The sequence below is a fragment of the Ornithorhynchus anatinus genome, chromosome 16 (genome assembly GCF_004115215.2).
Source record: "Ornithorhynchus anatinus isolate Pmale09 chromosome 16, mOrnAna1.pri.v4, whole genome shotgun sequence".
NCBI classification, from domain to species: domain Eukaryota; kingdom Metazoa; phylum Chordata; class Mammalia; order Monotremata; family Ornithorhynchidae; genus Ornithorhynchus; species Ornithorhynchus anatinus.
The window spans coordinates 37,868,881-37,990,776 of record NC_041743.1 but is presented as its reverse complement, the minus strand read 5'-3'; the positions used below and the strand labels follow the sequence as shown (position 1 = coordinate 37,990,776).

General features: G+C 56.4%; 5 protein-coding genes across 16 annotated transcripts in view; all 5 read right to left on the bottom strand.

The window, feature by feature from the left end:
- Positions 1-1,959: 1,959 nt before the first annotated feature.
- On the bottom strand, positions 1,960-27,887 carry MTF1 (metal regulatory transcription factor 1). Its single transcript, XM_001512020.4, has 11 exons — positions 27,817-27,887; positions 24,153-24,617; positions 13,908-14,146; positions 13,309-13,440; positions 12,450-12,523; positions 11,925-12,061; positions 11,057-11,134; positions 7,521-7,623; positions 5,339-5,898; positions 3,317-3,380; positions 1,960-2,766 (listed from the first exon to the last, which is right to left on the bottom strand). Exons 2-11 carry the CDS (start codon positions 24,564-24,566, stop codon positions 2,285-2,287), a joined length of 2,283 nt encoding a protein of 760 aa, XP_001512070.1. The 5' UTR covers positions 24,567-24,617; positions 27,817-27,887; the 3' UTR covers positions 1,960-2,284.
- Positions 27,888-31,557: 3,670 nt separating this feature from the next.
- INPP5B (inositol polyphosphate-5-phosphatase B) lies at positions 31,558-76,702 on the bottom strand. Of its 9 annotated transcripts, none has more exons than XM_029080723.2 (24): positions 76,619-76,702; positions 74,363-74,464; positions 74,143-74,222; positions 71,796-71,893; positions 71,525-71,554; positions 70,787-70,897; positions 67,111-67,191; positions 54,466-54,562; positions 51,300-51,470; positions 49,237-49,338; positions 48,676-48,790; positions 46,913-47,029; positions 45,116-45,303; positions 43,117-43,228; positions 39,989-40,098; positions 39,177-39,312; positions 37,933-38,043; positions 37,215-37,377; positions 36,688-36,923; positions 35,669-35,782; positions 33,845-33,929; positions 33,492-33,619; positions 33,220-33,331; positions 31,558-32,474 (listed from the first exon to the last, which is right to left on the bottom strand). In XM_029080723.2, the coding sequence occupies exons 2-24, from the start codon at positions 74,417-74,419 to the stop codon at positions 32,350-32,352; spliced, it is 2,679 nt and encodes an 892-aa protein (XP_028936556.1). In that variant the 5' UTR covers positions 74,420-74,464; positions 76,619-76,702; the 3' UTR covers positions 31,558-32,349. The 9 variants fall into 9 exon arrangements, with proteins under 9 accessions (XP_028936556.1, XP_028936558.1, XP_028936557.1 ...); XM_029080725.2 differs by having other exon boundaries at positions 74,363-74,428; positions 76,619-76,698; XM_029080724.2 differs by having other exon boundaries at positions 74,363-74,461; positions 76,619-76,668.
- Positions 76,703-81,439: 4,737 nt separating this feature from the next.
- LOC103167129 lies at positions 81,440-87,449 on the bottom strand. The gene is made up of 10 exons (XM_029080279.2): positions 87,308-87,449; positions 87,108-87,256; positions 86,920-87,009; positions 86,251-86,314; positions 85,938-86,098; positions 85,724-85,822; positions 85,452-85,620; positions 84,503-84,564; positions 83,897-83,992; positions 81,440-82,022 (listed from the first exon to the last, which is right to left on the bottom strand). The coding sequence occupies exons 1-10, from the start codon at positions 87,447-87,449 to the stop codon at positions 81,771-81,773; spliced, it is 1,284 nt and encodes a 427-aa protein (XP_028936112.1). The 3' UTR covers positions 81,440-81,770.
- Positions 87,450-96,611: 9,162 nt separating this feature from the next.
- Positions 96,612-111,434, bottom strand: SF3A3 (splicing factor 3a subunit 3). Its single transcript, XM_029081188.1, has 17 exons — positions 111,303-111,434; positions 109,604-109,651; positions 108,480-108,532; positions 108,267-108,372; positions 104,758-104,830; positions 103,845-103,936; positions 103,299-103,381; positions 102,786-102,924; positions 101,195-101,263; positions 100,574-100,641; positions 100,284-100,391; positions 99,441-99,510; positions 98,571-98,735; positions 98,359-98,469; positions 97,649-97,739; positions 97,390-97,445; positions 96,612-96,926 (listed from the first exon to the last, which is right to left on the bottom strand). Exons 1-17 carry the CDS (start codon positions 111,396-111,398, stop codon positions 96,849-96,851), a joined length of 1,506 nt encoding a protein of 501 aa, XP_028937021.1. The 5' UTR covers positions 111,399-111,434; the 3' UTR covers positions 96,612-96,848.
- An 8,888-nt stretch (positions 111,435-120,322) lies between these two features.
- The window catches only part of FHL3 (four and a half LIM domains 3), a 12,372-nt gene continuing 10,798 nt past the window's right edge, over positions 120,323-121,896 (bottom strand). For 3 of the 4 annotated variants that reach the window (XM_029080267.1, XM_029080266.1, XM_029080268.2), the window contains exons 4-6: positions 121,623-121,792; positions 121,025-121,211; positions 120,323-120,866 (exon numbers count right to left, since the gene is read on the bottom strand). In XM_029080267.1, the coding sequence (XP_028936100.1) occupies positions 120,709-120,866; positions 121,025-121,211; positions 121,623-121,792 (515 nt within the window). In that variant the 3' untranslated portion in view covers positions 120,323-120,708. The remainder of the gene's footprint in view (positions 120,867-121,024; positions 121,212-121,622; positions 121,793-121,896) is intronic. The other variant, XM_029080269.1, reaches the window with a different exon arrangement.

The following is a 121,896-nucleotide window of genomic DNA, read 5'->3' as shown; positions in this document are numbered from 1 at the left end:
AGTGCCCCGCACACGGTAAGCGCTCAAGACGATCGAATGGACGAAATGAATACTCTTGCAAACCAAATAATCCCCTACTCTTGCAAACCAAATAAATATCCACCAAAGGGCATCTCAGTCCTAACTGGCCCGCTGCCCTTTTCCCCTGCCACCGATAAGCCAGGGCTGGTTGAGGTTGCTATTGACAAGTAGCAGCTGGGGCCTGCAGCTCCAACTCCGGGCGAGCTCCCTTCCTACCAGGAATGTCTGAGAGGCTGACCGCCCGTCTCCGGCAAGCCGGGGGAGAAACTCGGGTCTGACCTTCAGACTCCCGGTCCCTGGAAACTGGAAGCCTCATCAACCCCCTTGAGAGCTGGGGTCACCTTTTTTTTTGGCGGGGGGCGGGCATCTCTTGGGAAACCCTGGCAGTTGGGGCACCCCCGCTGGGCTCCTTAACCAGACGGGGGTACTGGCCTCTGCTCCGTGCCCCCTACCTCCTGCCACCCCGGGCAGATGGGGAGGCCCACTGAAAAGGGGCTCCGGCTAAGGCAGTGTGCCTTCAGAGGGGGCCAGTTTTCAATAGGCCTCCTTGTTTCGCCACCTGATTCCGAGACGCCATTCCCTGGAAGGCCTCAACATGGAGAGAGGGAATGAGTGGGGGGTGGGGGGGAAACGGAAGGATAAACACATCCCGACGGGGTTCAGAGGCCCAGAGCGCCGGCCCTCCGGGTGGCTCTGGGCCCCCCCAGCCGTCTCCTCTCAGCCAGGGGATGAGCGGCGGGCACGGAAAGGGCATCGGTCGCCCGGGGGACAACACCGAGTCCCCTGTGGCCTTTGGGGCGCTCGGGGACCCGGAGGCCACCCCGCTCTGCCTCAGCTCGAATACGGCCCCTAGAGCACTGGGGGAGTCCTCTGGGAGCACTATGGGCCTTGGCCATCTGCTAATTCAAATCCAGCCTCTCCCGCCTCTCCGCGGCCTCCTCGGGCCAGTCTCTAGCGGGCACCGGGCGCAGGGCCGGAAAGGCAAACGGTCAGCTGCCTCGGCGGCCGGAAGGCCCTTGGGGGTGGGGCCGAGGGCCCCGGCTACCCCAGGCCCGGGGCTCCTCCCACCAATAGCCGCCGAAGAGATGGCGCCAGGAGGCCCGACCCACGCCCTAGAATCCGGTTAGCCGGCGGGCTCGCCCGCCGGCCCGGTCTGCGACCGGCGCCTTGAACGGAGCTGGAAAAGAGGCCTCCTCCAGACGAAGAGCCGGCGAGATTCTCAAAACGATCTGGGGATAAGTAATGGAACCACAGAATGTTTCCAATGAGACGACTTATTGCAATGTTACAGGCTTTTTGGCGGAAGGGTTTTTTTTTTTGTTTGTTTGTTTTACCCTGAGTAGCTTAGATCGTTTTCACGTCCGATTCACACCCCGCGGCGCCCACCCGGCCCACGGGCCCCGCGGGAGGGGCCGGGGGAGAAGGGGTCCGCAGAGCGGACTGCGGGGAGAGGCTCCCGCGGGGCCGGTCGGAAACAAAACTCGCGCCACCTGAACCCTGAAAACCTCGGAGTCCCGGCACCATCCCGAAAGCGTCCTCTACCACCGAGGCGCCCCGCGCGGAGCTGAGCCCGCCCGGCCTCGGGGGCCCGGGCGGAACCAACAGAAGCCTCGCCACGTCTTCCCCGTCGGTCTGCCCCGCTCTCCGTGACACGACCCAGACGGCAGCGGGCTCGGCCCGGCCGGCCTCCCTGACACACGCCACCAACGGCAAAGCCAGCTTCCTCCGATCCTGCTCAGCTTTCCTAAGCCCGGCCGGCCCTCTCCGCCACGGCCGTTTCCCTCTCTAGGAACGCCGGGTCCGTACTTTAACGGGGGGCTCACCTCAGAGCCGGAGCGCCCCGGGGAGGGGACACGCCAGCCCCGCCAAAGAGCGGCCACGGGGCTCCGTCGGCCCGGGGAGACCGATGAGCAATCCGAGTGATGGAAACCACACCCCTTTCGCTTTCGAATTTTTATGCAGACCAGTAACCTTAATTTCCATGTTCACATGACAATAAGCAAAAGTGACATACAGTGCAGCCAAAACAGTTCATTTATAACTTAGCTTTTTTTTGTTTTGTTTTGTTTTTGTTTTCTTTTTTTTCCCCCAAAGGTCGGTTCCTCAAAACGGACGTTCCCGGAACGTGAATAAAGAAGCGTGACTGAGCCGCTTCCCCACAGAAAACTTCTTCGTCCTTCAAGCGTCGGGCGCCGCTCCCTCCCCCGACCCCGCCGCCGCGAGGGGCTGGCGGAGGGGACGGGCGGTGGGCCACACGGGCCCTTCACTTGGAGAAGCCACTGGCCAGGCTGATCCTGCCCCCGGCCGCCTCCTCCTCCTCCTCCCCCTGCAGTAGTGCTTCGATGGGGATCAGGTGGGAGGGGGGGCCCGGGCTCTGCAGGGACAGAAACTCCGACACGTCCATGGCACTTAACGTTTCGGGCCGAGGGTCCGAGGAGTCGGCCGCCGGCCGCCTCCGTTCCCGGGAGGGCGGGGTGGTGGGGGGCGAGGAAGAGGACGACGAGGACGAGGACGACGAAGAGGAGGAAGAGGCGGCGGGCGGAGGCAGGGTCTGCGGCGGGAGCGGCAGGCCCGGGCCCTCGGCCGGTCCCCGGGCGGGCTCGGGGGGCGGGGAGGAGCAGCCCTTCCTCCTGCTGGCAGCTCGGTCCTTGGCCGAGTCTCGGCAAGCGCACTGACACTGGCAGGCCTCCTCCTGCTTGATGATGATCACGGGGACGCTGAGGCCGATCTGCTGCACGGAGCTCCCTGGGGGACAGGCAAGAGAGGCGACGTTCTCCACGGGGCCGGGGCCGGGGCCGGACGGAGGGAGCGCGTGTCCCCGAGCGAACCGGGCCGCTCGCCTACAGCCTTCGCCCGAGTCCCCGGGGCGAGGCGAGGGGACCGACTGGGTGCCGTCGCCGGACACGACGCCCAGGCTGGGAGGCGGCGGCCAGCCCCCGCTCGGGACCCGACCCGAGCGCTCCGTACGGCGCTCGGCACCTAGTGAGCGCCCAACGGAGACCGCCACGGTGACGTCGATGATCGTTACGGCCCTGAATCCGGCTGGATTCGGCGGAGACAGGGCACCCGCCAGATTCCCGAACACGCGCCTCCTCGGCCTGCCTCCGTCTCCCGGGGCCAGAGCCCGACCGCGGCCCGGTCCCGGGGCGGGGTTCCGACGGGTAAAGCCGAGGCCGGCACAGAGGCCGCCTGCCGTTCTCAACGGCGGCATTCAAACCCGGGTCGGCTCCCGGGCCCGACCGGTCTGACTTGGCTTCCGCCCGGGGGGGGGGGGGGGGGCGGGCGGCTCACGTACCTGCGCTTCCGGCGACGGGGACGGCCGTGGTGAAGAACACCTTCTCTACCTTAGAGGCTTGCTGCTGAAAGAGAAGACCCGAACCCTCTTATTACGGTACCCGTCCAGCACTTACTCCGTGCCAAGCGCTCTCCGGAGCACCGGGGTGGAGACCTACTAATCAATCTGGACGCTGTCCCCGTCCCGCACGGGGCTCGCGGTCTACGTAGGATTTAATCCCCGTTTTCACAGCGGGGTCGACCGAGGCACAGAGAGGTGACCTGCCCCAGGTCACCCCGCAGACAAGCGGCAGAGCCTCGATCGGAACCCACGTCGGTCGACTGTATCTACTGAGCGCTGCCTGCGTGCGGAACGCTGGACTGGGTGCTTGGGAGAGGACAACACGGCAACATGACAGACACGTGCCTCGCCTAGACTGAGCTCCGACTCCCAGACCCGCGCTCTTCCCACTGGGCCGCGCTGCCTTTTCGGGCACCGCCCGAGCGGCAGAACTACAAAGAGCGACCGCTGCCTCCCCCCGCGCGCCGGGAGTTCTCCCGGGAGGAGGCCAAGCCGCGGCCCGCGGCCCGGCCGGTCGGGATTAGGGGGCGGCGGGCCGGCTTTGCCGGGTCCCCCTCCCGGGCCGGCGGCCGGCAGACGCAGCGTTCCTGCCGTCGGCGGGGCCCCGCTGGGGCGGTGGCCCGGCCAGGAGCTCCCTCCGAAAGCTCCGGCCACTTGCCGAGTCGGCAGCCCACCGGTTCCCGGCTCTGGCGCCGATCTGTTGAGACTCCGGAAGCGTCTCCGGTAGGAGGAGAGGAGCCAGCGCGCCTTCCCGGGCCCCGGAGAGAGGCCGGCCGAGCCCGGAGGTTTCCCAGCAACGGGCTCCGGGCCCCCGTCGGGAGTCCCCGGCTGCCCGGCCCCGGGACCCGCGGCCAACGTGCCGCCGCGGAGAGTCGGTTCAGCTGGCGACTCGGGCAACCGAGCCAAGGACGGACGGAGCATCGGAACCGACCCCCGTGGCGAAGCCGGGTCAGCGTGACGGGGGTCTCTGGGCTCCCCGTCGGGCCCAACGGCCCGACGACCGGCTCGAGTCAAACATTCCCCCGACGCCGTGGGCCCGATCTCGGAGAAAGGGGGAGCAGCGGCACGGGCTGGTGGAAAGAGTCCGGGACCAGCGGTCCGAGAAGGACCTTAACCCCGGCTCCGCGCTTTGCCTGCCGCGCGACCTCGGCCAAGTCACGGGCCTTCCCCCGGGCCTCCCTTTCCTCATCTGTCAGATGAGAACCAACTTCCCATTCCGTCACCTCAACGGACCAGGTGTCCCGCGTGGCAGAGAGACCGTGTCTACCCCGGCGCTCGGGCTCTTGGTTTGGCCAATGAGGGGGAGGGCCGTTCCAGAAGCAGCGTGGCTCAGTGGAAAGCGCCCGGGCCGGGGACTCAGAGGTCACGGGTTCAAATCCCAGCTCCGCCGCCTGTCAGCTGTGTGACTCTGGGCGAGTCACATCACTTCTCTGGGCCTCAGTTCCCTCAACTGTAAAATGGGGAGCAAGACTGTGAGCCCCACGTGGGACGACCTGGTGACCTCGTATCCTCCCCGGAGCTTAGAACGGTGCTCCGCGCATAGTAAGCGCTTAACAGATGCCATCATTAGTATTATATCCAGTCCTGACTCTGGAAACCTTCCTCTCTCAAATCCCCCGCGCCACTGAAAGCCGGTCTCCTGCTAGCAGCTTTCTAAGAGGGGGCTTTCTGAGGAGCAGCACGGGGTAACGGATCGAGCACGGGCCTGGGGGTCGGAAGGTCCTGGGTTCTAATCCCAGCTCCACCCCTTGTCTGCTGTGTGACCCTGGGCAAGTCACTCCACTTCTCTGGGCCTCAGTGGCCTCCTCTGTAAAGCGGACATTAAGACTGTGAGCCCCACGTGGGACAGGGATTGGGTCCAACCCGATCTGCTTGCATCCGGTGCCCGACACGTAGTAAGCACTTAACGATTACCAGAATTATCCTCATCGTTATTATTAAAATTATTGTTCAGCTACTCACCATCTGTTCTTGGTTTGGAGGTGAGCCAGTGGTGCCGTTTAGAATCCACTGAAGGTTCTGGTCTCCCATGACTATGCTGGACTGCAGGATGGCGGCGCCGGGAGTGGGAGCGAGGGTGATGGTCGGGGTCGGGTTGCCGCCGGCCAGCACGGGGCCGGCCCCCAGGGGCAGAGTCTGCACCACGGCCGACAGCGGCTCGGACCCGCTCGCCGGCGGGACCGGGGCCCCGGCCACCACGGACAGTCCCGGGACCACGGGCTGGGGGGCCCGGGGGGGCGGAAGGAACTCCTGGGGGTTGGCGGCAAACTGCGGGCTGGCGGGGACAGGCACTTCTGGAGGCTGTAAGAGAGCGGGGCCGCTTCCGAACGCCGGCGGCCGCGAGCCGGCTCCCCCGGGCGGGGGCGGGGGCGCCGGCGGGGCGGGGGGCGGCCCGGCGGGAGGGGGCTCGGCCAGGCCGGGCTGCAGGAGGAGCGGGAGGGCCAGCGGCGCCGGCTCGCCCGCGGGGGGAGGCGCCGCGGGGCCGGGCTCCGCGTCGCCGTTCAAACTGGCGATCAAGGCAACTGTTGAGAAGGAGAGAGGGAGAGACGAGTCCGTGGATGCGGCGAGCCCGGAGGGAGGACACGAACGAACGGCCCGGCTCTCCTCGGGGCCCGGCTCCACGCTACCCTGCTGGCTACTCGGCACCGCCCCCGCCTCCTGGGGCCTCCCGGGGCCTCCGGCCTTCACGGCTCAGTGGCGAGAGCACGGGCTCGGGAGTCAGAGGACCTGGCTTCTGATCCCAGCTCTGCCACTCGTCGGCTCTGTGACCCGGGGCGAGCCTCTTTGCGGCTCTGTGCCTCGGTTACCTCACCTGGAAAATGGGGATTAAGACCGTGAGCCTACGTGGGACGGGAACTGTGTCCGACCTGATTACCGTCTATCTGCCCCGGCGCTTAGAACGGCTTGGCCCCCCAGTGAGCGCTTAAACACCCTAATTATCGTTATCATCAGTAGTAGTGGTAGTAATAATAATCAGCCAAGTTTGCAGATGGTCCCGGGCTCTAAGGCCATCTCTATCTTCTGAGGCCGCGGTCACCCTTCTGTCCAGAGACGGACTCCGACTTCGGAACTCTTCCGAGAGACGACCCTCATTATTAAATCGCTCTTAGAAGACTAGGGTTCCAGTCTCGGCTCTGCGTCTTGCCTACTCTGTGACCACGGGTGAGTCTCAAATTTCCCTGGGCCTCGGTTTCCTCATCTGTGAAATGGGGATCAAAATATCGGTTCTCCCTCCCTGTTAGACTGTGAGCCCCGGGTAGGACGGGGACTGTGTCCAATCTGATCATCTCGTATCGCCCCGACTCTTCCAACGGCGCTGGGCCCAGAGTAAGTGCTTAATCGACCCCTTTAAAAATAGAAAAGTAAAGAGCTCGCTCTCTCCTCAGACCGTCAGCTCTTGGAGGGCGGAGAGAGGGCCTCTATCTCCATTGCACTCTCCCAAGTAGCAGAATGCTCTGCTTCCAGTCGTCGCGGGTGCAGAGCTTGCCAAGCTGACAAGCTTAGAGAAGCAGCGAGGCTTAGTGGCAAGGGCCCGGGCTTGGGAGCCAGAGGACGTGGGTTCTAATCCCAGTTCCACCTATCTGCTGCGTGACCTTGGGCAGGCCTCTTAGCTTCTCTGGGCCTCGGTTCCCTCATCTGGAAAATGGGGATTAAGACCGAGCGCCCCACGCGGGCCAACCCGCTTACCTTGTATCTACCCCAGCGCTTAGAACAGTGCTCGGCACAGAGTAAGCGCTTGACCAACACCATAATTATTATTATCGAAGCACTGTACCAAGTACCGGGAAAAACCCACGGGCGTGATCTAGACGGGCGTGATCTAAGGGTCGAGAGGGGAGACGGAGTTGGCGGCGAGCTTGAGGAAGGACGGTCTCCCTCTGGGTGAGTGTATCTTGTTTGGAACGGTTCCCCGAGAAGCTCCTGGAATTTCCCGGCTATTGCAACACCTTCTGGTTTGCGGGTCCGGCTTGCTTTCTTCTCCTCACCCAACGGGGCAGCTTCACAGGGACCGGCCCATAAAACCCCAAAGGTCCGGAGGACGAGAAAACACTTGGCTTCTCGGGTGGACGGCTCAGGAGTCTGCGGGTGACGGGATCACCCTCCCTCAGGACCCCGGCCCTCCCGGGGACGGACACGTACGAACCCGTCTGGGGAGAGTCCTCGTGAATCGCTGGGTCGTCCGAGTTCTGGAACATCGATTCGAAGATGCTTGCTGGTGAGATTGTGCTCAGGTCCTGGCCGTGCGTCTGGGGAAGGACACCCCAAAAGCTGCTATTGTTACGGTATTTAAGTGCTCACTAAGTGCCGGGCACCGTTCGAAGCCCCGAGGTAGACGCAAGGGGTTGGACACGGTCTACGTCCCCCATGGGGCTCACCGCCTTAATCCCCATTTTCCAGATGAGGGAACTGAGGCCCAGACAAGCGAAGTGATTTGCCCAGATTCACACAGCGGGCGAGGGGCAGAGCCGGGATGAGAATCCGGATCCTCCCGACTTCCAGGCCCGTGCTCTATCCACTTAGGCCACGATGCTTCTCGGTGTTGAGGGCGGATAACGCGCCAGCAGTTTCGCTCCCCACGGGTCCCTCCCCAACACAGAGGACAATAGGGCCTGAGTGGTCCGGTGGGTTTTTTTCCTCCCTTAAAGATGCCGGCTCTCGTCTCTCTCACTGTGTGTCATACAGCGAGGATCTGCCATCCCACCCCTAAAGAAAGAACGAGAGAGATTTCTGAGTCCGGGACCCCAGGAGACCCCCCCCCCCCACCCCTCCTCCGCCATTAGATTTAAGCCATGGTCCAGGTGCTGCGTGACCTTGGGTAAATCACTTCTCTGGGTCACAGTTGCCTCGTCTGGAAAAGGGGGATTGAGATTGTGAGCCCCAGGTAGGACAGGGACTGTGTCCAACCCAATTTGTTTGTATCCATCCTAGAGCTTAGCCCAGGGCCCGGCACGCAGTAAGCGCTCCACAAGAACCAACCGCGTTGTTATTATTATTATTTTCATTAAGGAGATGCTACTTTGGGGGTGGGGGAAAAAACAGCCACAATAACGGCAGTCCTTTGCTTCCTGACTGAACATTCCTTCGCGGAGCTTCTGAGCCATTTTACAAGAAGGATTAAGTAGCCTGGGTTCGAGACCTCCTTCCACAGACCCACCCGAGCAAGTGATAACTCACTTCTCCACGGACGCAACCTCAGACCTCGACCCCCTCCCCCGGAAGACTGTCCCGAGTTGCTATTCGGGCACGCGGGCCTGGAGCCAACCGAAGCTCGGCGTTGGATTTTACACCACCGCTGTTTGAGGCCCGACTCCCGGAACGAGCGGGAGTGAGGGTAAAAAACGTCTCCTGCTCCCGGGGCTCGGCACGTGGGCTCCGGAGGGGGAAGCCGGGCTAGGGAAGCAGCGTGGCTCAGTGGAAAGAGCCTGGGCTTCGCAGGCAGAGGTCATGAGTTCGATTCCCGGCTCTGCCACTTGTCAGCTGTGTGACTGTGGGCAAGTCACTTAACCTCTCTGTGCCTCGGTTACCTCATCTGTAAAATGGGGATTAACTGTGAGCCTCACGTGGGACAACCTGATTACCCTGTATCTCCCCCAGCGCTTAGAACAGTGCTCTGCACAGGGTAAGCGCTTAACAAATACCAACATCATTATTAATGCTAGTCTGACTTTCTACTGCCTGCCGGAGAAGAAGCGTGGCCTAGTGGATAGAGCATGGGCCTGAGAGTCAAAAGGACCTGGGGTCTAGTCCCAGTTCCACCACTTGTCTGCTGTGTGGCCTTGGGCAGGTCACTTCACTCCTCTGTGCCTCAGTTCCCTCATCTGTAAAATGGGGATGAAGACTGTGAGCTCGCTGTAGGACAGGGACTGTCCAACCTGCTTTGCTTGTATCCACCCCAGTGCTTAGAACAGTGCCTGGCACATAGTAAGTGCTTCACAAATACCACAGTTATTATTCTGCCAACTGGGGCTCGACCCCCACCCGTTCTGGATACCCCATCGCTTCCGCCTGCCCCGCTTCCCCACAGTGTCTCTCTGACCCCTTGGGGTCGATAGGCTCTAACCCCCTTGCCAATATCCAAGTTAAATCAAATTTCCTGGAGGCTTTTTACAAGAGGGTTTCGTGTCCTCCCCGGAGACTTGATTCAGTGCTCTGCACAGAGTGGGTTGCCTTTTTCTTTCATCATTAACAGCTGTCTTAAAGTCATTTTTTGCCCGGATCGTTCTCCCCTGGCAGGAACCGGAAGTGTGGCTTTCGGTACCAATCCGAGCGGGACAAGACCACGGCGGCGCCGGTCTGAGCCCCGACTCAGTGGGGCGTTGGGTTGAGGCCCGCCCTGGCCCCGGGGGCCTGGCAGGAACATTTCCTCATACTCAGGAAGGGCTGGGGAAGTCGGAAGAGACAGTCCCGGCTGCTTCATCACCAAGGGAGGTGCCAAGCTTCCCTCAGCACCTGCACTCACCGGGATGAAGTCCCGCCATCAGTCGGTCACTGGTGTTTACTGAGCGCTTACTGGGTGTGCAGAGCACTGAACTAAGTGCCGTGGAAAGTACAATAGCGTAAGCAGACGGGATCCCTGGTCTCAGGAAGCTTCCAGTTTAGTCGGGGAGACGACCTTAAATTACAGGGCGGGGAACTAACCGAGACGCAAGAGCGCAGGCCTGGAAATCAGACGACATGGGGATCTGATCCCAGCTCCTCCACTTGTCTGCTGTGTGATCTCTGGCAAGTTACTTCACTTCTCTGTGCCTCAGTTCTCTCATCGGCAAAATGGGGATTCAACACCTAACCTCCCTCCTACTTGGACAGTGAGCCCTATGGGGGACCTGATTACCGTTTTTTTCTACCTCAGCGCTTCAACAGTGCTTGGCACACAATAAGCGCTCGACAAATACCACAGTAATTACTATTTTCTGGGCCTCAGTTCTCTCACAGTTAAAATGGGGATAAAGGCCGAGCCCCATAGAGGACATGAACTGTATCCAATCTGATTAGCTTGTATCTATTTCAGCGCTTAGTACAGTGCCTGGCGTGTAGTAAGCGCTCAACAAATACCACAAAAAAACCAAAAAACAAACCAGTATAAGGAGATGGACGTCAGTGCTTTCAGGGGCAGGGTGAAAACCAGAATGGTCAGATTATGTACAGACGTAGGTGCACAGTGACGCAGAAGGGAGGCAGACTAGACTGAGGAGCTGACAAGTTAGTCAGGGAAGGCTTCCTGGAAGAGATGGGATTTCAGTGGAGCTAAGAAGATGGGGAGAGAGAGAGGTCCCTTAGTCCTAACTGAGAGGAAGGGGCTGTGGATTTTTTTTTAATGGTATTTGTTAAGTGCTTACTATGTGCCAGGCACCGTACTGAGATCTGGGGTAGAAACAAGCTAATCAGATTGGGCACAGCCCATGTCCCACACGGGGCTCACGGTCTTAATCCCCATTTTCTAGGTGAGGGAACTGAGGCACAGAGAAGCGAAGCGACTTGCCCAGGGTCGCCCAGCAGATGAGCGGCGGAGCCGCGATTAGAACCCAGGTCCTTCTGACTCCCGGGCCCGAGCCCTTTCCACTCGGCCACGCCGCTTCTCCTGCAGGGGAGTCCTGACTCCAGCTCGTCTCTCGGTGCTCCTCGGGAAGGAGGCTAGGGTCTTTCAGTCACCACACGCCACACAGGCCAACAGGAACTCACCGGGTTGGAACTCTCTCGCAGCTCGGAATCGGTGGACAACAGACTCAAGTCGCTCAGGCAGAGTGAGTGGTTTGTATCCTGGGAAGCGGAGAGGAAAAGGAATAGCTCGAAATAGGATTTTCCACATCAGGGAACGCGAAGGAGCAAATGATAAAAAAAAAAAACGTGAGCTCTCAGGGCTTGGGAAGGTCTAGGTGGCTGAGGTCCGGGCTGGTGGCCCTGAGCGAGAGGCCTCTGAGCGAGAGGTCTGTCGAAATGCACAAGGACACTTGTGTGAAGTTCCCGCGTCTCCGAAAGGAATCCTATTTCCTAAGCTTAGGACGGTAAAGGTAACATTGATGGGATTATGTGTTTTTCTCTCTCTCACACACACACACGCCCCCAAACACACACCCCTCTTCCCCAAAGCTTCACTTACACGAGCTTCAGAGCAGAGTCACTCTGACCCAAGGCAGATTTTTCTAGCAAGTCCGCCCTGAGACTGCCAAACACTACTTCCCTCAATCGGACGGATGCCTCAGTCCGACGCCCAACTCCATCAAAGCTCTTGTTTCCCAAGGTCCGGAGCGTCCAAAGGGCCTGTCCCGAGCCCGGGGGAGAGGAGAGCAAGCGGCTAATTCCCACTCAAGCCGAAGGGTCTGGGGGCAGAGGGAGCCACGAGGCTTTGCTCAAATCCCACGAGCAGTTTCTGGCTTCCCTCTCCCACCCATAATGCGTCACCCGTCTCGTTCTACGTCTCACTCTCTCCCCGACACAACTCTGGGGCCAAACAAGACTACGAGCTTTCATCTCGACGCCGAGAAGGCAGGACGCCTTTCCGATCTCGTGAACCACGGCGGCGGCAGTGAGCGTCCCAAGAGTCGCCTACCTCAGACAGGTGGTTGTTTGGAAGTGCGTTATAAGAGTGCCCTTTGTTATCGTGACCTCTCATGTGGCTTTTGAGGCTGTACTGAGTACTGAAAGTTTTCTCACAGCCATTACTGGGACAGAAGAAGGGTCTTTCACCTGAAAGAACCACAAAGGAGCATCAGTGTTAAAGGAAGGGAACCTTCTGCCCGCTTTTCCCCAAGATCGAAACCAGCCCGGGAGCTTTCTGCAGAGCACGAGATTGACTGAAAGGCTCGAGGAGGAGCTCATTTCTTTCAGCTTTGAACCATCCCACCCCAAACAACTCCTTTTCTGGGGAAACCGCTGGATTTTCAAGTCAAGTCTTGTTTGAAAACGGGAGCGGGCGGAGGCCGATAACCTTTGAAGAAATCACCTTACAATCCCGTCCCCGGGGGGAAAGGGTGAGTCGGACGGGACGCGTCCGGCCCCGGCCCCCCACTCCCCACCACTCCGGAGGCCAGGGCAAGGGAGATGGTGGACGGGAGGCAAGAGACTCCAAACTCACCGGTATGCGTTCGGACATGCGTTTTAAGGTGGTGGCTTGCGGCGAAAGCCTTCCCACAGCCGTCGTGATCGCATCTAAATGAGGCGTTGACACAAACAGAAGCAGCAGTCATTAGCCACGGAGGCCTTTCATCTTCAAAGCCCTTTGAAAGCACAAACTACATTCCCCCCCCCCCCCCAGGACGCCCCCGTGGGTGAGCCGTGGGTGAGCCGGAGGACCTGCTCTTCGGGTGCGTGTTGGGGGAAGGGAGCCCCCGGGGCGGGATGGCGCCCAAAAAAGGGGGAATGCCCGAGTGGGTCTGGCTCCCCAAGGAAGCCCGTGTGAGCGATGAAATTCCCTCCGACGGCTCGGTCCAACTGCACGGACAGACGCGGGCAGGGGCGTACGCCGTCGCCGTGGCGACGAGGGCCTGGGCCGGGGCGTCCCCGGTCGCCAAAAAGGAAGGGGACGGGAACCCGCCCTCGGAGGGGCCGTCGGCGTGCCGGCTCAATCATCTCGGGGAAATGCTCTTCCACAGACGAAGTGCCGGCCGGAGACTCTCCCGCCACAGATTGCGGGGAGCGGCACGGACGGAGGCGGGCCTCCGGTTTCGGCCGAGTCGGGACGCGGATGATGAGCCGAGTGTGGGATGTGTCTGAGGAGCCCCCTGCCCCCGGAAGTGGAAGTCGGCCGGGGTGGGGGCTGAACAGACGTGCCCCGGGGTCCCCGCCGGCCCACGGTCTAAGACAGCGGGCAACCGTGCCCTCTGCGGGGCTTCGGCCCAACGCGTGGGGCCGACGGCGGAGGCCGAGGCTCTGTCAGGCGGAACCCTTGACGGGGCTGGGGGTTTGGGAGCGGGTGGCTGGGGGAGGACACCCACCGAAATGGCTTTTCTCCCGTGTGCGTTCGGATGTGCTTCCTCAGGTCGCTGAGCGTGGTGAAGTACTTGCTGCAGCCTTCCGATTCACAGTTGAACGTTTTCCCCGTGTGAAGTCTCTGGTGGGCTTTCAGCCTGCGAGGCAGCCCGCGGGGGAACCCGTTAGCCCTCCGGCTCCGCCCTGCCCCGGCCCCCCGCCGCCTGGGCCACCCGAGCGAGGCTCGTGAGGCGGGGGCCGGGGGTGGTCACGCCCCGGAAGCCGGGCCGGGGGAAACGAACCGGCCCCAGATCCACGCCCGCCGACCGGGGCCCTTCAGACCGGGCACCTCGGTCAACGTGTTGGGGATGAGGATGACGAAAGCACCCTCGCCGGCCAAGGCCCCCTCCCCCATCGTGGGCAGGACCACCCCCCGTCTCACCTGTCCGTCCGCTGCCCACCGCGGGCACCTCGCTACCCCTGAAGACGACGCCCCGCCCCCACCCCAAACGAGAGGGTCTCGGGGGCACCTCGGGGGGCCGGATCCAGGGCCGGGAGGAGGGGTGGGCGGTCCGCTGCTCGGACCGCAGTGGGGCTGGGGGTGGCGGGGAGGGGAGGGGCTGACCTGTACAGGGTGTTGAAGGCCTTCTCGCAGCCCTGGACGTCGCACTCGAACGGCTTCTCCTTCGTGTGAACCCGCACGTGGATCTTGAGGCTGTAGGAGGTCAGGAAGGCTTTGCCGCAGCCCTCCTGGTTGCAGACGAAGGTGTACTCGCCGCGGTGCGTCTTCTGGTGGGTTCGCAGGTTGCCGGCGGTGCTGTAGGTGCGGGGGCACCCCTCAAAAGTGCACTGGTACCGCTTCACCTACGACACACACCCCGCGCCGTCAGCGGCGTCTCGGCCCCTACCGGGCCCCCCCCCGCCCCGAGACTCCCCCACGATAATTTACTAAATTACGGGTCTGTATACGAGTGCTGCGGGGATGGGAGAGATGACGAATGAAGGAGCGAGTGAGAGTGGGAGAAGAGGAGAGATGGGCTTAGTCGGGGAAGGCTTCTTGGAGGAGACGGGCCTTCAGTAAGGCTTTGAAGTGGGGAAGAGCAGTGATCTGTTTCTCTCCTGGTCAGCGAGCAAATCCACAGCCCCCTGGCAATCGTCTGGGTAAAAACCAAGGCCCATCTCAGCTCCGCGGGAATCCGAATCGGCAGCGGGCAGCATCCACCTTCCAAATAACCGAGCTCAATGACCGAAGCGGCGTGAGCCAGCGGACAGAGCGTGGGACCTGGGTTCTCATCCCGGCTCTGACGCCTGTCTGCTGGGTGACCTCGGGCAAGTCACCTCGCTTCTCTGGGCCTCGGTTCCCTCATCTGTAAAACGGGGATTAAGACTGTGAGCCTCATGTGGGACATGGATTGAGGCCAACCCGATTAGCAGCGCTTAATACAGCGCCTGGCACATAAGAAGCGCTTAACAGGCACCATTAAAAACAAAATGCTCCTTAACCAATGCAGAAGCCAGGGCCCAGGCGGCATGAATCCAGCCTGCGGACCAAATTCTGAGAGTTAATCAGATAGCTGAATTTTTTTTTTTTTTTTTACTGGTATTCGTTAAGCGCTTACTACGTGTCACGCCCTGTACTAAGCGCTGGGGTTGAGAGAAGCTAATAACGGAGCTCACAGTCTTAATCCCCATTTCACAGATGAGGTAAGCGATGCAAGAGAAATGAAGTGACTTGCCCAAGGTCACGAAGCGGGCACGGGGCAGAGCCGGCATTAGAACCCAGGTCCTTCTGACTCCCAAGGCCGGGCTCTAGCCACGCTGCTTTTCAAACGGCCTCTACTTCCCGGACTGGGTTAAAGCAAAAGCAAAAGTAAATGTCTTATCCTGAGTCCAAAAAAACCCCTGGACTTTTGGAGTTTCAAACTCGAGTAGTAGTTAAAATTGGATGTGTGAAGTGCTTACTGTGTACAGAGCACCGTACTACGTGCTGGAAAAGAGTATACAAACGGGAATTAATTAGACAGAGACCTTGTTCCTCAAGGGGATCACCAACTAAGTCGAAAAAAGCAGCATGACTTGCAGGAAAGAGCCCGGGCCCGGGAGTCTGAGGACCTGGGTTCTAGGCCCGGCTCTGCCACCGGCTGCTGGGTGACCCGGGGCAAGTCACTTAACTGCTCTGGGCCTCTGTTTCCACTGCAAAACGGGGATTAGAAAACAACGATCATGATAATAACATAGTAAGGGCTTAACAAGCACCACCACACGTGTGCCAAGCCCGGTACTAAGCATGGGTACTGGTACTAAGACCGTGAGCCCCACGCGGGACAGGAACTGAGCCGGACCCAATTTGCTCGTATCCACCTCGGCGCTTAGTAGTGTTTGGCCCATACCATAGTAAGTGTTTAACAAATACCAGAAGTATTATTATTATTATTATCGTCACTGGGACTGATGCAAATATGAACAGTTGGGTCACAGTCCCTGGCTCAGATGGGGCCCCAGGCTAAGAGGGAGGGAGGATTGATATTTTAACCCCATTTTACACACGGAGTCACTGAGGCACAGAGAAGTTAGGTGACTTGCCGTAGGTCCCACAGCGGGCAACTGGCACCGTCAGAATTAGAATCTGGGTCCTCTGACTCCCGGGCCCGGGCTCCGGGCCTTCCCCTTAGCCCGTGAGCCGGGAGAGGGTCTGCTCATCTTCTATCTGCCCCAGCCCTCAGCACGTAGGAAGTGCTGAACAAACACCGTGACGACCATCACCGTCATTATTATAACCAAAACTCCGCTACTGTCCCAAGTTCCGTCGCGTATTCTTCAATCTTAGAGACGAAAAGTGAATTTGAGATGAACCCAGAGGCCCCCAGTTCGGAGGATTAGAATCACTTGAAAGGTCTGCCCCCGTTCAAAATCTGAAACGATTCCCTTTGCCTCACGCCCACCACGAGTGCAGAGCAGTAGTAGAGCAGCAAGACCGCGGAGAAGGGCGGGTTGCCCCGGACTTAAAAGAACGGCCACGGTTGTGCAATTCCAGTAGCCCACGGGAAAGCAGAACTACGTACTGGAAGCTCCACGCCTCCCAGTCTCTCGGAGAGAAACCGATGATAACCCACTGCCTAAACTCTTCTGATCGTTTTGCGAAGGAAACGTCAGAGCGGCAGCTTTAAGGTAGGCAGAAAACAGGCCACGTGGTCCAATGGCAAGAGCACGGGCCAGGGAGCCGGAAGGACCTGGGTTCTAATCCCGGCCCCGCCACTTGCCTGTCCGTGACCTCGGGGAAGTCATTTCACCTCTCTGTGCCTCCGTCGTCTCGTCTGTACAACGGGGATTAGGACCGTGAGCACCACGTGGGCAAGGGGCTGTGTCCAACCTGAAGATCTTGAATCTACCCCAGTGCCTAGCACAGTGCCCGGAGCACCCGAAGTGCTTAACGAATACTATATACAAAAATCCCATTTAAAGAAAGAGAAAGAGAGAGAGAGAGAACAGGCCAATGAGCTCTCCTTTGCTTTTCTCCAGGAATCACTTAGGCCTGCTTCAAGAGAGCTATTTCTTTCTCTCTACCGAACCCCGGAGAGGAGGTGGTTGGGGATGCGCTGGGAGTTGGCTCACTGCGACATAAAATCTTGGCTTTTCACCAGACGACTGAGAACTACCGCGGAGCCTTCATCCCCACGGGCTGTATTCACCTGACGGGACGGAGAAGAGGGGTGGCCAGTGTAAAGCTAAGGGCGGCCGCCCCACGGGGACACCTCCTCCGCGGTGGCTGGATCCAAACCGTCCCAGAAACCCGGCTCCCGGCCCGGGGAAAGGCTGCTCAGCTGCGGAGTGAGAGCCAGATTGGCCCATACGGGTGGCAAAGAGGAGCTGCAGAGAGAGCGAGGGGCTCCCGCGGACGTCCTCTAGACTGTAAGCTCAGTGCGGGCAGGGGATATGTCTTTCCTTTGTCGTACTGTACTCTTCCAAGCGCCCAGTAAGGTGTTCCGCACACAGTAAGCGCTCAATAAATACGACTGAATGAACACCGAGGCCCGTCAGTTAAACTCCAGCCATCGGGTCCGATCACCTTTTTCACTTTTTTACGGTACGTGTCAAGCTCTCGCTACGTGCCAGGAACCGCGCTAATTGCTGGGTTAGACACGAGCCGATCGGGTTGGACGCAGTCCGTGCCCCCCCATGGAGCTCACGGCCCCAATCCCCATTTTCCAGATGAGGGAGGTGAGGCACAGAGAAGCGAAGTAACCGGGCCCCGGTCCCGCGGCGGACGAGGGGCAGAGCCGAGATGGGAACCGAGGTCGTTCTGACGCCCGGGTCTGGGCTCTATCCATCGGACTACATTGCTTCTACATCTGAATCCAAGCATTAAAGTTCAGGCCACGGGAATCGGGGTGATGCCGGGCCAGGAGGAAAACTGGGCCCAAGAGAAGAGGAAACGCTCGCCTCTAGGGACGTGATCCCTTTTGGTTTCCTCAGTGGACCTCAGGCAGTTCCCTCAAGCGCCACCAAGGAGCCGTGGAAACGGCACAGATCCCGGGGTGGAAGACAATTAGCATCCGGAGCTCTGTGCTCCATTCATTTCATTCCTTCGGTAGTATTCACTGAGCGCCTGCTATGTGCCGAGCACCGTACTGAGCGCTTGGAATGGACAATTCAGCAACAGATAGAGACCGTCCCTGCCCACTGACGGGCTTACAGTCTGATCGGGGGGGGCAGGAAGAGGGAGCGGGACAGCGAGGGCGTTGGAGGGGGGGAGTGGAGGGGAGCCAGCCAACGGGAGTTTGCAAGGTTGTTCATTCATCGGTACTATTTATTGAGCGCTTACTAGGTGCAGAGCACTGTAATAATAATGTTGGTACTTGCTAAGCGCTTACTATGTGCAGAGCACCGTTCTAAGCGCGGGGGTAGATCCAGGGTAATCAGGTTGTCCCACGTGGGGCTCACGGCCTTCATCACCATTTTACGGATGAGGTCACTGAGGCCCAGAGAAGTGAAGTGACTTGCCCACAGTCACCCAGCTGGCAAGCGGCGGAGCCGGGATTCGAACCCACGACCTCTGACTCCCAAGCCCGGGCTCTTCCCACGGAGGCCCGCTGCTCCGGCAAAATCAGGGAGAACCAACCGCGTACGTGTGCCCGTGTGTTGGGGGGGGGGGGGGGGGGTGGCGGAGAGGAGGGGGATCCGCCTGAGACCTCGACGAGCTGATCCTGCAGGGTCACCGAATCCACTAAGAACCGCCGCGTTAAGTAGGAAATATCGAACGCAATAAATCCGCTCAGTTAAGCCTGAGAGGGAACGCCAACTCGAGCCACCGCGGTTAAGGGAGGGGTGGCAGGGAGTCCAGCTTGGCCCCCAAAAACCACCCTACCCGGCGAGTGGGATCAGGAAAACAGCACATAATGGAGGAGAATTAAGAAGGCAATCAAGCACTTAACGGACGTCCCAAGGAAGGGAAAACGCACCTGGAGGAGCACAGAACCGCACGTTTCCAACCCACGCCGGCCACGTCCCACGCTCTCTCTCTCTCTGTCCGTATTCTGCCCGTAAAATAGACGCCATTCAGACTAACCTCTCCAAACCCTCCTCCGAGAGTACCATCCTGGAAGCCACGTGGCCTGGCGGAAAGAGCGCGGGGCTGGGAGTCAGAGGACCCGGGTTCTAATCCCGGCACCACCACCTGTCCGCCGTGTGACTCTTCACTTCTCTGTGCCTCGGTTCCCTCATCTGCAAAATGGGGTTTCACTAGCTGTTCTCCCTCCTGCTTAAGACTGTGAGCCCGAAGGGGGACCTGATGATGGTTTATCTGCCCCAGAGCTTAGTACAGTGCTCGGCACACAGTAAGCACTCAACAAATACCACAGTAACTATTATTTAACCGTTTTACAGTCTTTTACAGCATCCTTTTACAGCATCCTTTTGCACCATAAGCTCTTTGAGGGCAGGGAACATGCCTACCAACTCTGTCATACTGACCTCTCCCAAGTGCCTAGTACACAGTGCTCTGCCCACAGTCAGCGCTTAATGAATACCACCGATTGAGAAAATGATGAAAACTCCGTTCTCCAAAGCCGCCCTCCCTCTGGAAAACCTTCCACTTTTCCGAACAGAAAAAATCATACCCACACAGAAAAAAAGCAGAGTAGATGAGTACGGTGGCGTATTCTGGCTCCGTGACCTCTCGCCAGGCTTCACCGCCCCTTCAGAAGCGCACAGAGCGTGGGCCTGGGAGTCAGAAGGACCTGGGTTCTGATCCTGACTCCGCCACATGTCTGCTGGGTGATCTAGGGCAAGTCGCTTCACTTCTCTGTGCTTCAGTTACCTTATCTGTAAAGTGGGGATTAAGGCTACGAGCCCCGTGGGGGACAGGGATTGCGTCCGACCCGATCGACCTGTATCAACTCTAGCGCTCGGAATAATAACGCTGGTATTCGTTAAGCGCTTACTATGTGCCCAGCACTGTCCTAAGCGCCGGGGTAGATACAAGGCAATTAGATTGTCCCACATGAGGCTCACAGTCTTAATCCCCATTTTACAGATGAGGCGACTGAGGCACCGAGAAGTGAAATGACTTGCCCACAGTCACCCAGCTGACAAGGGGCAGAGCCGGGGCTCCAACCCGTGACCTCTGACTCCCAAGCCCGGGCTCTTTCCACTGAGCCGCGCTGCTTCTCTAACAATGCTTGGCGCACAGTTAGCGCTTAGCAAGTACCGGAATTACTATTACTATGAATAATAATAACAGTTCCTAGGTGTATAACACCAAGAGGGAAAAGGGTCGGGCGAAGAGTTTATTAAGCCCCCCCAACTACCTTGGGGAGTGCGGAAAGCAGGGCGGGGAAGGGTCCCCTAATGACGGGAGCCCCCTCGTCTACCCTCGCTGGGAACCGCTGGGAGTACGGAACAGAACGCCGCCGGGACGAGAGATTTAATGGCAGCCCCCCTCCGCTGCCCAGACAGAAGGGATGGTCACCGCCCCCGGGGGGAAAAGGTGGGGTTCGAATCTGCCGGAGAAGTCTGGATTCTATTTATGGCTACTGTTCTCGTCTGTCCGTCTCCCCCGATTCGACCGTAAGCCCGTCAGAGGGCAGGGACCGTCTCTATCTGTCACCGATTTGTCCATTCCAAGCGCTTGGTACGGTGCTCCGCACATAGGAAGCGCTCGACAAATACTACCGAATGAATGGATGAATGAAAAGTCTGTCTCCCTGCCTAAGGCTCTGAAGGAGACGGTGGGAGATCCGGGTCTCCGGGCATTCCGGCGGCGTGGGATCCAGGTGAGGTTTTGGGCCTAGCCCCGGCCCCCTCACCTCAGCAGGCTGTTGCTACTGAACACTCAGTTGCTTCCACAGTGGGGGAGGGGGAGAGTCCCGCTCCTCTCCGGCTTGCCACCTGGTCCAAAAAACCCTTGTGACAACCCCAGGGTGCCCCTGAGTCACCCTCAACTCAACTGCAGGCATCCTGCCAAGCTCTAGGGCCTAGATTTTTTTTTTTTAAGTGGCATTTTCGTTAAGCGCTCACTACGCGCCACGTACCGTACGAGGCGCTGGGGTAGATACAAGCTAAACAGGTTGGACACAGTCCACGTCCCACCGTAGGGCCGCCGATCTTAATCCCCATTTGACGGATGAGGTAACCGAGGCCCGGGGATGTGAAGTGACTCGTCCAAAGTCCCCCAGCGAACCCACGGCGGGCGGAGGAGGGATTAGAACCCAAGTCCCTCTGACTCCCAGAACCGTGCTCTCCCCTTTTCCCTGGCTGTAATCCATTTTTACGTCTGGCTGCTCCTCTAGACGGGAAGCTCCCCGCGGGCAGGGGGAGCATCCATCGACTCTACCGTATCGTTCTCTCCCGAGTGCCGACGCCGGGGCCTGGCCCGCAGAAAGCGCTCAATCAAACCGACTTGCCGCGCGCCCGGGCGCGATGGCCGGCTCTGGTTCCCGAGGACGACAGCTCCTCCTTCCCGGAAGCCCGCTTCGAGTAGACCGGCCATGAGTGGGGTGGCTCATCATGGCAGGCCATCCCTGAAGCCCCCACGAGGGCTCCCCGCGAGGGAGTCAATCGTATCTCCTGAGTGTTTACTGGGGGCAGCGCGCTGTACGAAGCGCTCGGAAGATTACAAAACACCGACAGGCACATTCCCTGCCCACAACGAGCCTGCGCTCTAGAGGGGGAGAGAGACGTTAGTATAAATCCGGAAAGGGCTTCAGGACAATCCGCAGATGAACTGCAAGGAGACAAGGACTCCCAGGCCGGAATCTTCTCACCTCTCCCTCACCTCCAAGCCTTTCTGAAGGCCCATCTCCTCCGAGAGGCCTTCCCTAAGCCCTCCTTTCCTCTTTCTCCCACTCCCTTCTGCGTCACCCTGACTCACTCCCTTTATTCATCCCCCTCCCAGCCCCACAGCGCTTTTGTACACACCTGTGATTTATTTCTTTATGGTAAGGTCCGTCTCCCCCTCTGGACCGTAAGCTCCCTGTGGGCGGGAAATGTGTGCATTTATTGTTCTGTGGCGCTCTCCCAAGGGCTTAGTACAGTGCTCTGCGCACAGTAAGTGCTCAATAAATACGACTGACTGGCTGACCCCAAGAAAGAGCGCAGCCTGGGGGGGGGGGGGGGAGGTAATCAATCAGTCGGTCGTATTTATTGAGTGCACACACTGTGCGCTTGGGAGAGAACAGTGTCTCTCTCAGTCCAGAGGAGCAGGGGGACAGACACGAAGATATATAAATTAATTACTGATAAGGAGGTGAACGCTGGGGGCCTGAGGGAGCGATGACGAAACGAGTAAATCCAAATGCAAGGGCGATACAGAAGGGAGTGGGAGAAGAGGAAATGAGGGCTCAGTCAGGGCAGGCCTCACGGAGGAGGTGTGCCTTCAATATGGCTCTGAAGGGGGGGCGAGTAAAGCTTTGAAGATGAGAAGGTGGGGAGAGTAACTGTCAGACACGACACTGAGGTGATCTGAAGAACTTGAGAAGCAGCGAGGCCTGGAATGGGAGTCAGAGGACCTGGGCTCCAACCCCGGCTCCGCCACTCATCTGCTGTATGACCCTGGGCAAGTCCCTTTACTTCTCTGGGCCTCAGTTACCTCATCTGGAAATGGGGATGGAGACTGTGAGTCCTCTCTACCCCGGGGTTTAGTAGCGCCTGGCCCATAAGAAGCACTTAACAAGTACCGATCCAAAAAAACCGAACCACACCACCACACCCCAGTGACGGAAACCGATCGGCCAGACTGACTGGATGCCCTGAGGTGCGCCAGCGAAGACGCGGGCAAACCGCGTTAATCAGGCTACCCTCCGCAGAACTGGCCGCTTTGGGAATCAGAGAGGCCAGCAACCCCCACCAGTGGACGATTTCACGTCTCAGGACAAAGCAAGCGATAAAAATGCAGCCGGAGACTTTGAAACAGAACAGCAAATCGTCGCCCGGATGGACTGGTCTGTGGAGGTCGAATAAACTTTCCGGTGAATTGAATGTTCGTTTTCAGGGACACGGAGGGGGTGAGATCGCGGGGGGGGTGGGGAGGTTTGGGGAATGGTCAAAAGAAGCATGCGTCTTCCACGACGAGTTCCCAGATCTGGGAACTTTGGGCATTCGGTATTCGCCCTAACCTCAGCCTCGCAGAACGTATGTAAAGATCTAGAAATAATTTCAATCTTCCCATTTAGACTGTCGTCGCCGGGAGGGAACGTCCGGCAGCCCTTCTATACTGTGCTCTCTCCAAGGGCCTAGCGGAGTGCCCCGCACACGGTAAGCACTCAGTAAATACCACTGACTGGTATACCCCCGCTAGGTACCACGCGGCCCGTTTATAACCCGAAGACACCTTCTTACTTTCGCTCATTTAACAGACCCGGGGCTTGGCGAACGCACGGCCCTAAATTGCCACGCCACCCAAATTCGTTTCGATCTTTTCTCCCGCTTGAGATAGGCCGATAAAGGGAAAACTGCCGGACGGGAATCTAGCTCTCGGGACTCGAAAGAAACCATTTCCAAAACAACACGATAAACAGCACGATCATCAAAACATGCGAAATTTCGGTTAGCCCAGGGAGTCGGCCAAATGCAATCTCCATTCTAAAGCCGAAACCCGAGCCGGGGTCACCACTCCGACTCCCCCCGGCACCGCCCCTCCGCAGGCTTTCCCCTGAGGAAACCTGTTTCTACCACAGTTCTGCTCATTTTCCTTGTTTTCATCTCAGTTCGGGAGAAGGGGGTTCATCATGTAGTCCCGCCACGTGTCCACAGCTCGACAACAAACCAAAAGGGGCAGATGACTCCATAAAAGCCAAAATGACCCAAACCAAAGCAAGAGGCGGTCGCTGAGAGGTCACGAGTTTGTAACTGCTAAGCAGGGCATCGGATGAGGAACTGACACCGGGATCCTCTCTTTCTTTCGAGGCTCCCATTCGACTTCCCACGGACGCTGACGGCCGACTCTCCCCCTCCACGTCGCGGGCGGGGGACGTGCCCGCTAACTCCGCCGTATCGCACTCTCCCAAGCGCTCAGTACAGCGCTCCGCACACAGTAGAAGCAGCGTGGCTCGGTGGAAGGAGCACGGGCCTGGGAGTCAGAGGTCGTGAGTTCTAATCCCGGCTGCGCCACTTGTCAGCTGTGTGACTTTGGGGAAGTCACTTCACTTTTCTCTGCCGCGGTTCCCTCGCCTGTAAAATGGGGAGGAAGCCCGGGAGCCCCACGTGGGACGACCTGATGACCTTCTATCTCCCCCGGCGCTTAGAACGGTGCTTGGCACACAGTAAGCGCTTAACCAACGCCACCATCATCATTTTTACCGTTATTATTACAGTAAGCGCTCAATGGACACCGTCGATGACGCCGCCCCAGGTTTTATCCCAGACGGTCACTTACTTCTTTGTGTTTGGTTTCCGGGCACTCGGACTGCAGAGTGAGCGTGGCACCTTCGATATTGCGCGGCATAGGAGTCGATCCAGGGTTTATCGTCAGGTGGATCTGATCGGGCGAGATGATGTGTTGCACGTAACCCTGGGACATTCCTTCATGATCTGCTATTAGGTGAAACCCCTCCTCGGGACCACCTACTAAAAAAGGCAAGTGCTCCCCACACTGTCCGTCGTCGTCCTCCTCTTCCAGCGCGCCGGGGTCCTGCTCTATGAGGACGGTCGTCCTGTCGTAGACCGTCCCAGAGGAGGAGGGCATCAGCCCGTTCTTCTCCACAAACCTCAGCATCTTCTCCTCTTGCGTCAGCTCATCTTCCTCCGCCTCAAAGTAGATGATGTTGTCCTCCGGACTGTTCTCCCCCATGGTTCGACCGAGTTCAGTGCAAGCGTGAGCGACGAGAAGGTAACAGTTTGTCTGAAACGGAAGGGAACCGGAGTCAGACCCGAGGCGTCGGACCGAGAGCCTGTGGCGCGCAGGGGACGGGTCTACCGACTCTGCTGCTGTCGTGCTCTCCCGAGCACTTGGCGCCCGGCACACAATGAGCGCTCAAAAAAAAAATACCACCGGTCGATTCAAGTCGGACGCGGGGATGCCTCGGTCCCCTCTAGCCCTCGTCTTCCCTCTTCCGACCCGCGTCGGCTTCCGGAACGCCCCATTAAAAGAAATGAAGGACAAAAAAACACAAACCGACCCCCCCGGTCGGATCAAGGCCAATCACCAAAGACCGTTAAAAACCGCGGGCCACTCTGGCTCACGTTTCCCGGGAGATCCGGGGGGAACACGACTTGATGGAAGCGTTTCGGCGTGTACTTCGCTACCGTGCGGAGCGACAACTCCACGCCAGCGAGGTAGTGAAATGCAACCGAGGAGGAAGCCCGCAGAACGGTCGGTACTCGGTAAAGGTCAAGACTGCTGATTTTGAAGATGGAGGGGAAAAAAAAAAAACCCAACCACCCTCAAATATTCGTCGATAAAGAAACGGGGCTTTTTCACGCACTGCTCCTTCTGGATTTCATCACTGTATCCTCGCTGCTCAAACGCGGGGACCGTCCTTCAGTTCAGAGAGATCTGTTTACACTACACCCCGGCCGCAGCTTCCCCCAGATGCCCTAACGGCTTTAAAAAAACCATTTAAAGCTTTCCTATTATAGATAGAGGATATATCTACAGTTATATAGCCGTAGTCTCCTTCACATCACTCTTCGGTTCCGGAACTTAACCTCAAGGCTCGAACTTTAGAACGCCCCAGTTCTTGGGTCGCGGTAACCGCTTTTAGACTGTGGTCCGTTGCGGGCAGGGATCGTCTCTCTCTCTTGTCGTACTGTACCGGCCAAGCTCTCGGTACAGCGCTCTGCACACGGCGAGCCCTCAATAAGTACGACCGAATGAATCGAATGACTACTTTTAGACCAGATATACTCAAGGGACTAAAAGAAAAGCAAGAAGGCCTTTTTCTTTTTTCCCCGAGGGGCTTGATTTCACTTTCTTTTTCTCCTCGAAACTGAATGGAAAACTCCATCCCCAGAGTGGGACAGGAGCCGGGGACAATCTGTGAGGTGGCCGGAAAACTCATTCACACAGTAGTACTTATTGAGCGCTCACGATGTGCGGGGCACTGTACTAAGCGCTTGGAACGGACAATTCGGCAACAGATGGAGACGGTCCCCGCCCCACGACGGGCTCACCGTCTAAACTCCAACCCCAAAGCGGGAGAGGAGCCGGGACGATCTACAAGGTGGTTGGAAAACTCACTCATTCGATAACACTTATTGAGTGCTCACTATGTGCACAGCACTGTACTAAGCGCTTGGGATAGACAATTTGGCAACAGATAGGGACCATCCCTGCCCCCCGACGGGCTCACAGTCTAAACTCCATCCCCAGAGGGGGAGAGGGGCCGGGGCGACCCGCGAGGTGGCGGGAAAACTCACTCAATAGCACTTATCGAGCACTTGCTATTTGCAGAGCACTGCACTAAGCGCTTGGAACGGGCAATTTGGCAACAGATAGGGACCAAACCTGCTCAACGACAGGCTCACAGTCTAAACTCCATCCCCAAAGCGGGAGAGGAGCCGGGACGACCTGCGAGGTGGTTGGAAAAGTCCAACCGCAAAGTGGGAGAGGAGCTGGGACGATCTGCAACGATCGGCGAGGTGGTTGGAAAACTCATTCCCTCAATGGCACTGATTGAGCGCTTTCTATGTGCGGGGCACTGGACTAAGCGCTCGGAGTGGACAGTTGGGCAACAGATAGGGACCGTCCCCGCCCCACGACGGGCTCACAGTCTGAACTCCATCCCCAAAGGGGACGAGGGGCCGGGACGACCTGCCTCGCGAGGCGATCAGGGTGGGAGCAGGGCCGGACTATGGATCTCTGTCGCTCTTACGCAAGCCCCAGATAGGGCCACGGGGCACGTGCGCCCCTGCGGTTGAGGGGCAAAGCTAATCGATCCCCGGAGGCGGGGACCCCCAAATCCCCAGGGCCCGGCCCGGCCCCGGCGCCTGGGGTCGCTCGTCCGGGGACCGGGGGGAGGAAGGCCGCCAGAGATGCGGGCCGATGGGGAGGAGGGTGGCCTGAAGGGGATATAATGCTGGCACCGGTTAAGCGCTGACACGTGCCGAGCACTGTTCTAAGCGCTGGGGGAGATATAGGATCATCAAGTTGTCCCACGTGAGGCTCCCAGTCTTCATCCCCGTTTGACAGATGAGGGCACTGAGGCCCAGAGAAGTGAAATTGGCATTGGTTAAGCTCTATGTGCAGAGCACTGTTCTAAGCGCTGGGGGAGACGCAGGGTCATCAGGATGTCCCCCGGGAGGCTCCCAGTCTTCATCCCCATTTGACAGATGAGGGCACTGAGGCCCAGAGAGGTGAAATTGGTATTTGTTAAGAGCTGACTAGGTGCAGAGCTCTGTTCTAAGCGCTGGGGGAGATACCAGGGTCATCAGGTGGTCCCACGGGAGGCTCACGGTCTTCATCCCCATTTGACAGATGAGGGAACTGAGGCCCAGAGAATAATCATAATAATGTTGGTATTTGTGAAGCGCTGACCGTGTGCAGAGCACTGTTCTAAGCGCTGGGGGAGAGACAGGGGCATCAGGTGGTCCCAAGTGAGGCTCACAGTTAATCCCCATTTGACAGATGAGGGAACTGAGGCACTGAGAAGAATAATGCGGGTATTTGTTAAGCGCTGATTCCGTGCAGAGCACTGTTGTAAGCGCTGGGGGAGAGACAGGGTCATCAGGTGGTCCCACGGGAGGCTCCCAGGCTTCATCCCATTTTACAGATGAGGGAACTGAGGCCCAGAGAAGCGAAGTGACTCGCCCACGGTCACACAGCCCCCGCTCCTCTGCGGGCCGGGCCGGGAGAAGGAGCGGAGGCCCCCCCCGAGGGACAGGGCCGGGAGGGAGGGATGGGAGCCGTCGCCATGGAGACCGGGGGGGGCTGGATTCTCGTCCCCATGGAGACGGAGAGGAGGGAGCCGGAAAGGGGGGGGCGTCTCCCTGGAAACGGAGGCCCCCCCCCCCCCCCCCCCGGGGCTGGTGCCCGCAGAAGAGCCGCGTCCCCCCCGCGCCCCCGGCCCGGGCCCGGCGCCCCCTCCCCCCGCCGCTCTTACCTTGGCGGCTCCCGGCGGCGGCTGCGCTGCTTCCCCTCCCCAGCGGCCCCATGATTGCCCCCGCCCCGCACATCACTTCCGCTTCCGCCTTCCGGAGGAAGGACGGCCCGGACCCGCCTTCCGCACGGGGGAGCGGCGGACCAATCGCCGGCGAGGGCGGGACGAGTCCGGCCCCGGCATGGGCCAATCGGAGGGGCGGAGGGGCGGGGCTTACGGGAGGGCGGGGCGCGGGGGCCGGGGCCGACTTCGCCCTCGGGCTGGACCAATCAGAGGGGCGGGGGGCGGGGTTTAGAGGAGGGCGGTGACTGGGGGGGATGGCCGGCTTCGCCCCCGGGATGGACCGATCAGAGGGGCGGAGGGGGGCGGGGCTTAGAGGAGGGCGGGGCCTAGAGGAGGGCGGTGCAGAGGGGGCGGGGCCGACCTCGCCCTCGGGCTGGACCAATCAGAGGGGTGGAGGGGCGGGGCTCGGTGGAGGGCGGGGACTAGAGGCCGGGGCCAATCAGAGGGCGGGGGGCGGGGCTTAGAGAAGGGCAATGCCTAGGGGGCGGGGCCGGCTTCGCCCTCGGGCTGGACCAATCAGAGGGGCGGAGCTTGGTGGGGGGCGTGGCCTAGAAGCCTGGACCAATCAGAGGGGCCTAGAGGTGAGGCTTGACCAATCGGACGGGGCGGGGCTTATACGGGGCGGGCTAAGGGGCGTGGCCTGCGGGTCGGGGACCCTGCTGGGTTTTTTACTCCCGGGGTCGGCGAGGAACAAACGATCCTAATAAATGATGATAATAATGAGATTATTGCTTAAGCGAGGAGCAGCGGGGCTCAGTGAAAACCGCCCGGGCTGGGGAGTCCGAGGTCGTGGGTTCGAATCCCGCCTCCGCCACTTGGCAGCTGCGTGGCTGGGGGCAAGTCACTTCACTTCACTGGGCCTCAGTGACCTCATCTGTCAAATGGGGATGAAGCCTGGGAGCCCCACGTGGGACCACCTGCTGACCCCGTATCTCCCCCAGCACTTAGAACAGTGCTCTGCCCAGAGGAAGCGCTTAACAAATACCAACATTATTATTATTATTATTATTAGAACAGTGCTCAGCCCATAGTAAGCGCATAACAAATACCGCTGTTGTTATTTTTGTCAGCCGTGTGTCTTTGGGCAAGTCGCTTCCTTTCTCTGGGCCTCAGTGCCCTCATCTGTCAGATGGGCATGAAGACCGTGAGCCCCAGGTGGGACCACCTGATCACCTTGGATCCCCCCAAGCGCTTAGAACAGTGCTTCACCCATAGTAAGGGCTTAACAAATGCCATCGTTATCATTACTATTATTAAGCGCTTACTACGTATCAAGCGCTTAACAAATGCCACCGTTATCATTACTATTATTAAGCGCTTACTAGGTATCAAGCGCTTAACAAATGCCACCGTTATCATTACTATTATTAAGCTCTTACTATGTACCAAGCGCTGAACAAATGCCATCACTGTTATCACCATTAAGCACTTACTATGTGCCTGCCAAGTACTTAACAAATGCATCATTATTCTTATCATTCTTAAGCGCTTACTATGTGCCGATCACTGTTCTAAGCGCTGGGGGGGTTACAGGGTGATCGAGTGGTCCCACGCGGGGCTCGCAGTCTTCATCCCCATTTGACAGATGAGGGAACTGAGGCCCAGAGAAGCCAAGTGACTTGCCCAAGGTCACTCAGCAGACAAGTGGCGGAGGGGGGATTAGAACCCAGGACTTGCTGACGCTCAAACCCGGGCTCCTTCCCCTGAGCCACGCTGCTTCCCAAAGGCCGTGACGTGGGACCACCTGATTACCTCCTACCTCCCCCAGCGCCCAGAACGGTGCTTGGCCCGTAGTAAGCGCTCAACAAATACCATTAATTATTATTATAATCTGGCCGCTAAGAAGCGGTTATTGCTTGGGACCAGTGGTTACTATTATTATTATTAACCGTACTTACTGAGCGCTTACTGTGTGCAAAGCACTGTACTGAGCGCTTGGGAGAGGGCAGCGTAACATCCGTGCATAACGGGGGCATCTGTTAAGCACTCACTCCGTGCCAAGAACTGTACTAAGCGCTGAGGTAAATTCAACGAGATCATCGGACAGCACCGGTCCGACGGAAGGCTCAAGGTCCAAGGGGATGTTAAAACTGCGTTTTACGAGAGGAGGAGATCGAGGCACGGAGCGATTCACCAAAGGATACGCAGCAGACGGGGGCAGGGCCGGCATTAGGACCGTAAGCCCGGCAGGGGGCAGGGACCGTCTCTATCTGTTGCCGATTTGTCCATTCCAAGCGCTTAGTACGGTGCTCTGCACCTAGGAAGCGCTCGATAAATACTAATGAATGAATCAGAACCCAGGGCTCCCGCCACCCGGGCCCGAGCTCTTTCCACTAGGCCCGGTTGCCCGCCACCCACGAACCTAGTGAGAAGCCCTTGGGGAGAGTACGAGAGAAAAATCGGTAGATGATGTTTCCTATACGCACTTAAAAAATACCACTATTATTAATAATAATAATAATGATGATGATAACGTCGGTATTTGTTAAGCGCTCACTGTGTGCGGACCACTGTCCTAAGCGCTGGGGTAGACACGAGGGAGTCAGGTTGTCCCACGTGGGGCTCACGGTCTCAATCCCCATTTTACAGATGAGGGAACTGGGGCCCGGAGAAGGTAAGTGACTTGCCCACAGCCACACAGCTGACTCACGGCAGAGTCGGCATTCGAACCCACGACCTCTGACTCCCAAGCCCGGGCTCTTCCCGCCGAGCCCCGCTGCTTCTCTTAATCCTGCCTAAAAACGGGGTCCCTAGGCAGCCCATCCAGCAAGGGCACCGACCGGCCGGTGGCCTAATTTAAACGTCACCAAGTCGGGTGACCGGGCTCGAGTTTATTCGAAACAGCCCTGAGATGGAGGCGGTCCTCTTCCGCCCCACCCCCCGCCCCCCATTTGCTCTCGCTCTCATTCGAGGGTATTTATCGAGCGCTTCCTATGTGCAGAGCACCGTACTAAGCGCTTGGAATGGACAAATCGGTCACAGATAGAGACGGTCCCTGCCCTCCGACGGGCTGACAAGAACAATAGCGACCTCCCCCCGCCCCCGACCTCTTATTGCTGGTACTTTTCCTCCGCGGCTTAACGCCGCCGCATCACTCCTCTCCTTTCCCTAGCACCGCCTCCTCCTAGGGCATCCAGTCCATCACCCCGCCCTCCGCTCCGCCTCACGGCCGATCCCTCTGCCACCTCAGCGCTCGTTTCTCTCTGTCGTTTCTACTCTCACGCTTCACAGTCGAAGATGGGCTTCGGTGGGCTCCTCTCCCCCGCGCCGATGGGAAACTTGAGGAAGGGGCTTGGTTGGGCCCCCTCCTCCGGTCTGACCTTCAAACCCCGCTCCGCCGTCCCGCTCCCCGGAAACGATCGATAAGCGCCGCGACGGACAGCCGGACCACGGTCATCGGGAGGCGAGGGAGAAACCCGGGCCTCCCTCGACGTCAGCGGACCGACGTTTAAATCTCGGGCGGCTCCCTCTTCTTCCCACGACACCATTCTCTCTCTCCCCGACTCCCGGGAGGTGGAGGCCGAGAGACCCCTCCTCGACCTAAAGTCCTTGCTCCTGGGGGGCCGCCGGCCTTTCCAAACCGAGAAACGGCCCGGACTTCGGAAACGCCAGCCCCGCGGAAGGGGCGGGCGGATCGAGACGGCGCGGGGGACGGGCCGACACGACAGAACACACGCACTCTGCTGTTAAAAATAGGTTTATCTTCAAAATATATTACACGTATTAGGACGGGGCGGGGGGGGGGGGGGCGGGAGGGAAAAGGTAACCATATATACAGTGTGAGAGATTATCTACTTTAAGAAACCCAGATAAACGACATCATCGGTTTCGCGATTTCGATACCTTCGGGTCACGACGGCGCCTGCTCAGCGAAGGGCAGCCGGTGACATTCACCCGAGGCGGAGGACGGCCGAGGCTCCTCGGTGTGTTTGTCGTAGGGGGTGGGGGGGGGGCGGGGGCGTGCGAGGGGCGTGAGCGAGCGAGAACGGGCGCGCGCGGGCGCGGCGTACGCTCGACGGTCCCTTGGCGAAACCGAGTCGGGACGCTGCCCCGTGCGCTCCCGCTCTCGGACTCGCTCTTCCAGAGCCACCTCGTTAAAGCCACCCAATCGAGGGGAACTCGGCCCGGAAGCCCAGGCGTGACACGCTTACCAGGCGAATGCGGGAAGCGGGCCGGTATCATCCGTTACGGAAAAAGGGAATCCGAGGACTATCTCTACGTGGGAAATGACGAAGACGGGGCCGAGGGGAAAACGTCAGTTTCTGCGGTTGGCTGGTTTCTTCACACCTCGTCACGGAGTTCTACGTTCCTTCCGTCCGGCACTCTGCCGTGGGCGGACGACTCGGGCTACAAATCTCAACCGGACTGAGCGGGCTGCCTTCCCCCGGAGGGATTTAATCCCGACGGGGGTCCCCGGCCGCCTCGGGGGGCCGCTCCCCGGAAAGTTCCCGAGTCGCGGCCGTCGGCGGGGGTTCAGGGGGCGTCGCCGCCTTTCAGGAGGAACTGGTGAATGAAGTCTTGAGCCTTCTTCTTCTCCGCCACGTCGGGCGACGGGTGCCCGGACGGGGACCGGAGCAACAAGCTGCCGAATATGCTCGCTGGGGAGGAAGGACACCGAGCGTGAGCGAGTCGGCGCAGAGGAAAGCGGCGGGGTCGGGGAGGGGCGGGGGGCGGGGAGCCTCTCGAGGACCGGATCGGCCAGTACCGCCTCAGGAAGGCCCGGTCTCCCCTCCGTGGGGCGGCGGGGACGACAGGGAGCCGAGGGTTGCCTCCGTTCGCCCTGTACTGTGCTCTCCCAGGTGCCCGGTACGGTGGCCTGCACGTGGTAAGCGCTCAATGAATCTAGAGCCCGGGCCTAGGAGGCGCCGGGACCTGGGTTCCGATCCCGGCTCTGCCACCGGTCTGCTGTGTGATGCGGAGCAAGCCGCTTCGCTTCTCCGTGCCTCGGTTCCCTCCTCCGTAAGATGGGGATTAAGACGGTGAACCCCACGTGGGACGGGGACCGCGTCCGACGCGATCGGCCGGCAACTCCCCCGGGTGCCTGGCGCACAGCGAGTGCTTCGCTACCATTAAAAAGACAAATACGACGGCTGGATTCGACCTGGCCTCGCGGAGCGGGCAGGCGTCCTCCCCTCCCAGAGCTACGGGCCGGCTCGCTCGACCAATCGACGGCGCTTACTACGTGCAGAGTACTGTACCGAGCCCCCGGGAGAGGACACTACGACCCAGTTGGCAGGCGGGTCCCCGGTCCTAAAGGGGGAGACGGCCGTCGACGCAAATCTCAGCTGGGAGCATAAGCGCCGCGGGGGCCGAGGGCGGGATGGAGACGAAGCGCGCGCTCACCGAGGATGTTCTCATCGAGGTGGTTTCTGGCTGAGTTGTTCAGGAGTTCCCGCAGAAACGCCATCAGGTAGTTGAAGACGTTCTTGTAGCACGTGGGGAGGGTGGAGATGGCCTGGAAGGCGGGGCGGGGGGGGGGCGGGGGGCTGTTTAAAAGCCCCTAGGGAGCTCAACCGTTTGCCTCCCCGGAACCTCCACGCTGTCGCCGCCGGCCACCGACTCTCCGGTCTCGAACGCCCCCCGCCCCCCGGGGTGCCGTCCCCCCACTCGCCCACCTGTCCGCTGGCCTGGTAATCGCCCACACACTCCAAGCACCTCTCGTAGACATCGTAGCACACGACCGGCTCCGGGAGGCTCTCCAGGAAAAGCAACAGGGCTTCCGCCACCGAGTGACTGCTGCCGGCTGGCACGGCGCGGTTAAGGAAAACGCGGCCCCGGCGGGCCCGCTCCCCGAAACTCCTGGGCCGCCCCGGCGGGAACGGGCGACGGGCCGGATGCCGGCGGGGCGGCCGCCCGGCCTGGTCGTCCCGGGTCGCCGCCGGCGCCGGCGGCTGAGGGGGCTTCCCGATCTGCTCCGAGGAAAGCTCCGAAGCCGAGAGGCCGGGCGAGAGGGCGGCGGCAAGGATACAGAGGGTTTCGGGCGAGCCCGTGTCCAAACAGTCCCGGATCTGTTTGAATTCCGACCTCAAGCCCGGCTGCTGGAACAGGTCTTCCTGCAGAACGGCACGGGAGTGGGCGGGGGGCAACTCTGGCCAGGGAAGTTGGCAACTCTTGGGATCTGGGGGTTCCCAGGGCTGAGATCAAGGGAACGGGGGAGGCGGACCTCTCCCCCCCACTCTTCGGCCCCCCCCCCCCCCCCCGCCAACTGCCACCGGCCCAGGGCCGGCAGAACCCCGGTCTGGATAAACTACAAGTCCGGGGTCCCGTAAGGAACGGCCAGAGGCCACTCGGGTCCGTCCGGCCAGACAGGCCAGGCCCGCCTTTCCGCCGTTCCTAGCCTCCGTCCGAGCCCCCTCCACCCTACCGGTTCCTTGGTCGAATTCCCCGGGATTGAGCGGGACAAGGGGCGGAGACTCTATCCGGACTCGGCATAACAACAATAATGATGTCGGTATTTGGCGAGCGCTTCCTCTGCGCGGAGCGCTGTTCTAAGCGCTGGGGGAGATACGGGGTAATCGGGTGGTCCCGCGTGAGGCTCACAGTTAATCCCCATTTTACAGACGAGGTAACCGAGGCACAGGGAAGTGAAGCGACTCGCCCACAGTCACACGGCTGACAAGCGGCAGAGCCGGGAGTCGAACCCGTGACCTCTGACTCCGAAGCCCGGGCTCTTTTCCACTGAGCCACGCTGCTTCCCACAGGGTGCAGGTGGGCAGAAGGGTTTTTAGGTTTTCCTCCTCTCCCACCTCTTGGGCACAGTTGGGCACTCTCCCCAGGGCCCTGGGTCCACGAAAGCTCCGGGTCATAATAATGACAGTGACGTACCGACGTACTAAGCGCTGGGGCGGATACGAGCAAATCGGGCTGGACACAGTCCCTGTCTCGCGGGGCGCTCACAGTCTCAAGCCCCATTTTACGGATGAGGTAACTGAGGCCCAAAGACTCGCCCAAGGTCTCCCGGCAGACAAGCGGCAGAGCTGGGATTAGACCCCATGACCTTCCGACTCCCGGGCCCGTGCTCCATCCGCTACGCCAGGCCGCCCCACGCAGCGGGTCTCGATGACGTCCCCGCCACGGGCATCAGACTCGCACGCCGCGGCCAGCCTTACTGGCATTTCGGATCCCCGACTTCTGTTACGGTGGGTGATGAGCGCTCACCGAGTGCCGGGCGCCGTTCTAAATGCTGAACCTGGGGGATATTACCCCCACCTCGGGGGGCACATCCCCGCCAGGAGAGAGGAGAGCCCCCCCGCAGCCTGGCTGGGGGTAGCGGGAGGCCAGGCGGTTGCCAGCATCCACCCGCTGGGAGACCGTAAGGTCCTCGAAGGCGGAGATCCCATCCACCGACTCCGTGGTCCCGTGCTTTCTCGAGCGCTCAGAACAGTGCCCCGGCCCTCGGTGAGCGCTCAAGAAACCAAGCCTGGGCCGTGGGTTCTAACGCCGGGTGAGCTCGGGCAAGTCACTTGGCTTCTCTGTGACTCGGTTCCCTCGTCCGTAAAAGGGGGACGGAAACCGTGAGCCGCGCCGTGGGACGGGGACCGGGTCTACTAACCCCTTTTGCTTATATCCACCCCAGCGCCCAGCACGGCGCCTGGAACACAGAAAGTGCTGAACGAATACCACGCTTATTATTAAAGGCCACCGATCGCCTCTCCTCCCGCCCCCGACTCTCCTCCGCCGCCGGGAAGGCGGGGGGCGGCCCTCCCGGGGTCGGGGACCGCCGGGTCGCAACGCCTACTGCCGACGCCGTTCGGAAGCGGTCTTCCGGGCCGGGTGTTGAGGTGGCACCCACCTGCCGGGCGGCGTTGCGGTACAAGAAATCCACCATCATCCAGAGCTCCTTGGGGATATCCAGAGGCTTCTCCTCCTGGGAGCCGACGGGTCCGGCCCGCAGCGGCAGCAGGGTCTGGAAAGGGTGGCGTGTTTGCAGAGGGGCCGGCCGCTCCAGCCGGCCGGGACTGCGGTGCGAGCGTGGGGGGCCGCAACTGCACGGGCTGGTGGGGATGAGGGCTGGGAGGGGAGGAACCTCAAACAACTGGCCCCTTTGGGTCTTCTCGGCCTGGTCTGGAAACTCTCGAGTCTTAATTCTCCCCAAGGCCTCTTCTCCCCCTCCCTTCTGCGTCACCCTGACTGGCTCCCTTAATTCATCCCCTCTCCCAGCCCCACAGCGTTTATATCCATAAACCGACTTATGGAGTTCTGTTAACGTCTGTCCCCCCACCTCTGGACCGTAAGCTCGTCGCGGGCAGGGAACGTGTCTGTTATCTCGTACTAGCCTGAGCGCTCAGTACGGTGCTCTGCACACAGTAAGCGCTCAATAAACGCGACTGAATGAACGGATGAATCGTCAGAGGCAACGTCCAGTTCCCGCACCCCCGGCTCCCGCTCCATCGGGCCAGGGAAACCGTGCCACCCTTGGCCACGGACGCGGTTTGGGTCCCGGGCCACGGTCGAGGGAGGGGCGCTCGGCACATCCGTCCAAACCGCCCACGGGTCAAAGCAGGGCGGCTCTCGGAGGGGGAGGGGAGGAGTCGTGACGGCCCCGCTTTAAAGAGCAGCACCGCGACGACCCTCCGGGCGAACCCAACCCGGCTCAACCCCGCTACGCCTCCCGACCGCCCAGTTCCGGTCACCGTCACCCTCTGTGGATCGCGTTCGAGCCGTCAAAGGGAAAGCAAATGAACCGTGAGGAGGCCACGGACGCTCGCTCGGCCGCGTAGGGGGCCGAGGCGGGGAGGCCCGGGTGCGGTTTCACCCGCCGATCTTGAGAGTCTCCCGGCCACCGAGCCCGGGGCGGAAAGGCGAACCCACCAGGTCCCGGATGGTTTCCGCCGGCGTGTCCCGGATGGGTTCCCGCAGGTGGCAGAGCATCTGGATGGAGGAGCCGAAACAGCTGGGCCGGTAGTTCCCCGACACGGAAAGGAAGTAGTCCTTCCCTTGGGTCAGGTGCAAGACCAGGATGTCCTCGATCCGGTCCTCTCCCGAGTTGAGCCGCGTGGCGGTCGTCTTGTTAACGAAGAGCTCCAGCTCTATTTCGACGTGGGAACCTGAGGAGAGGACGGGCGGGGAGGAGAGGGCGTCTGAGCTCCTCTGGACCCTGGCCAAATCTCCAAAGCCAAGAGAGGGGCGCCGACGGCCGGGGGCCAGACGGGAACCACCCTTCCGCTCCTCCTGGCGGGGCCCGTGGCTCCGGGGGGGCCACGGCCTCGTGCGGGAGCTGACCGGGGAAATGCCGGGGAGCCCCGCGAAGCCGGTCTCGGAGGAGGAGAAGCCCCCGCCCGCGGAGCGGGGGGAGGCGGTGGGCACGGGGGGGCCGCAGGGGTAGCCGCGAGAGCTACCTGGCAGCAGGAACCCTTTACTGGGGTTGACGGTCAGCCACGGCTTGCAGTAGGAGCTCTCGTCCGGCTTGTTGATGAACTCAAATTGGCACGGCACCTGCTCGTTGTGGATGGTGAAGGACTGGCTCTGCAGTTCCATGTACTTCACATCCTGGAAACAGAACTGAGGGCCCCGGCCCGGCCAGAGGGTCGGCCGGTCGGCGACGGCGCTCCCCCCCGCCCCCGGCCCCCCACCCACCGTCCAGACAGCCGGATACCCCGGCCTCCTCTTCTCCGGGGGAAGTCGAGGCCGGGCCCCTGCGAGCCGGGCCTCGGCGCCGTTGATTATTTACTGACGAGGTGCTTCTGGAGGGCGGCCGGCCGGTCTCCGAGTTCAACCCAGGTTGGGAATCCGTCGTTCAAGTACTCGGGGCAAATCAATCCAAAAGCTTCGACGGGGCCAAAGAACGCCCCGGGCAGCCTCCCCCCTCGACGCGGTCCGCCGTCGACGGCCGTCCGTAACCCGGCTGTTGAACGAGCTGCCCGCCCCGGCCAACGTGGAAAGTAACAACTGACTCCCAAAGGAAGGATTTCACTTCTTTCTACATCGTGAGGCATTTTACACACACGCAAAGCCCCCTCTGTACACTGTGCCCCTCAAGGTAGATCTCTCCCTCTCCCTCTAGAACTCCACCAGCCCCGGGCACCAAGGCCAGGATCCCGACGGTGTTATCCCTACCTCCCGCCTGGACAGGGTCACGGAGGGGATGCTGGCATTCTCCATCTTATCCAGGGAGCGGACGATCTCCTCCAAGGTCTTCCGGTACAGCTCCTCGTTCACCACCTTGACCTGAGAGACGGGAGAGGGAGAGGGAGAGATAGAGAGCGATGTCACACCCAGCCCGGAAGCCCAGAGAACTGCTTTTACTATTTGGCTTCACTTTCAGAGTACGACAGGGCACCCGGCAGGGGTGACAAGCAGGGAGTGAGCATACGGTACCGTGGGGTAACACGGTAATTTTCCACACAGAGGGTACACCCAGTCTGTTCAGATTCATTAAGAAAGAACCCAAGCAGCAGGGCGATTAGCGGGCTCCCCGGGAAACAGTGGGAGTGGCCCCTGGGCCGGCGGGAAGTCACTACCGCCTCATCAGCAGGGGTCAGAACGACAGAGGGAGATTTTGGCAGGCGGCCCGACCGCGGGGCCTCGGTCCTCGCCCAACGATACCGCTGCCTGGCACGGACTTCTGCTCGGAAGAAACAGCCGACGGGAAGAGCCGGAGGGCTGCTTCTGATGGGGCTCTGGGGAGGAACTTCCTCGGGTCTTGATTAAAAGGACAGAGGGGGTGGCGAGGAGGGCCTCGATTACAACCTCCTGGAGGGCAGGGACCAGGCCTTCTACCTCCCCTGAGCTCTCCCAAGCGCTCAGCAGAACGCTCGGCAGACAGCAGGCGCTCCGTAAAGATCGCTGATTGATCGAGGTCCCCGAGTCCGCAAGACCCCGGGCAATTTGAGAAACAGAAGGGGAACGACAGAAGCCACCAGGCCTGGCAGTCTCATCTATCTCGCTGCCGACTTCTCGCCCACGTCCCGCCTCTGGCCTGGAACTCCCTCTTTCCTCACCTTTCTCCTCTCTCCGCCTTTAAAGCCTTAGTGAAGGCACATCTCCTCCAAGGGCCCTTCCCCAACTAAGCCCTCCTTTCCTTTTCTCCCATTCCCTTCTGGGCCGCCTCGACTTGCTCCCTTTATTTATCCCCGCCCGCGCCCCACGGCACTTGTGTACGTACCTGTGATCTTATTTATATTAATGTCCGTCCCCCCCCCTCTAGGCTGCAAGCTCACTGTGGGCAGGGAATGTGTCTCACTGCCATACTGTACTCTCCCCGGCGCTCAGTACAGTGCTCTGCACACAGTAAGCGCTCCATGGACACGACTGGCTGACCGGCGATCAGAGGTGCCGCCGGCCGACAGCCCCGCGCTTACCCCGATGTCGAACACCGAACTGACGGGTTTGTGGTCGCTGGTCTTCAGGGCCATGTGGCTTTGATAGCTCAGCTGAGTTACATTCTTCCCTTTCCAGAGGACTCGGTCGCACCACGCCGGGGCCCGACACTTCTCGCTGGAACGGAAAGGCGAAGGCTGGGACCGGGGGGGGGTCTCCCAGGGACCCGGCCTGTGCCACCCACCCACCCAGCCACCCACGGGGCCGACGAGGCCCTGGAGAGAGAGGGCGAGGGATAAGGCAGAGCGGGTGGCTTCTTGAAACGGATCGAGGCGCCAGATGGAATCCTTCAGCCTTGGCGAGCTGAACTGAATTCCTCCCTCGAGCCTACCGCTGATTCCGTCCGCAGCTTCCTACAGCGGGGCCTCGCGGGGCACCTGGCTACTTCGGCAAAACTTCCCACCAACCCAGAAACGTCTCCTGCTCCAAAAGGGAATTTCCCCTGGAACCTGCGCTTTCCACAGCACTGAAGAGAGTCAAAAGGCCCGAGGTGGGCACGCCGGCGTTCTCCCGGACTGGGCCGGCTGAGCTTCTCTCATCATCCCGTGGGCCCCTCAGCCCCAGAGTAAGGGGGCCGCCGAGAGAGAAGCTCAGCCCCAGTGAGGAAAAGCCAAGTCACGAAATGGGGGCAGAAGGAGCCAGGGATTTGGGGTTAAGGAGGCAGCCTTGGGGTCGGGGAGATGCAGTGCTAAGAAACAAGGAACCAAAGGTCAAAGAAGCCATCTTTTAAGGGGGCCGGTGCCGCCCAGGTTTCTGGTCCCGCCCGGCTCTCCCTGGGGCTCGATCCACCGACCTGGTGTCCCAGTCGTCAGAGCCGGTGTCATACTTGTAGGTGGGTTGGAAGGAGATCGCGCCCTCCATGAAGCCTTCGAAAACGGCCTTGTCGGCCACCTGATTCCTCAGCTGTTGGGGGAGGGGAGAGCAGAGAACGGCAACGGAACATCAGAATTCGAGACCCAGACCTCCCGGAGGAGGAAGAGAACAGGAGCCAATGCCGAAGAAGATCCAAGCAGGCCTTGCTGTCGTGGAATCTGGGGTCTCGGCCATGCCGCACCCCCGGGGGACTCCTGGACCTCGGAGACACTCCGCCACCTAATCCTCTTCCTCTGGCTGGAGATAACAGAACCCAGGTTCCCGGCCTGCCATCTACATGGACCCCGCCAGTAGGCTTTCTCTCTCTCTCTTTTATGGTATTTATTAAGCACTTACTATGTGCCAGGCACCCTGTCTACTTGTTTTGTTTTGCTGTCTGTCTCCCCCTTTTAGACTGTGAGCCCGTTGTTGGGCAGGGATTGTCTCTATCCGTTGCCGAATTGTCCATTCCAAGTGCTTAGTACGGTGCTCCGCACATAGTAAGCCCTCAATAAATACTATTGAATGAATACAAGCTTATCAGGTTGGACGCAGTCTCTGTCCCGCATATGGCTCATTGTTTCAGTGCCCATTTTACCGATGAGGGAACTAAGGCACAGAAGGGACTTGCCCAAGGTCACACAGCAGGTTAATAACGGAGCCGTAATTAGAACCCAGATCCTTGTGACTGCCAGGGCCGTGTTCTATCCACTAGGTCGCGTCGCTTCTCTCGGCATTAACACCCCTTGCTTTTCCTTTCTCAACATCTCACACGTGCTGAGCCCAGTCCAGGATGGCACATCTCCACCGTCGACTTTTTAGCCACCGGAAACCTACCCACTGCTCAGTCCTCACCTCCGTGACCCGGCCGTCCCAGAGTCCCTTGAGGCCCAGGAGACTCTTCCCATCAGTCGAGACGCCAGCCCTCACTTTCAGAACCCCCTCCTAGCAGGAATCGGAAAGAGCAGGCATTCCTGACTCTCCCGTGGAAGTCGGAATCCTCACTTTCGACGTGGCAAAGGGAGGGAGCCGAAGGAGTTCCCAGCCAGAATTGGGTGATCTCCCAAAGCCCCGACAGTAACCACCAAAGCCCGAAACGCGTCTCCGGAAACCCAGCAGGGATGGCGTGAAGAGCCGACGCTACTCAAACCCGACGCCTGTGAAGAAGCTGCTTGTTTCTTCAGCGCAAGTGTAAACGGAGACTGTCCGACGGAAGGCAGGAAATCATGACTTAGCTTCAAGAGTGAACCCCGCAAAGAGGAAAGAAGACCACCAGGCATGGAGGATGAAGGAATGAAAATGTGCTGTATTAGCCCGTGAGCTCGTTGTGGCCAGGGAACTTGTCTACTGACTCTGCTGTAGTGTTGCAATCAGCATTGAACTGCAATCAGTCAATCTATCATATTTATTGAGGGCTTACTGTCTGCAAAGCACTGTACTAAGCACGTGGGAGAGAGAGTACAATACTGCAGAGTCGGTAGACACGTTCCTAGTCCACAGCACGGTAAGTGCTCAATAAATACCACTGATTAACTGACCGCCAGTCCAGATTGCAGAGACTCACAGAGAGAGAGAGAGAGAGAGAGAGAGAGAGAGAGAGAGAGAGAGATGAATGGCAGCAAGACAGCAGCAAGAAAGGAAAAGGTGTTAGTCAAGTGACCTTGGGTAAGTCACTTCACTGTGCCTCTGTCACCTCATCTGTAAAATGGGGATCAAGACTGTGAGCCCCATGTGGGACGGGGACCGTGTCCAATCGGGTTATCTTGTATCTAACCCAGTGCTCAGAACAGTGCCTGGCACATAGTAAGCGCTTAACAAATATCATTAAAAGAAAAGAAGCGGGAGTCAATTAGCGTGCCAGTCCTAGCCTATCATGGCCGAAAACACGGATGGCGGTTTGAAAAAATTGCCTTTCCTAGGAAAAACAATGAAAACATTGCCTCTGTGAAAAAACTGGGCGGAGTCCAAAAAGGAATATCAAAAGATTGAGGGATTTTAAAAATCGGAACCCTCTGAGACCGCTTGAGCAGACATGACAAATAGCTGGAAAACGTTCAGGGGTGTGAACCCTTAAGAACGCTTCCTCCTGTGCATGATGCAATATGTGGAACGCTCAGTAAAATTCATTCATCTTCAGTGCCAGGAAAGCCTCCTCGTTGGCGAAATCCATTAAGCTTACCCAACGGGCTCCCGAGGGAAGTGGAGAAAGCAGCGCTTGGCCAAGAGGCTTACCGATCACACCGGGCAACGCGCGAAAGAGGCGCGATGAGCTTGTTTCCTCCACTTAAGGAAAGAGGTGAGGAGACCGGGCCAGTCCCTGCCTCTGACTTTCCAAATCCACATTCTGTTTGCTTGTTTTAAGGACTACATAATTTTCAAGTGTATTTTATTCCCCCTACCCAGAAAGGTTTGAGAGAAAGAAACAACTGGGAGAGTGGCCGAGGGGAAGAGTTCGCTTTGAAGCGATGATGCCGTCATTCCGCGCTCAGAAAGAGGATCAATAACAACAGCAAATACCGCTATTATTATCGTTATCGAGAGCCCACTATGTGCTTGGGGAGATATAATACAAGCAGGTTGGACACAGTCCCTGTCCCTCCTGCGGCTCACAGTCTGAGAGAGAAGAAGGGTTTCTTCCCTCCGTTTTTACAGAGGCGGAAACCGAGACCCAGAGACGCCAAGCGACTTGCCCACGGTCACGCATCTGGGGAGACTGCTCGTTCCCACGTAAACTCACACTTCGCCGCATCCCCGACGAGAAGATCGAAGCGTCGCGCGGGAGCAGGTCGGCACAAGAAAAGAGAAAGGGAGGCGCGAGGTTCTTCCGCCCGGAGTCCGAGGACGAACGTCAGAAAAGGAAATTGCAGACCGCCGCAGGAGTAGCTGTTTTTGGCGACAGTGAGCTCGATTAGCCGGGAGGGGCGGGGAAGCGTCCCAGAGTTAAGCAAGAGAAGAGGTGACGCCCGGGGCTTCCAACGGGTCAGCGGCCGGCACCGGTCCCTTCCTGGGGAGACCAGTGTGCGACCGTAACCGCCTTGGCCCCGGACGCAGGAGGGAGGCTCTCTGTACCTGGTCGTACTTGTACAGGGTTTGAAATTCCTTCTCCTCGATGAGTTTTTTCACTTTGTCCGCCTCCAGCTCTTCAATCCTGTAGTTGAGGTCACCCAGCCACAGGATCACGCTGTGAGGACACAAGGGCGACGGCGTTTAAGCGGGCCTTCCCGAGGGAGGGCCGAGGCCGGCCGGGGGTGGGGGTGGCCGGGAAAGGGACGAGCAGGGCTCCGCCCGCGACGCTCCTCGCCACTCGCTCGGTCCCCACGGCCGCCGGATCCGTCTCCGTCTCCACGGAGCGGGCAGCCTTTCCCAGCCCTCTGGGGCCCCGGCTGGTCTGAAAAAGAGGAGCAGTCGGGCTCGATCCTGGGAGAGGGGGTTGCCTGGACCGTTCATTCGTATTTATTGAGCGCTTACTCTGTACTAGGCACTTGGGAGAGTACAGTAAACGCACACGTTCCCTGCCCACCACGAGCTTACAGTCTAGAGGGGAAGACAGACGTTACCAGAAATAAATTACGGATACGTACGCAGGCGCTGCGGGGCCGGGAGGAGGGGATGGATGAAGGGAGCGGGTCGGGGAGACTCCGAAGGCAGTGGGAGAAGAGAAAAAGGAGGGCTTAGTCAAGGAAGGCCTCTTGGAGGAGATGGGCCTTCAATAAGGCTCTGGACGGGGGGGAGTCACTGTTGCCAGAGATGAGGAGGAAGGGGGTTCCGGGCCAGAGGCAGAATGCGGGCGAGAGGTCGGTGGCGAGATAGACGAGATCGGGGTACAGCGAGCAGAAGGTTAGCATTAGAGGCGCGAAGTGCGCGGGCTGCGTTGTAGTAGGAGAGTAGTAAGTTGAGGCAGGAGAAGGCGAGGCGACTGACTGCTTTAAAGTCAACGGTGAGGGGTCTCTGTTTGTTGCAGAAGCGGCTGGGCCTCCTCTGGAGTTTCTTAAGGAGTGGGGAAACGTGGCCTAAGAGCGTTTCTGTAGAAAAATGATCCGGGCAGCAGAGTGAAGAATGGACGGGAGCGGGGAGAGACGGGAGGCAGGGAGGTCAGCGAGGCGGCTGATTCAGTGATCGAGGTGGGAGCGGCCGCCGAGGCTCCTATCCTAGCCGTTCCCACCACATCCGCAAGCGCCTCCGAGTTGGCTGAACACCGTACCAAATTCCGCCCCGCCCGACCCGAGTTCTCCCCACGACGTGCCCGGGTCCGGACGGACTTCCTCGACGGGCTGCTTTAGTGCTTAATTACAAACACCGAGATGCCACGCGGTGGTCGTTTCCGTTCTGTCGGGAGCAGACCGACGCATCAGGCAACCTGTCACGGCGGCCAAAGCCACAGACGAGCTCAACCCCTCCTCGAGTTAACCTGAGCCTCAAGCTGCGCCTCTGAATCCCCCCGGAAGGGGATCGGCCGGCAAGACCCCCTCCCCGCCGCGTCCTCTTGAACCGAATTCCAACAGGCTTCCGCCAGACACCTTCTCCCCGGCGGCAGCCGCAGGTTCAGGGCTCGGCTCCTTGCCGGCCACGAGCCGGGCCCCGTCACCTCTTCCTCAGAGGGAAGAAGTGGCTTCAGTTTCACGAGTCAGAGGGAAGCCCAGAAGTCCGACGTGATGCATATACCAGGAAAGGGAGCGTTTTGGTGGGTTTTGTTTATAAAAAAAGAAACAGATAGGGATGGGGAAAGGAGGAATTCTCATAACAGGAAGCTCCGATCTTATCTCTTAAAAACACTCCGCCAAGTAGCAGAATGGCTCCGGCCACCACTCGCGGCTATATCCGCACGTCAGGGCTGGGCAAACGTCCCGCCTCTGCCTGAAAAAAAAAAAACCCCCGGCAGCCAAGTGGCTTTGTGCAAAAAACGGCAGCCAAAAGGCTTTCGGCACGATCGCGCGTCACCACACAGACGTGGCCAAACTGAGCCCTGGCTGACAAGCGGACGTACGTCTTGCTCTTGCAGCATCTCCCAAGTGCTCCGCACTCAGCGGGTGCTCCCTAAATCCCACCCACCGATCGCGAGCACACTCACTCGTGCTTGTTGATGGTGAGGGGCGGGAGGCCGGGGTCCCGCTGACAGAACTGCATCCGCGAACAGATGTCTTTGTAGTCCTGGTTCCTCCTCTCGTATTCCTCGGTGTGAGCCGCCAGGTGGGAATTCACGACGCAGATGCTGGTGTTGTGGAACCGGAAGCGAATCGCCACTCCGCCTTTGTTACCCTGGAAGGGGGATGAGAGTCCAACGCACGCAGACGGTCGAGGCGGAGTAACACAAGTGTGTCACCGTCACCCCTACGGGGCAGGAGGATCGTAAGCCCCTCGAGGGCAGGGGGCTGTGTCTTTCCAGCGCTTAGAACGGTGCTTGGCACATCGTAAGCGCTTCCGGAATACACATCATCATTTTCAGTGCTCTAAACGGGGCAGGTGCTCAAATACCGTGGACCGGTGAAGCAGGAGATGTCTCTGAATAGAATAGTGACACTTACGGTATTTAAGCGCTTACTCTATGCCAAGCACTGTGGTAGATACAAGGTAATCAGGTTGTCCCACGTGGGGCTCACACTTTTAATCCCCATTTTTACAGACGAGTAGCAGACACAAGAGAAGCTTAGTGACCTGTCCGAGGTCACACAGCAGACCAGTGGCGGAGCCGGGATTAGAACCCACGTCCTCTGACTGCCAAGCCCGGGGTCCTGCCGCTGAGCCACGCTGCTTCTCTGTGTCGTCCGCTGACCTCCGGCACTGGGGAGGAAATCATTACGCCTCCGGACTTTCGATAACACTTTCGCCCGCCTGTCGTTAACTCACTAGAGATTTCGCAGCTCACCCTGTAGCTTAAAGGAGACTGTTAAGCAATCGGTCCCAGCAAGTGAACCGAGGTACCCGGGAGGTTCGACACTTGCGCTCCTTTAAGAACGTAACACCACCACCTGGGAGTCGGAGGACCTGGATTCTAATCCCGGCTCCGCCACTTGTCTGCTGTGACACCTTGGGCAAGTCATTTAACTTCTCTGTGCCTCAGTTACCTCATCTGTAAAATGGGGATGAAGACGGGGAGCCCCAAGCGGGACAGGGACCGTGTCCACCTCGATTACCTTGTATCTAACCCAGCGCTCAGTACACTGATTCATTCAATCGTATTTATTGAGTGCTTCCTGTGTGCACAACACTGTACTAAGGGGATACCGCGATAAACAGACACATTCCCTGCCCGCGACGAGCTTACGGTCCAGCGAACTAGTACAGTGCCTGGCACGTAGCAAGTGCTTAACAAATACCCAGCTCTGCCACTTGTCGGCTGTGTGACCTTGGGCAAGTCACTTCACTTCTCTGCGCCTCAGTTACCCCATCTGTGAGCCTCACGGGGGACAACCTGATTATCCTGTATCTAACCCAGCGCTCCGAACAGCGCTCTGCACAGAGGAAGCGCTTAACAAATACCAACGTTACTAAATACCACGTTCATTATTATGACGCAGCGGGCAAGGGGCTGATCCGGGATTAGAACTCGGGTCCTCTGGCTCCCAGGCCCGTTCTTTTATCGACTAGGTCACGCCGCTGCCCGGAGTTGGTAGACACGCCCCCTCCCCGCACCGAGCTTACAGTCTTGGGGCGGAGAGAGACGCGTGAGCCCGTCACTGGGCAGGGACGGTCTCTGTGCGTTGCCGAACTGTCCGCTCCAAGCGCTTAGTCCCGTGCTCTGCACGTAGTAAGCGCTCAATAAATCCGATCGAGTGAAACACCACCGACTGGTTGCTTACGGAGGGGACGAGGACTCGCCGAAGGCACACTCCCACTCGAGACACCAGGCCCACGGTAATCGACTCACCATTCTTCCCATGATTCCCGTTCCCACAGTTTCCGCCTCCACTTCGGAGAGATGCAGTGCGTGTTCTTGCTTGACATAGAGCAGTAACATTATCCCCACCAGCCGTACGAGCTTCACCTGGAGGCAGAGCCACAGGTTTGAATCACAGCATCAAATCAGAGCACCGAGAAGCGGGCGGGCCGAGGGGAAAGAGCGCAGGCACGGGAGTCGGGGGGCCTGGGTTCAAGTCCCTGCTCCTCCGCTCGTCTGCTGTGTCACCCTGGGGAAGGCGCTTCACTTCTCCGTGCTTTAGTGACCTCATCTGCAAAATGGGGATAAAGACTGCAAGCCCCACGTGGGGGACGGGACCGTCGTCCAACTTGATTACCTTGTATCTATCCTAACGCCTAAGACGACGCCCGGCAGACACTAAGTACTTAAATATGTATTTTTTTTAAAAAGCATAGCACAGAATCATAACAAGGAGAAGCAGTGCTGTCTAATGGAAATAATAATAATAATAATAATGATGGTATTTGTTAAGCGCTTACTATGTGCAAAGCACCGTTCTAAGCGCTGGGGGGGGGGGGGGATACAAGGTGATCAGGTTGTCCCACGTGGGGCTCGCGGTCTTAATCCCCATTTTACAGATGAGGCAACTGAGGCACAGAGAAGTGAAGCGACTCGCCCAGAGTCACCCAGCTGACAAGCGGCGGAGCCGGGATTAGAACCCATGACCTCTGACTCCCCAGCCAGGCGCTGGAAGTTAGAGGATCTGGGTTCCAGTCCTGGCTCTGCCACTTATCTACTGTGTGACCTTGGGCAAGGCACTTCACTTCTCTGTGCCTTAGTTACCTCACCTGTAAAATGGGGATTAAGACTGCGAGCCCCACGTGGGACAGGGACTGCTGTCCAACCTGATGACCTTGTATCTATCCTGACGTAACTGTACCTATCCCTCCTGCTTAGACCGTGAGCCCCGAGGGGGACAGGGACTGAGTCCAACCTGAATATCCTAAAACTACGTCTTGTAGGTATCCTTACATCAGTGCTTACTTTGTACGGTGCTTGGCACATAATAAGCGCTTAACGAATACCCTAAATAATAGCATCGGATATCTGTCTCCCTCATCGGATTGAAAGTTTCTTGAGGGCAGGGAACATACGCCTGGTTTCAGGTGTGCTCTCCCAAGCACTTGGAGGGGCTCAATAAATGTCACCGAGTGACTGAGGAAGACCCGAAAGCGGTAAAGTAACGGTCCCGTGTGAAAAGCGGCCTCCGGGCAGACCCATCAACATATCCACCATTACTTTCACACTCTCTTTGTAACCGACCAATAGCATTTATTGATCGCTTACTCTCGGGCCCGGATCACGTCTTCTATCTCCCTTGTGCTTTCCCGCGCTCTTGGAACAGTGCTCTGCACTCAGTAGGAGCTCAGGAAATACCACTGACTGATTCATTTTGAGACAGCAGGCATTTGCCCACGGAGATTAATTATGTGTTGAGTCTCTAAAAATATCCAGGGCTAGCGACCCGATCCTGGCTCCCTTACAGGCTGTCGATCCGCGAAGGCTACGTGAAAATGAAGCTGCCCCGTGGTACTTTCTCCTGTCTTTTCCCTTCCAAGAACCCTAGATCCCACCGGGGGTATCCCGAGAGGGACGTCGGCGTTGGAAGTCATAGAGGAAGAGGGAAAGGAAACTAGAGGATTTCCCCAGGCCGCGCCCCTCTCAAAACCCAGGGTTTGAGAGCCTAATCTTCTGCCCTAGCCCCCTCTTACTTTTGCATATTTAGCGCTGGGGTGAAGACCATCTGTCACAGCTTTAAACCACTCCTCCTCCTTCGGAGTGTCATTGAAGAAAAAGGCTTCTTTACTCAGATCGAGTTCCTGGAACCTTTGGGGAGAGATGACAGCGGATCAGGCTGGGGAAGTGTTATCGTGTAAAAGGAGCTCGCGGCGGCAGTCTCTCACTCCCCTCTCTTCGCACGTCACAACATAAACTTCTCTCCTCCCCGAGAAGTGTCGGAACGACCACGGGGCAAAGCTTCCGTTTGAGACGTGCCGCTTCTGACAGGGGTTATCCGAAAAATTAAATATTAGCGGTAGAGTGACAAGCAGCGGACGGAACGGCATCGGGGAAACATCTCAGCCACCAGGAGGGACCCCAGACAGACCCCAGGAAAAGAGAGCAGCTGTGATAAATCACAGACCCTCCCTTTTAAACACCCTACCCGCCCGCCCTCCCACAACCCTCACCACCCGGTCGGGAAGTCGAAGCTGCACAGCCACAGATGCCGCCGTCTCAGCCCCGCGGCGGAGCCACGGTGGCGAGGAACTCACCCGACGCAATACACGTCGGGGGGGTGGACATCACGGCTCAGCCACGGCCGTAAGCACTCTCTCGGCGACTGTCCGTTCACGTTGTACGTGCCCACGAAAAACCTGCCGTGGAAGAGGATGAGGCCAGGGTGAGGGAGAGGGGAGGGCGGCCGGGAGAGCGGAGGGTTGAGGGAGGCCAGGAAAGCTGAGGACCGAGGGTAGCCGGGAAGGCTGAGGGCGACCGGGAGGGCTGGGGGTGGCCGGGAAAGCCCTCGGGTCTGGGTCCCGCCCTCCACGACACGGCGGAGGTTGGTCTGGAGTTGAATTCTCGACCCGACCCTGTTTGGCGGTTTGAGAAGGGAGGGCGCTCCGTGGGCGGGAGAGGCGAGAATGAGGCACGGGGAGAAGGTTCCCTCCAGACAGAACGCTTCATTACTACTACTAGTAATGAGAATGACGATAATCATAATGATGATGATGATGATGGCATACAAGGGTGGGAGAAGAGCAACTTGGCGATCTATTTCTGCACTGTTATGCCTCCCTCCGTTAAAAGTGTAAGCTCCTTGTGGGCAGGAAACCCACTTCAGCTTTGTTTTACATTTCCCAAGTACTCAGTACAGTACCTTGCACCCAGGAGGTGCTCAGTAATAATAATAATGTTGGTATTTATTAAGCGCTTACTATGTGCAGAACACTGTTCTAAGCGCTGGGGTAGACACGGGGGAATCAGGTTGTCCCACGTGGGGCTCACAGTCTTAATCCCCATTTTACAGACGAGGTAACTGAGGCACAGAGAAGTGAAGTGACCTGCCCACGGTCACCCAGCTGACAAGTGGCACAGCTGGGATTCGAACCCATGACCTCCGACTCCAAAGCCCGTGCTCTTTCCACTGAGCCACGCTGCTTCTCAGTAAATACTATTACTTCCGCAGGGAGTCGGTGCCCGGGGCCCAGAAGCAGCGTGGCCTAGTGAAGAGAGCACGGACCTGGGAGGGAGTCAGAGGGACCCGGGTTCTAATCCAGACCACACCACCTGTCTGCTGCGTAACCTTGCTTCTCTGTGCCTCAGCTACGTCATCCGTAAAATGGGGATTGAGACCGCGAGCCCTACCTGGCTCATGGCCCGTCTCCGACCCGCTTAGCTTGTAACTACCCCGGTGCAAAACGGCACATAGTAAGCACTTGAAAAACCATTAAAAATTACCCTGCTGGCCCTCGTGATTACTTACCGCATTAACTGCGGGTTTACTTTGTGCTGTGTGCTGTACTAGGCGCTGGGGGATGAAATTTAGATACGGTACCAGATCTGCATTTAATCTTTCCTCTCTCCACCCTATTCTCCCTCCCTTCTAAGTCTCTTATGCACTTACGTTCGAAGCCCCTAAGCATTTCGATCCTCGCCAATCCCACAACACTTAGGCACACAGCCCCGTGCTCTCTTGCGCCCTCCCACCTTTTGTTTATTTAAATGTTTTTCCCCCTACGACATTGTAAGCTCAAGGGCAGAGAACACGTCCACCGAACTTACTGACCAAACACTCGGAACAGTGCTCTGCACACAGAAAGTGCTCAATAAATACCACGGAGTGGACCCGCATGGGGCTCACAACCTAAAGGCAGGGGTGGGCGGGAGACCGGCATAAGACACAAGGAAAGGAGAGTAATATAATCGTAACGGTGGTATTTATTAAGCGCTCACTACGTGCCAAACTCTGTTCTAAGCGCTGATAAATACTGCCAAATACAGCGTCAACCTTTGCCCCGTTGTTATTCACGGTGGCCACAAACATGTCTCACCCAGGAGAACATCTTCCAGTGGAAATGCACCGGGGGGCCTCCGTACTAATCTCTCCTTCACGGTGTAAAAGCGCTTTCAAACTCCAGGACCGATACGGCTTTCAGCCGGGATTGTAACTCCCGCCAGCTCCGCGTCCCCCCTAGTTACTAAAAGGACAAAGGCAAGGAAGGAGGAGGAACCTGGGGAGCAAAGGGAGGGGAGGCCTTCAAAGAGGAAGGAGAGTCAAGTAGGGAGAGGACGGAGTTTCTGCATTTCAAATTCAGCCCCAGGTCCTCCTCGTCACCTGAAGTTTTGGATGTAGGTGTAAGTCTCTTCTTTCTGGACCAGCTGGGATTTCACAATGGTTTCTCGCAGCCCGAACTTCTGCATCGACAACATGTGGGCCTTGTCGGAAACCGTCACCGTGGAGGATCGCACCATATTGCTTATGCTTTCCATCTTGGATTTGTTCTGCCTGAAACGGTCAAGAGAGCCATGGTGGGTTTGTTTTTTTTGTTTTTTTTAAATCAGAGATTCCCCGGACAGGAAACACAGCGCTTAGTACAGCACAGAAACACAGAAACCGCCCCCTAAGTGATCCAAGTTGGATTTTTAGGTGCCACTGTTTTTACGAGATGCTCTTCCCCGTGACTCTATGTATCGCCATCGTTCTCGTCTGCCCGTCTCCCCCGATTAGACCGTAAGCCCGTCAAACGGCAGGGACTGTCTCTATCTGTTGCCGACCTGTACATTCCAAGCGCTTAGTACAGTGCTCTGAACATAGTAAGCGCTCGATAAATACCATTGAATGAATGATTTGACAAAGGAGGCTTCCTTGATTAACCCTCGATTAGGGGAAGCAGCGTGGCTCAGTGGAAAGAGCCCGGGCTTGGGAGTCAGAGGTCATGGGTTCAAATCCCGGCTCTGCCACTCGTCAGCTGGGCTAGTCGCTTCACTTCTCTGGGCCTCAGTTCCCTCATCTGTCAAACGGGGATGAAGACGGGGAGCCTCACGCGGGACAACCCGAGGACCCTGTATCTCCCCCAGCGCTTAGAACAGAGCTCTGCACCCAATCAGCGCTTAACCAAGACCAACATTATCCGCCACCTGGCAGCTGTGTGCCTGTGGGCGGGTCGCTTCACTGGGCCTCAGTTCCCTCATCTGTCAAATGGGGATGAAGACTGGGAGCCTCACGTGGGACCACCTGAGGACCCTGTATCTCCCCCAGCGCTTAGGACAGTGCTCTGCACAGAGGAAGCGCTTAACAAATAGCATTGCCCCGTTGCCCCAACCCTTCACTGAGGGGATGCGAAATCTTGCCTTGCGCTTCTCCCGGCCCCCAGCAGGTGGCAGCCGCACCCCGAGGACCGCCTCATCGCGACCACTCATTCATCCATTCATCCATTCATTCATTCATTCAATCCTATTGACTGAGCGCTCCCTGTGTGCACAGCACTGTGCTACGCGCTTGGAAAGTGCAATGCTGCAACAAAGAGAGACCATCGCTGCCCACAGCGGGCTCACAGTCTAACATCAAGACGAGCGTCGCTATAAACAGAAGTATGGCTACCTATCAGAACAAGTAGACGGGCATTATTATAAATAAATAGAATTATAGACATGTACATATATACTCGCAAGTGCTGTGAGGCGGAGGGGTGGTAATAATAATAATGATAATAATGTTGGGATTTGTTAAGCCATTACTATGTGCAGAGCACTCTTCTAAGCGCTGGGGTAGATACAGGGTCATCGGGTTGTCCCAACGTGAGGCTCACAGTCTTAATCCCCATTTTCCAGATGAGGTAACTGAGGCACAGAGAAGTGAAGCGACTCGCCCACAGTCGCCCGGCTGACAAGCGGCGGATCCGGCATTCGAACCCAAGACCTCCGACTCCCGAGCCCGGGCTCTTGCCACTGAGCCGTAGAGCCAAGGGGGTGAGTCGGGGCGACGGGGAGGGGAGGAGGAGCGGAGGAAAAGCGGGGCTTGGTCTGGGAAGGCCTCCTGGAGGAGGTGAGGCTCCGAAGCGGGGGGAGTGTGATTGTCCGGCGGGTTTGAGAAGGGAGGGCATTCCCCCGGGCCAGGGCTCGACGGAGGGAGAGGCGAGAACGAGGCACAGTGAGAAGGTTCCCTCCAGAGAGAACACTTCATTACTGCTACTAGTAATAATAATGACGATATTAATAATAATGATGATGGCGGCATTTGTTAAGCGCTAACTATATGCCAAGCACTGTACTAAGCAGCGGGGTAGACATAAGACAATCAGGTCCCACGTGCGGCTCAGTCTACGCAGTTGGGAGGGCAGGTGTTGAATCCCCATTTTGCAGTTGAGGGACCCGAGGCATAGAGGAAGTGAAGTGACTCGCCCAAGGTCACACAGCGGACAAGTGGAGGATCCGGGATTAGAACCCAGGTCCTCTGACTCCCAGGCCCATGCTCTTTCCACCAGGCCACATTTCTTCCCTTTATAGGAAAGAAGATTGCCCAGAGTTTAAAAGATAAGGAAGACTATAATCACCTTCTCTTCCCTCAGACGAGTCCCACCGGCAGCGACAGGGAGGGTCAGGTGAGTTTTAAGTCCCCGACTTCAGTCTGAATCAAGTTCAAAGGGGGCAGAGTCCGGCCCCAGGATTAGATTTAAGAGATAATTGCTTTGCCTAGGGAACCTCCCAAGTCTGTGTGACTGTGGGCAAGTCACTTCTCTGTGCCTCAGTTACCTCACCTGTAAAATGGGGATTAAGACTGTGAGCCCCACGTGGGACAACCGGGTTGCCCCGTATCTCCCCCAGCGCTTAGAACGGTGCTCTGCACACAGTAAGCGCTTAACAGATACCAACATTATCATCATTTTACGACAGTCTGGCCAGTTTCAGCTGGTCTAGTACCCCGTCTAGTACCGGGAGCCTCTACGTCCGGTTTGCAGAGTTTCAGGGCCGAGTCTCCCTTCCCGTGTGACATCGAGAGCGTCACCTTGCTCGGTGTTCCTGCTGGCTCTTAGTGGCGTTCCCGGGAGGAGAGGGTGCACGTGCTTGGTGGCCTCCCCCACGGGGAGGATTGAGAAAGCTCAGAGGCCCTGTAGGCCCCTAACATCGAGGTCTGAGTCGGTCAGTCGTATTTATTGAAGGCTCACCGCGTGCAGAGCGCTGCGGTAAACGCTTGGGACAGCACGCTATGACAATATAACAGACACTCCCTGCTGAGCTGACAGTCTGGAGGGAGAAACACCCCGGGCGGGGCACTTAATCAATCAATGGTATTTACTGAGTGCTCACTGTGTGCCGAGGACTGTGCTGAGTGCTTAGGAGAGTCCCCTACGTCTGAACTGGCAAGTCACTTCCCCGCTTTGTTTAAATCCCCCGGAAGGCGGGCATGACTTAGGGCCCAACTGCTCTGAACGCTCTCAGCCTCCATTTGGTAAGGAGAAGCTCCAGCCCTGAAGTCAACCAAAAATACAAAGTTGCTCTACCTTGAAGAGACACCGTCGGAGCTGTCACAACCCCAGGGGTTTGGGTCGGCAAGCGCGCCTTTCCCATTTGGCTTGTGGTCTTCGGAGCAGGGAACTCCTGAAATGAAAAGCGGCCGCAGAAAGACAATGAGAAAGGGGGGGGGGGGGGGGAGAGAGAAAAAAAAGAATCCCAAAGTTCTCATGTATAAACATGCGACGCGTGGAAATACTTTGGAAAATTTTACATTCCAAGATAAACAGGACAAGGGACATTCATCTGCCAAGGCTCCTCTACTCCCAGGAAATGCAGTGCTTTGTCAGTGGGGAAACAACACGACGGGACCGCTGGGAAGCTCAGCTCCCGTTTCCCGGGCAGGATGCAGGGGTGCCGGAAAGGCCGAACCACTACTGAAGAAGAGTTCCGCTGCTGAGGAGAACTGCTCAAAACAAAATTTTTACAACTTCGGGGCACCCAGAAAAACTGCATCGGAAACAAAGGAACGACGTCGGAGGGGCGATTCGAACCCAGAACAGAAGCAGCTTCGAGCATTCTTCCCGGAGGTTGCGCGACGACTTCCTCTTGCCTCACTGGGCACAACGGGCGGCCGTGAAGCGTGAGCGGATGCGGCGGCCCCTCTCCCCACCTCCCCGTGTTTTACGGCAGGGGCCGCCAGGCTCCCTGGGGGTGGGTCTACCCAGCTAGCCCTGTCACAGGTTCAAATCCCGCGCCCAACAACAAGGCAGCCCCACAAGCACGAGCAGGAAGGTCCGGAACCGGGCTAGAACAGGCCCTCGGGCGCGCTGGCTTTTCTCCATTCCCCGAACCGTCATCACCCCGACCAAACCATCCCATGCAGCCTTCAATCAATCACCGGTATTCATCATTATTATTACGAACAGTAATAATAATAACTGTGGTATTTGTTAAGCCCTTACTATGTGCCGGGCACTATACCGAGCGCTGGGGTGGATACAAGCAAATAGCGCCGGACTACGTGCTTGGGATTTACAACGGAGTTGACGGGTTCGCTCCCCGTCCGGGATGAGTTTACGGTCCGCGGGGGAGACGGACACTAAAACGGATTACGGAGAAGGGAAATTGTGGAGTACGAGAATATTTACCTTTTTATAAATACCGTGGGGCTGGGGTTATACAAATAACGACGGCATTTAAGTGCTTATTATGTGTTACGGGTAGATACAGGCTAAACGGGTTGTCCCAGGTGGGGTTCGGTCTTAATGCCCATTTTACAGATGACGTAACTGAGGCACGGCGAAGAGAAGGGACTTCCCAAGGTCACACAGCAGCCAGGTGGCAGAGGCGGAATTAGAACCCAGGCCCTTCCGACTCCCAGGCCATTCGGCAACGCCAACGAGAGGTACATCGCCCCGATTCTATTTATTTGCCACTGTTTTCATGAGAGGTTCTTCCCCTCCACTCTGTTTATCGCCATCGTCCTCGTCTGCCCGTCTCCCCCGATTAGACCGTGCGCCCGTCAAAGGGCAGGGACGGTCTCTATCTGTTGCCGACCTGTCCATTCCAAGCGCTTAGTCCAGTGCTCTGCACATAGTAAGCGCTCAATAAACGCTACTGAACGAGAAGAGTAACAAACTTCTCAAGGGGTGCAAAGTTTCCACAGAACTGGTCCTAGGGAGTGGCTGGACACCAGTTCACGAAGGGGTACCAGGCTGCAAAGAGAGCGTGTGTATGTGGGCTGATCCACTTCTTCGAAAAACACTTCCTCACCTTTAAGGTGAGCGCATCGTTAGCTTCCAACCGGCCTCCCCCACCCTCTGACTCCGGACGAGACAGAGTTCCTTTGTCCCGCTCTTTGGCCCGACTTCAACCGGACCTACGGTTTTCCGAAAGCTGAGATTCCAAAAAGCCCCGGAAAGCCCGAGGGCGTTCCCTCTCCGGAATCTGCCTCCCGGACGGAGGGGATTCCGGAGGCCCCGGGGCAGTAGAGGTGCCGCTGGAAGAAAGGAGAGGTCCGTGAGGAGGGTTGGGAGAGGAAGGCCCCAGGAACCGGCGTGGCAGAGAGCGACCTCGGTGCGGTCTGAGGCCGCCCGCGGGCCTAACGAAGGTAATTTTGGCGTCCGGCCTTGGCGGGGGTCGTTGCTACAGACGGGGCCGGATGTGAGGTAAAATCCCCAGGCGGTTATCGGTTGCAAATCCCGACCCTTGCACGGCTACAGAGCTGAGCGAACTGGTTTTACCCCCGTGGCTCGATTTCACTCCGGCCCCGACCCTGCGTCCAGAACAAGTTGAAAACCCAATCCGGGTCCCGCCTCGCGCCCGGCTACTCCCGACGGACGTAGGCTCACGGGAAGGTGCTTCCCCCGGCTAGAAACCAGCCCCTGCCCTACGGGCATTCCGTTTGGAAAAGGAGTTGGAATCTGTGGTTAAACTGTGCCTGGCGCACCTGGCCCCCGGGGATCATTCGTACTTGAGGGGGGCCGATTTCCTCAGAACCGCAGACTCAAAACCCTCAACGGGACCCACGGCCAAAAATCTCACGACGGACTCCAGACCCGGATGTGGAGCCTCCTGGGAGGGGAGCGGGTCGGAACCCGGGTTTCCCTAAACTGTACCCAGAAAGGGGGGCTCGAGTCAAACCGAGATCCCCCAACTCTATCTTTACCTTCTGAGAGATGAATTAATTAATGTTGGTATTTGCTAGGCGCTTACTATATGCAGAGCACTGTTCTAAGCGCTGGGGGAGAGACAGGGTAATCGGGTTGCCCCACGTGAGGCTCACGGTCTTAGGCCCCATTTTACAGATGAGGGAACTGAGGCCCAGAGAAGTTAAGTGACTTGCCCAAAGTCACACAGCTGACAAATGGCGGAGACGGCATTCGAACCCATGACCTCTGACTCCCAAGCCCGGGCTCTTTCCACTGAGCCGGGCTGATGCCCAAGTGGCTACAAAAGCCATCTGATGTCCCCTTGAAGCGGATTAAAGGTTTGTTGAGAAATTCTCCCTGAGGATTTGTGGATAGAGCACAGGCCTGGGAGTCGGAAGGACCTGGGTTCTAATCCCTGCTCCGCCGCGTAGTTGCTGTGTGACTTTGGGCAAGTCGCTTCATTCATTACTCTGGGCCTCGGCGACCTCATCTGTAAAATGGGGATTAAGACGGTGAGTCCCACAGACTACGAGCCGACGGATTATGGACTCTGTCCAACCTGATCAGCTTTAATCTACCCCTCAGCACTTTAGTAACGATAATAACGATGACGGTATCTGTTAAGCGCTTACTCTACGCCAAGCGTTGTTCTAAGCGCTGGGGTAGATACAAGGCAATCAGGTGGTCCCACGTGGGGCTCACGGTCTTAATCCCCATTTTACAGATGAGGTAACTGAGGCACTGAGAAGTTAAGCGGCTTGCCCTAGGTAACACAGCAGACAAGCGGCGGAGCCGGGTTGAGGCCCCAGGTCCTCCGACTCCCAGGGCCGTGCTCTTGCCACTAGGCCACGCCGCTTCTCCAGTAGCACGGTGTCCGGCACACAGTGAGCGCTTAAATACCATTTGGGAAGAAAAGAAAAAGAAAAAAAATGGGGTGGCCACAAGCCCCAGGAGCTAAGAAAGGACCTCATCTCCCCGACCCACTGGCTTTCTCTCGAGGAGGTTGGGAGAGAACAGTGCTCTGCACACAGTAAGCGCTTAACAAATACCAACATTATTATCCTTCGGGCCCCGCTCCTTAAGCGAATCAAGTCCCGCTCCGGCCAGAGGCCCGCGTAAGGCCAAGCAGAGACTAGTTCGTGGGACCTTGATTCCCAAACAATACACCCTGGGAGACCACTGACCGGGGAGTCTGCAGCTGGATTCCGACTTTATCATGCTAAAATCCGGCCCATCGTTTCCCAAGGCCGTAAGCTCCATCTCGGATCCGGGGGGGGGGGGGGGGGGGGGGGGGGGGGCAGCGCCCCGTCACCTCCCCCATTCGCCGGCTGGAAGGGAAAGAGTTCAAGAGAGCCCTGGAGAAGAGAAGCTTCGGGGGGATTTAATAACAGTCTTCAAATATATATAGGATTTTTAACAATAATAATAACCGTGGTATGTTACGCACTCGCCGTACGCCAGGCACTGTACCAAACGCCGGGGTGGATACAAGCAAATCGGGTTGGACCCAGTCCCCGTCCCATGCGGGGCTCAATCTCAATCCCCGTTTTACAGATGAGGTAACTGAGGCACAGAGAAGTGAAGGAACTTGCCCAGGGTACGTTAATTCATTCTTCTCCGTATCCTCGGAGGCCCTGAAGAGGCCTCAGGCTTAAATTAAAGCAGGACTCTGGCTAGATATAAGCCCCCTGAAGACTTTTAAGTTCCTTGTGGGCAGGGATCAGTATTGGACTTTCTTAGTCCAGTGCTCTGCACATAGTAAGGGTTCAAACAGATACCACTGATTGAGCGATAAGCAAGAGCTTCCTTTTGAGTGATAAAAAAAAAAAAAAAAACCCTACCAGAGTCTGGCAGAGGAGGTTTCGGTGCCTCCAGCCTAAAGGTTCTGTCAAAAACAAACCAACCACCTCTCCTGGATGGGACAGTCATTCGACAGCTCAAGGGATTGAGCTCAAATTGGGCGAATCCTGCAAAAAACTCTCACCCAGACGATCAGAAAAGCAACCCGCTCTCCCTCGGCCCCGGCGAATCTGCAACAGGAGGTCAGCCCTGAAACCGACGGACTCAGGAAGCCTTGAAAAGGCAACTTTGTTCAAATTCTCCTCCTCCACGCTCCAGGAACTAGACATCTTCCCATGGAGAGCTCGAGTTCCCATCTGCATTACACGGTAAAGATTACAAAGTTGCTTCGGTTTACTTGGAGCGGAGAATACGTGCACATCAACTAAGCCCCTGTTGCCGAACACAACTGTGGCTTTCCTCTAATAAATATTTATGCCTCGGTCTTCCTGAGCATTCCCTGAGGTGGTTGGGGGTATTTGTGTTTTGGGGGTTTTTCTTTTTTTAACTTCTAATTGAATGTCAGCCGTTCACCTGCCTGGCTCCACTCCAAGGACTCTTCGCAAACCAACTGTTTTAGAAAAGTGCCTGCCCGACATCCCATTAAACCAGAAATATACTACATCTACCTAAAGAGGACAAAGAAAGGGAGAGGGAGGAGAAGAGCAAGAAACGGGCCCGTGTCCTTTATCGAAAGAAACGGACTGTTCCAGAAGAAATTAAATGACTTTAGGAGATCATCCAGCCCATCCTCGGCCCAAGGTGGGGCTGGTTGTCTGGGCAGGCAGAAACAGAAATCTCCACGATACATCTTCGACAGTCGATCGCGCTCTGGGGAAACATTACCAAATGAAGCTTTTTTAAGGCTCCCGGCTCAGGCCTTAATTCTGTACAACAATGCGGAACCGGGGGCTATTTTTCCAACATTCCCTTTGGTTTCCAGTTTGGTATCTCGGGTTAGGCTTTGTGAGATGTCAGGATATAAATAGCTCCCATTTCCTCTCACAGGCTAAAAGGGCTGCGACGCTTTGTCTATCAGACCCAAGGAAGAAAAAAAAAATCCTAGAGTCACCCCCCTGAGTTCCAAACCCAATAAATTCCATGGGTTATTTATAATAATTATTATCATGGTATTTGTTAAGGGATTCCTATGTGGCAGGCACTCCACTAAGCGCTGGGGTGGATACGAGCAAATCGGGTTGGACACAGTCCCCGTCCCCTGTGGGGCTCACAGTCTCCATCCCGATTTTACAGATGCGGGAACTGAGGCCCAGAGAAGTGAGGTGACTTGCCCAATGTCACACAGGCAGACAGGCGGTGCAGTCAGGATTAGCACCCATGACCTTCCGACTCCCAGGCCCGGGCTCAATTCACTCTACCGTGTCAGGTCTTCTCACTATCACTTCAATGACCCATGAGACCCACCGAGGCCCGGATATCAGAGAAGGGGCGTCCAAAAGTAAATCCTTTCCTCTGCGGTGAGCGCCACCCCCAACCGCGGGATAGGAACAGGCAAAGAGGGGTGGGAGGTCGCAGGAGGAGGAGGAGAGAAGGGAGAGGAGAGGGGAAGTGGGTCTGGAGAATAGAGCCAAATTCGTTTTAAGGAACAGCGGAGACACCGCACACATAGCAGAAGGAAACAGAGCAAAAGAGAACTATTTGCTTACAAAAACTCACCTTAAAAGACAAACCCTTCAGCTGGGGTGGGCGTAATTTGCCCCCGGAGGGCGAGGGTGACACATTCATTCATTCAATCGTATTTACTGAGCGCTTACTGTGTGCAGAGCACTGTACTAGGCGCTTGGAAAGTACGATTCCGCAACAAATAGAGACGATCCCTGCCCACAAGGGGCTCACGGTCTAGAAGGGGGAACCAGACATCAGAACGAGTAAACGAGCATCAGTGGCGTCAATATAAACAGAATTATAGACTGTAAACCCATCCAAGGCAGGGACTGTCTCTATCTGTTACCGATTTGCACATTCCAAGCGCTTAGTACAGTGCTCTGCACATAGTAAGCGCTCAATAAATACTATTGAACCAATGAATTATAGATACATGAGCATCATTAATAAAATAAATACAATTATAAATACGCACATTTATACACAAAAGTGCTTCGGGGTGGGGAGGGGGAGAGAGGAAAGGGAGTGGGGGTGACGGGGAGAGGGAGAGTAATAATATTTATTAAGCGCCTGAGTGCAGAGCTAAGCGTTGGGAAGGGAAAAAAACCCCACCCAAAACGGGTGAGACTCAGACACGGTCCCAGCTCCCGATCTAAGAACGGAGGCACGAGGAAAGGTCGACCTCAGATCCGTATCGATACAATAAACGATATGAAAACGAATAAAAGATAAATGTTCCAAGGGTTTAGCCCGGCGCTGTGCCCAAAGCGAACGACAAATGCAGTAAGAGCCTACGGGGGTGAAATGACAGCGTGAAAAAAAAACCGGTTGTAAACGTATGTGGCAATGACACGAAGGGCTCTTGATGCAATAAAGTCCGTGACGCTTTCACCGTTCCCTGTTGTGACTGCCCGTTATTTAACGTGCGGGTTGCGCGAAGGGGGTGTCCGGCTCAAATAACCGCCCGCCCCGGTCTTCGTCCCCAGCAGACCCCAGACCCACTGGTCCGAGAAATCAAACCCTCATCACAACCCCGGAGTATTTAACCCTCTCGTATGCTCCCAATTTAACCCTCCCGGGCTCTCCCACGGGCATAAGAGTGTTCTGCACACGGCCGGAACTCAATAAATACCACCGACTGACATCTCAACGAGGGTCTCGGGAAGGGAAGGTGAAAAGGGCTTCTGGGGACCCCCCTCCTTCGGTGATTCGGCTCAAACTCCGTATCTGCGCTCGGGAGAAGAGACGGTTCTCTCGGGCTTCTGTTCGCCTTTGCCCCGCAAGCCTTTCGGCTACACCCTCCCCGCGCCGGCTTCCGCCTCCGATGCACAACCAAAACCAAGGAAAGGAGCGTCAGGCATCCGGGCTTTTAGGGTGAACCGGCCGGACCGATCCGTGTGCTATCCTGCAGTCGTTTCTTGTTTACTAGAAAGGGAAGAAAATCTGGGGAGGCCAGCCGCCCTTTCATCGGCAGGAGGAAGCGAGGACTGAGGCTTCGCTACTCCCCAGCAGTTCAAGAATAAACTGCAGATGACATATTGCTGCTTCCTTTCGGTCCTCTCTTTTTCTCCCCCGCCCCGAGGTCTCTTGCTGTGATAAAGTTCTCTTTTCTTTCTACTCTCCTTCCATTGACTGAAAGAAACTTATTCTTCCGTCGCTCTTCGCGCTACCAGGAAGCGATCTTCCGATAACACCCGCCAAGAGAGGTCTAAGTCCGCTCGCACTTGCCAGCACGGTGCGCCCTGTGCTTTTCTGTCCCTTGACTGTTTGGATCCAGACGATGACTCCCCCGACGTTTAAAATCTTATCGCGGCCACGTCTCCTCCGAGAGGCCCTCCCTGACCAGGCCCTCCTTTCCTCTTCTCCCATTCCCTTCTGCGTCGCCCAGACTTGCTCCCTTTACGCATCCCTCCCCCTCCCAGTCCCACAGCACGTAACCGCAGCGTGGCTCAGTGGAAAAGAGCCGCTTTGGGAGTTCAGAGGTCGTGGGTTCTAATCCTGGCTCCGCCACATCAGCTTCGGGCAAGTCACTTCTCTACCTCGGTTACTCACCTCTGAAATGGGGATTATTCATTCAATCCCGTCGTATATACTGAGCGCTTACTGCGTGCACAGCGCTGTGAGCCCCACGTGGGACAACTCCATCACCATGTATCTACCCCAGCGCTTACAACAGTGCTTGGCACGCGGTAAGCCGTTAACAGATACCATCATTATTAGATCTGCAATTTATTTCTATTAATGTCTGTCGCCGCTTCTAGACTGTAAGCGCATCGCGGGCAGGGAATGTCTGCTGTACTCTGCTCTCCCAAGCGCTTAGCACAGTGCCCTGCACACCGTAAGCACTCGATCAACACCACTGACAGACTGAAGACCCGGGCATCTTCGGGGGCCCCGCCCGAGGGCACAGTCATCTTGCGTTATTTGATAAGGCAGTCACACCGAGAGGCCTGGAACCGCACGACCGTTGGGAATAAGAAGGATGGCATTTGTTAAGCGCTTACTGTGGGCCAAGCACCGTTCTAAGCGCTGGGTCTGATGCTCTGTTTCTTGGGGCTCTGAATATGTGGCCTAGAGGAAAGGAGCATAGGCCTGGGAGGCTGAGGACCTGGATTCGAATCCTGGCTCCGCCACTCGCCTGCTGGGGTGACCCTGGGAAAGCCCTCTTCGCTTCTCTGGGCCTCAGTTTCCTCATCTGTAAAACGGGGATTACCGATCTCCCTCCCTCTTAGACTGAGTCCCAGGTTGGACAGAGACTGTGCCTGGCCTGATTACCTAAGCAACCCAGTGCTTAGTTCAGCGCTGGGCACCTAACAAGTTCATTATTATCATTATTGGCAATGGTAACCCCTTACGGCCATCCGTGAATACTTCACTGCCCTGCACTCTCAAGCACTTGACAAACAACAGTCTCGAAAACTTGATAAGCAAGAATCCTGTTACTGCAGAAGCTTAGACGGAACGGTGATTTTTTTTTCTCCCAAGGTAAAAACTATCACAAAAGCAGAACTCTTGATAATGTTTCGGGGTTTTTTAGGTCTGTTTGTTTTTTTAGGGCAGAAGCAGCTATTTGCGGGTGAATTCCCTGGCCTCAAGGCGATCTGTCCGGCCAGAGATGGAAGGGCTCTCTCCACAGAAGAGGCCCAGGAGAGTTAAAAACAAACAGGGAGGAAGGGCGGCGGACCCTCATCTTCCTACTGGCGCTCAGCCTATCCTCCCCAGCATCTGAATCCCTTGCGGAGCTCGGTCTCGGGGCGGTTCCCTTCCGAGAGCGGAGAGGAGGACCTGAATGCCTCGCACTTAATCTTTAACCCCCCTCTAACTTCAAAACACTAGAGGCACTACGAAAGGCAAATGCTTTGGAAACAAACTAGCTATTTCAAGGTCCCGCTGGTCAAGGACCCTTCGCGTAAACTCCGTGAAACCCGAGGTGTTTATTTATACCGTGAGGTGCCTGAGGAGCACTCTGTGGCGGCGGCCTTCGAGGGAGAGCCCAGATACCCAGGCGATCGCTAGTTTCGTTTTTTTCCTCATCGAAAAGTCCTGTGAAACCAAGCCCCTCCCATTTCCCACAGCTTCTAAATCTGGTATCGCAAGCGGCCGGGTTGAGGCTCGCCGGAGATCTAAAGCGTCTACTCCTCAATCCCCGCCACGGTGAGCGACGACGGAGGCGGCCGGCCCAAAATATCCTCCCGCAGACGGCGCCGACATCACATCTGACGAGCCCGGAATTTGTAATCCCTCTCGACGGAGGAGTCCGCTGGCACATTCGGCATTACCGCACGGCTTCTTCGCGTTACCCCTTCCGGAGCGCCAGGCCCACGTACTTTTTCGGCCCTGTTATTCTAAACCCGGCATCTCCCCTCCAAGAGGGCGGCCCGACAGCCCGGCCTTCGGCGCCGGACGCGAGCGTCCGCAGCGCTCGGCACATGGCACGCGCGTGACGGACACCATCGTGCTTACTGTTGAAGGAGAGGCATTCCGACCGATCGGTTCCACCTGTAACCGCATTATGGCTTCAGGAACGTCCAAGCTATGCGAACAGCTGATTACTGGAGGCGCAGTGCCCAAATTATCAATCTAGGAAGGAAATCGGGTGAGGCACTGAGGCGCCCCCCCCTCTTTTCCTGGAAATTCGGAAACGCAGAAGCGGCGTGCCCAAGTCCCCGGTTGCCCCGACCCGGGTGAGGTGCCCCTGGGGCCGGGGGGGCAATGCCATCCTCCCCCGCAAACTCCCGGGCAACCTCCCAAACCAAGGCGAGTCCCTTCGTTCGTTCGCCCGTATTTACTTAGCGGAGAGCACGGTACCAAGCGTTTGGGAAAGTACTCGAGCCCAAGCCGATCGGTGGCACTGACTGAGCGCTGACTCTGTGCGGAGCACTGTACTAAGCGCTTGGGAGGGGACATTACAACCCAAGTCGCGGACGAACTAGGACAGGCCTTGGTTTGTCGACCCCTGCCCTTTGACCCCGCGCTGGCAGGCATTCCTCTAGACTGTAAACTCCGTGTGGGCAGGGAATGTGTTTATTGTTGCACCGTCCTCTCCCAAGCGCTTAGTACAGTGCTCTGCGCACGGTAGGCGCTCCATACATACCAGTGAATTCCTCTGCCCTCAGGTGGCCCGGGATCGGGGACGAGCCACGGACGACCCCTCCCGGCCCGGGGTCCAGCCGCTGGGGAAGCGGGCGATTCGAGCGCTCAGTACGGGGCTTTGCACACGGTAAGCGCTCACTAAATGAAAAGCAGCGGGGCTCAGGGGAAAAAACCCGGGCTTGGGAGTCAGAGGTCGGCGGTTCTAATACCGACGCTAGTACTTATCAGCTTTGTGTCTTCGGGCAAGCCGATTCACTTCTCTGTGCCTCGGTTCCCTCGTCTGCAAAAAGGGGACCGGGGGTCCCACGTGGGACAACCTGATGACCTCGTATCTCCCCCCAGTGCTTAGAGCAGCGCTTGGCACATAGTAAGCGCTTAACGAACCCCACCATTATTATGATTAAATGGAGGATTAAGACTGTGAGCCTCACGTGGGGCAGCCTGACGACCTTGCATCTCCCCCAGCGCTTAGAACAGTGCTTGGCACATACTAAGTGCTTAAATACCACCATCATCATTATTATTATTATTATTATTATTATTAAAGGGGGGCGATTAAGACTATGAGCCCCCGTGGGACAACCTGATGACCTTGTATCTCCCCCAGGGTTTGGAACAGCATTTGGCCCATAGTAAGCGTTAAACGATTACTATAATAACAACGGGGCTTGGCACGGAGTAAGCGCTTAACAAATATCACCACCATCATTATTATTAGCAGTTGTTTCAAAGGGGGGAATAAAGCCCGTGAGCCCCACGTGGGACAACCTGAGAAGCAGCGCGGCTCAGTGGAAAGAGCACGGGCTTTGGAGTCGGGGCTCATGAGTTCGAATCCCAGCTCTGCCACTTGTCGGCTGTGTGACTGTGGGCAAGTCACTTCACTTCTCTGGGCCTCAGTTCCCTCATCTGTAAAATGGGGATGAAGACTGGGAGCCCCACGTGGGACCACCTGATTCCCCTATGTCTAGCCCAGCGCTTAGAACAGTGCTCGGCACATAGTAAGCGCTTAACAAATACCAACGTTATTATTAACCTGATGACCTTGCATCTCCCCCAGCGCTTGGCACAGTGCTTGGCACCTAGTAAGCGCTTAACACACGCCACCGTCATCACTACTGGTATTAGTATTAAAGGGGGGTAATGAAGAACGCGAGCCCCACGAGGGACACCCTGATGATCTTTGCATCTCCCCCAGCGCTTGGCACAGCGCTTGGCACCTAGTAAGGGCGTGACAATACCAGCAGCTGCAGCATCATTAGCGAGCCCGGGCTTGGGAGTCCGAGGTCATGAGTTCGAATCCCGGCCCTGCCGCTTGTCAGCTGGGTGACTGTGGGCGAGTCACTTCGCTGCTCTGGGCCTCAGTTCCCTCATCTGTAAACGGGGGATGAAGACGGGGAGCCCCACGTGGGACCACCTGATTCCCCCTGGGTCTCCCCCAGCGCTTAGCACAGTGCTCTGCCCCTAGTAGGCGCTTAACAAATACCCACATTATGATTATTAATGATTACGGTGTATTTATGGAGGAGGAGGAGGAGGAGGAGGATGGGCGCCCCCCGGGCGGCGAGGGTCCCTACCTGTGCGTCCGGCGGCGTCGCCGGGCTGGTCCATCTCCGGCTCGGGCTGATGGGGCCGGGCCCGGGGCCCCGCCACCACCTCCCGGGGCCGCCGCGCCCCGCCCCGCCCGCCCCGCCGCCCGCAGCCAATGGCCGCGCTCCCTCCGGGGCCGCAGCCAATGGCCGCTCCCCGCCTCCCCTCCCGCGGCCAATGGCGGGTCCCCGTTCGCAGCCAATGACCGCCCTCCGACTCCCGGCCCTCCGCCAATGGCCGCCCACCCCGCCCTCCGCCAATGGCGGCGCTCCGCCTCCCCGGCCGCAGCCAATGGGCGCCCCCCGCCCGCCTCCTCCAATCCCCGGGGCCGCCGCTCCGATCGACTCCTCCGGCCACCAATGGGCGCCCGGCCTGGGGGAGAGGGGGCGGGATTACCTGAGGGGGCGGGCGGCGGCCGCAGCCCGCGGGGCCGCCTCAGCCACGGCGCCTGACGGTCGGGGTCGCCGCATCCCGGCGCTGCGGGCACAAGGGGGGCTTCAGTCACATCCTCCTCCTCCTCCTCCTCCTCCTCCTCCTCCTCCTCCTCCTCCTCATCACAGTGCAGCGGGGCTCGGTGGCAAGAGCCCGGGCTGGGGAGTCCGAGGTGGTGGGTTCGAATCCCCGCCTCTGCCCCCTGTCAGCTGGGTGACCCGGGGCCAGTCACTTCCCTTCTCTGGGCCTCAGTGACCTCATCTGGAAAACGGGAGCCCCACGTGGGACCACCTGATGACTCTGGATCTCCCCCAGCGCTTAGAACAGTGCTCCGCACATAGTAAGCGCTTAACAAATACCAACGTTATTATTATTATTAGAACAGTGCTTTGCACCGAGTGAGCACGTCACAAATATTATTATTATTATTAGTATTAGAATAGTGCTTTGCACCTAGTAAATGCTTAACAAATACCATTGTTAGTATTATTATTAGAACAGTGCTCTGCACCTAGTAAGCACTTAAATACCAACATTATTCTTATTAGAACAGTGCTCTGCACCTAGTAAGCACTTAAATACCAACATTATTATTATTATTATTATTATTAGAACAGTGCTCTGCACCTAGTAAGCACTTAAATACCAACATTATTCTTATTAGAACAGTGCTCTGCACCTAGTAAGCACTTAACACCAACATTATTATTAGTATCATTAGAACAGTGCTTTGCACCTAGTGAGCGCTTCACAAATACCAACATTATTATTACTAACAGTGCTTTGCACCTAGTAAGCGCTTAACAAATGCCATCATTATTATTATTAAGCTCTTACTAGGTGCAAAGCACTGTTCTAGGCACTGGGGGGGGGGGGGGGTCCAAAGCCATCAGGTTGTCCCACGGTCTTCATCCCCATTTGACGGATGAGGTCGCTGAGGCCCAGTGAAGTTCAGTGACTTGCCCAAAGTCACCCAGCTGATAAGTGGCGGAGCCGGGATTAGAACCCAAGACCTGTGACTCCCAAGCCCGGGCTCTTCCCACTGAGCCCCGTTGTTTCTCAGTAAGATCTTCTCCAGGCCCTACGACAATTTTTGCCTTTTCGGGTTTGCCTTCACAAGACAGTTCTCTAGACACCAATTTATCATTATGACGACGGTATTAATAATGGGAGCCTGGCTTAGCGGAAAGAGCCCGGGCTTGGGAGTCGCAGGTCGTGGGTTCGAATGCCGCCTCCGCCACTTGTCAGCTGGGTGACTTTGGGCAAGTCAGTTCACTTCTCTATGCCTCAGTAACCTCATCTGTAAAATGGGGATGAAGACCGTGAGCCCCATGCGGACAACCTAATTACCTTGCATCTCCCCCAGCGCCTAGAGCAGTGCTTGGCACATAGTAAGCACTTAAATACCAGCACTGGTAATATTATTAGGGGCCGAACTCTGTTCTAAGCGCTGGGGTAGATACAGGGTCATCGGGTTGTCCCATGGCAGGGGGCTGATGGTCTTCATCCCCATTTTAGAGATGAGGTAACCGAGGCAGACTGAGCAGCGACTTCCCCGGGGCCTGTTTTTCTACCAATAGTGTGGCAAATTGCCATTACTACCGGTGCCTGGGGGAGAATTTTCCCTTTCCCTCTTGGGGCTGCGGGGCGGCAGGGCGATTTGGGGAATTCTGCTTTACCGACAGCCCTCCTGCCCCTTCATCGTGACGTCCGGGACCTCTCCTTCTCCTTCCTCCATCGCCTCATCCAAAGAGCCTGGGGAGCCTCGGTCAAATTGGGGTTAATGCGCCCTGGATCCTTTTCCTGAGGCCACGGCGGCTTCTGTGGCTTCAAAAACGGCTAAATTGAGGACAGGGATCGTGTCTACTAGAGAAGCAGCGCGGCTCAGTGGAAAGAGCACGGGCTTTGGAGTCAGAGGTCATGAGTTCGGATCCCAGCTCTGCCACTAGTCAGCTGTGTGACTGTGGGCGAAGTCACTTAACTTCTCTGGGCCTCAGTGACCTCATCTGTAAAATGGGGATGAAGACTGGGAGCCCCATGTGGGACAACCTGATTCCCCTATGTCTACCCCAGCGCTTAGAACAGTGCTCTGCACATAGTAAGCGCTTAACAAATACCAACATTATTACTAACTCTTGCACTTTCCCAAGTGCTTAATACAGTGCTCTGCACAGAGGAAATGCTCAGTCAAGGCTATGGATTGATTTTTGTCCCCAGAGGGAAGTTGGGTTTTTAAGAGAGAAGAGGAAAGGGATGGACGGTCATTCATCTCCTCTCCCGGCTGCCTTCGGTAGGGCAAGTGGAAAGGGCACAAACGTGAAAGCTGAGCCCCCAGGGGTTTGAGATGGCCCTGGAGAAAAGGGGGTAGAGCCAAGGATGGACCCCCCCCCCCAGGTGTGCCGAAGCAGCACGGTGTAGTGGATACAGCACGGGGCCGGGAGTCAGGAGGTCACGGGTTCTAATTCCCCCTCTACCAACCTGTCTACCGTGTGACCTGGAGCAAGTCACTTCCCTTCTCTGTGCCTCAGTCACCTCGTCTCTAAAATGAGGATTGAGATGGGGTCCAACTCCATTTGCTTGTATCCGCCCTAGCGCTCAGTACAGTGCCTGCCGCATAGTAAGTGCTTAATGAAGCCCATTGTTATTATCATTATTTCTGGGACTCTATGAACCACTGCCCAGCCCATTCTCTGACCCCCACAGAACAGCAATTGAGGGGTGGGGCAGGAATAATCACCACCACCTGGAAAAAATATTTGCATGTTCCACATTCAGGTTCCCTTCTCTGTAAACTCTTCTTCCCCCCGCTCCGGCTCATTAGCCAGTTAAAACAAATTCTGACCTTGCGGGGTGTGGCAGCCTGTCCTCTCACCACCCCGTCTTGGTCAGAAGCAGGGTCACCCCGCCGCCCCAGGCTCTAAAGCCCCGGCTGTCGACTCGGTTCTGGCAGAGAGGAAGACTAGGCCTTCCACATTTCCCCTGACACTGCTGACACGGTGGGGCTCTCTTTTCTTTTGTCTGAAAGCAAGGGGATTCTGCCCCGAGCCAGCCGCGTACTTAGCGCGATCCCCTGCCCTGCCTGGGCGCGGGGCGGGGAAGGAGAGGATAAGAAGGAGGTGGGAAAGTTTCAGAGCAACAATTTTGTTTTCCAAAATAGGGAAACCTGCCCAAGAGGCCTTCCCTCTCTCTCACCCGCATCTACACCCTGGTAGGACTAAGCCCAAGAGTGAAGTTAGGGGGCCTAGGAAGAGACCGAGGCCCATCGCAGTGACCTGTGGAATTTGCCGCTGACGTAGGGGAGTGTCCGTCACTGGTCCGACCGGCAGTTTCGAGAGTGCCCGTCCCAGAGAGCAACTGTGCTCTAAAATGTACTAGACCAAAGCACGTCCCGAGGTGGACCAAAACTAGGTGGGAGCCCTGGGTCAATCAATCAATCCATCGTATTTGTTTGAGCCCTTACTGAACGCAGAGCACCGTATTAAGCGCTTGGGAGAGTACAATATGACAGAGTTGGTCGACCCGTTCCTTGCCCACGGCCAGCTTACGGTCTAGAGGGTCCTCGCAGAGGAACCGGGGGCTGCTCCAGGTCTCACCCGCCAGCGGTGTGGGGGGTGAACCCGACCGAAGGGCGCTTACCCACCTGGGCGCGATCTAGTCACTTCTTGGAGGAACAACCGGGTGTGGGAGCCGAAGGGTAACCGCACCACCAGGCTCCCCTCTTCCGACTCCATCCGGACGGTGACATCCGAGCCTGCGGGAGAGGAGACAAGGGACAAGCTGCGGCCTTCGGCTGGGGAGGAACGTAGAGGCCGACCGATCCGATCAGCCCACCCGGTCTTTCCACTCCGACCCCGTTCTGGTCCTCCCTCCTCGGCTCTCCCATGGAAGGAATCTCCTGCTCACTCTTGCCACCCGTGTACCCTAGGAGAAAAGGATCAGTGAGAGCTTCTGAAATTCCTTTACTATCCTCCTGGTAGCTCCGCCACGTTCCCCCGACCACCTACAGGCCCGAGGCACCATGCGTCTCACAGCCACACCTGTTGTAGGACAGAAATGCGGTGCAGGGGGAAGGGCTCTAGGACACCCAAACCCTGTCTCTCTCAGTTCTATCCAGACCTCTCATTTATCCTCTGCCCCGATGACCCTTCTCCTCCTTGCTATCTACCTCTTTTATACAGGGGAAAATTGAGGTCACAGAATGACCTCTAGCAACACTGAGCAGGAACTGGAAATGGAAACCGAGTCTGGGGTCCCAACCCAGAGGGGCTGTGGAATAATCCATCTGGTGTCCAAGGAGAAAGGGAAACCCTGTTCCTGGATCATTTCTCTTTCCTCCTTCCCCCTCCCGGAAGGAGATCACGATCAGTGGAAAACTCACCAAGGACATGGAGGTCGCTGTCGGTGGTCACTGTCCGGGGGGGGGTGGGGGGGAGAGAAAGTTCATTTAGCGAGGAAGAGTTCCAGCCCCTGGTCATCAAACCTGCAGCACCACCCCCCACACGCTCACGATCGTCCTTGGAAACGGCCAGCAGGGCTGGCAGCGGCAGAACCGAGAAATCCAGAAACGATTTTTCTCCCGAGACCAACCCTTCCCACCACCACCAGCCCAGAGATATCAAGGAACCTCTGTCCCAAGCCCAGCGCGATACCTTCTTCCAGGGTAAACTCCTTGGTGATCGGCACAACCTGCTCTAAGGAGAGGTCTTCGCCAGTGATGGCCATTCGGCAGTGAGTGAACAAGAAGAGGCTGTGGGTGGAAAGTGAGGTGGGAGAAGGCAGTGGCTTCCTGCTTTCTCTAATGCAGTGTGACCTAGAGCCCCCAGGCCAGATGAGGTCAGAAGGCCCTGGCGAACCCTGTGGGACGCTTCTTGGCTCTCTGAGGCATCTCGCTTTGTCTCTCAGGTCTAGGCACTGGAGGAAATGGAATCAGGAGCCAGAAAACTCATCCCAACTCTGCCCTGGGCCTGCTGGGCCTGAGTTTCCACATTTATAGAACGGAGATAAACTACCTGCTCTCTCTAGCTCTTAGACTGGTAGCCCCACGTGAGACAGGGAATGGATCCAACCTGATATTTCTGTATCTACCCCAGGGACGAGCACAGTGCTGGTCACCCAGCTGGTGCTTAACAACTGCCTTAGGGCAGTTCTGTCCTAAGATTTTTCAGGTTACGAGGAATAGAAATTCTGACATTTTGAAATTTACAGTTTCAGCTTGATGATACAGTGGTTTCCTCTTTCAGATGACGGGCTCCTAACCCCAGGCAGGTAGCCCCATCCTCCTTTCAGCTGCCCCCTCCGCAGTCCACAGATTTCCTGTACTCCCCTCTGCGCCCCAAAAGGCACCACCCTGTCTCTCTCTGAGCTCACCCTTCTGTTTAGTTTCTATTCTTCTGTCTTTCATTCGGCAGCTGCTACTGCAGATCCGGGCACTCCCGTCTCTCGCCTCCAGAATCTGCAGCCCCAGCCCTTCTCGGCTGAACCGGGTCAGGATGAGGGGAGGGGGTGGTGATGAGGGGAGGAGGTGGTAGAGAATGAGACTCTCGATGACTTCCTTCTCCTTATTCATTCATTCATTCAATAGTATTTATTGAGCGCTTACTATGTGCAGAGCACTGTACTAAGCGCTTGGAATGAACAAGTCGGCAACAGATAGAGACAGTCCCTGCCGTTTGACGGGCTTACGGTCTAATCGGGGGAGACGGACAGACGAGAACGATGGCGATAAATAGAGTCAACTGTCACTTGCCCACTGTGGCAAATGCAGAACCAGCAGGTGCCAAATGAAAAATTAAAAGAAGAGACACTGAACAGAAGAAAAGTGAGGGAAAATGGAGTCAGAAAAGACCAGGGCAGGGAGGGAAGGTTCAGGGTACAAAGTAGGGAGCTGCAAGTCTGGATAAGGGGGAAACTAAATTTGCTGCATTGATAGGCGATTGTCTAGGACCTTCTAACTCCATCTGTCACACCATGCCAGGAACAAGGTCAACAGAAATACACTCAGGTCACCGTGTTACTCATCTATAATTGCTTGAGTGCATAATTAATTCCGGCTCATTTGGGGAAAAGCAGAGTTCCCGGCTTTGGTTTAAATACCGATCTCCCATCTGTAACACTGTAACTAGGAGAAAACTGGTTCTGAGTTAGGTTTTGCCGTAAGATTGCATTTTTTTTTTTTCAGAACCACCTATGTTGTAATACCTAGGACTGCCCACATTCATCTGTGGTCCTAAAATTTAAACAGGCTGTGGAGAAATTGGAGAAAAGAGCTGGGAAAAGAAAAGATTAAAGATAGAAGACAGGTCCTCTGGAGAAACATTCAAAAAATATGTGGTGTTCACCCTAGAGGAGAGAAGACTTAGGGGGGAACAACAACTGTCTCCAAATTAAAGGTCTTTAATGAGGGAAGTACTGACCAGTTGACTGCTATGTCCAAAGAGGCTCAAACAAGGGAAGACAGATGTTAATGAAAGCAACAGAAACTTGGATTAGATAAAAGGAAGAACTTCCTATAAAACACTAGAATGGCATATCATCAGAAGTTGAAGTCTCCACCCCTGGAAATCTTAAAAAAAAAGACACCACCTAGTCCGGAAGATTTAGTCATTCACCTGTCTGAAGGAAGGCCCCTTAAAGCCTTCCTGAGCTGGGATCCCATAATTACGTCATTTCACTGCAATGTCTTGTTTTCATGCTGTCTGTTACAGACTGTAAGTCACCATAGCTGGGAAAATGCGCATTCTCTGTTGTTGCTCAGAAAGCAGCACTGTTGATGCTCATTACATGGCACTATTAACAATAACTCAAACAGGAATAAGTGACGAGCCCATCTAGTAACAGGCCAATAAATCCCGTTAATTTTGATTTGCTCCTCCCACCAAGGTGGCCAGCGAGTGGGGTGACCCCAGCAGGTGGGCCCCCGCCCCTCCCCAGGGATGTGGAGGTTGGGGGGGGTGCCCGGGACCACCGCTCCTCCCACTGAAGGTGATCCCAACCTACGCATGTTCCTGTTGCCACCGGACCAGCCCGAGGAGGCGGCTCTGGACACTGTCCGCTCCACACAGCTCCCCCTGCACCGCCTGCATCTTAGGGTTAAGGAAAACAAGGTGTCCCACCCTCCCCGCGACTAACAGGAAGGGGTGGGCGGGGGTCCCCATCCCTCAGCCGCGTCTGGTCCCTGGGGGCAAGAGGGAGGGAGAACACGGAGGGGGAAGGATACGACGATGCAGTCCTCGCCCTCGGCCAGGGTCTCCTGAATGGCTACTGACTGATCCATCCCGTCCGCCTGAACCCGAGAGAAACCGGTGTTAAGATGGGGCTGCTGGGGGAGGAACGAAAGAAGAGAGTTTAGGATGGTGCTGGGTTCCCAGAAGGTGCTCAATAAATGGCACTGATTGGGAGAGATGGAGTGGAAAATGGGGGGAGACAACGGAGAGGAAGTGAAGGAGACAGAAGATGACTGGGAGAGATGGAGTGGAAAAGGGCGGAGTCAGAGAGACAGAGAAGGGAGAAGTGGAGACAGAGATTTATTATTATAGTATTTGTTAAGCACTTACTATGTGCCAAGCACTGTTCTAAGCGCTGGGGTAGATAGAGGGTAATCAGGTCGTCCCACATGGAGCTCACAGTCTTAATCTCCATTTTACAGATAAGGTAAATGAGGCACAGAGAAGTTAAGTGACTTGCCCAAAATCACACAGCTGATAAGCGGCAGAGCCAGGATTAGAACCCATGACCTCTGACTCCCAAGCTCATGCTCTTTCCACTGAGCCACGCTGCTTCTCCACTGATTGATTAGGAGAAATAGAGTCGAAAAGGGGGACGACAGAGACAGAGAAGGGAGATGAAGTGAAGGAGACAGAGAGAGAATAAAGCAGTGTGGCTCAGTGGAAAGAGCCCGGGCTGGAGAGTCAGAGGTCATGGGTTTGAATCCCGGATCTGCCACTTGTCAGCCGTGTGACTGTGGGCAAGTCACTTTTTCTCTGTGCCTCAGTGACCTCATCTGTAAAATGGGGATGAAGACTGCGAGCCTCACGTGGGACAACCTGATGACCCCAGCGCTTAGAACAGTGCTCTGCACGTAGTAAGCACTTAACAAATATCAATATTATTCTTAATAAAGAGTCAGAGAAGAGAGAGGAAGTGGAGACAGAAAGAGAGAGATTGATTGGGAGAGAGTAGAAAAGGGGGAAGACAGAGACAGACAGAGAAGGGAGATAAAGTGAAGGAGAGAGAGAGAATAAAAAGAGTCAGAAAAGGGAGAGGAAATGGAGACAGAGAGAGAGAATAAAGAGTCAGAGAAGGAAGAGGATGTGGAGACGGAGACAGACTGATTGGGAGAGAATAGAAAAGGGGGAAGACAGAGACGGACAGAGAAGGGAGATGAAGCGAAGGAGACAGAGAGAGAGAATAAAGAAAGTCAGAGAAGGGAGAGGAGGTGGAGACAGAGAGAATAAAGAGTCAGAGAAGGAAGTGGAGACAGAGACAGACTGATTGGGACAGAATAGAAAAGGGGGAAGACAGAGATGGACAGAGAAGGGAGATGAAGCGAAGGAGACAGACAGAGAGAATAAAGAAAGTCAGAGAAGGGAGAGGAGGTGGAGACTGAGAGAGACTGATTGGGACAGAATAGAAGAGGGGAAAGACAGACACAGCTAAGTGAAGGAGACAGAGAGGGCGAGGGAATAAAGAGAGTCAGAGAAGGAGGAAGAAATGGACAGAGAGAGACAGATTGATTGGGAGGGAGTATTAAAGGAGAAAGACAGAGACGGACAGAGAAGGGAGATGAAGTGAAGGAGACACAGAGAGAGAAGAAAGAGAGTCAGAGAAGGGAGAGGAAGTGGAGATGGAGAGAGACGGACTGATTGGGAGAGAAGAGAAAAGGGGGAAGACAGAGCCAGACAGAGAAGGGAGATGAAGTAAAGGAGACACAGAGAGGGAATAAAGAGAGTCAGAGAAGGGAGAGGAAGTGGAGACAAAGAGACTGATTGATCGGGAGAGATGGAGTGACCAAGGGAGGGAGACAGAGAAGGGAGAGGAAGTGGAGACAGAGAGGGACAGATCGACCAAGGTGGGCAGCCAGAGAAGGGAGAGGAAGTGAAGGAGCCGGAGAGGGGACTGGAAGGGAAAGAGGCAGAGAGAGAGGCAGAGAAGGGCGAGGAAGTGAAGGAGAGAGAGGCGGAGGAGAAGCGAAGAAGCCGACTCCGTGGCCACGGGCTCCTCCTTGGCCAACGGCGGCTTGCAACGTGGGCACGGGGGCTGGGACCCCACCCACGGGCGGCTCAAAGGGCGGGATGGGGCCGGGGCCTGGCTTCTAGGATGGGGGGGCCAAGCAAGGAGGCCACCCCTGCGGAACAAGAGAGCAGGGGGTGGGGGTTGTGGCGGTCAGGAGGGTCGGGGGGTCCGGGGGGTCCGGGGGGTCCGGGGGGTCGGTGTCCCGTCCCGTCCCGCCCGGCCTGGGCCCTCGCTCACTTACACCTCCCGGCGGCCCCCGCGCTGCCGCCCCGATGCCCAACAAGTCCCAGCTTGAGCGGGCGGCCGGCCGACCTGCCTACAAGTCCCAGCCTGCCCCGGGGCCCCGGGCGCGCCCGGCCTACAAGTCCCAGCCTGCCCCGGGGCCCCCGGCGCGCCCGGCCTACAAGTCCCAACCTGCCCCGGGGCCTAGAGCGCTGCCTGTCTACAAGTCCCAGCCTGCCCCGGGGCCCAGAGCGCTGCCTGTCTACAAGTCCCAGCCTGCCCCGGGGCCCCCGGCGCCCCCCGGCCTACAAGTCCCAGCCTGCCCCGGGGCCCAGAGCGCTGCCTGCCTACAAGTCCCAGCCTGCCCCGGGGCCCCCGGCGCCCCCAGCCTACAAGTCCCAGCCTGCCCCGGGGCCCAGAGCGCTGCCTGCCTACAAGTCCCAGCCTGCCCCGGGGTCGCCCCCCCCCCCCCAGCTCTCGCCATACACCCTATATCCATCATTATGGCATTCGTGATTAATAATAATAACGATGATGGTATTTGTTAAGCGCTTACCGTGTGCAAAGCACCATTCCCCCGATTAGACTGTAAGCCCGTCCAAGGGCAGGGACTGTCTCTATCTGTTCCCGATTTCTACATTCCAAGCGCTTAGTCCAGTGCTCTGCACATAGGAAGCGCTCAATAAATACTATTGAATGAATGAATGAATATTCGAATTGCTGGGGGGGAGCCAAGGTGTTGAGGTTGTCCCACGTGAGGCTCACAGTCTTCATCCCCATGATAATAATAATAACAATGATGGCATTTGTTAAGCACTTACTGTGTGTAAAGCACTGTTCTAATTGCTGGGGGGGATCCAAGGTGATGAGGTTGTCCCACGTGGCTCTCACGGTCATAATAATAATAATAATGTTGGTATTTGTTAAGCGCTTACTATGTGCCGAGCACCGTTCTAAGCGCTGGGGTAGACATAGAGGAATCAGGTTGTCCCACGTGGGGCTCACAGTCTTAATCTCCATTTTACAGATGAGGGAACTGAGGCACAGAGAAGTTAAGTGACTTGCCCACAGTCACTCAGCCGACAAGTGGCAGAGCTGGGATTCGAACTCATGAGCCCTGACTCCAAAGCCCGTGCTCTTTCCACTGAGCCACGTTTTGTTAAGTGCTCACTATGTGCAGGGCACTGTTCTACGCGCTGGGGGAGATACAGGGTCATCAGGCTGTCCCACGTGGGGCTCACAGTCTTAATCCCCATTTTACAGATGCGGTCACTGAGGCACAGAGAAGTGCAGTGACTCGCCCACAGTCACACAGCTGACAAGTGGCAGAGCCGGGAGTGGAACCCATGACCTCTGACTCCGAAGCCCAGGCTCTTTCCACTGAGCCACGCTGCTTCCCCACAGAGGGAATCAGGTTGTCCCACGTGGGGCTCACATTCTTAATCCCCATTTTACAGATGAGGTAACTGAGGCACCGAGAAGTTAGGTGACTTGCCCAAAGTCACACAGCCGACAAATGGCCGAGCCGGGATTTGAACCCATGGCCTCTGACTCCAAAGCCCATGCTCTTTCCACTGAGCCACATGCAGGACTCACAGTCTTAATCCCCATTTTCCAGATGAGGTAACTGAAGCACAGAGAAGTGAAGTGACTTGCCCACAGGCGAGATTAGAGCCGGGATTAGAACCCATGACCTCTGACTCCTAAACCCGGGCTCTTTCCACTGAGCCACGCTGCTTCTCAATCATCCCCATAATAAGAAGAAGAAGAATGATGGCATGTGTTAAGCGCTTACTATGTGCAAAGCACTGTTCTAATTGCTGGGGAGGAATCCAAGGTGATGAGGTTGTCCCACGTGGGGCTCACAGTCACCATCCCCATAATAATAATAATAATGATGGCATTTGTTAAGCACTTATTATGTGCAAAGCACTGTTCTAAGCACCGGGGGGGACCCAAGGTAATCAGGTCGTCCCACGTGGGGCTCACAGTCATCATCCCCATTTTACAGATGAGGGAACTGAGGCCCAGAGAAGTGAAGTGACTGGCCCAAGGTCTCACGGCTGATAAGTGGCAGAGCAGGGATTAGAACCCATGACCTCTGACTCCTTCCATTGAGCCACGCTGCTTCTCCAAGCTCTTACTAGATGCCAGGCACATAGGGGTAAATGCAAGATAATCAGGTGATCCCAAGAGGGGCTCACAGTCTTCATCCCCATTTTACAGATGTAACTGAGGCACAGAGAAGTTAAGTGGCTCCCCGTAGGTCACATAGGATACAAGCAAATCGGGTTGGACACCGTCCCTGTCCCACGTGGGGCTCCCATTCTCGATCCTCATTTTTCAGATGAGGTAACTGAGGCACAGAGAAGTGAAATGACTGCCCAAGGTCACACAGCAGACGAGCGGTGGAGTCGGAATTAGAGCCCATGACCTTCTGATTCCTAGGGCCCCTGCTCTATCCACTACAGAGTCGGTAGACCCGTTCCCGGCCCACACAGTTTACAGTCTAGAGGGGAGACAGACGTTAATATAAACGAATACATTCCGGATATGTACACTAGCACAAAGTCCTAAAACCGCGGAAAATAGAGCCCCCAGCCAGCAGGATGGAACAACATTTTAGAAGTAATAATAATGTCGGTATTTGTTAAGCGCTTCCATGTGCAGAGCACCGTTCTAAACGCCGGGGTAGATACAGGGTAATCAGGTTGTCCCACGTGAGGCTCCCAGTCTTCATCCCCATTTTACAGATGAGGGAACGGAGGCCCAGAGAAGTGAAGTGACTCGCCCACGGTCACACAGCTGACAAGTGGCAGAGCCGGGATTCGAACCCATGAGCTCTGACTCCTAAGTCCGTACTCTTTTCACTGAGCCACGCTGCTTAGAGTGAAGTGTGTAGGGGAAGCAGCATAGCCTATTAGAAAGAGCACGGGTCTGGGAGTCAGAGGACCTGGGTTCTAATTCCAACTCCTCCACCAGTCTGCAGTGTGACCTCGGGCAAGTCACCTTCACTTCTCTGTGCCTCAGTTCTCTCGTCTGCAAAATGGGGGTTCAATACCCGCTCTCCCTCCTACTTGAACTGTGAGCCCCGTGTGGGATCTGATTAACTTGTGTCTACCCCAGCGCTTAGTACGGTGCTTGGCATTTAGACCGTGAGTCCGTTATTGGGCAGGGATTGTCTCTATCTGTTGCCGAATTGTCCATTCCAAGCACTTAGGACGGTGCTCTGCACATAGTAAGCCCCCAATAAATACTAGTGAATGAATGAATATAGCGAGTGATTATTAGTTATTATTATTAGCATCGTTTTCCAGCAATCCTGCCCTACAAGTTGTTACCGACACGAGAGCAGGGACAGAGACCCGCTGCTTCCGGAGGTTTGGGTCGAATGCTTTAAACCTATGGTCAGGATCCTTGGCTGCTCAGGAGATTGGCGAGATCTGTGAAGGAAGAAGGGACTGGATAAGCTTTGAGTCCTCCCTGGCTCTGGGCTGAGGAAATGAAACTTTACCTCCTCCTTGGTTCCTAATAATAAATACCACAACTGTTGAGTATTGAGTGCTTACTATGAGCCAAGCACTGTTCTAAGAACTGGGGCAGATACAATATAAGCCCCGGTGGGGCTCACAGTCAAAAGGAAAGGGAGGAGATGTAGGTAACCCCCAATTTGATGGATGAGGAAACTGAGGCATAGAGAAGTTAAGTGACTTTTTTTACAAATGACATTCGTTAAGCGCTTACTGTATGCCCGGCCCCGTTCTAAGTAGTGGGGTCGATACAAGACTATCAGGTTGGACACGGTCCCTGTCCCACATGGGCCTTACAGTCTAGGGAGGAGGGAGGAGGATTTAATCCATGTTTTACAGATGAGGAAACTGAGTCACAGAGAAGTTAAGTGACTTGACCAAGGTCACACACATTTAGAAGGGGGACAGTTTCCCAGAGGCAGAATAATTTAGCAACACTTGTTAGACCATACGTTAAAGAAGGGATACTGATAACCCCGAACCCCCGGGGAAAAAAGGAGTCCTCCCCTCCACCCACCCTGCCTCGGCTCTCACAAGGCCTATACCCTAAAAACCAGTAGCCAAACTGTTTTTTCTTCCCCTTTCCGCTGGATGACAAACAACCAGTCCTTACTCCCCTTTCCAGGAAAGAAGTCCTCGCCTGGGGACCCTGGAAGAGGCAAAAGGGAAGAGTTCAGGCCATAGGCCCTTGATCTGCCCATGCAAAGTCCGGATCCTTAGCCCCACATTGAGTTTTGCATAGGGAAAGCAAACCAACGACCACAGCAAAGAAAGCATCTGGACCCTGACCCAGTCGGGTACGCAGACCGAGGCTTCTGGCCACAAAAGCCCGGTGTGGAACGGGAGGGTGCCGGGATCAGCGGACACCTGGAGCGTGTGTGAGTTTCTTCCTCTTCATTTCCCCTTCCTTCCACGCGCCGGGTAGTAAACGCCCAACCTGGTCGTTTCGCCAAATATATTTGTTTATATAATATCTCTGACAGGATGACGGTAGGGCAGTGAAGTCACCCGAGGAGAACAGAGGAGGGTTTCCCGGGGCAGGTGCGGGGCCACTGAAAAGCAGCGGCTTCCGTGGGCGTGGGGGTGTATACACACAGACACACACACGCGCTCCATCCCCCCGACTCTTCCACTCCGTTACTCTCCCGTGCTGCAGGTGAGGTTAGAGAGGGGTTAGAGAAGGGGGTCTCGGCACTCCTGACTTCAGAGGTGGACTCTAACTTCACGACCCCATGTCCTCATTCACCGAGAGTCCCGGAGAACAGACGGGTTCCCCCCCCCCCCCCCCCGTCTTTTGCGAGCAACGTCACCCACCCCATCCCCTTTCTTTGCCTAGGACACCTCCGTCATTTCAGTGGCATCAGAGCAGCCGCAGGTCGGAGCTTGGACTATGGGGGACGGAGGGAAAATGGGGTGAGAAGAGGGAGCCGGGGGTGGGGAGCAGAGAGGGAAAAGAGGGTTGGAACAGGACCCCCGGCTAGGGTTTCCCCTCGGGGCCGTCTAGGAGCGAGGTCGGAGCTACGGGAAGATGGACGACAGGAGGTTCAGCAGGTCTTCTGGGGAGGTCTCCCCCTATATCTGGGCACCCCCCATCAGAGGAGAGGCACCTCTCCGTAGCCCCCGACACCCTGGGAACGCACTCTACGGAAGCAGGAAGGAAACGAGGAAGAGAGCCACCGCGGCCAGGACCTGCGGGAGCAGGCGGTTCTGGGCCGCCGCCGCCGACCCGATCAAATTCAGGCTTCCGTCCAGCTTGAGGCAGCTGGGCATGGCCGCAGTGGGTTGGCAGCACTCTTGGTAGCAGGGGGGCTTCACCCCTTGGTTGCAGATTGGGGTGGCCATCTTGCAGGCTTTGCTGCAGCCAGCCTCGTAGCCATTCTGCGTCTTCTTCATCTGCTCAGAAAAACGGGGGGTGTCAGCAAAAGAGCCGTGGCCCAGAAATGGGGCCGCCCCACAGGGCACGGTGAATCACGGGTGTCGAACTTTCATCACGAGGGTGGGGGTGAAAACGCGGCGGGGATTTTAAAGGGTATTGGGAAACAGAAGGGATGGGCTTCGGAGAACCAACGGGCCACGATTTTGGGTCCTTTCAGACCCGGTGGGAGACTTTCAGGACTTGAAGTGAGAGAACCACTTATGGACTTACGTACATATCCTTATTTTCATTTATTTTAATCTATTTTTAATGTCTGCCTCCCCCACTAGACCGTAAGCCCCTCGAAGGCAGGGATCGCGTCCACCAACTCCATCGTATCGCACGCGCCCAAGCGCTTAGGAACGTGCTCGGAACAGGGTAAATCCTCAATGAATCACCGACTGACCGACACTGGGAGTCCAACTCAAAAAGCCGCGGGGGCATTTGCACTCATGGAATTGGCAGCGATGAACCGAGGCAACTGCCTAGGACCTCACATTTTATCAATCAGTCAATTAAGGGTAAGGGTATTTATGTGCAGAGCACTGTACTAATTGCTTGGACAAGTACGACAGAACTAGCAAACGCATTCCCTGTCCATTATGAGCTTACAGTCAGGGGGTTCTGTTCCTCAATCCAACAGTCAATTGAAGTTATTGGACGATTGCTATGTGCAGAGCCCCGTACTAAGCGCTTGGGAGAGTACAATATAGCAGAGTTGGTAGACGCATTCCCCGCCCACGACGAGCAACAGAGGCTCCTCGAGGGCAGGGCCAAACAGGCCCTGTGGAACCCCTGATTATGGGGTTTGTTCCAGAGAAGCAGCGTGGCGCAGTGGAAAGAGCATGGGCTTTGGAGTCAGGGCTCATGAGTTCGAATCCCAGCTCTGCCACCTGTCAGCTGTGTGACTGTGGGCAAGTCACTTAACTTCTCTGTGCCTCAGTTCCCTCATCTGTAAAATGGGGATGAAGACTGTGAGCCCCACGTGGGACAACCTGATTCCCCTGTGTTTACCCCAGCGCTTAGAACAGTGCTCTGCACATAGTAAGCGCTTAACAAATACCAACATTATTTAAAGAGGAATTGGAGCCTGGGAGCAACAGCCCAAGCTGGGTAGAGATGAACCTGCCTGGTGTCCCGTGGCTCACTCATATTCCAAGATGTCAAGGACCAGAGAGGAGGATTTCCCCCACCTCCATTTTACAACAGGGAAACTAGGATCCAGTGAGAGAGTTCGGTTTGTTTCTTTTTTTTAATGCTACTGTTGAGGGTTTTCCCACGGGCCAGATACCGTCCTGAGCACTGGGAGACAATCCCAGGGTATGAAAATAAGGATGTGTACATAAGTCCGTGAGTGGTTCTCTCACTTCAAGTCCTGAAAGTCTCCCATCGGGTCTGAAAGGACCCCAGATCGTGGCCCGTTGGTCCTCCGAAGCCCATCCCTTCTGTTTCCCAATACACTGGGAAACAATAAGCTAAGTTAGGACACAATCCATGTCTCACAAGAGGCTCCCAATCACAATCCCCATTATACAGATGAGGTAACTGAGAAATGAAGGTACTTTCCCAAGGTCACACTCTGGAGACGAGTGCCAGAACGGGGGTTAGAATCCAGGATCTCTGACTCCCATGCTCTTTCCACTGGGAGGAACGCTAGCGGGGCTGCTGAAAACGCATATTCCAGCGTTCCAAGCCAGTCTGCGGGGATGAGGAGGTTTGGGTGGGACGGTCTTTAGGAGAACTTTCAGGCAGTCCCCAGTGAGGTTGTCAAGCGCCGGTATCTGTGCCAGAACGGTCTCAATCCCCTTTCCTCGTCCTCCCCGCTCTCCCACTTCTCTGTTCCCCAGCCCACCTCGCAGAAGTTAGAGCCCACGTTGCAGGCAGCTTCCGTCTTCTGCCCTTTAAAGCAGTTCTCTCCCTGGCAGGAGAAGGACACGCACACTTTCCCCTGAAAGACAAAGCGGTGGGACTGGAGACAGAGGGCTGGAGAGGAGCCGTCCCTGAGCCCTGGAAAGAGGGAGAGAAAGGGGGGTCCGGACCACGGCTTGTGGGGAACAGGCATATATAGAAAAGCACGAGCAAAGCTGTCACTGGCCCATCCGGCCCCGTGTTCCGTCTCCAACAGTGGCAACGAGAAGCTTAGAGGAGGCAACTTCCTGGGTAACCTGGTAGTCGGAGTGATCCCAGACCAGGAGTCCCTCTTGCAAGAGACGTGGTTCTAGAAAAGGTCGACTCCACTCCCCTTCCAAGAAGAACTGCCCCATTCCGGGCCTCATTCCACCCACCTTCTCTTTTTATGCTATCTGTCAAGGGCTTACTACGTGCCAGGCACTGTACTAAACGGTGGGGTAGATACAAGCTAATCAGGTTGGACCCAGTCGATACCCTACATGGGGCTCACACCCTCCCGCTGCCCGGAGAAGGTCGTCTCCGGGGCCGGTCGAGGGAAGACACGTACGTTTTTCCTGGGTGCCGGCGTGGTGGAGGTCGTGGGAGCGGGAGTGGTGAGCAGCTTGTCCCCTGAAACGCAGACACAACCAGCGGCGGAAAAGAGATAGAGAGAGAGAAGAAATTCCTTCAGAGAGAGAGACCAAGACTGCCATTTGGCAGCTCTGAAGAGATCAGGTGAGCAGCAAAAAACACACAGCAAGGGGCATCGCCCCCATATCATCATCCCCAAGCCCCATCTGCTTTCTCCATTGTCCCAGGATTGGGATGTCCCCTCACCCTGGGGTTTCCACAGAATGGAGGGGACGCTGAGAGGAGGGGGAAATGGGGAAAAATGGGACGGAGGAGGATGACGTTTCCCAGAGGGCATCAAGACCGGAGGAGTCGACGGGTACGACTTCTTATCTCTTTCCGGACCCACACGGAATCCAGAACCTCTGTCATTAGCAGGGGAGGCGGAACCCCAAGTCCCACTGTCTCTATCCAGTCAGTCCCACTCTGGGTGGAAGGAGATAAGAATAAGGAGAGAGAGAGCTGAAGCAGTGTGGACTAGCAGGAAGGTCCCAGGCCTGGGAGACAGAGGTCCCGGGTTCTAATCCCAGCTCCGCCGCTTGCCCGCTGTGTGACGTTTACCGAGTCGCCGCCTCAGTTTCCTCATCTGTATAATGGGGATTTGGTATCTGTACTTTCTCCCACTCAAACGGTGAGCCCCATGGGAGACGGGGGTTGTGTCCGAACCGGTTATCTCTTATCTAGCCCGGCGGATTATTACAGTGCCTGGCACAGAGCGTTTTACAAAGACCGTTATTATCATTACTGTTCTTGGGAAGGGAGATTCCCCACCGTCCCCAGGGAAGACGGCAGAGCATCAGACAAGTTTGGAGGGCTGACAGAAATAGGGTGGGTGGAAGGGAGAGGATGAAACGGGGGATCCGTGCGGGGGCGGGGGTGGGTCTCACCATAGGCAGAGGCGTTGAGCTTGAGGCAGAAGGGTTGGGGGCAGCACTCCAGGGTGCAGGGAGCCGGCTGGCCGGCCGTGCCATTGGACCCCGGGCACTGAACCGTGCCGTTGCTCTCGCAGTTCCCGCTGCAGCGCGCGGAGTAGTTGGAGGGGCTGAAGCGGTACAGCTGCGAGGAGGACCCAGCAAGTCACTGGAAGGGCGGAAGGGAAAGGAGCGGGCCCCGAAGCCTCCGGGCCCTCCTCCCCTCGGGCCCCCCCGTCGCCCCGTACCTCGCAGTACGACTCGTTGGCCGAGCAGGTCGCGCTCTGGTTGGCGAACCTGTCCTCCTGGTAGCACATCTCACCCACGCACCGGAAACTGTGGCAGACCTGGGCCGAGGCAGGCGCCCGTCAGGATCGCTGACCCGCCCGGAGGGACCCCCCGCCTCCCCGTCCACCTCCACGGGCCGGACGCACGGTCGCCGCGGCCGGCCCGGCTCCTCACCTGGGGAGAGGTCAGGTTGGTCGGGGCGGAGGTCAGGTTCGTCAGGGAGGAGGTCAGGTTCATCGAGGCGGAGGTCAGGTTCGTCGAGGATGAGGTCTGGTTTTCCCCGCCGCCCTGGGTGATCAGGAAGCCGAACAGGACGAGGAGAAAGAGGAGGAAGGCTGGAGGGAAGACAGAGCAGACTGGACGGTTATTAGAAGGGTGATCAATGGGAACGGGGAGGGGGCGGCGGGGGCACCGGGGCCGGGCAGCGGGACGGAGGGGAGGACGCTTCGGGCTCTGCCCTTCCTGGTGCCCGCCGGGGGGCCGTTACCTCTCAACGCAGCGATACCGCCGCTGCGGTCGCCGTCCATCTTCAGCCACCAGGCTGCGGGCAGCTGGGGGAGGAAGGGAGGCCCGTGAGTGACCAGAGACAGAGAGATGGCCCTCGGCAGCTAGGACCACGGCCTGTAAGCCCGTCTCTAGACCGTAAGCTCCCCGTGGGCGGGGAATGTGTCTGCTTCTTGTTGTATCGTATTCTCCCGAGCGTTTAATACAGCGCTCTGCACCCAGTGAGCACTCAGTAAATACGATTGACCGAACGACCGTCCGACGGACCCGCGGAAGGTACCGGGGCAGGTGTGGGCAAAGTCCCAGGCATGGGTCACCTCCCTTCTTGGGTCCATACATCCCACCACCTCCCTGGGTGTGCGGACACTTTGGAATATTGTACGTCCCCAAGAGAAGCAGCGTGGCTGAGCGGTTAGAGCACCAGCCTGGGAGTCAGAAGGACCCGGGTTCTAATCCGGGCTCTGCTGTGTGACCTCGGGCAAGTCGCTTCACTTTTCTGGGCCCCGGTTACTTTCTCCGTAAAATGGGGATCAAGAGTGTGAGCCCCCTGTGGGACAGGGATTGGGTCCAACCCGATTAACTTGCGTCTACCCCGGCGCTTAGAACAGGGCTTGGCACATAGTAAGGACTTAAATACCGTAATTATCATTACGAGGAACCATCCCCGCTCCTCAAAAAAGAATTCTACTCCGTGCTGCAAGGTGGGGGAAGCAGATTCCAAGAGCGGGTAGGATTTGAGCCACTGAAGGAGCAGGAGAGAGAGGATGGGAGAAACCGAGGCCCTTAGGCCCCCTCACCCCCCAAAGGAGAGGGGATCAAGGGGTGCAGTTTCCTATTCACGTTTCCCTCGACGATCCCTTGAGTGGCAGGCTGCCGCGACAGCCTGGCAGGCACCACCACTTCCTGGTAATGGTGCTCCGGGGAGAAGCTGTCACGGGGTTGGCATGGTAACACCAAGTCCACCGGGCCCCCACAGGTGCCGCCGGGTGCTGGCGCAGGTGTTGGGAGAGGAAAGAGCCATTAGGCTTCCAATCCAGGACCTGTGGTCAGAGGCTCATTTGCCTTCGTGTCAAAAACAACCCGATCCCATCGGTGAACCTGCGGCGGCAGCACAGGGGAAGGGAGAGGGAGGGCCGGGAGGCCTTTCCTGCCCCCTTTTGGAACCTCGTCCGCTTTCTGCATCCCTCGGCCTCCGGACAGAGCCGGTGGGGTCCCAGGATCACTGAGAATGGATGACCCTGATCCCGTCACTGGCCCCCGACTGATATCAGTTAATCACTTGATCCTTATTGAAGGCATATTAGACTGTAAGCCCATCAAAAAACAGGGACCGTCTCTATCTGTTACCGATGTGTACATTCCAAGCGCTTAGTACAGTGCTCTGCACATAGTAAGCGCTCAATAAATACTATTGAATGAATGAATGAATGAATGAATGAATGAATGGAAGGCATACTCCTCCAAGAAGTCTTTCCTGACTAAGCCCTCCTCTCCTCCTCCTCCCTTTGCATTACCCTGACTTGGTCCTTCGTTCATCCTCCCTCCCATCCCCACAGCACTTATGTATATACCTGGAATTTATCTATTTATTTATGTACGTTAGTGTTTATCTCCCCCTCTAGATTGTGAGCTCATTGCGGGCGGGGAATGTGTCTGTTTTTCGTTACAGTGTACTCTCCCAAGCGCTTAGTACAGTGCTTTGCACACAGTAAGCACTCAATAAATATGATTGAACGAATGGCATTTATTGAGCGCTAATTTTGCAGAGCGCCGTAGTAAGCACTTATAAGAGTATAGTACGATAAAGTTGGTAGACACTTTCCCTGCCTACAGTGAGCTTTAGAGTGCAAGCTCTAGACTGTAAGCTCATCTCCTGGGCTATGGGCTCGTTGTGGGTGGGGAACGTGTCTGCTTATCGCTAAGATTTACTCTCCCAAGCGTTTAGTACGGTGTTCTGCATACGGTAAGCGCTCAGTAAGTAGATTGACCGACTGACTAGAGACGGTTACCAGCAACCGTTGCGGCAGAGAACCCGGGGAGGAGAAGGAGAGGGTGAGTGGGTGCCAGAGACATTGTGGGTGGATAGGGTTCATGACCTGGTTTGTCCCCGAGTCACTCAATGGTATATATTGAGCACTTACTGCATGTAAAGCACTTTAATAATAATACTTGTGATATTTGTTAAGCACTTATTATGTGCCAGACACTGTCCTAAGGGCTTGGGAGAGTATAATATAACAATAGACACATTCCCCGCCCACAATGAGTTTATAATCCAGAATTTACACCCTAAAGCTCACTGTGGGGCGGGGGAGGAATGGGTCTACCAACTTTATTGCAATGTACTGTCTCAGTGCTTACTACAGCGCTCTGCACAATAATCAAGTTGGACAAAATCCACGTCGCACAGGGGGCTCACAGTCTTCATCCCCATTTTCCAGATGAGGTAACTGAGGCCCAGAGAAGTCCGCACAGCAGACAAGTGGCGGAGCAGGGATTAGAACCCGCGACCTTCCGACTCCCAGGCCCGGGCTCCATCCACTACGCCTCACTGCCTCGCTGAGCACTTGGGAGAGTACGATACAATAGAGTTGGTGGAGACGATCCCTGCCGACAAGGAGCTTACAACCTAGAGGGGAAGACATGACAATGATGATTATGATTTCAGTTAAGCGCTTACCCTCTGCCGGCACTTTACTAAGCGTTGGTAATATGTCTAGGCCAGAGAGACTCTGGGCTCCTCCACTGTCTCGACTGTGGTCTTTCGAACCCCCCCCCCCCACTCCCAGTTGCCCCACTGTCCCCTCCCCAGGCCTTCCCCGTGCCCCCGGGCAGGAAGCGGAGCCGGCTCCGGGGGGAGACGGCTTGCGGAAAATGCAATTACGTGGCCTGGCGGCCGGCCAGGTCCCAGCTGCCGCCCCGCTCCAGCGGAGCGAGGGGTGGGAGGCGGAGGGGAGGGAGAGAGCGGGAGCCGTTGCTCAGAATCGTGGCCTTGGCCGAGGGCGCCACCCGCTCTGGGACACGGCCAGCCGCGCCCGAAGAGATCTCCCTTCCAGGTGGTGACCCGGCCGAGCCAACCGGTGGCGGAGTCAACAGATACGCCTGTCACCGGTCCCCGGAGGGCTACCCTCGGCCTCCTGCTCTGCTCAGGGAATGGGTCTGTCAGATCGTACTCCCCCAAGTGCTCGGTACAGTGCTCTGCACACGGTAAGCGCCCAATAAATACGATCGACTCCCCGTGCGTCGTCCGAGACCTGGGGCTCCCTCTCCGTCCTACCCCCGAAAGAGAGCTGCGCTCGGCTGCGGATTCGTCTGCCCCAGGTGGAGCAGGAGGATCTCGCCGGGCCTGACGAAGTCGACGAGATCTGGGGAAGCAACGTGACCTACTGGGAAGAGCGTTGTCCTGGGAGTCAGAGGACCTGAGTTCTAATCCCGGCTCCGCCACTTGTCTGTTGCGTGACCCCGGGCAAGTTACTTAGCTGCTCTGTGCTTCAGTTGCCTTGTCTGCAAAATGGGGATTCGATACCTGTTCTCCCTCCTAGACCTGGAGCCCCAAATGGCACCTGATGATCTTGTGTCTACCCCAGCACTTGGTAGAGTGCTTAGCACATAGTAAGCACTTAAATACCACAATAAAAAGCAAACGACACAATAAGGGCAGAACCTCGTTCCAGGAGACGAGCAGCCCACTGACTCTCTCCATGGGGCCTGTGGTCCCTCTCCTTAGCCCGCCACAGGGACCCTTCTTCTGCCCAGAGCCGGTGGGAGGCTCCAAGGGCCCGGAGCCCCTGGGGAGATGGAGTTAGAGAGGCCGGAGGAGACTCCGCAGTCAGTTCCCGGCAGTGCGGTCCCCAGGATCACAAGCCTCTCAGCGGGGCCTGCACCAGGGGAAATCACACACGCCCAGAGGGAACCACCCTCCCTCCCACTCCCTCCTCTTCATCAGAGGGTCGGCCCCCTCTCGAGAGCCGATCTCGGGCTCCCGCCTCCCCGTTAGTTGGAAGACCACCATCTCCCAGCTCCCTCACCGTCCCTGCTCTCTGCAGAGCAGAATCTGGAGGGCAGAGAGGATGAGCTCATCCCATCCTTTCCCCAACCAGCTTCCTTCGACACCGGCTCCTCCACCGGCTTAAAGCTCGGCAGAATAGAAACAAAAACGCCCATAAAACATCCCTTCAGAGAGCAGAAGGACCACGGACCATTCGTCGGTACAAAAGAAGGGCTCATCGTCTCCGAGTGGGCCACGTCCTTCCAGGGTCACCGCTCTGCGGATTATGCCCCCAGTTTGACGTCTGTGCCATCGCTCAAAGGAGGAGGCAGGACAGGATTCCTCCTCCACCCCGACTACCTCGATGCCCGGGAAATCACTGGGAGGGAGGTGGAAATGTGTCTATTACATTGTACTCTCCCGAGAGCTGAGTAACAATAATAATGATGGTGTTTGTTAAGCGCTTACTATGTGCCAAGCCCTGTTCTAAGTGCTGGAGTAGATACGAGGTTGACCCACATGGGGTTCACAGTCTTCATCTCCATTTCACAGAGGAGGCCACCGAGGGATAGAGAAGTTAAGTGATTTGCCCGAAGTCCCGCAGCCGACGAGCGGCAGAGCCGGGATTAGAACCCACGGCTTCTGACTCCCGAGCTCGGGCTCGTCCCACTAAGCCACGCTGCTTCTCGTACGGTGCTCTGCCCGCAGCAAGCGCTCGATAAGTACGACTGACTGGGAACAGCCATCTGGCTCTAACACGGAGCCCTCTCTGAGCTGTTCTGGCACCATCCTAACTCCCTCCCTGCTCCGGTCCGGACCGAGGGCTACTGCGTGGCTCGGTGGAAAGAGCCCGGGCTTCGGAGTCAGAGGTCATGAGTTCGACTCCCGGCTCTGCCACTTGTCAGCCGTGTGACTGTGGGCGGGTCGCTTCACTTCTCTGGGCCTCGGTTACCTCGTCTGTAAAACGGGGATTAACTGTGAGCCTCACGTGGATTCCCCTGTATCTCCCCCAGCGCTTAGAACAGCGCTCTGCACATAGTAAGCGCTTAACAAATACCAACGTTATTATTACACTCGAAGCAGGACGCCCAGCTCCCGGCATTCCACGGAGCTGTCGGGTCGGGAGAGGGATCGGGAAGTGGCAGCAATGAAGGGGAGAGAGGTGATCGATCGAGAGACTAGAGCAAGGTGCGGACGCACCCCTGGAAAACTCTCCCCCAAATGGCTAACCCTCATCTCCACATGAGGAGCCCAACAAAACCGCACGAGGGGCCGATCAGTTCTCACCTGGCCCCTTCCTCCCGGCTGCACCTCCTCCCTTCCAGATACCGTGAAACCCTTCGGCCCCGGGCCAACGTTAGCCCCGAAACGCTCAGCCAGCCAACAGCTTCCCACCCCGCCTTCCTCCTTGCTGCCCCGAGAGGAAAACGGAGCCACGGAGTCAAGCGGGGAAGGGTCTTTCCGAGGTCACGGTGACCTGGTTGGAGATGGGGTCCCTCCCACCCAACCCCGAACCCATCCTCAGATTTTCCCCCTCCACCCCCTCCCCTGCTTCAATGGGTGGGAGTGCTTGGCGGTGGGGAGGGAAGGTAGGAGAGGGAGCAGCAGGGAGGTACCTGGGGAGCAAGGACAGCAGACCGTGGTCAGTTCATTCCCCCGGCCTCTCCCCTCCTTTCCCTTCCACGCCACCGAGGGAGTCGGCGGGCCGAGGCCCTCCCGGGGGACTCCTCGGGGGTCAATCCCTGGCCCAAGGCCCATCCCCGCCTATGCCCAGTCCTCTCTTGGACCCACTCCAACTCTGAGCGGGCCCGGCTCTCTCCACCCTCCTCCGCCTCAGCAGCCCCCACCCCAGACGCCACCCCTGAGGCGAGGCAGTCGACGCCACCGACCAGAAGAGCCACGCTCCCCACCTACCTGCGGCCGGGTGCGCGGGAAGGCTGGCGGAGGGCGGGCGGGTCCCGGGCGGTGGGTGGGGGACCGGGGGAGAAGGGGGCGTGAGGGCAGGCTGAGGTGCCCACGTGGGCTTCCCCCACTCTGGCCTCCGGGGCCCGTAGGACGGCCCCTCCTCCCCACCGATGCCGGCACCGTGGGCCGTTTAACCCACCCCCGGCCTCCGAGCGTCGGCTCTCTGACGTAGCCGGGCACCCTTGGGGGCTCTTGGCGAGGCGGGGAAGGGAAACAAGCTGAAGTCATGCCAACGAGTCCCTCCCGCAGCTGGGAAACCCGACCCCAGGCAGTCAGTCAGTTGTAGTTAGTGAGCACTTGCTGTATGCAGAGCTCTGTACTAAGCCCTGGGGAGAGTACGGTACGATAAATGGACGCATTCCCTGGCCGCGACGAGCTTCTAACGACCCCAGCAGGCACCCCCTCCCCAGCTCACTCTAGAAGGTGGGGTCACTGGGCAAGGAGGTCAAGGGGATGTCTCTTCGCGGGCAGGGAACGTCTGCTAATTGTGTTGCACTGGACTCTACCAAGCGCTCGGTACAGCGCTCTGCACGTAGTAAAGGCTTCATCGACGCCATTGATGGATCCATGAATGACATCTCCAGACGGTGAGTTCACTGTGGGCAGGAGATGTGCCTAGCAACTCTACTGTACCCTCCCAAGCCCTTAACATAGTGCTCTTCACACGGTGAGTGCTCAATAAATATGATTGATGGTTTGACACGGAGCACGCTAGGGACGGCTCTCTCCTTGGAGATGCTGCGAGGCATTCTGTCTGCCCAATGCCTCAGTGGCAGGGAGGGGTTGGAGAAGAGTCTGGGACTGGAAAAGGGCTCCCTTCTCCAGTCGGAAAAATCAAAGTAGGCAACCTGATCCCTACCTTGGTAACCTGCTTTGCCCACACCGGTAACCTTTGGAAACAGGTTTACTGGTTTTTACAATCGAATTTTTAGTTTTTGTTTACTGTTAAGTAGTAGCGATTGTTATAGTCACCACCAGACTACCCAAATTGGGGCCAAACCTCCTGTAGCAAGGAGGAGAGATGCCGTTGCTCACCCAACCTCACCTTCCTCTGCCTGAAATGCTCTTCCCCCCGCTCACGGAGCTGAAGCAGGAGAGGTTTTGCTGTGGCAACCCCTAACCCTCTCCCCACTCGAGGGTGGAGAGTGGCTCCCGGCCTCAGTGGAGAGCCGGAGGGAAAGCTCTTCAGGAGTCCTGACCATTGAGAAATCAGGCCCATCGGCCTAGGGTTTGACTGACGTGGGTGTCCTGCTTCTCGGCGGAAGATTCCCGTGGGACCCTGAGGAGCACCGGGCCAGGGAAGACCCAACTAACTCGGCCTGTACCACCTTCTTGGCACCAGAAACTATCGCAACTTCCTCTTATCAAGCCTGTGGTCAACCAACTTCCCATCTGCCTGATCTGGGGGGATTTTCCCTTTCTGAGCAAATGTGGATCGATTCAGGGGCAGCTTATTGGTGCCGCTTATGCAGGGGGCTGAAGGAAGATGTTGGCATAAGTTTTGCACGAGTCTGGGGTCCTCCGTCCTGGGGAAGGGCTAAAGGGAGCAGAACTATATGTAGGAAGGAAGCCAGGTGGGGGAGGGAAGTTAAAATTCAGCCCAGGAGTCCGAATCTGAGAAAGTTGCTGAGCAGATCAGTGACGGGCAGGCAGCACTGGCTTCCCTTCCCAAATGGGGCTGGGATCCTGCCTTAAAAAGGAACTCCTCCCTCTAAGGGACCAGGCCTTTGAGCCCCCCACGCCCCCCAAATACGGCTCCTTGCTGCTCTTTGGTTCCAGCAGCCGGCCCGGCCCTTTGGGGAAGGGAGATTACGGTAATCAACCTCGCTGGGCCGGTCCAATTAGGCCAAATTAGTCACTCCCTCTATTCCGGTACACTGAGCCTGAGGGAGAGGCTGAGCAGCTGGGGTTTCAAGGCAGCAACCTAAAGCAGGGGCGGTTTTCGCTGCTGGCCGGGAAGCTGGAAGGAGGAGTAGAGGATCCTGGCTCCCCCAGGCAGGAGTAGCAAAAGGTGACGGGTCTCGCCTCTACCGATTGTGCGACATCGATCATCATCCGTCTGCTCCAAGGCTCTCCAAGTCTCGATCGTCACCTGTCTTCACCTGCTACTTCCCAACTCCGCTTTGTTCCTCTCAAGCCGCCCCAATCCTTCCTTTTCTCCCCACTCTCCCATCTCCAACCCCTTCTTCACACAGCTGCCCTGGAACTCCCCCCCCACCCAGTTCTGGCAGACCACAAGCTCGAAGCCCTCCTAAAATCCCACCTCCTCCAGACAACCTTCCCGGATTATTCCCGACACCTTCAATCGTATCAACCCCCCAGCCACCCCTAGGACATCCACATTTCCACCTATCACGCTCAGCATCGGTGCATAATCAACTATTCTGCTCACTCTATTTTGTAAATATTCTATTTATCTCTCCTGTGGAGTTTAAGCTCCTCATGGGCAGGGACCATGGCTTTTCTTTGTTTTACCTTCTGAGGCACTTGATTATGGATCTGACTAAGCACTATGTGCCAAACTCTCTTCTAAGCTCTGAGGTAGAAACAAATTAATCAGGTTGGACACAGTACCTGTTCCACATGGGGCTCACAGTCTAAAGTACATAGCACCCAGTTGGTGCCCAGGAAACAATATATTTTTATTATTTCTAATCATAATAATAACCACATTTAAACAGGTAGACGGGGCTACCCGGCTCAGCTTCTTGGAAGGGAAAATGCCAGAGACATAACCCTCCCCGGGAACCTTATATCCTCCCCAGCTCTTATAGTCCTTTTATACTGGATTACTTCTTCCCACCTGCAATTTAGCTTAGTAACCGTCTCCCCCATCTAGATTGTAAATCCCCCGATGCCAGAGATCTTGCCTACTCATTCGAATGTACTCTCCTTGGTGCTTCTGACCAGAGCAGGTACTCCCGAAATACTTCCGATCAATTGGTTGATCGGTGACTCCATCACGTCCCCTCTCCGTCCAGCCCCTACTGAGGCTGGGATTTGGTACACAGGACTGGGGCCTAATCCGCCCAGGGTCCCTCTCCGTGCATCCCGCCACTGTTTTCGATCTGCCTCGGGGTCCTGGCTAACAGAGCCCGGCCCAGGCTGGTCTCATTTCCCTACGCAAAGAGGGAAACAAATCTAAGTTGTCCAAGTGCCAGGCCGGAACTTCCGCAGTCACTTTCCCTTGAACAGAGGGCGGGAGGTAACCAGACAGAAGGCAGCGGGGGGCGGGTCAACGGATGTCCCCCCGCTCTGCCGTGCGGAGGGTCCCGCGGGCACCTCTTCCACCAGTAAGCACCTGGATCAACAGGCAGCTTAGGAACAGAACTGTCTTGGAGTTTTGGCCAACTAGAGAGATGTCCTGAGGGTTAAAGATCACCCAAGGGACGACAGAGTCCTCTGCTTGATTATGGTCACGATGGATCTCGGACAAAACTTGTAATCAAAAAGGTCTCCAAGGGTCCTGAACGGAATTCTGAAAAATCGCCCATCTTGGGTCGTATTTTATAAGCAAAACCAAACCACAAACGTTCACAAACGGTCCCTTACCTACTTCGGTCCTAAGGAATAAAATGCTCCTAGTAAGATTAAAAGCTTTTCAAGGACAGGGATGGTGTGTTTAACGTCCCTTGTCCTCCCCAAGCATTAAGTACAGTGCTCAGCCTCCAGTGGCTGATTGGCTGTGGGTAGGGAATGCTGGAATTTTGTTGCTGACTGTTCGGGTTCTGAGGAAGAAGCTGAAGTCCAAAAAGACTAGCTTCCAGACACCGGGAATGTCACCTGCAACACATTCCCGTCCATAACACCAGGAGCTCAAAGGCAAGGGGGTCTCGATCGGTTCGGTCAGAATCCCGCCCCGCTTCCTCTACTGAACAGGGCCCCAGGTTCTCTCATCAAGGATCTGATCTTGGAACCCTCAGGAGCTCACCTACCTCTTCATCAGCTGCAGAGTGACTGAAGAACAGAAAACACTTTCGTTGCCCCAAGGTTTAACGGGACATTCCATTTATCAACCGGACAGAAGTCCTATGTCCGGGAACCGCAGTCCTCTGCTGCGCCCTCTCAAACTACAATCCACCCGTACGCTGTCCTGGACTGTGAGGGCTGGGCTTAACGGTTCTAAGACCAAGCTGTTTCCCCCTCATCTGCTGACTTCTAACAGTTTCTCACAAAGACCTCGCTCCTTCCAAGAACCTACAGTGCTCGAGAGGAGAGGCCGGGGAGGAATCATTCCTAACACGGCATCTCTTCTGCTCTGCAGGTGTCATTACTTCGAGCGAGATGCCGGAGAGGCAGAGAGGGCTGCTCGGTGATGGTGGAAGAGGCGGTGGGGGGGACGGAGGCCTCGGGGCGCTCCGGGGTACTAGAGGGTTGCGAGACGAGGCCGGTTTTATTTTCCCGCTCGATCCTTTTTAATAGAAAACCCAGTTAAAATGTACGTCCTGACCCCTTTACACGTCGGCGGCTCCGGTTTCCTCGAGATGCCCGCTAGAAAATTAGACTATGTAGCAAAGAGTCCTCGGAAACGCGTGCTCCGGCGGGAAGGGCGACGCGGAGCGCCGGGAGCCCCCGGCCCGGCCAAATGAAGCCGGGCCTCCCCAGCCTCCTCCGCCTCCCCCCGGACACTAAAGCAGTCCTTGACGTTTCAAGTCTTCGTACGTCTTCTTATTCACCACGTTCCCACTGGAGTCCTCGTACTCCTCCTGAAAAAGGGAGAGAGATCTGTCAGGCCCAACCTTCCGTGCCGAACCCGGAGACCAAGAGGGTGGTGTAGGTGGGCTCTGGGCCACTACCTGCCCAGTCCCGCCCACCCGAGCCAACTCCGACGGGGGCTACCCGTCTGACAGCCGGGTCGGCCCGAGGACGCGAGGCCGGGCTGTCCCCAGGGGCTGTCCCAGGGTGGGCGAGGGACTTCCTTAAGGGACTCTGGGGCAGGGTTGGATGTTTTCTCCACAGAATGAGCGATTTCCCAGGATCCCAGAAGGAAGTCATCTCAGGAACCGGGCCGCGTGGCAGACCGGTCCCGGCTCCGTTTCGCCCAACTCCTCGCCACCTCCCTGCTCTGCACCAGGAGAGCCTGGGGGGTCAGCGGCTCGGACTGTGCGCTGGCCCCAGGGCAGGCTGGCCGGCCACCCTCTCCCTTTAACTTCTCTCGCGATCACTTACCTCCGTGTCAGGCTGCCACCGCTCAGAGGCTTTCTGCAACTTCAGCTTGGCCCACACTGGAATGAGAAGCGACCAACGGTCAGTATGGCCAACGGGAGCCCGGTCCGGTCCAGTCCGGTATCCTAATGCCGGCCCCTGCCCCCTACCGCTGGAATCTCTTTTGGGGGGGGGGGGGGGGGGGGATTGCCCACGCCAGTCTCCCCAGGATCTCCACCCAAATGCCAGAAGGGGCTGCAGAGGAGCGCTGAGGGTCACTTACGGGACACGGCATCTTCGATCTGTGTCACGTTGGCGAAGTGGGCGGTATTGGGGATGCCCAGGCACCGCATGCCATGGGCATGGCGCCACTCCTGGAGGGGAAGAGGGAAAAAGCAGAGACAATATGAAACAGGAACCAGGGGAGGCTCTGGTGACCAAGTTCTGATCTCCTTCCGCGAGACGCTGGCCCGAGACATTGGATTTTCCCATTTTTGTGCTCTCAGATTTTCAGCCCCAGCAACAGATGGATTTCCCCTGGAAAAGCCGCCCTCCAGTTCCATCAGAGCAGGAGGATTACGGCCCTGGCACCGTGAACACGGCGCAACCGCAACGTGCCCTGCATTATCACTACCTCTTCTCCCCAAAAAAGCTCTTAAGCTTATAGGAAGCTTTATCCTACAAGAAAAAGCCAAATCCTTTTTCCTTCTTGTCAATATATTTTGCTCAGAGGTGGCCTTCGTTTGAGTACCTAACCCAGCCTCCCCTGTCAGATTGGGCGTTTCCTGAGGGCAGGGACTATGTCTTTTCTAAAACCTGAACCTCTGAATTTAGGAGTCCTTCGGGGGCCCCCGGATTCACAGGTGACTAGACCACAGGCCCGGCGAGAGAACAGATCCGTCAGAACCGGTCGGCCTCCTTCCGCCACCCCGGAAGGGGTTGACCGTTTCTGGCCTCGGCCCTCTCCCTCGCCACACCGCCCGGATCCCTCACCGCAAAGTGCCGCTGGAAGGCCTTGGGTCCCCTGTAGGTGTAGTTCCCGCAGATCTCGCAGTTGTAGTTGATGTTCAGGCCGTGCAGTTTATACAGCCAGTAGGGGATGGGCTGGAGTGGGGGGGAAAAAAAAATCAAACGAAGGTGAGTTCAGGCAGCCAGGGTTGCGGCCCCACCTCGTGGCTCAGTTAAGCCGGGGGGTGGATACTCACTTTGCCGTCCCAGCCGAGCGGCAGGTTTTTGGGGTTGTATATAATCTCGTTCTCTTCATCTTCGCTTTCGCTTTCGCTGATCTGCTCCTCCTCCTCCTCCTCTCGCTCCTCTCCGGTCCGTGCCTGCTTGCGCTGCACGTTCTCGTGGGTGAGGTGCCTCTGTTCCTGAGGCGGGAGGACGCGGGGCAAGAAGTTAAGCGAGAAAGGCGGAGAAAGGGAAGGCCGGTCAGGCTACTCGTCCTCTCGGACTCCGCACCGTCTCCCGGCCCCCGTGGCCGAGGATGACCGTCTGAGGTTTCCTGTCAGATGTGCTGCCACATCTTTAGCTTCCCCGAGAAAAAGATAACATGGGCTAAGAGGAGAAAATGTCTTCCCGGCCTCCAGCAACGGTATCGAGGTGATCTCCCCTGCAGCAGGGGACTACTTCCTAACGCATGAACAGGATGACAGAGATCCCTGGGCATCGGGTGCTCTGGCAGGGTGGGTTACCCAGGTGAGGACACCTAAGAAGCCGATCAGGAGGAGCTGTGGCCCCCCGTCTCTGGCTCCAAGGGCGGAACTGTCACCTGCTGTCAAAGAGACCCATGTGCATCCTGGGGGGGGGGGGGGGGGGGTTGGGGGCTTCTCCTGGGACTGGGCACTTGCCCGATAAGGAGGCAGGGCTAGATTCACCCTCCAGCTTTTGCCAAGACTGTGGCGATCTGCCTGAACCGTGCCAGGGACAGAACGCTTCAGTTTCTGACCCCCAACGTAGGGTCAGCTACCTTTCTGTTGCTCAGGTGACAGGTGGGGGGACGCAGCTTTCCGCTGCGGAGATCTCGGCACGGGGGCGGGGCGCCTTCAGGCCGGGGAGGCAGAGTTAAGACTCACCCCGAGGATCTCTACGTATTCATAGATCTGAGCTTCCAGGAAAGCGATGTCTTTGTTTCTTTCGGTGTCCCTGAAAACGAGAGAGGGTAGGGGAACGGGCCATTCAGCGGGGCCCAGACTGAACCACGAGGGGGCTTTTCTGCAGCCCACCCAGCCAGGCTTCCCCCGACACTCTGCCCAGCCTCTCACCCGTCCGGCTTTTTTTTTTTTTATGGTATCTGTTAAGTGCTTACTATATGCCAGGCACTCTTCTAAACGCCGGGTTAGACACAAGGTCATCGGGCTGGACACAATCCCTGTCCCACATGGGGCCGACGGTGTCAATCCCCATTTTACAGATGAGGTAACTGAGGTACATAGAAATGAAGTGACTTGTCCAAGGTCACACAGCAGACAAGTGGCGGAGGGTACTAGAACCCAGGTGCTTCTGACTCCCAGGGGCCACATGGTTTCTTAAAAGCAGCACTCAATCCCAACAAACCACAGGGGCAGCCAGGCCTGAGTAGCAGAACACTTCAGAGCGGTGCCTGGCAAAGAGTACAGCCAAATGCGTGGCCCCAAATCCTAGGCACTCATAATAATAATAATGTTGGTATCTGTTAAGTGCTTACTATGTGCAGAGCACTGTTCTAAGCGCTGGGGTAGACACGGGGGAATCAGGTTGTCCCACGTGGGGCTCACAGTCTCAATCCCCATTTTACAGATGAGGGAACTGAGGCCCAGAGAAGTGAAGTGACTTGCCCACAGTCACACAGCTGACAAGTGGCAGAGCTGGGATTCGAACTCATGACCTCTGACTCCAAAGCCCGCGCTCTTTCCACTGAGCCACGCTGCCCCACTCACCTCTTGGTACCCTTGGACTTGGGATTCTTGGCAAACAGAGACGAGTCAAGGGATTCCAAGGACTTGCCCTTCGTGCTGAAGAGCCTCTGGGCTCGTTCCTCTAGCGTCCTGTGGAGAGATAAGAGGGTCAACAGGTTCCCCGACTTGTCTTCCTCCGCAGGGTCATTGCATGCTGCTGGTTTTTGGGGGCCCAGGGACAGAACGGGGCCAAAGTCATCCAAGGACACAACGAACACATAGAGGAACAAACGACACGGAGCATCTCTGTGACCACGAGGCCGGCCTCTTACCCGCCACATTTCAGTCCTAGAGCCAACAGAGCGGATTTTAATCTGTCCAGCCCCAGAGAGGCCAACTCCTAAAAAAATAAAAATAAAAAAGATGAATGAGGACATGCAAGAGAGCTTCCAAGGACTACAGTATTTCAGGCTCACCACAGGGGCCCGGGAACGGTTGAAAGATATGAGCGGTTTCCCCAATATTTTCCCCTCCCAGGAATCTTCCAGGTCCCCAACCCCGAGGTGGGACTCCCAGGGCATTAAGAAGCTGAAAGTCCCAAGGGCCTCTTAGTTTTGCCCGGCTCAGGGAAGAATCACAGATCTTATGAATCTGAATAATCTCTATGGCTGGGGATAGACAGCAAGGGAAGGCAGAGCAGGAGGGAGCAACAGGATAATGGGGGGCAAGGGGAGGGAGAAGTGGAGCAGACGGAGGTTCTGAAAAGAGGACGGGCAACGGGGAGCTTGTTCACCCCCAATTCGAGCTCCGTCGGAAGCCCCAAGAGGAGAAACCCGAAGGTACGATGAGCAGAAACACGGTACGAGAACAACCTGAAAGCGCGCTCATCCCTCTGACGGACGGACCGAACAACCAGGGAGCTCCCCGGCCACTCGACAGATAGAGGAACATACCTCCCAGGAGGAGAAGGCGGACAGGTCCAGATGGGCTCCGGCATGGGTCAGGGCACTGCTTGTCTCTTTCTGATCGGAAAAAAAACAGGAGCGACAAGATCTGGATGCAGAACCGGAACTACGGGGGCCCTCCACCCGAACTACCAGCTGTGAAGATCAGCACCTTTTTGAGCCAGAAGATGGAGGAACCCGATTCTCACTGAAGGATGTAGGGGGAACAGCTCTGGGTTTACCAGGAGTGGATTATCCACGGTGGACATTTAAACTCCGCACTGGCTTCCTCTCCAAAATGGAAAGCCCATGGTGGGCGGCGGGGGAGAGGGGAGCAGTCTGGGGGCCAGGGCTGGACACCAAAACGCTCCGCCCCCACGGGAGCAGAGCAGGCAGAAGCCACCTCCACAGCGTGGAGACCTCCAGGCAGGTAATGACGGTTTAGATAAAGGCCGGTCGCCGGGTTCGGGGCAGCCGAACGATGGGGAATGAACCGTTGTTACTGTTCACGGTTAATGATTCAGTTATTTTTAGGTTTTTCCCCCTCTGCGTGATTATTCCCCTTCCATCCTTTCATTGGGAGCCCCTTGTGTGTCAGGAACTGCCTCTAAAATCGCAACACGCTGAGAAGCAGCGTGGCTGAGAAGCAGCGTGGCTCAGTGGAAAGAGCAAGGGCTTTGGAGTCAGAGGTCATGGGTTCGAATCCCGGCTCGGCGCTTGTCAGCTGTGTGACTTTGGGCAAGTCACTTAACTTCTCGGTGCCTCAGTTACCTCATCTGCAAAATGGGGATTAAGACTGTGAGCCCCACGTGGGACAACCTGATTCCCCTGTGTCTATCCCAGCGCTTAGAACAGTGCTCGGCACATAGTAAGCGCTTAAAAAATACCAACATTAACATTAACCATCTATTCTTCCCAGCATTTAAGACAGTGCTTCCCACAGTGCTTAATAAATTTACTGTTTTTAATGAACTGAACCCCAACTCCACCATCTCCCGAATGGTGGAACCCACTTTTCCCTACACCAAGTTTCTCTAGGCTCCACGGAGTCCTTTAGACTGCAAGGTCCTGGTAGGCAGGGATCGGGTCTACCAATTCTGTTGTATTGTACTTTCCCAATCAATCAATCGTACTTACTAAGCGCTATGGGCAGAGCACTGTACTAAGCGCACAATACACCAGAATTAGCAGTCACGTTCCCTGCCCGGGAAGAGCACTTAACACAGTGCTCTGGACACAGTAAGCGCTCAGTGAATAGTTTTGAGCAGGGAATGAACCTGTTTATTGTTAAATTGTAATCTCCCAAGCACTCAGTACAATGTTTTGCACACAATAAGCGCTCAATAAGTATGACTGGATGAATGACCGAATGAATAGATACCACTGATTCATTGACTGACTCAGGTCCATGCAGTCTCCCCTGCTGTTTTATCTGCTGTTCTGTATTATCTGCGCCTCACCATTGGTGGGAATAACTGAGAGTTGACTGCTTAGGAGCAAGGCAAGATAGCCCTGAGGGGGCAGATACGCCGTGTTCTCCAGGCCTGACCTCAGGGGACAAGTCGGTTTCCCCCGAAGCACTTCTCCACTCCCGACTCACCGGCCATCCGGGAAACGTGCCGTTATCCCACTTTTTCTCAAATTCGTTCTGAATCTTTCCAAACAGCTCGTTCTGGTCCTGCAAAGGCTTCACCCTGTCCGTGTAATCCTGGAGGTACTCTAGAAGCATCTCTAGGTATCTAGCGGACAAGCAGATATGGAAAGTCAGGTGGTGGCGGGAACGTAATCCTCCACTCAGTCCCCCAACCCTAAGAGCCTCTTTTCCCTGCACTAAATACCGCTGGTTTTGGGGGCCCCGGAGAGAGGAACCTCATTTGGCTTCCGGGGAATAAGCGCCGAACGGCAGGGCCTTTCACTGTCCCCACTCCCCACCTCCATTTCTAATGGCACGTCATCGTGAGATGGGCCTCTGGCCACAGAGGTGGAAAACACACGCTGTCCAAGGGCCAGAAGAGGGTGGGTGCTTTAAAACCGAAGGGGCGAGGAATCTGACCACAGATAAGAGTAAGAAAATGCAATTTTTAGGAGGAGGCCGGGAAATCAAAGTGCTCACCTTTTATAGTCTGTGTTTTTCCTCTCCTTCGGAATATCAAACAGCTGGTCGAAGATGGACAGGTAAGTGATGTAATCCAGTTTCTAAAAATAAGCGATCAAAGCCCGACTGAGCAGCCTGTGCAGCACCTTCCATTAACCAGAAAATATCACCAGGCAGGGTCCGGCTGCAGGGGGAGATTCACCCTCAGCCTGAAGACGGGGGCCGGCTCACTCCAGCCCTTTTCTTCTTGCTGACTTTTCCCAATACCTGGTCCACCCCCCTCCTTAGCAGTCCCCAACTCTAATCCTGAGCATTACAGAGCAAAGTAGAGACAATGCTGTTGTGGAAATAAAAGCACCATGTTGAATTCTTGTGCATAAATGGAAAGTCTGGAGTAGGGGCACTGACCCCTTGGGAACTTGGCCGCAGCTCTTCAACAAGCCTGTGCGGAAACGAAATGCATCTGCCCCGTGCGCCAGCAAACTATACTTGGGACGGGGCCTATGGATCTCATTTCATTGGCTTCTTGATCCGCATTCCCGTTCTGGTAAGAGACGCACTTACCTCGGAGGCTTTCAGGTTAATGTACTTCAGGTAGCAGTCGTGAAGATCCAGGTAGCGCCCGTAACCTTCTTCGTCGGTGAACTCCACCAGATCTGAGGAACGGATTTCGCTGAGGTCCAGCGGCTGCCTCTGCCCGCCATCTCACCTTCCCCGGCCCCAAACCTCCCAAAGACCCCCTCTTGACCCACGGGACAGTCCGATGGGCTCTCCCTTCCTGATGCCCATCTGCCTTAGGCGGAAAAGCTTCCCAGATAATCCGAGCGGGATGTAATGAGCTCTTAATGTGCTCCTAAACACAAGAGAACTTCGATGATCCACCTTGAGGCCGAGGGAATCTGTTCCTAACTGAGCCTGCCCGAGTGAGCCAGTGGGGAATCATCCTTTCTCAGGGTCAAGGCCAAGCTGTGGGTTGAACCTGGTATCCTGCGAGGCGGATGGGCGGGGAACAGCCTCGACTGACAGCGGTCAGTCGAGTGGAAAGGGGACCGGTCGAGATTCCTCGGACCCGCCGAGCGAGCTCGGAGACGTAGCCGCAGAAGCTTGGAAAGTCACGGCGACTGTGACAGAGATGGGGAAGAGAGGGGAGGACGATAATCTCCGTCGCGGCTGGGACAAATGCCGGGAGGCTAGAGAGGCCTTTAGCCTGGCCGATTGCTATTCTGATGATCTGCTTTCAGTCGGAACGTCCAGAAAGCCAGGTAAGGAGCTGGTTTGCTCTCCTCAATAGTTTCTAAAGCCTAACACCTACAGGGGACGTCACATGGACTAAAGAGATCGACAGACACCCCACTTGAGTGGGAACAGGGGAGAACGTGGCTCCGACCTCATCTGTTTCGCAGCGCTGAGACGGACTCCACCCCGTAATCGGCTAGAAAGGCCCCCTGTGAAAGACAAGCCTCGAAATACCACTTACTCTGAGCCTCTTCGCTGGCATTCTCTCTGGCTTTCAGGAGCTCCTCAAATTCCACCGACATGGGCACACAGATCTTTGGAAAGACAGCAGAGGCAAACCACCCGTGACTGATTAAATCGTTCCAGGGGGGAAACCAAGGGTGTGTGAGACTGGAAGTTCCTTGTGGGAAGAGTTTGCGTCGACCAACTCTCGTACCGTAATCTCTCAAGCGCTTAGAACGGTGCTCCACACACAGCAAGCACTCGAAAAATACCACTGATTGACGGTTTGCAAGTTCCCACCTGAAGCCTTCCCCCGGCTCCGACCGACCTGGCTCAGACACTGAAGTCCTCAGAGGTTTAAGATTCTCTGTGGCGCAAAAATCTCTTTGCACAAGACTGGGGGGACCAGTTTGGGGGCGATTTGTCTGGCTCTCCTTCAGTAGGTAAGAAACTGTATAGCGGGTTGACGGGACCAGCAGAAAGAGTCGTTAACTGGAGTTTTCATTATAAGGAGGTATTATCGATGCCCCTCTGCCTCTGGCTTTCTAAAGAAAGGGAGGGCAGATTGCCGTTGAGAAGAAAACGTCACGCTCAGTAAAATCTCTTTACCGCCAACTCCTCGGAACCAAATTATCTAACACTCTATTGTTGCAGCACTTAAAAAGCATTCTGGAAAATAACTCCATACAACCCAGATCCCCTAAGTCAGCTCTCCTGTTTTTGTTGCAAAGAGGTTTGGCGGGGGAGGTGTGCATCACGGAGTACTGGGGAGGAATTACATGACCGGGGCGTCCATCTCAGCGGGGCTGTGGAGTTCACGTGTTGCCCGGGGCGGCCTCCCTCAGGAGCAGAGGGTGGGGACAAGCGGGAACTCCCACCGCCCGGACCCTCCATGCCACCTCGTGCCACTCGGCCGCGTGGGGGCAAAGACTGCCTTCCCGTCTTTCTAAGCAGCGTAGCGGAGAGAGCACGGGCCTGGGGGTCAGAAGGTCACGGGTTCTAATGGTGCCTCTGCCTTTTGTCTGCTGTGTGACTTTAGGCAAGTCACTTCACTTCTCTGGGCCTCAGTTACCGCGTCTGCAAAAGGGGGATTGAGACTTTGAGCCCCACCTGCGAAAGGGACTGTGTCCCACCCGATTTGCTTGTATGAGCCCCAGCACTTAGTCCAGCGCCTGGCGAATAGTAAGCGCTTAACAAATACCATCATTATTGACGATTATTAAAAGACTGCTTGTGGCTGACCCGGTGGGTGCTAAGACGCGAAGGCCGCCCCCGTCTCCTGTCCCCACTGCAGGCCCAATTTCCCCTGCATGGTCTTTCTCGTGCCATTCCGGCCGGTTGAATTTCAGCTTGTTGTTCGAATTAGTTTAATTGCTTTCCGTGGCTGCTCCGCCCCACTTGGGAGAGTGAGTCCCTCGTGGGCCGGGGCCCCGGCCTTAATTGGTTTTCTTGCAATTACCCACGCGGCTCTTGGTAGAGTGTGGTACACACTCTAAGGGCCGAATAAACGTTAGTACATTCGGTTCTGCCGGATCACGTGTCCTCACTAGGCGACCTGGCTGGATCCACGTCGGGGAGTTAGGGAACGTTTGTCCGACAACCCATGAGCCGGTTTGGACAGGATGTCCCGTGGGTGGGGAAATAACAGCTGTGCACGCGCGTGTTGGGTTGGAAAGGTGGAGTGCTACGAAACGAGTCTGTCTTCAGGCGGGCTTTTGCAGGAACGCGACTCTCGTGATACGGGAGGACCCGGGGTGGGAGGAATGCTGACGGATCTCCCACTCTGACAGGGAAAGAAGCAGTGTGGCCTGGTGGAAAGAGCCCGGGCCTGGGAGTCGGAGGATCTGGGTTCTAACCCCGGTTCCGCCACGTACCTTCTGCGTGACCTTGGGTAGGTCACTTAACTTCCCTGTGCCTCAGTTCCCTCGTCTGTGAAATGGGGGATTCAATACCTGTTCCCTCTCCTACTCGGACAGTGAGTCTCATGTGGGACCTGATGATCTTGTATGTACCCCAGAACCAAATACAGTGCTTGGCTCATAATAAGTGCTTATCCAATTCCATAATTCCTGTTCATTATTATGAATAGTAATTGTAAATTTTTGGACTTAGGATGGTGAGCTTGCAAGTGATGCAAGTGTGAGCATTTTCTTGTCCTTGCCAGGGAAGTGGGTACGGCAAAGAAGTAGGTGAGCAGGGGATGCAATACGTTGGAAAGTGAAGGCCAGAATTTTACCCACTAAATCCACTTCTGGCTAAACTGAGCAGAGGATGATGTTAATAATAATAATTATGGTATTTAAGCGCTTACTATGTGCCGAGCACTGTTCTAAGCGCTGGGGTAGATACGGGGTAACCAGATTGTCCCACGTGGGGCTCGCGTTTTTTAACCCCCGCTTTTACAGATGAGGTAACTGAGGCCCAGAGAAGTGAAGTGACTTGCCCCAGGCCAGCCAGCGGACAAGTGGTGGACTTGGGTTTCGAACCCCCGACCCCCGAGCGTGGGCTCTTTCCACTAAGCCACGCTCGATGCCGTGCCACGAGCCAGCAGACATCCGACGCAACAGGACAAGCACACACCAGAGCCTGTTGCTTCAGAGACTGACGCAGTGCCGCCCGCCCGTCGGAAAGAGTTTTGGAAATAGTACTATCAAACGACACGGCCTAAGCGAATCAACTGAGGTGGGTAGGTAACGCCAGGCACAAATGAAAAGATATTCTTTCCTCTTGCCTTCTTTTTCTAGTGCTTCCAACAAGGTGTCCACTGAATCATCAGTCGTACTTACACTGAATTGGGCGATGAGATAATTAGTATTAAACTAGGGCTCTGTCCTAATTGGTCAATCAGTTGTATTTCTTGAGACCCTGCTCGTTGAGTCCAGTACTGAATGCTTGGGGGAATACAAGAGAATGAGCAGACATGTTCTCTGCCTGCGTGCAGATTACAATCTAGCAGGGAAGACAGACACAAAATAATTACAGCTAGATGGAAAGAGAGGATGTGGTCGCCCAGGTGCTTACGGCAGAAACGCTGCGGTGGCTGTGAGCGTAAAACGCAGAGAGGGCACGGAAGTGACGAGGTGGGAGTCAGGAAGGCGTGACCTTGGGAGAAGAAAAATTACCCGGGGGGAGGCCCCCTGGGGGAGGAAGGATTTCAGAAGGACTGTAAAGATAGAGGGAGCTGGGATCCCAGCAGGTTTGAAGTGGAGGGAGAGTGCCGGGGAGGATGAAAGGTGTGAGCAAGAGGTCGGAGGCAGGACAGTCAAAAATGAAGCCCAAGGAGGTGACTGAGCTGAAGAAGAAAGAAGAGTGAGAGCTGGGGTGTGGTGGGAGAAGGGCGTGGGTAAATGAGAGGGAGGGGGGCATTGGGAATTCCTTAAAGGCAAAGGTCTGGAGCTTCCGCTTGATTTGGGGAGGAATGTAGCCGTCGAAGGTTTTGGAGCGATACGTGTAGCATCTAGATGGACGCCCTGAACCATCACAACTGCCCCAGTACGGAGTCAATCCTCAGAGGGAGGGGAGGTTTACCTCGTTTGGGTGCTTCCGGTGGAATTCCTTTATCTGTTTGAGTCTGTTATAGAATTCCGCGAATTCGTTGGGTCCCGAGATGGCACTGAGTTCCTCCTTCCGTAATCTGCGATTTTAGACACATGAGATAAACCCGAAGCCCCAAATAAGACAAGAGGAGCTCGGGGTGAGCAGTTTTACCTCAGGACTCGGTGGCACAGTACTGACACCTACCCATCCTTATCGTCGTACAAGTCTCTCAGGTTCCCACTGACTTCCATGTATCTCTGAAAAACAGAAACGAATCCTCGGTGTCAACCTGCTTACTAATAACGATGGCGTTTGTTAAGCGCTGACTATGTGCCAAGCACTGTTCTAACAGCAGGGGTAGATACGCGGTAATCGGGCTGTCCCAAGAGGGGTTCACGGTCTTGATTCCCATTTTACAGATGAGGTAAATGAGGCACAGAGAAGTGAAGTGACTCGCCCAGAGCCGGGATTACCCAACAGGATAACCGAGAGAGTGCTGGAGTGATGCAGAACGGCAAGCCACGCTCTCGGATAACAGACTGGCCCCGGGAACTTTTAGTAAATGCAGCGGATATCGAAATCCGGCAAGATGGCCACCGTAAGCAATGAGGCCGACGGCCTCGGTCACAAGTCTGTGTGCAGGGAGACCGCTCCAGGTCTGCCTAGGAAACTCTGGCCTCTCTCCATCTTCCAACCCTTCAGCTGTCGACACGCAGAAATCGACTCTCAATTCGATGCCCTCTGCTCCTCCCCAGGGGTCTTCTGTTGCCGTAGTTGTATTTACTAAGCGCTTAGCATGTGCGCAGCACAGGGCTAAATGCTGGAAAAACCTACAAGGGTGGGAATTAAGAGACGGTCCCTAACCCTCGGGGGGCCCACAATCTGAAAATAAAAAGAGGGGAGGGGTGACTGGCAACAGAGAGGGAGAAATGAAACAAAACATTATCCACCAACAGGGTCACGGTCTTGATGGTAATGATGCCTGTCTACTCGTTTTATTTGGCTGTCTCCCCGTTTTAGACTGTGAGCGCGTTGTTGGGCAGGGATGGTCTCTTTCTGTTGCCCAACTGTACATTCCAAGCGCCTAGTCCAGCACTCTACACACAGTAAGCGCTCAATAAATAAGACTGAACGAATGAGTGCCTGGCACGTAATAAGCGCTTAACAAAAGCCATCGTTATTAAACACCATCATGATCATTTATATTACCAAAGCAAAGCCCCGGGGGGGGGGGGGGGGGGCGGTCCAGCGGCCAGGCGGGCGGGAGCCCATCGCCCTGGCCTGACCTCTCGGGGTCCTGGCTGGGCCCAGGGGTGTTTGGCACTTACGTCCTGCATCGCCCGGGTGCGGTGATCCGAGTTGATCTGGTCCCGAAGCTGGAGGGAGACAAGGAGAGATAAGGCTCTGCCTCTAACCTCCTCCCGGTCCCCCGTTCGCGCCTGTCCGTCGACCCCCGGCCCACGTCCTGCCGCCGTCCCGGAACGCCCTCCCTCCTCACCTCCGCCAAACTAATTCTCTTCCCCTCTTCAAAGCCCTAGTGAGAGCTCACCTCCTCCGAGAGGCCTTCCCAGACTGAGCCCTCCCTTTCCCTCTGCTCCTCCTTCCCCTCCCCACAGCACTTGTGCATATGTGTGTATATATATATATTACTTATTAGTCTATTGTATTAGTAATGTGTAGATATCTGTGATTCTTTTTATCTTGATGATATTGATGCCAGACTACTTGTTCTGTTGTCTGTCTCCCCCTTTGAGACTCTGAGCCCGTCGTTGGGCAGGGATGGTCTCTCTCTGTTGCCCAACTGTCTATTCCAAGCGCTTAGTCCACTGCTCTGCACACAGTAAGCGCTCAATAAATATGACCGAATGAATGATGTGTATATATCTATGATTCTATTTATCTATTTTGCTGTCTCCCTCCTTTTAGATCGTGAGCCCGTTGCTGGGCAGGGATTACGCCTCTCTCTGTTGCCCAACTGCGCATCCCAAGCGCTCAGTGCTCAAGAAATACGATTGAATGAATGACTGAATGACGGATGGACGGACTGAAAGGCGGGAGGAGGGGAGCCAAAGAGGCCTGGGTCCCGGGGGGACCCTGGATAATAACAATGTTGCTATTTGTTAAGCGCTTACTACGTGCCAAGGACTGTTCTAAGCGCTGGGGGAGATACAGGGCAGTCAGGTCGTCCCCTGTGGGGCTCCCAGTCTTCATCCCCATTTTAATAATAATAATAAAGTTGGTATTTGTTAAGCACTGACAATGTGCCAAGCATTGTTTTAAGCGCTGGGGTGGATCCAGGACAGTTTGTCCCCTGTGCGGCTCCCAGTCTTCATCCCCATTTTAATAATAATAATGTTGGTATTTGTTAAGCGCTTACTTTGTGCCAGGCACTGTTCTAAGCGCTGGGGGGGGGGGAGGGATACAAGGCGATCAGGTTGTCCCCCATGGAGTTCCCAGTCTCCATCCCCATTTTACAGATGAGGGAACTGAGGCCCAGAGAAGAATAATCCTAATGACGGTATCTGTTAAGCGTTTACTATGTGCCAAGCACTGTTCTAAACGCTGGGGGAGATCCAGGGCAGTCAGGTGGTCCCCCGTGGGGCTCCCGGTCTCCATCCCCACTTTACAGATGAGGTCACTGAGGCCCAGAGGAGAATAATCCCAATGACGGTATCTGTTAAGCGTTTACTAGGTGCGGAGCCCCGTTCTAAGCGCTGGGGGGGATCCAAGGCGATCAGGTGGTCCCCCGTGGGGCTCCCCGTCTCCAGCCCCATTTTACAGATGAGGTCACTGAGGCCCAGAGGAGAAGAATCAGAACGTTGGCATTTGCTAAGCGCTCGCCACGCGCGGAGCGCCGTTGTGAGCGCTGGGGGAGCTGCAGGGAGAGCAGGTGGGTCCCCCGTGGGGCTCCGCCCCCCCCCCATTTTAGAGAGGGGATCACTGAGGCCCGGCGAGGGGAGCGGCCTTGGCGCCCCCCGCCCTCCCCCCCGCCCCCCCGGGCCCGTCCCCTCCCCGCCTCCCGGTGACCGTGGACTTCTTGGTGAGCATCTCCTTGGCCATGACGTCCATGAGGCGCTCCTTCTCCTCATGGTAGCGGCGCTGCTGCTCCAGGATGGTCTCCATCTTGGCCCTCGTCCCACCGCCGCCGGAAGGCCGCACCGAGAACACGCTCCGCCCGCCGCCGCCGCCGCCGCCCCGAGGTTCCGTCGCCGCCCCGAGGTTCCGGCCTCCGCCGCCGCCGCCGCCGCCGCCGGCGGAAGCCTTTCGGGGGAGCACCGAGGGGGCCCCTGACGGGGACGCACCGCCGGCCCCGGCCCCGCCCGGCCTCGCACACAGCGGCCCCTGCTGGTCGCGTCGGGAAACGGCGCCGGCCAGCGCCCCCTGCCGGCCGCCGCGGGGGAGGGGGGGGACTGCGCCCGGGCAGGGGCCCTGCGCGGTCGGTCATTCATTCATTCATTCATTCATTCATTCGTTCGTTCGTTCGTTCGTTCGTATTTACTGAGCGCCTCCTATGTGCAGAGCACGGGACTAAGCGCTTGGAATGGACAAATCGGGAACGGAGACCGTCCCTGCCCCCTGACGGGCTCACAGTCTCATCAGCAGCGGGGCTCAGTGGAAAGAGCATGGGGGTGGGAGGCCGAGGTCATGGGTTCGAATCCCGCCTCTGCCCCTGGTCAGCTGGGTGACTGTGGGCGAGTCGCTTCACTTCTCTGGGCCTCAGTTCCCCCATCTGTAAAAGGGGGATTCACTGGGAGCCTCATGGGGGACCATCTGATGACCCCGTATCTCCCCCAGCGCTTAGGACAGTGCTCTGCCCATAGTAAGCGCTTAACAAATACCAACATTATTATCGTTATTATTAATAATAATCTTTATGGGACAACTCGATTGGGTCAGGGGAAAGAGCCCGGGCTTGGGAATCAGAGGTCACGGGTTCGAATCCCGGCTCTGCCACTTGTCAGCTGGGTGACTGTGGGCGAGTCACTTCACTTCTCTGGGCCTCAGTGACCTCATCTGTAAAAGGGGGATAAACTGTGAGCCTCATGTGGGACAACCTGATTCCCCTGTATCTACCCCAGCGCTTAGGACAGTGCTCTGCTCGTAGTAAGCGCTTAGCAATACCAACATTATTATTATTATTAATCAGGGGAGACAGACAAAAACAAAAGCAATAAATAGAATCAAGGGGATGAACATCTCATTAAAACAATAGCAGATAAATAGAATCAAGAGCAAATAAATAGAATCAAGAATAAATAGAATCAAGAATAAATTCCTTCGTATTTATTGAGCGCTGATTATTCCTTCAATAGACTGGGAGCCTCACGTGGGACAACCTGATGACCCTGAATCCACCCCGGCGCTTAGAACGGTGCTCGGCACATAGTAAGCGCTTAACAAATACCAACGTTATTATTATCATTTATTGAGCGCTTACTATGTACAGAGCACTTGACTAAGCGCTTGGAATGGACAATTCGGCGACAGATAGAGACAGTCCCTGCCCATTGACGGGTTCACAATCTGGTCGGGGAGACAGATGGACAAAAACAATAGCAATAAATAGAATCAAGGGGACTGACACCTCATTAATAAAATAAATAGGGTAATAAAGATATATACAAATGAGCAGATGAGCAGAGTGCTGAGGGGAGGGGAAGGGAGACGGGGAGGAGCAGAGGGAAAGGGGGGAAAGGGAGTTTAGCAGAGGGGAGGTGAAGGGGGGGCAGTGAGGCAGCAGAGGGAGAAGTCCTTTGCCCCCCTCCCCCGTGAGCCCCACCTGGGACAACCTGATTCCCTTGTATCTACCCCAGCGCTTAGAACAGTGCTCAATACATAGTAAGCACTTAAATACCAACATTATCATTATTTTTATGTGCAGAGCACTGTTCTAAGCGCTGGGCTAGATACAGGGTCATCAGGTGGTCCCACGTGAGACTCACAGTCTTCATCCCCATTTTACAGATGAGGTCACTGAGGCCCAGAGAAGTGAACTGACTGGCCCACAGTCACACGGCTGAAAGAGCTTCCTACGGCCGAGCGCGGTTCTAGAACGCTGGGGGAGATACAAGGTCAGCAGGTGGTCCCACGTGGGGCTCCCAGTCTTCATCCCCATTTTCCAGATGAGGGGACTGAGGCCCAGAGAAGTCAAGTGACTTGCCCAAAGTCACACAGTTGACCGGTGGCGGAGGTGGGATTAGAACCCGTGACCTCTGACGTCCAAGCCCGTGCTCTCTCCACTGAACCACGCTGCTTCTCTAAGTATTTATAATGGTATCTATCAAGCGCTTACTATGTGCAGAGCACTGGATTAAGCGCTTGGAATAGACAATTGGGCAACGGGGAGAGACAATCCCTGCCCGGAGAAGCAGCGTGGCTCAGTGGAAAGAGCCCGGGCTGAGGAGTCAGGGGACATGGGTTCTAATCCCGGCTCTGCCCCTTGTCTGCTGTGTGACTCTGGGCAGGACGCTTCAACTACTCTCAGTTAGCTCATCTGTAAAATGGGGATTAAGACTGTGAGCCTCACGTGGGACGACCTGATGACGCTGTATCTACCCCAGCGCTTAGAACAGTGCTTGGCACACACAGTAAGCGCTTAACAAATACCAACATTATTATTAGAGCACGGGCCTGGGAGGCAGAGGGTTCTAATTCTGCCTCTGCCACTTGTCTGCTCAGTGACCTTGGGCAAGTCGCTTCACTTCCCTGGGCCTCAGTTACCTCATCTGTAAAATGGGGGTTAAGACTCTGAGCCCCACCTGGGGCAACCTGAAAACCTGGTGTCTGTCTCCCCCAGCGCTTAGATCAGTGCTTGGGACTCTTAACAAATACCATTAATATTATTATTATTCTCTGTGCCTTATATATCTGTAATTGAGAAGCAGCATGGCGTAGTGGATAGAGCACGGGTCTAGGAGTCAGAAGGTCACGGGTTCTAATCCCGACTCCGCCACCGATCAGCTGTGTTACTCTGGGCAAGTCACTTAACTTCTTGGGGGCCTCGGCTACCTCATCTGTAAAATGTACCTCATCTGTAGGTCACTTCAACTACTCTCAGTTAGCTCATCTGTAAAATGGGGATTAAGACTGTGAGCCGCACGTGGGACAACCTGATGACCCTGTATCTACCCCAGCGCTTAGAACAGCGCTCGGGACATAGTAAGCGCTTAACAGATACCAACATTATGATTATTATAATTCTATTTATTTACACTGATGCTCTGGATGCCTATCCACTTGCTTTGCTTTCTTTTGTTGCCTGTCTCCCCCCTTCTAGACTGTGAGCCCGTTGGGTAGGGATTGTCTCTGTTTGTTACCCAATTGAACTTTCCAAGCGCTCAGTACAGTGCTCTGCACACAGTAAGCACTCGATAAATACGATTGAATGAATGAATGAATCTGTAAAATGGGGATTAAGACTGTGAGCTCTACGTGGGACGGGAACTGCATCCAACCCGATTTGCTTCTGTCCACCGTCGCGCTTAGTACAGTGCCTGGCTCATAATAAACTTTTCCCCATTTTACAGGCGGGGTAACCGAGGCACAGAGAAGGTAATGGACTTGCCCAGGATTAGGCAGCCGGCAACTGGCAGAGGTGGGATTAGAACCTTTTGACGCCTGGACTGTGCTCTTTCCACTAGGCCGTGCTAAAAGGTGGCGTGCTACGGATTATTGTCTCAGAGGATCCCACGCCTTCTTTTTATGATATTTGTTTAATATTTACTACTTTCTGCCAGGCACCGGAGTAAGGGCTGGGGTAGATATGAGCTAATCAGGTTGGACACATTCCACGTCCCACACGGGGCTCACTGTCTTAATCCCCATTTACAAATGAGACAACCGTGGCACCGAGCGGTTAAGTGACTAACCCAAGGTCACACAACAGACGCGTAGCGGAGCCGGGATTAGACCTCGGGCCTTCTGACTCCCAGGCCTGTGCTTTTTCCACTACGCCACATTCCTTCCGCTCCCCTTGGGGTGGGGAGTTCGTTGAGAGAGGAGGGGATGTTTTACGAGTCAGAGTTTGTAGATTTTTGGGGGGTTTTTCCTGATTTTTTTCCCCCCATTGGTCAGGGTCGACTCGACCCCTCCCTTTCCCCTTGCCTCCCCAGAAGGAGATTCAAATGCAGCGGGCAGAGAAACAGGGAGACAAAAAAGACGCAGACCAAGAAAGGCCTAAGAGCTGGAGCCTCACAGTTAAGAGAAACTCAGGGAGTTATAGAGATAAAGCCAAAGACAGAGAGAATTATTATTATTATTATTATTATTAAGAATATTATTAAGAATATTTGTTAAGTGCTTATTATATGCTAAACACTGGAGACTGTGAGTCCCACATGGGACAATCTGATTACCTCACCCCAGCGCTTAGAACTGTGCTTGGCACATAGTAAGCACTTAACAAATACCAACATTATTATTATTATAAGCACTCAACATTCATTCATTCATCCATTCAAACGTATTTATTGAGCACTTACTGTGGGCAGGGCACTGTACTAAGCACTTGGAAAGTACAATTCGGTAACAGATAGAGACAATCCCTACCCAACAATGGGCTCACAGTCTAGAAGGGGGGAGACAGACGACAAAACAAGTAGACAGGCATCAGTGGCATCAAAATAAATAGAATTATAGATAGATACACATCATTAATAAAATAAATAGAATTATAGATATGTACATGTATATACATAAGTGCTGTGGGTTGGGAAGGGGGGGTAGAACAGAGGGAGGGAGTCGGGGCGATGGGGAGGGGGAGCAGAGGAAAGGGGGGGCTCAGTCTGGGAAGGCCTTCTGGAGGAGGTGAGCTTTAACAAATACCATCATAATAATAATAACTATTATTATTATTATTAGAGACAGGCTGAATAGAAGCTCAGAGCTCCAGCTTTGCCACCCCCCTGTGGCTTTATGGCCACAGTTTGCAGAGCGGGGTGGAGGAGGAGAAGGTGGACAAAGGGGAGAAAACCAGGAAGAGGAAATGTAGGAAGCGGGAGGGGATGGATAGGGAACCGTGAGTCCTTTGTTGGGTAAAGATTGTCTCTATCTGTTGCCGAACTGTACTTTCCAAGCGCTTAGTACAGTCCTCTGCACAGAGAAAGCGCTCAATAAATATGATTGAATGAAGGAATGAAGGAAAGAACGGTCATCATTTGGCACCCTTTCTCCCCGGGGACCCGGGGTCCTCCCTTCCTCCAGTCGTGTCAAGTGAGCGCTTACTGCGTGCAAAGTTCTGCGCTGAGTGCTTGGGAGAGGAGCGTCTAGACAATCTAGCGGACACAAGGAGCTCACAGTCGAGAGGGGGGCTCACCCAGGGAAGGGAGAATAATAATGACGGTATTTGTTAAGCACTTACTATGTGCCAAGCACTGTTCTAAGCCCTGGGGGAGGGACATGGGAATTAGGTGGTCCCACATGGGGCTCCCAGTCTTCATCCCCATTTTACAGATGAGGGAAGTGAGGCCCAGAGAAGTGAAGTGGCGTGCCCAAGGCCACACGGCAGAAACAGCGTGGCTTAGTGGAAGGAGCCCGGGTTTGGGAGTCAGAGGTCCTGGGTTCGAATCCTGGACCCGCCCCTTGTCAGCTGGGTGACTTTAGGCCAGTCACTTAACTTCTCTGAGCCTCAGCTATCTCATCTGTAAAATGGGGATGAGGACTGGGAGCCCCACGTGGGACCACCTGATCACCTTGTATCTCCCCCAGTGCTTGGCACACAGTAAGCGCTTAACGAATACCATCATCATCATTATTAGTACGCACCCACGTCCTCTGCCTCCCAGGCCCGGGCCCTTTCCCCTGAGCCGGGCCACTTTTCCAGATTCCCCTCCTCCCAGGGGGAGTCTCCGAGCTTCCTTGGGAATCCCGTCGAGTGCTTCCCGGGTGTTTGGGCCGGAGAGGGGAGGGGGACCCCTTCCCCTTCCCCTTTCCCTCCTCCTCCCCCTTCCCATCCTTCCTCCCCCCTCTTTTCCCCCCCTTCCTCTCCATCCCCCCAGGGAGGCGGAGCCGTGACCCATCCATGCCGGGAATGGGATCCAGATGTTCTCGGTGCAGTGGCAGCTGGCTCCTTGCCTTTTTTGGCTAAAAAAGTGGGACGGAGAGGACCCCTGGGGCCTCTCCCCACCCCCTCCCCGAGCCTGTCGCTCTTTGGAAGAGAGGACCTAGGGCCGGGGAAGATGACGGTGTGGATTAAGCACTTACTAGGTATCCGCCGCTGTACTGAGTGCCGGAATAGCTAGGGTAGGGCTTGTCCCTATCTGCTGCCAAATTGTAATAGTAATAATGATGTTGGTATTTATTAAGTGCTTACTATGTGCCGAGCACTGTTCTAAGCGCTGGGGGAGATACAGGGTCATCAGGTCGTCCCCCGTGGGGCTCACGGGCTTCATCCCCATGTTACAGATGAGGGAACTGAGGCCCAGAGAAGTGAAGTGACTTGCCCAAGTTCACCCAGCAGACAAGTGGCAGAGTGGGGATTAATAATAACGTTGGTATTTGTTAAGCGCTTACTATGTGCAGAGCACTGTTCTAAGCGCTGGGGGAGATACAGGGGCATCAGGTTGTCCCACATGAGGCTCACAGTCTTCACCCCCATTTTACAGATGAGGGAACTGAGGCCCAGAGAAGTTAAGTGACTTGCCCACAGTCACACAGCTGACAAGTGGCAGAGTCGGAATTCGAACCCATGTCCTCTGACTCCCAAGCCCGGGTTCTGTCCCCTGAGCCACGCTGCTTCTCTTTCCCTGCGCTCGGTACAGGGCTCTGCACACAGTAAGCGCTCAATAAATACAGTCGAATGAATGAATAGAATATGGACGGTTAAGCGCTTACTATGAGCCGAGCGCTGGTCTAAGCGCTGAAAATAAGCATGATTCTGGTGGGACTCGAACACATGACTTCCGGGTGCCTTCCACAACACTGGAGGTTCAATGCGTTATCAGTAACAATGCTAATAATGATGGTATTTGTTAAGCGCTATGTGCCAAGCGCTGTTTTAAGCGCCGGGGGAGGTCCACGGTAATCAGGGTGTCCCTCGTGCGGCTCACAGTCTTATTTTGCTGTCTGTCTCCCCCCTTTTAGACTGAGCCCGTCGATGGGCAGGGATTGTCTCTATCTGTTGCCGAATTGCACATTCCAAGCGCTTAGTACAGTGCTCTGCACACAGTAAGTGCTCAATAAATACGATCGAATGAATGAATCCCCATTTTCCAGATGAGATAACTGAGGCCCAGAGAAGTTAAGTGACTTGCCCAAGGCCACACAGCAGACAAGTGGCGGAGCCAGGATTAGAACCCACTACCTCTGACTCCCAAGCCCGGGCTCTTTCCGCTGAGCCCCGCTGCTTCTCTTGGCGCCACAGAGAGTCAGAAGTTCTGATCCCGGCTCCGCCACTTGCCTGCTGTGTGATCTTGGTCCAGTCACTTCACTTTTCTAGGCCTCGGTTCCCTCATCTGTGAAATGGGGATGGAGACGGTGAGCCCCATGTGGGCTCCAACCTGATTTGCTTGTGATTAATTAATTAATTAATGTTGGTATTTAAGCGCTTACTATATGCAGAGCACTGTTCTAAGCGCTGGGGGAGATACAGGGTCATCGGGTTGCCCCACGTGAGGCTCACAGTTAATCCCGATTTTACAGATGAGGTCACTGAGCCCCAAAGAAGTGAAGTGACTTGCCCACAGTCACACAGCTGCCAAGGGGCAGAGCCGGGATTCGAACCCATGACCTCTGACTCCCAAGCCCGGGCTCTCTCCACTGAGCCACGCTGCTTCTCTGTCCCATCCACTCCAGCGCTCAATACAGTGACTGGCGCACAGTAAGCGCTTAACAAATATCACTACTATCATTATCAGAAGCCCAAAAGCTTCCCCCTCCCTTCCGCATCTCCCTCACTCTCTCCCTTTGCTCTTCCCCCCTCTCCCCGCCCCACAGTACTTATGTATACATGTCTATCTATATCTATAATTCTATTTATTTATATTCATGCCTGTTTACTCATAAAGAAGTGTGGCTTCCCCCCCTAGACTGCGAGCCCACTGTGGGCAGGGATTGTCTCTATTGCTATATTGTACTTTCCAAGCGCTTAGTACAGCGCACTGCGCACAGTAAGCGCTCAATAAATACGATTGAACGAATGACAAGAATGTCCTGCGGTTGGAACGGGGGTCGCAGGGGTTCTCTGCTAACTCTAAGTTTGTTGTGGTCAGGGAATGTGTCTTCCAAATCTGCTTTATTGCACTCTCCCAACTGCTTAGTACAGTGCTCTGCACAGAGTAAGTGCTCAATAAAGACGATTGATTGATTGATTGAAACTGGCGAGGGAGGGCACCTGCTGTCCTCGGACCCCACTGAGGCCTGAAAAGATGGGGGGAGGGGGCGAGTGCTGATTCTGCAGCAAGAGGGAGCGAAGTTAGACAGCAGCCAGGACCACCCAGTGTCAGGGAGGAGACCCAGGAATCCCTTTTCGGGTGCGCTTCGTACAGTGCTCTGCACGCAGTGAGCGCTCCATAAATAGGACTGACTGAGTGACCTCGACCTGCCTGGGCTGGATTTAAGAACCGGGGGTGGGGGGCCTTGGGAGGCAAGGAACACATCCAGCAATATGAGATAATAATGATAATCGTGGTGTTTGTTGAGCGTTTACTATGTGCCAAGCACCGTTCTAAGCTCCGGGGGTGGATACAAGCCAATCGGGTTGGACGCCGTCCCTGTCCCACCTGGAGCTCCCAGTCTCAATGCCCATTTCGCAGATGAGGTAACCGAGCCCCAGAGAAGTGAAGTGACTTCCCCAGGGTCACCCGGTGGACGACGTAACGAGAAGCTGCTGGGTAGAGAACACCGTACGAAACGCCTGCCCCGAACCGCGGCGTTTAGTGGGACGTGTGCCCCGCCACCCACCCAACTCGCCGAGGGCTGAGTTCAAGAGGACTCGGAAGGGGAAATGGGACTGAAGCGGGGGAGGGTCCTCCCTCCCTCCCCGCCAGGCCCCCTCACCCCCCCTCCACCCCCGACTTCCACCATCTCGACAGACCAGCCCGCACCACGGATACTGTTTCCACACGTCGGTTTATTGCAGAAGCGAGACGGGGGGGGCGGAGGGGGACGGAGCGAGCCGGCCCTTCCCCGACCGTCCCTCTCCCCGGGGCCCGGAGAGAAGGGGGAGGAAATGAAACGAAGGGACCCATTTTGCGGGGTGAGGAAGCGGCCCGCTCCCCGAACGGAGAGCGGGCTCCCCTCCGCCCCGTCCCCAGCCTCACTCCTCCCCCGGCACCCACCTCCACCCAGAAGGGGATGGGGAGGAGACACATCGGCGAGCAGGGGGGAGGCGGCCCGGCGGGGGGCAGAGAGGGGGGACGCAAGGGCGGGGCGGCAGCCCCCCTCGAGGGGAAGCAAGGCGAGCCCCCAGACGACAGGAGGGGGCCAGCGGTGCGGCTCAGTGGTCGGCCTCGCTGCAGGCGCGGCACAGCAGCTGGTTGCCGTCGGGCACGAAGCCCTGGCCCACGAGGGAGGTGGTGCAGCGGGCGCAGGAGAAGCAGTCCTGATGCCAGTGCCGCTCCTCGAAGGACAAGTACTTCCCGCCTCCGAGTCCTGCTGGGGTGGGGGCGTGGGGGCGTGTGGGTGATGGGGGACGGGGGACCCCCTCCACACACAAACGTGCCCAGGCCCTCCCGGGGAATCCCGCCCACACCGCCCCAACCCCCGGCCCCGAGATGAGCTCTCCGGTCCCCCGGCGTCCCCCCCCGGCACACCTGTGATGGGCTGGCCGCAACCGCTGCACTTGGGGGCGTAGCGCTCCCCGAAACAGGCGACGCAGTAGGGGTCATCCCCCTGTGAGGTGAACTGCTGCCCGGCCAGCGGGGTGCCACAGCCGGTGCAGACCAGACACTCGCGGTGCCACGGCTCGTCCCGGTAGGTCACCCCGCCCTGGGTCAGCGTCTGGCGTGGAAGAGGGGGAGCGGGACCAGCCGTCAAAGGGGGTGGGACGCGAGAGGCCACCGCCCTGTCCCGTCCTCCACCTTAATCTCACCCTCGCCCCCCTACTCCTTCCTCCCCTGCCCTCTTCACCCCTCTTTTTTCAAATGGTCTTCGTTAAGCCCTTACTATGTGCCAGGCGCTATACCAAGCGCTGGGCTAAGATACAAGATAATCACACTGGACACAGGGCCCGACCCGCGTAAGGCTCGTTATCTCAATCCCCGTTGTACAGTCGAGGAAGCCGAGGCGCCGAGAAGCGACTCACCCAAGGTCACACAGCAGACAGGTGGTGGGACTCATCTCTCAGTCTCCCTACCCACCCGGTGCCCCCCGCCTCCTTCCCCACCCCGCCCGCTCTCCCGGGGCTTCCACCTTCTTGCAGCGGGCACAGCGCGGGGCGAACTTGCTCTCGTAGCAGGGCACGCAGTAATGGGCGCCCTTGTCAGGCACGAAGGAGCGGGAGCCCAGGGGCTGCTCACAGCCGCTACACAGGAAGCAGTGCTCGTGCCACGTCTGGCCCCCGTACTCCAGCTTGCGGGACCCTGGACGGAAGAGGGAAAAGTGCGTGGAGGGGGAGAGGGGGAGAAAGGAGAGGGCCGGGAAAAAATGAGGGATATGAGAGGGGAGGTAGGAAGGAGAGGGCCAG

Excerpts from the sequence above, each read along its gene's own strand:
- MTF1 (XM_001512020.4), bottom strand. The coding sequence starts at position 24,566 with ATGGGGGAGAACAGTCCGGAGGACAACATCATCTACTTTGAGGCGGAG. Across the intron at positions 13,441-13,907 it reads GCCTTCAACACCCTGTACAG|GCTGAAAGCCCACCAGAGAC; the intron begins GTCAGCCCCTCC and ends GCTGCCTCGCAG. Across the intron at positions 5,899-7,520 it reads CGAGGACTCTCCCCAGACGG|TTGCCTTGATCGCCAGTTTG; the intron begins GTTCGTACGTGT and ends CCTTCTCAACAG.
- INPP5B (XM_029080723.2), bottom strand. The coding sequence starts at position 74,419 with ATGGATCAGTCAGTAGCCATTCAGGAGACCCTGGCCGAGGGCGAGGAC. Across the intron at positions 47,030-48,675 it reads CCAGCGCTAAATATGCAAAA|GTGAAGCTCGTACGGCTGGT; the intron begins GTAAGAGGGGGC and ends CTCTGCCTCCAG. Across the intron at positions 38,044-39,176 it reads GTTCGGTGTTCGACATCGGG|GTCAAGGTGGTGAACGAGGA; the intron begins GTAAGCGCGGGG and ends CCCGTCTCTCAG.
- LOC103167129 (XM_029080279.2), bottom strand. The coding sequence starts at position 87,449 with ATGCAGAAAGCGGACGAGGTTCCAAAAGGGGGCAGGAAAGGCCTCCCG. Across the intron at positions 87,257-87,307 it reads AAATGAGCCTCTGACCACAG|CACCCGGCGGCACCTGTGGG; the intron begins GTCCTGGATTGG and ends CACCTGCGCCAG. Across the intron at positions 83,993-84,502 it reads CGCCGGCACCCAGGAAAAAC|GGGAAAGTGTGCGTGTCCTT; the intron begins GTACGTGTCTTC and ends TTTGTCTTTCAG.
- SF3A3 (XM_029081188.1), bottom strand. The coding sequence starts at position 111,398 with ATGGAGACCATCCTGGAGCAGCAGCGCCGCTACCATGAGGAGAAGGAG. Across the intron at positions 98,736-99,440 it reads AATACGTAGAGATCCTCGGG|GAACAGAGGCACCTCACCCA; the intron begins GTGAGTCTTAAC and ends CTCCCGCCTCAG. Across the intron at positions 98,470-98,570 it reads CGCTCGGCTGGGACGGCAAA|CCCATCCCCTACTGGCTGTA; the intron begins GTGAGTATCCAC and ends CCCCCACTCCAG.